Source organism: Haemorhous mexicanus, chromosome 4 (genome assembly GCF_027477595.1).
Source record: "Haemorhous mexicanus isolate bHaeMex1 chromosome 4, bHaeMex1.pri, whole genome shotgun sequence".
Taxonomy (NCBI): domain Eukaryota; kingdom Metazoa; phylum Chordata; class Aves; order Passeriformes; family Fringillidae; genus Haemorhous; species Haemorhous mexicanus.
The window spans coordinates 47,775,964-47,911,621 of NC_082344.1; the positions used below are offsets into that span (position 1 = coordinate 47,775,964).

At 37.4% G+C, this 135,658-nt stretch overlaps 3 protein-coding genes across 13 annotated transcripts; 1 reads left to right on the forward strand and 2 right to left on the reverse strand.

The window, feature by feature from the left end:
- Positions 1-2,585: 2,585 nt before the first annotated feature.
- Positions 2,586-36,623, reverse strand: ZDHHC2 (zinc finger DHHC-type palmitoyltransferase 2). 4 transcript variants are annotated; one of them, XM_059844735.1, is made up of 14 exons: positions 36,439-36,623; positions 27,298-27,435; positions 26,251-26,277; positions 23,158-23,252; positions 20,142-20,262; positions 19,149-19,218; positions 17,544-17,576; positions 14,210-14,330; positions 13,304-13,436; positions 11,209-11,335; positions 10,953-11,045; positions 9,795-9,904; positions 9,241-9,318; positions 2,586-6,409 (listed from the first exon to the last, which is right to left on the reverse strand). In XM_059844735.1, exons 1-13 carry the CDS (start codon positions 36,605-36,607, stop codon positions 9,278-9,280), a joined length of 1,278 nt encoding a protein of 425 aa, XP_059700718.1. In that variant the 5' UTR covers positions 36,608-36,623; the 3' UTR covers positions 2,586-6,409; positions 9,241-9,277. The 4 variants fall into 4 exon arrangements, with proteins under 4 accessions (XP_059700718.1, XP_059700719.1, XP_059700720.1 ...); XM_059844736.1 differs by lacking the exon at positions 27,298-27,435 and having other exon boundaries at positions 36,439-36,622; XM_059844737.1 differs by lacking the exons at positions 27,298-27,435; positions 36,439-36,623 and adding an exon at positions 32,856-33,241.
- A 6,984-nt stretch (positions 36,624-43,607) lies between these two features.
- Positions 43,608-96,051, reverse strand: MICU3 (mitochondrial calcium uptake family member 3). Of its 8 annotated transcripts, XM_059844743.1 has the most exons (15): positions 95,750-96,051; positions 83,286-83,439; positions 79,658-79,689; positions 78,779-78,857; positions 75,346-75,393; positions 73,947-74,029; positions 68,916-68,987; positions 67,558-67,596; positions 65,102-65,197; positions 59,868-59,968; positions 59,382-59,553; positions 55,173-55,281; positions 54,051-54,208; positions 51,103-51,177; positions 43,608-45,872 (listed from the first exon to the last, which is right to left on the reverse strand). In XM_059844743.1, exons 1-14 carry the CDS (start codon positions 96,041-96,043, stop codon positions 51,109-51,111), a joined length of 1,506 nt encoding a protein of 501 aa, XP_059700726.1. In that variant the 5' UTR covers positions 96,044-96,051; the 3' UTR covers positions 43,608-45,872; positions 51,103-51,108. The 8 variants fall into 8 exon arrangements, with proteins under 8 accessions (XP_059700726.1, XP_059700727.1, XP_059700730.1 ...); XM_059844744.1 differs by lacking the exon at positions 67,558-67,596; XM_059844747.1 differs by lacking the exon at positions 65,102-65,197.
- A 5,218-nt stretch (positions 96,052-101,269) lies between these two features.
- On the forward strand, positions 101,270-105,651 carry FGF20 (fibroblast growth factor 20). Its single transcript, XM_059845636.1, has 3 exons — positions 101,270-101,795; positions 103,998-104,101; positions 104,628-105,651. Exons 1-3 carry the CDS (start codon positions 101,270-101,272, stop codon positions 104,871-104,873), a joined length of 876 nt encoding a protein of 291 aa, XP_059701619.1. The 3' UTR covers positions 104,874-105,651.
- Positions 105,652-135,658: the final 30,007 nt, after the last annotated feature.

The following is a 135,658-nucleotide window of genomic DNA, read 5'->3' on the forward strand; positions in this document are numbered from 1 at the left end:
AAAAACAAACTGGAGTTCTCTTTTAAACTCCCAATTGGTTTTTCAACCTTGAATTAACTAATAACATGCACTGAAAGAAAACACTCCTATACTGAAGCATTTTTTATGTCTTTGCTGGAAGTTTAATAATCACGTGTCAATGGATTTAGGGTGGTGTGGGTTCATTGCAGTTTAGTAACCTGTAAAATAATTAAGTGAAATTTTAAATAAAACAGACTTCTCAAGATTTTTATTTTACACCACCACATCAATGATGTGTGATGGCAAAGAAAGCCAAAAGCTTCCAGTAGAATTGTGGGTATTTGTCTAACTACTTTAAAATGTTGAGTTTGAGCAAAATCTCACAAAGAATAAATCCTGATTTTTACATAGAGTAAAATCAGTTATCTCTGCATACTTTTCTATTCATACCATGAAGTTTTTTCTTGGTATATCTTATGTTTAGGGCACCTTGATTGGTTTATGGGGAATTGTTTTATTTCCCTCTTCCATGAGGCTGCTTATTTGGTGTCTATTTCCCTCTTGCACTACTTCACACAAGTAGTGAAATAAGGGTGATTCTCCTGCATTATTTTAGCAGTCTTGGGTTGGTAATAAATCTGCACATTCATGCCAGCCGTGAAGATCTGATTTCTGCAGGGGCTGGTGTTGTCCTTCTGCTGCCAGCAGAGATGAGCTACCAATTCTTGCCTCCGTTGGACACTTGTCTTGCCCAAGAGTGCTTTTTCCCATGCTCATAAGACACTTGGCTCAGTTAATTGTGTTGTATAATGTGAGGGAGAACTGGAGAAGAGGGAAGGGAAGCCTTTTCCCTTCTCTGTGTACCAGGTAGAAGTTGGCAGCAGATGAACTTTTTAAGCTGCGTTACAGAAAATGTGCTTTCTTTTTTGCAGGACAGCGAAGCAGAGCTGGGGTGGCATTGGCAACACCCTTTCTTTACTTCTTATCGTGTAACTGAGCTTGGCAAGCTGTTTCCTTCATTCTTGTCCCTCTGCATGCTCTGGGGAGTAGCTGTAGTATCTATGATAGTGTTTTATAGGAAGCTGCTGATTTTTACTATTGTATCTGTTTGAAACACTGGCCAGTTAAATCTCTTGATGTGATGGAGAAAATAACTGGAAGTTCCTGTTGTTCATGCTGTTACAGTGTGTGTGTGTTGTCTATTTTTGCCTTTACAACAGGAGCTCTTTCTTAAGTGAACTAAGAATTATTCTATTTGCAGATATAAAAAAAAAAAGGAAAGTGATTTCATAAAGTGATGACTGTCAGGAAGTGCTGAGTCTGTTCCAGTTATGCCAATCAGTTAAACTGTGAGCATGCAGAGGGGGAGAGAGGGGAGATGGCTCATGGCACATCTTCCAACTGCTGCACTCAAACTTTTGGGACCATCTGCTTGAGATAAAAGTGATCAAGGATGAAGGATGTGATCAGTGCCTCAAATACTGTATTTCAGAATGACTGAGTTACTGTATTTCAGTGATGAGTGACAACTTGGAAAAATGAAGCAATTACCTAGCAAGAATCAACTTTGGTAGGAAGAATAATAAAGAACCAAACTAGTGATTGCACATTTCACATTTAACAATTTCAGTCTGGACTTCTAGGGAAGGGAAGGAGAAGAGAGAAAGAAAGATAATACAAAATTTAAAGAAGGAACAAGTGAAAAATTACCGAGGGAACATGGCAGGGCTTTCCTTAGGTTATGTCAGATGTCACTTGCTCCAAGTTTCATACCAGAAGGCTCCTTTTTTTCCCATCCTACTACAAGGTCACTGCTAAGCAGGTGGTAGATGCAAGTGAAATAGCAACAGAGACATCCCACCACCCCCACTGCATGGCAGCACATTCTTTTGAATCTTGTTTTGGAAGAGAATGTTTGTGTATGGTTCAATACCACTATTTTTGGAAGGGTTTTAAAAACAGGATGAGCTTGGACCATGTACTGCATTCTTGTCTGAAGTGGTAGAGGTGAAAGCTGCTTTCATCTTTACGTAACTGTTCCTGCAGTTTTAGAGGTCCCTGAGCCAACAGTCCCACTCCTCTCTGCACAGGAGGTGGATCCAGCACTTTCCTAAGGAGGGCTGTTAGGAAAGGCAGCTCTGAAGAGTCTGGCCTGGCAGGGACTGGAGAACCCTCATGAAGCAAAGGTGCACTGTGGTGACAATCCTGGTTAGTAGCTATCTTTCTTGTTCCTTTTCACTTCTATAAAGTGTAGGGGGTTGAAGACACCCCCACCTCCCCCCTGCCCTTTTTTGGGGAACAAAATTCCAACTTATTGACCATCAACAGCACTCAAAAAGGAGGGCAGCTCTGTCTGCTCTGCCAGCATAAAGGCATAGAGTGTTTCACCCATGAGAGATGATAAGAGAACTGGCTCCTCAACCCCTTCCAGTGTCAGTGCATTGTGGGGTGAACCTTGGAGAAGGGAAATACACCTACAAAAGTCCACGACTCCTGGTGAAGGGGTGAGGGGGAACATTTACAGCAGCTATGTTGTCAGTGAAGCCCTAGTAGAGATGATGTTCTGCTGTTGAGGTACACCATTAGTAAAACTGGTAGTAGTGTGTCAATGACTACTACATACATGGCATGCTGAACATGAAGCATTTATTTATGTGAGCAACACATTAACACGTGGCAAAGTTATACACTAAATTTATGTAGAAACGTATTTCCCCCCACCCCTCCAAACACCAGTCAACCAAACCAGGGGAAGAACTCTCAGTTAATTAAAAAATTATTTGAAGAAAAGAAAACATATAGGAAGTGTTTTAGTAATTTTTTTTTGTGCATTCTTCAAAGGTAAGGAATCATCAAATAAAATAATAAATACAGAGAATATTAACATACCTTTCCTTACTTATTCAGATGTTTATTTTAAGGGAAATTAGGTTTCAGTCCAAATAATGATGAAAAATAGCTACAGCATTCCACACACTGAAATAAACTTGTTTCCTTTCTGGAGTGTCCCTCACAAGAGATACTCAAGAACCATCTGTATTTCATACTGTGCAATGTGCTCGAGGATGATCCTGCTTGAGCAGGGACCAGGTAACCCCAGTGGTGGTCCCTTCCAACCTTTGCCACTCTGTGGTTTTGTGTTTCATTCATTACCTGCCCAGCCATAGGCTACTAAAGAACTTACAGTCTGTAACCTAAACTGGACAGTGTTTTTCTCTTAAGTTAAAGAATTAAAGTGCATAACAGCAACTCTATCTTAACTGCTCACAAAGATTGTGTTCCATTTTTTTAACAAAAATAGTTCTCTGTGAAGACTTTGAGTACTCCATCGCCAGTACATCTACTGATATAGAGTATGTGTGGACTACTTCTGGTGCAGATGTTTTGGATTTGTTCTAACCTACAAATAAAATACATTTTTTACAAATGTAGGGAGCTATGGTTCACATGACTGTTTACATAGATACAAAATAAATTTAACTCTGCTGTCATTTGGGACTCAGGCCCGTCTGAGGAGTCTGCAGAACTCATCCAGTTTCCACTAAAGCTTGAAACACAGTCATACCTCTAGACAAATATCAGGGATATTATTTTCTTTTTAGCAAAAAAGTAGATTAGTAACTGTACAGTAGGTAAAAAGCACTCCTTAAAAAAAATACAGAAATTAGGCAAAAGGCTGTAGTAAAGTGCCTAGCAAGAATATAAAGGACAGGAGAATCAGTGTATGCAGACAAACAACACTGCATCCTTGCTACCCTGACTTCTTCACAAATTCTCCTGCATGCATTGTAACACTGACAATGGTCAGTATGTCAAAAAGAGAATTTTCACTTTGTTACAGGAAGTATTAGAGAGTTTAAAGCCAAGAGTAGAGTCATATCATCAGAAATTATACTTTGGACCATGATTAACTCGATTTTGTCCATACTCTACACAGTGAGAACTGCCAGGAACCCTCAAAGCCTGCTGACAGTGTTCTTCATGGAGACACAGCTCATGCTCATCCAGAGAGCAGATGTACCTGTAGCCCCTGGCTCAGATCAGTGCTCAATGTTTACATCTGAGCTACCATCCTTTCTTTCCCTTTCTCCTCCCTTCATCAGTGCCTGCTTCCCATGCCTCCATCAGTTTTCTGTGAGGGGGACAGCCTCTGGCTGCAACAAAACTGCAGATTATTTAGGGCTATTGTGCTTTCCAAGTGTGACTTCTGAGACATGGAGAAGCCAGGCATTTTTTGATCCCTTATCCCTGTCCTTTCTCTACATTGATCCCCAGCCTCACTGAGAGATCTCAGAGTCCTGGACACAGAGAAACCGACACAAGAGAGATCCATTTCCAGGATGTGTTTTGCTGGGGAAGAAATCTTTTGTCTTTACATAAAAATATGGTGCAAGACACACTGAAGCTGAATTTCAACTTTCTACTCAGTATTTTTAAATGCATGCTCCATGATAAACCACCCTGTGACTAACTGCATAAAAAACAAGACTCTACAGATAGAGAACCTGAAGTGTTAAAAAATATATTTTCCCTCTCCCCCTTATCCCTTGACAAGTTCGCCTTTAAACAAACACGAATATGAGGTAAGCTGACAGAACAACACCGAATAAAGAGCTGCAAAAAATCTTTTGGTAACTAGATGTCTGCAGGCATAATGTAAACTGTATGCTACCTTCATGCTAGTTTAAAAAAGGTGTTCTACATCAAGGGATCCATACTCTGGCACTTCTGGCAATAAACAGATGTTTTCAGGCTGGTAAAATGTTTAGATTAAAAAGAAAAAAAAGTAAAATAAATACATTTTCCCTCACTAGAGAAAAAAAGCGCCACATTATGCTACAACAGCTACCACTTAAGCTGCAAACCCAAGAAAGACAAATTTTGAAGTTACCTGCTGGTAGGAGAGTTAATGATAGTATCTTTTGCTTTCAGAATTATATCACTTAGTCCTGCTGCCAGTTTCCTAAACAAACGACTGGCATCTTTACACTGTGAACCAACCCACTAAGTAATTCAGGTTTGATAAGTACTTTCCTGTTTCAACCGAACTCAGCATAGTCCGAGGTTTTCACTTTTCTTTTTTTGACTTGTCTTTTTATCTAGCCCCCTAGAAAGCATAACTGAGTTCCTCCTAAAATTGTTTTCAGAATAGAAATTTGCATTTAAATGTAAACACTGATACCATAAATGTAGTGTATACAAAAGGCACAAGACAATTAGATTTGTGTTGCTGAAACTTCCTTGACTTTGAAAGCCAAAAATGCCTCTTTTATTCTGGTCAGTAAACTCTGATCCTAAGAAAGCTGCTGGCTCCTAACTTAATTAAATGGGATTTCCTATGTACAGCAGCTTGGCTTTTTGGTATTGCAATCAAAAGTCCATTGTCCTGTAAATGCAAATATCAAAAGTTATAGCAGTAAGTCACCTTGACTGCACATGGTATTCATGAAGTTATGCAGTAAGAAAGGCAGTGTCTTGAAGAAAAAGTGAAAAAAGAGATCTGAGACAAATACTGATTAATAGGAAATTAGGAGCCTGAAAGACAGTGGCCCTCAGTAACTAACACAGGTTGGTAGAAAGCCTTTTGGATTAAAGTTCAGGGCCAACATTTGCTTCCCAAAGGGGTAAGAGCTCCAAATGGGACAATAAAATCCCATTTCATAGGACTGTTCTGTGAAGCTTCCATCAAAATCCCAGCTGGCCAGTTTCATTTATGTATTACCCCCCTGGACACAGGCTTTTCATTGCATCACTGAGCAGTGGCCCACTGTACCAGTCAATTAACCAAAGGATTTTTTTCCCTCTCAACAACTTTTCCAACTATCTGTAGTACAGACCTTTGGGAAAACAGAGCTTTTACAATAATGTTTTCCAAAAAATGTTCCAAAACCAGTCAGACACTTCACTTAGGTCTTCTTCAAAAATTGCTTATCAAGGGCTCAAAAGAAAATACAGTCCACCAAGCCACTAAATTATTCCTAATCAACACTGGCTGTTCTCCCAGTTCATAAAGCCAGTAGTGCAAAAATTTGATTTTAAAGTCAACTACTTAACAACAATTTGAATTAAAAGGTGAATTTTCAAAACCAAGCCAAGAACATGAACTGATAGTAAGGAGGTCACATCACATTTTTCTTGTGCTGAATACCAAAGTAAAACCAGCCATTGAATTTTTACAATTGTAAACGCAGACTCTGCTTTTGTACCACTTTCTAGTACTCAATCATCCTTCACCATTCAAACCCAGTAATTTTAAGTTGAAACATCCTTTATATGGTTCAGAAGTAGTATGTTTAGTTTCGTGTTTCAAGCAGTGACATGGAGACAGCTAATCATCTGTCAGTTTGTTTTCTGAGTACATCCATAGAGGAGCAGACAGGAGTAGCTGGCCAGCAGGGCTGATACTTGGAAGAATGCATCTTCCTTCCAACAACAGCTTGTTCTTAAACTGAAACAGAATATTAATCACAAAATACATTATTAGAGTCAAAGAATACTTTAAAATTATGTTATTGTAACAAGTCTCATCAACTTGAAGGGGAAAGTGACTAACAGCAGAATAAAAATCCCACCCTGAAGAGGAACCCAGTAAGACTGTTCACAGGTATGTTATTAATCTACTTCAGGATGACAGTGGTAAGTACTGACTACACAGCAAGCAGGCCACCAGTTTATAAAAGGAGCTATTTTTATTTCCAGATACCAAAAAAAAAAATTCTCTATTACATTAGTGTAAACTATATCTGGCACTTTCGGTAATCAGTCCTCTGCTGAAATATGAAGGATTATAGGATACAGGATATTGAACAGATCCTTCAGTGGGACAGAAATTCTAATTCTAACACATTGGCAAGGGGTGCAGCATGTATTTTTCATATCTAAGATGAAATTACTTGGTTTTTGTGGTGACTTCAGCAGCTTTATTAAAATTATTCTATTCAATCCCTAGGAACAAATATAATTCCTTTACTGACAATAATGTAATGAAGTTACATGTGAAGTAGCTAAAAGAAGTTTTTATACACATGCTCTTATTCCAGCAACTGTATGTGACATATATGTAATCTATCTTTTTTGTTACTTCTCCAGAAAGTTTTAACTGCGACATAGAAATATCTCAGAGCCAAGGGTACAACCAATCTGGTGCTTATGCTCATGCCAGAGAATTACCACATCTTTCTACCCTTCTGAAAGTGCATGAATCCAAGTGAGGCAAAACCAACTTCCAGGAGCCTCTTTATGTGACTTTAGACTTACTCTTTGGAACATAACTTCCTCTGAAAGTAGTCTCTCTTTAAAAAGCCATGTTCCAAAATGGATGCATCCAAAAAGAAAAAAACAACACCAAACAAAACCCCCAAACCCTACAGAGTGAAGTAATCTGGCTGCAAACACAACTCTTTCTCAGACTGGACTAAAAGAAGAAAATAATTTAAAAAGAGCACAAGATGTTTATCAAGCTAAACTGATGGGAAAATCCACCCACTTTTAACATATTTAGAACAGTCACAGACTATATTTGATATTCAGAGTAATGGGAATTACAAAGTTCCAATAAAATATACACACTCTTCAAAGAAAGATATAAAGTTTAAAAGCTATTACTTAAGTAAATAAAGTGTTAAGACTTCAGAAAGTAGAACTCCAACCTGATAAAACTAGTTGCAACTAATGGTATTACTTCTGTAACAATCCAAGAATCTGTTTCTATGAAGTCTGTCTCCAATATTTTACTCTTGATTAGTGATGACATGTAAGACATTAAAGTAACTGAAGGTAAGCGATTTAATCTTTTCCAGAAGCTGTTGTTTTGTTGAAAGAACTGATGGATTAAACAGTGCAGAAATGCAGTGTTTTACATTTTGAACAAAGGGTTAGAAGTGAGGGGTTTTATATTCTATTAAAATATCATACACAGAGCAGTGAAAATTGCAGACACCATCTGAGTTTCCTTCACTCATCTCTTTAACTCTGTTCATCTGACACCCACATTTTCAACACTTCTAACACTTCACATCATCATCAAGTTTGCAGATGTATCTATATCTGGAAATGTGTCTTCATCACTGAACACAAAACCAGAATGTAAGGGCCAAGAGGTTTTTTAATTTCTCTCATGAACCAAACTGAACTTTTGGGAACTTTTTGGTACAAGCTATGGGTCCATCTGTTGGTATCTGCACACCTACTAGTTTTATAATCTGCCTTGACAGTGCAATACCATTCCTAATGGGTCTAGTAACAATCACAGCAGCTCCCTGATGACTTTCCATGCCTTCCATTTCTTCCATTTCTTCCATGAGCAACCTCACAGCCATGACAGCATGTCCAAGAGTCATACCACACATAAATAAATGACATTCACTTGGGAGGCTTTTTCAGGATGACTGAAAAGGTGCTTCCAACAGCAGGGAAGAAATGACCTTGCTGGAACAACTCCTCCATACCAATTATTTGGTATGCAAAAATACTTAGGGTTGGAGTCAAACTTTTTATACAGTTTTAAATATAAAATAATTTAATTCCGTAAATTTTGGCAGATTTAGCTATATTCAAGTATTAGAGTGAATGTGATGATTGTGTTCATTCTCCACAGCCCAGGGTAAATGTCAGCTCTTGTTATGTACCTAGCAGAATTTACTACCTGCTTCTCAAACCTGCTTTCTGAGAAGTCTGTATTGCAAGATATTAATGCAAGAAATCAAGAAAATATCAGCTGTTTTTGACAACAGGTGATTAAATGCTCAGGAAGTCATATGGACACCTTTTTTCTTCAGTAGGCAGCATGGTTTTACTATTAAATAGGATGCAGCTCAGTACCTGACTCAGAGCAAGACACTAATAGCTCATAGATTAGACCAAATCCTTTTTGCTTCATCATTTGATAGACTTTTACCTGTTTTAGCAGACAAAGCTATGATCTTTGCATTCAGTGTTAAGAACCAGCCTAATTCTCAAACTTAGCCTTACAAATATTGGCTGAACAGCTTGAATACTCACAATTTTCAGTATCTTTCTAAATAAAGGGAATAATAATAATAATTATAACGGACTATTACCTAAAAACCAATGAGTATAAAGCTCAAACTAATTTCTAAACACGACTCATCAAGAAACAGGAGGTTTAGTTTAAAACTATGAATTCATGTGCTACTATACATGGTAAAAAATTAATTGAAGAAAAGAAAACAGAAGTGTTTTAGTAATTTTCTTTTGTGCATTCTTCAAATGGTAAGGAATCATCAAATAAAATAATAAATGCAGAGAATATTAACATACCTTTCCTTACATATTCAGATGTTTCTTTTAAGGGAAATTAGGTTTCATTTTCCATGGTTAATGCAGGATTGCTCATGCCTTAAAAAACAAAAAATAGTATTCCCACAGGAAAAGGTCTCATTTCATGATTTCATTATTGCAGAAAATTTATTTAATTTCATTATTTCAGCAAATAATACAACCATGAATTAACAATCATTTTAATGTCATTACTCTATTACCAAGTCAAATCCTGCCCCATATCTATTACATAACTTTTCACTAGCTGCAAATAGGTGTCACCTCTTTTATAAGAAATTGGTTGTCAAATCAGGCCTATCTTAAAAAATAATTAGCACCTACTGGTATCAGCGTTCTGCTATCCCTTGGTCAGGTTTAACTGGGAAAGGCACAGCAGCTTGACACATGGAGCTTCCTACAAGCATGTATTTTTAAAAAGCTTCACGAATTTTGGTTCATGAATACAAACTATATGACCGTGGTCATTGTTACAATACATCCTCCAAAATTAGTTTATACAACACAAATAATTGCGGCATAAGTCAGCTCCTTACCAACTTTGCCCTTGTCAGCCTTTGCAGCAGTTTCTGGCCAAGATGGTGCATCTGTAAGTAGGTGGCTCTGGGAATCACACAGCGGCTTTGCAGGAAACAGATGGTTCTCACTGTAGCACCAATAAAAAGAACATTAGTGAACTGCAGTAAGTTTTCATCATCTTACCACACATTTGTCATATGCAGTATTTTCCTTACCTCACCTTGCTTCTTGTCTGATGAATCGTTACTTTTTTATCATTATATACATTACACTGTGGTTGTCACAAGTGCAAGCACAATCTAAAAAGCACAGGGATTTTTAATTTGACAGCTATTTTATACTAATACATGTACTTCAGCCCCAAATGCACTCTTACCTATATTCTTCTTCACTACAACAAACGTGATAAATACTGGAGAGAACATCTCCAAAATCTCTTTCCTAACGTAAGCTACAGAATGCTGGGGTAAGATAAAATGTCAGTAAACAGCAAGCTGAAATGTCATATATTTCTTTTATGAATAAAAGATTGTCAGTATGATTCCATTATCATTTCTTAACCTCATATTCACTATACTTATCAAACGTTTCAAAAAGAATGCAATATGAATTTATTCAAAGGAGAATGTGCATACTTTCCACACTTTAAAGAAGTCATGTCCATTAAGGATAAGAATTAATAAAACATGTTCTATTATCAGCAGAAACAACACTTAATATTCAGCTTCCTGTGCTTTGGCCCAAGTGCTATTAGGGATGATTCCCTTATATGGAGCAGCTTTCACCAGACAAGAAAAAGCAGGCATCCCCCAAAAGCCATGCAAGGCAATGGATTTCTATCACAGGCAGTGTGACTAACCATCTCACATGTATGCATAAAGAATATTGCTGATACTGATTGTTAGGCAGGTGTGAAAAATTCAGGTCCTGGGATGTCACTGAGCAGAGACAAAGCACATCAGGGGAAAAACTCACCCCACCTCATTTCCATAAATTTAAATATAAATCTGAGGATTACGTGATTTACAGCTTAACTGTTAAAATATGACTTGGATTTATTAAAAGAATAGTCTTCATTTGTTTACTACTTTTAAGTATATTACGCATCATTATGTTTACATGTGCACAGGAAGAAAAAGATCAACTATATGAACTGGGTAACAAAAGCAGATTACCTTTTGGATGTTGCATTAAGTCCACCAGGTGTGGAAGCTTGCTCAGGATCCTGATTAACAAGGCAAGTTGGAAAGGAGCAACCATCCCCTAAACTGGAAAATTCAGAATTGGTGTCATAGGTACAAAATCCCTCAACTTTGAAGAAGTTTTTTGATTTATTACTATATATTATTCCAAAAAACTAACCATCCCCCAAACGCTCTGCATCCTGATCATTCAACAGTTTAAATAAATTAAGCATTAGGAACAGCATACCTTGAAAACACAGGCAGCAACCAGTATTTCTTCTCATCACCAAACACCTGCCTTAGGTTTTTGCTGAAGCCCAGACTAAAGCCATTCTTATCTGTTCTGTGACGAAATATGGGAGCTCTGAATACCTCTTAAAAGAAAAAGATTAATGAGACCTCTTTGCAGGTTACTCTCCCACCAGTACTTAGGCAATTGCACTGCCATTCACCCAAGAGGAAAGGCTGTACTGCCCAAATGACTGAGAAAGAGAGTGAGAGCACTCTTGGAAGCCAAAGTCAGTGAGTGCTACACAGGCACGGTGTGTGTGGAGCAAGTCCAGTGGCTGAGGAAGGGTGGAAGTCTCTTTCACCCTCCTCCCTCATCAAGGCAAGGAAGAGTGAGGAACTCAGTTTTTAAGAAGGCATGATATGTTTAGATGAAGATTTCAGTCTCTGACTATACAAGGACAGCATTCAAGAAAGAAAAACATAAACAAAGGGTTTCTAACAGGAAAAGTAATGGAATAGAATAAAAAGTTAACCTACTTTAGTAGTAAGACCAGCTTTACACACACACTGGGGTATGAAAACACTGTGTGTTTTTACCACTGCATTAAGAAATGTCTTTGCTCATAGACCCAGATTATTCCCCCTGGCCATCCAACCTAAATTTCTGGAGAAGAGAGCTAAATATAGCTTCAAGTGTTGCAAAGTGCCTGAAGCAGAAAATTCATTCACTTTTCACCAAGTGACTGATAGCCATTTAATTCCCTTAATTGGCTATACATAGCAGGCAAGCTCTGTCCTGATGTCCGACAGTACAGCTCCCACAAACCATGTCAGAACCATGCTGAGGCTGCTCTTCTGCAGTCAAACCTTAGCCAAGAACTGCTGGAAATGACCTTCCACATGCAGTGTGCATTAATTACAATGGGTTTTAAACAAGGGGGAAGGGAATATGGGGGCACCCTTTTAGATGCCCATATTAGGCTAGGAAAAGAACTCCCAGGATGATTTAAGCACAGTCACACTTAAAGCTATCATGGCTTCATTACCAAATTACTGCATTTTTAAGGGTTCACATATTATTGAGCTATTATTAATATAATATTATAATACACAACACACTATTATTATTATTATTATTATGCTATTTCCCAAAGTAAAATGGGAAAAGACACCCAGATCTTTTCTGAGTAACTTAAGTAAGCAGGACACATGTTATATTACCAATATGGGATTTCATTTGTTTTGTAAACACAAAATGTTGAATTAGAAGTGTAATGCGTTATGATTATTGCTGAAAAAATTTTTTGCACTAAAATTAAAAGATCAGTTTATAAACAGAACACTAATTTATTTTTGTTCAAATAATCATCTTTAATAAAACTTTTCTCTACTTATACCTAGGTAGAAATTAATACCAGTAAAAAATTGAAAGTCAATGATTTGTCAGATTACTGAAGAAACTCAAAAAATCCTAGAGGAACTCTTGAAGTAAACAAGCTTTCTTCCATTGATACAGATACCTATTTTCAAAGTTTTCTATTCATCACCAAAATCATCATTAATCATCATTAACAAATCCAAAACCAGAAAGAAACAGGTCAATTCACTGGCCTACTTTAAATCAGCTTACGTCAACAGGAGAGCATTTAGAGATTTAAAATTTTAATGACTATATTGCAAATTGGCATTATTACAGTCCAGCATGCAGAAGAGAACAGGCACTGAAGTCTTCTGGACTTTATTTACTAAGTTTTGTGATCAGACACATGTGCATTCAAGCATTATGTGTGTGAGCACACAGTAGTCCATCAAACATTTATTAGGAATTTATCTTGATTTCATTTAAATTTTTTTAGTTTATTCAGTTTCTGTTAACAAACTGTGGGTTGAAAGCAGTGAGAGGAAGAATGTTGATTAATAACTTGGCTCTTTGAGGAAAGAGAAAGAGTCAAAATTTCCAGGGAACAGAAGAACTTGGGAGTCTTCTAACCAAGTCTTCTAACCAAGGAACCGGTGTAGAATTTCACACTTCCTCCATTACCTCCATGCATATAAGATACATTTATTATTTATTTTTTGCTGTCAAACACAGAAACATTAAATCTACTTACCTAATGTAGATTTATTCTTGCTGACAAGCCAACAGTGATACCCAAAGAGAGAAGACAAACTGACAGAAAACATAGCTGCAGCAAAGAATAAAAACATGATGTGGAACTTGGCTTGAGTATCAGGAAGGCCATTCTGAAAATTAAAAAAAAAAAAAGTTATTAGAATTGGGAAAATAGCTGTTGCATTTGATTATTAATAATCCCATATTCAGCCAAATCAAATTCAGCACATAGACAAACACACCACACTACAAGAATATCAAGAAATGGATTATATACCTTCCATGCACAGACAGCCATGCAATTAGGTTGGTGACAAAATCTAAATTAAAGTAACAGGCCCTTTCTTGGGAAATGAGAAATACTGAGAGCAAGAATCGGAAATTTAGGTCTGAACTTTGAAGTGTCTTTTAAAGAAGAATGATTTGAAAAAAATGGAGGCCATGATTGCATATATTGGCTATACTTCTGTACATGACATTAGGAGATACTAGCTTATAATGCAATGCCCTGGAATCACAGAATGCCTTGGCTTGGAAGGGACCTTAACAATCATTTAGTTCCCAACACCCTGCCATGGACACCACCCAGAGGGCACCTTCAGCAAGACCAGGTTCCTCAAAGCCCCATCCAGCCTGGTCTGGAACACTTCCAGGAATGAGGAATCGATAACTCCTCTGGGCAACCTGTTCCAGAGCCTCACCACCCTCACAGCAAAGAATTCTTTGTAATACCTAATCAATATCTGCCCTCTTTCAGCTTAAAGCCATTTCTCCTTGTCCCATTACTACATGTCCTTGTGAATATATCTCTTTAGCTTTCCTGCAGGTCCCTTTAGAATCTTAGATTTCTTGCACAGCAGTAACTCCACACACTTAAAGACAGTATGTAGATCAGAGTACTTACTGTCCAAAACTTGATAAAGTACTGCAAATCTGTTGCAGCAATGAAAAGGCAATACAGTAGTGAGTAAGCCAAGAAGAGAAGAAAAAATTTATAATTGGAGAATCCTACACAGTTGTTCACCCTGATAAAAACAAACAAATAGACATGTAAGAATGAAATGTCATGAAAGTTTTCTTTGTTTTCATCCAGTTTAAATGAAACTTATTTACTCTAAAAACATTTATACCAGCATGTAAACCAAGTTTTACTTCCTATCTCTGCTGCCTCAAGCTACTGGAATGGATTTAGCTTCAATTTGCAAATTAGTGTAGTAACCCAAATCAAAACAGCACCACCACAAAAAAGCCCAAACAACTTTACCTGGTAACACTGCTTTCAACAGATTACTGAAATAATATTTTCACTTATGGTATGAAACTTTTTCTCAGCACATCTGATGTAAATGTGATTGCAGTTCTCTTTTTTTTTTTGTTTTCAGGTAAGTATCCATATTATACCATTAGGCATACTGCATGTCAGCAGGGACAGTAACAAGCCAGGAACAGAAATTTGACTGAATTTTGTGAGAATAAAAGTATGAAACTTTTTCTCAGCACATCTGATGTAAATGTGATTGCAGTTCTCTTTTTTTTTTTAGTTTTCAGGTAAGTATCCATATTATACCATTAGGCATACTGCATGTCAGCAGGGACAGTAACAAGCCAGGAACAGAAATTTGACTGAATTTTGTGAGAATAAAAGCAGTCTCATTTAATCCAGATCCTCCTTCATTAATCATACTATATACTTAAAACTTCTCATACTATAAAGCTTCTTAGTAAGATTCTCAAACGTAAGAGCATTCATAGGAGAGTCCTAAAAATACTTATATTTACATTAAATGAGAGAAGTTCTACTCTGGAGCAGAAAACATTCCATATCAGTGACAACATGATAGGTAATAAGACATTTGAAATACATCTAAATGTTAAAATAAATCTCATTTTATCATTTTCATATATGGGTTTTAAGATCACCTGCCTCCCATTTGCAAAGATTTTTATACATGATAATGAGCAAGTAGTATACACTCTGATGATGAGGGAGCATTTAGTACCATAGTAGCTTCCCATTAGAGACAACATAACAAGTATTATGAATTTTAGAGTGCTATTAAACACATAATGATATTGCACCCACCAAATGAAAAAATATTGGAGCACTCCCCAAGGGCAGTTTATTGGTAAACTGCTTCCTCTTTTATTTGGTTGCATCGAGAAGCTAATCAAAATTATCTATGCACTAACTTTGACATAACTCTTCATATGAGTTTAAAAAAACCTAACTGATACTGTCAATTCAATTGGCTGTCAAAAAGATCAGCCAATTAAAAGAAGACCGCATCCACAAAGATACTTGTGTATTGATAAATAATTTATACACTCATCCTTATTCTTATAGAAAACTGAACATAAAATTCTCCACAGTGAAAAGGGCTTTTTCATTATATATGTAAAAGTAAGCAACTCCACAATAAACTGCAAGCAATTCAGGTTGAAGTTTTCTATGATAATCCTACTTTCCTTTCAGGATACTTATTTTTGAACTGCTATTACTTAAGACACTGTTTGATGTGAGAAAAAAAAAATCAAGTGAAATGTTATTCTCCAAAGATTAAATTTCTTGTATCAAAGATAGATTGCTTTGTAACTGTTGTTTGGCACAATGGCATGTGGCACACGTGTCAAAATAAACTTGCATGAATTATTATGCTCCCTTCAAATTTGACAAGGCCCCAGACTGCAGAGGTCTTACTGGAAAAGAATCTCCTTCATCAGAACACTGAAGAGAAGGTAAACACCAAGGTTTTGCAATTGTACTGTTTGAGCACATAGCATCAAATCTCAAACCTCAAGAACAGTGGTTAGATTTGAAGTCCAGCATTTCTGAGAAAGAGCCAAACTGATAAATATACCAACAACCAGCTATTTGAAACAATGCATTTTTATTCTGAATTTGAAGTTTACATGAAGGACATTTTCATGTAAAAGCACAAAATAATCCTGAAGAGACCATAGAGCTTATAAGAAGTGTTTATAACACTGAATATTAGTAGTCATATAGATACTTTTCTCTGGTTTTTTGTCAGAAATAGCCTGGCAACTGTTTACTGGTTTTCTTACAGTTTTTGACAAGGCAGCTATTAAAAAGCTGAAAAAATGAAACTGTCTTTTTTTGTTCTAAGAAATTGGTTCCACATTCAATGGTTTTACCTGTTTGCTTTGTTGTGGCCTTGTTTGTTGTTGCTGTTGTTTGTGGTTTTTTTTAAGAAGCCCACTACTATTACTGAACATCCTCAATTTTCACATGCTGATTATCCCTACAGCACAAAAACTCTGCCCTACACTGCTAACTGTTTCTTTCAATTGTATCTACCGTGTAGATGCAAAATAAGATGAGATGCTTAAAATCAAATTATGGCAGATGCTGTAGTCAGGACCAAGAGAAACAGGGGGACTCCAGCACCCCTTCCAGCAGGACAGAGCCTCCTCTGTCCTAGAATTTGATATAAGAAAGTGTCAAAACAACTGCTTAGAACAATCTGCCATTCAGTTTGTCCAACACAGGGGATTCTTCTTTTCTGGTCATTTTATATGGTGAAGAACTGCCATGTACCACTCAATCCTCTAAACTTGGACCTTATAAAGCAATTATCTTTAATTATTTCTGTGAGATACACCTGCCAAACTGACATAAAACTAATTACACATCCTGTCTATCCACTGGTTCTGAGGGCTGCTAAGAAAAGATGGGAGAACAAAACCACTGTGTGGGCTGACACGGCAGCAAAATGAGGGAGGCAGAGGGGGGAAAGAATCAGAGAAAACAAAGAACTCATAAAACTGGAAGTGCTGACCTGGTGTTTCCAGCAAGCCCACTCCAGCTGTCCTGGGAGCTTTGTTAAAAGGAACTAGACACAACCTTGCCCTTTAGTTTTAAGCCTAGGGTAGCACTTCACCCTTCAATGCAACTAAAGCACAGTAATATTCAAATTCAATGAAGAAATATGCAATTCTTAAAAGAAGATCTCACTGATTAGAAGTCTACTTCATCCATACTTGTAAAAGCATAGAGGTGCCTAACTCAAAGGTCCAAGAAAAATGATATTTGAACTTCCTTCTGTATGTCATAACACAAAAGAAGACACATAGTAAACAACTCCAACAGTTCTGCAAGACCAGTAACCTCACATATGCATCTAACTCTAGGAATGCTGAAGCATCATCATCATGGCAGGCCCCACAAAAGCGTATTTTACCAAATCAGAACATAAGAAAACCAATAGTACACTCACCAAGGGCAGTGATGATCCATTTTCAAAATGCATCTTTAAAAAGCCCCAGCAGAATTCCAAGCATCATCAAAAGAAAAAAAAAAAAAGTCAAAAGCAAAGTTACATGCCAGATTTAAATTATTTACCTACAGATTAAGAATTATCTATATTTACTATGTGTTATGTAATCTATTTCATTAATACATCTATTTCAATTCACATAATACAGTTTACCCACAAGGGAACTGCAGAAATGGCAGATAAGCCAAACTGAAAATATTTGACATGTCAAGAATTTATGATTTAAGAAATTGCAACCTACACGATTTGGCCAACTTTAGCATTTGATCCTCAGTCTGAATAGGATTTTCAACTACTGTTTATTTTCTGGCAGAGCCTTAGCTAATTCAATTACTATGTAGTGATACATCTAAATATATTTCCAAGAACATGGTCTGTTTTTTTAGAAATAAATACATCTTTCTATGCAAATATAAAAGGTTTCTAAGAGATTACCTTATATGAAAAAACCCAAAGACTATTGCAATTAATCACTCTCCATTAATAAAATGTTCACAAGAAAATCAGATATGATTGAAATGAGTAAATTTTGATAAGGACAAAATAAAGGTATTTTTCAAAATATGTTAACTAATTGCATTCTGCAAATTTTACTCCCATTTTGTGGATAACAAGGCACCTTTTTTCTTCACTAGAAACACACATGACCATATTCCTATCTTACAGTGCAACTACCATTCCATACAACACAACCAAGATGCTCTTCCTGCCTCAACTCTGCCTCTCTTTCAGTGCCTTGCTGCCTTCCTGGACAAAGTAATGTCTTCTCCACCTCACCATCGTGTTGTAGCATGTGATCAGCTGAAGAGTATTTGGGACAGCCTTAAAGCTAAGAATAAACCCCCCTTTGAAGAAGTGTCTTCTCTCAAATTAAAAATACAAAGCACTGGGAGGCCAGAGTGAAGAAACACAGAGACATCCAAACTAACTGGAGAAGGGTTAGAGAGAACAGCCAAAAGAAAGATTAAATTAGAAAGCAGACTTCTGGGGAGTATGGATGCAAACTTCTTTTGTGTGAGACAAACAAGGACTTAATTTTATGGCTTTAGTTAGAAGTGGGAAAATGCTTGACTGTTTCTTTCTTTAAACAAAAGTAACCTAGAAGTTATCCAGTAAAAAATAGGATGTGAAGTGTATTACCTCAGGTAAGATACAAGTGACATCATGATGAGATTGAGATGGGTAAAGATGCTTATTCAGATTCTAACAAAAGAAGTACATTTTTTAATCAGCTATTTTTGGTTACATGCTTAAGGAAAATTCTTCATTAACATTTATAATTTTTAACCATTATGTAAAGAATGTATAAGACCACGCAATCCATGGTGGCATCAAGGGAGTAATGAAATTAATTAGACTAATCTACAGACTTCCTTAGAAATAAGTAAATGAAAACTAAATCTAAAAAAAGAAAATCTAAGGGGGGAAAAGTGTATCTGCCAAAATATTAAGCCTGAAAAATCTACTCATAAAAAATAAAAGCCTCTGTGCTAAGAGAGAAAAATTGATTAATTCAGAAAATCGCTTATTTAAGGATATTCTTACTTGTCGCATACTGAACAGTGATGGCAACGATCTGGTTTTACAAGATGGCATCTGTCACAGTATCTGATTGCTAAAGAAAAAAGTTCCAAGATTAGATTTCCATGTAAATTTACACATTTTGATTTCTGAATTCTGTGCAAAAGTAAATACTATCAGCCAGCCCTGCTGAACCCCCAGGAAAGCCTTTCAGCATGATCAGAAGCAGTTGCATTTGAAGCAAAAGCCTTCTTGCAATGCTGATGCTATCAGACTGAACTCAAAAAGCTCCATTTTTTGCCATCTCTGCTAATCATACTAATCTTTTTTTTTCCTCCCAAGCCTTATAGCTCTGCAAAACAACCAACCAACAAAACCCACAAAACCCTCACTAGACTGGAAAAATGTTACAGACTGTTCAACAATATAGCTATTTTTAGCTATTATTCTAACAGCTTTAATTTATTATGTGAGATTATCTCTTGGATTTGCTTAGCTAGCCAGCATTCAAAAACTGACAATATGAGTAAGGTTAGATTAACTCTTAGTTTGGAAGATCTTTTGTTCTTGCAACTGAATGACCAACAAGTAAAACAGTAACAGTTTCTTATTGTGATCTATCTAGGTATATATGAGATGCAGACACTGATTCTGGTTTTATTTTTTTTAACCTATGATAAAAGAAATTTACACAGTTAATGAATGCTACAGCCTCTTCCACAGGTTGTTAGTAGCACAGGCTATTTGTTAATATCAATTTGAAAACAAAAGCAAGGCATTGTCAGTCCACTTTAAAATCCTAAATTGTATGCTGCAATTTACTTCCCAACAATCTTTATACACCGAATAAATGTAGCTGCACAAAGCTAAATCAAAGTTCTTGAACCACTCTATTATTTTATGAAATATGAAAAACACTTCTTTCCTTCAATCCAAACCCTTGAAAACCCTTTTTAAATTAGTTTAGGTAGTACATCAAGACACCTGCCTTTGTTAGAGTCCTGAACACTTATTTACCTCCAGACATTGTCCGTGTATAGATAGGAAGATCCTTGGCTGCTCGTCTTAAGACTTCTTGCTGGGATTCACCTCTAGGCTCCCTCTCTAGGGACTCCTTGTCTGAATATGATAGATGAAACTGGAATAATTTTTAAAATTAAAGAAATATTAGAAAATTCCAAGTTAAACATGTAACTGTAGGTGTGTAAAGAGGAATAAATATTCATTATATAAAGATGGATTAGCAACACGTACAGGCTATTACAGCAAATAACCCAGTGTTCCCACAACAGCTAATTCATTTTATGGCAGCTGAAGACAAAATTAAAAACACTTCTGGTTTGGTATAGAGGCAATGCTGAATGCTTCCAGAAGTATTAAGCAACATTCTTCAAGAGAAAGATCAAGAGCTTATCATTCCTCTGAAAGGTCAGTCAATTTACTTCTGTAATGCCAAATTCACTGACTAGTGAATATAATCAGTGTTTAACTGAAGGAAAATACACTACTAGTAATAGCAGAAAAGATAGCTTTATTTCTCTCCTGGTGTCTGGAGTTTTCCCTTTTATTCTTTGTCACTGTTGTTCTCTTCATGCAGGTGCTAGGATGTGTTTTTTCTTTAGAGACTGGCTGAGAGAAGGAAGAGATGGGTCTTGTAGGGTGAAACAACCATATCTTGAATATCTTCCAGAATAAAATGGCAGCTTCTGTCACTGCCCAAAACAATAACAAACATGGCTCTAGAAAGTGCTGAAAAGGTAAAAATTACTGAAAGAGATGCTTAGTATACGTGAAATACTACAAATTTCATAAACACCAAAGTCCTCTGCAACACAGCAAGTAGCCAGCTTTGTCACTGTAGCTTCTAGAAACTGGCAGAAGTCTTTGGTATCTCTATCAGATAAAGAGGATACAAAATCACCTTTGAAAAGAAGTCTACATTTGGCAGGAAGAGCTGTCTCTACCCTGTGCCAGAAACAGAAGCCCTCTGCACAGCATTTATGTTTACAGGAATTACAACAATATTGATTTTTCTTTCCTAAAAGAAAGTGATGCATACAAAAAAAAAAAAAAAAAAAAGAAAGCAGACAGAAACATGCAGTTAGGAGCCTATTCTCACTTCCATAGAGAAGGCACCACTCCACCCTTCCTGACAAGGCCTACAGACTTCCAGGTGAAGCTGGATATTCACTGTTTAACTCGAGTTTCTCACATCACCATTTTTTTCCCCCTTACAAGAACACACTCTTACCAACATCTGAGTTGATTTATATTGGGATACATAAGATTTCTCACTACAGAAACTTAGTTTAGAATACTTTTTTTCAAATGCTTATTTGATGTAAACAGAGCTACTGCTCCATCTTTTTTTATTGCTCCTCAGAGTAGTCCTACATCTAAAACCTTCATGCCTGGGTACCCGTTTTCACTCCCATCTTCATGCAGTGCTTGTATAAAGCTGGTATGCACACGTAAAGAGAGGTACACACTACAGAAAAATCCATCAAAACCTACTTTACATGTAAAAGTTTGAAATAAGCTTAAAAGGAAGCTGTGTGGTTTGCACCAGTTGCAGTATTCAGGAAAACAAAATGCAAAAGCTTGTTTTTCAGTCTTCAAATGAGTATTTGCTAGCCCAGTTCACTTGAAAATACATCTTTTTCTATTTGCAGACTTATCCTATAAAACAGAAGCCAATCAGTATCTAAACATTACAAACTCCCCTAATTCAGTTTTTAAAATACTGCTGTAGTAGAACAGGAAAAAGACATGGAACAACAAAGGTATCACTTACTGCCAGCAACACTGTGTAAATTCAAAGAACATAGGAACACCACACATTTCTTTCTATTACTCAGCTAAAATGCTTTTCCTATCCCACTTGAAATTCTCCAGTAGCATTGTATGATGGATTTGGAATTGTACTATAATCAGCAGGATTTGTCAAAATGCTTTCATTGGCATCAGCCCAATTATTTGAAAACCCTTCTAATTATCAGTACAGTCATCATATACTTGCATACATTTTGCTATGTAATTTCCAAATGAAACAGGTTTTTAATTTATTTTGTTCCTACCCACCCAGGCTGTAGTAAAGACTGCAGTGTGAACCCCAGTGAAGATGGCAATTAGTTTGAATTATCTACTTGCTTTCCCAATTACATATTCTAGTAGTGAATGAAAACTATTTGGAAAGGAACCTACACACAACAGACAATAGAAATCACAAGCTATTTATTTTAGGTTGACCTGGTACATAGAGCAGCTAGAGTTGAGTCCATGCCAAAATAAGTGTTTGCTTTGTGGGTATTTCCAACTACAGGACAGCCACAGCATGGTTCCTGCTGACCTCAGAGGTTGTGTAACACAGCACCTACTGAGGACTCAGGGGTTTCTGTACAAAGACAGAATGGAAGAGGCCAAAAAGTTGTGCTAGTTACAAAAAGCTGCATGGGCAGAACTTCCACTGGGGCCATTGATGAAGAACCTTCCCAGATCTCTTTTATTTATGTGGCTGTTCTTTACCAGCTCCCCTCCTGCTTAGCCAGCTGTGGCTTCCCACCATCAGCTAACCTAATGTGCACTCCCACCACAATCCAAAAGCTCCTTCATACCAAAACAGATGGGGAAGAAGTTTTAGTTCAGAGGACAACAGACAGATGCCGACAAGAAATATAAGTCTTAAAACACATAAATAATTTTTTGCCCATGTAAAAGTCTGATAATCCCAAGGCAAAGATTCAGGCTGCTAGTTCAAATAACTCATATTTTTCAAGGATCAAAAATCAATGATTTTTTCTTCTACCATAAATATCTCATTTTAAAATATCTACTAAAAAATTAGAGAAATTGTTACTTTTTTTTTTGTCTTGGTCACTACACTGATTGCAATCTGACTCCTATTAAGAAGCTGTAACTGCCATTTGTGTTTTCCTGCAGAGTGTAAAACTACATGAGATCAGAGACCAAGTTGCTCAAACACTACAAAATCAGACATTTGGGTAGGCTATTTCAAAAACAAAGGTTATCTTACTTCTTTTGAAGGATTCATTGGTAGCGTAAAGATTGTTTTCCAATATGACCAGACGAACAGCATGAAAAATATGTGGTAAGCAACCAGGCACACAACTAAAATCAGAAGGGAACAGAATTAATACAAACAGGCCAGTGATATTGTAGTACTTACAAATAGTGCCTGTAGGCATCACAGATAGTTCTCTAACAGATGTAAATACAGAGGCTCTGGAAAAGCTTTGCCACAAAAAAACTGCACTGCAACTTTACATGAGACAAATGCAAACTGTGTGGGGAAGGTCATGATACAGTCTACACAGATTACAGAAGTTTGAGGAAAATGGTTAATAGCCTATTTAAGCACCATCATTAATTAGCAAGCAGTCTCCACAGCACATTTGTTAAACCCTAATTAACTGATGCATCTCTGCCTTTTGGTATTACAGATCTTGTAGGGAGACTGCTAGCCTGCAAACCCCTGCTCTGCCCCACCCCAGCTAAAGCCCCAACCCCCCAAAGGACGTAAGGGGACAATGACAAGTGTGAGGGGACTCTTGGGGTGAATATACACAAGATACCTGAGCAATAACCACATCCAGTTCATTTGTTTTCCTAGATTTTAGGAGGGAGGACAGTTGGGTGGTTTTTAAAACCTACAGGTCCTTTAAATTCAAGTGTTTATTCACTATGCAATATTCTTCACAGCCAGTCAGCATTTATTCTTTTTTTTTTTTAATAGATGAGAATCAACATTTACCATGCTGAGTTTTTTAACTAGAATACAGAAGGTAACAGTAGTAACTTTTCCAAAGAGTCTGCCATAGGTTGATAGGTATTTCCACTTAAAAGCTCTCACCCTAGTAAGCAATTCACTACAAAAAATAGCAAATCATAAATTCATATCCCCTGGTTAACTTACTCTAATGACAAGAAAAGAGTATTTTTCTACAAATTCATATCCTCAAAAAGTTTCATAATGGGAAACCCGTGTACTTTCACTCCAGGATCTGAAATACTGCCCTTGTATGGTCAGCTAGTGGAGTCTTTTTATATGTCATATTGTTCAGGGCTAGAGAATTCTTTATAACACATGCATGATGGTGCATATAAATGCAGGAACAATTGTCTGGTATGTTCTTACTTTTCGCAATTTTGCCTTAAAAGTAACACTGAATAAATATTTTTCGTGTTGAAGTTTGTTTATTGAAATAGCAGGAACATTGCAAATATTTACTCTTATTCACTAAGCTGTTAAAAATAATAAACAAAAGCTAATAGAATCTGAGGAGTGACTCTGTACAAAGCTTTTGGGATGATGGAGGCAAAGAGTCACAGGCCAGGTCTTTAAACTGAAAGAAAAATCTTATCAGCATAAATAAGTGATAGAACTGGACTCCACACAAAGCACAATACACTAAATGACCATCTTGTTATTGCATAAGCATCTGAACAGGAACAGTCCCCACTTTTATCAGAATATTTCTATCAGCTCTAAAAAAACCCAATTTACTTATACAAAATCAGTATTTTTTTGAAACAGCAGTATATTCATGGCATATAGTGAGAGCAAAGTAGGACAAGTTACCTGACTTTTGTACATGATGCACTTACTGATCTGCATTAAGCATTTTATTATTGCAAAAAAAACTCCCCAGTAACTAACTGACAAGAAATTTGTTCATATATTAAAAAAAAAAAAAAAGGCGCCTAATGCCTAAAGACATTATCCAAAGTTTTCCCTTTGAAGTCTGAACAAGCCTTGAGCTCATCTTGTTTGATCTTGAACCTCAGCTCCCCAGCCTGGCCCCTGGCTGGTCACTCCTCCCCGGTTACCTACCCACCAGTTTCCCTGCACTGTGATGGAGACCTTGGGCTACCCAGCTGCTCCACCGGGCCCGTGGCTGCTGAGAGTCCAACCTAAGAACTTCATTTCACCTGAGGCAGTTAAAGAAGAGCTGTCTCACTAGCAGAAACCTTTCTATTTTACATGTTTTCTGGAAAAAACCCCAAAACCAATCAACCAACCAACCAGCCAACCCAAAAACTCCAACTCAACCAAACAAAACAAATCCCAACCCAAACGTGGTATCCCTTGCTTGAAGGCAACCAATTTACAGCTAGCCAGCACAGCTAGAGTTGCCTGGAAATTGGGGGCAACCTGTAGTACAGCTGAGCCCCATTTGCCCAGTTTTCACTCCTGAAAAATTTTAGGGCAGAAGTATAACCAGGGTAAGTTTCTTCTGACTGGCCAAAGCCCACCAAGGCCTTGAGTGAAAATATGGAAATTTAAGGTTTCCCAACACATTTTGCTGATAACTTTAATGTGTTTTGTGAGCAATGCCCATCAACTCACTTTTTTTTCCCCTCCCACAGAGTACTGAGCAGCAAGAAACTGAAATTCAAAGCTTGCTGATAACACTTCTACACTCCTATGGAGGATGAGATCACTGAACTGAAAAAGTTTTTCAAGCAAATGTTTCTTAATTGACAAACATGTTTTCTAAGCGAGGGAGTTGCCAATGATTTAATAAAATCTGCTGGAATTACACAAACACAAAAAGCTCTTCCTCCAAAAGCTCTGCAGCCCTACACTTTACATTTCCATGCTTTGCTGTACTATTAAAATAGCATCTGGAAAAAACAATCTAAACATGCTACAGCCTCAGGGAAAGAACTGTAGTGACTGCTAACTAGGCAGTTTTATTATACTCTGAGAAGGCTACATATCTGAATGATTGTATTTCTTTAAAAACATTAAAAGGAAACGCAGAAAAAAAATCACCTCCCATTTAAGTATATTGCATCTACACAAATACACTGCTTTTACAAGAGCTTTCGGTATTATGAATAAATCTTTAAAAAACAGAATGTAAGGATTGTGTTAGTTGACATATCAGAAAGCCAGTGAGAAGAGTAAAATCATTCTGATTTTTCTCTTTTATTTGTAATGGCTACGGCAGTAGTCAGGAACAGCAAGATAATCAAAGGTACTGAGGAACCAAAAAGTACAAATCTATTCTTTTAAGTTACACTGTTTCTCAATTCTACTAGTCAGCTACTGTTCTGTTCTGATATATGAATTACACCTATAAACAGCTAATAAAAATCTTACCTTTCTCTCCGATATTTGTCATTGTCACTGAAAAAAAAGAAAAAAAAGGAGATAATAAAAATATATGTTTAAATAGCAAATGACATAACTCAGTATTTAAACTTATTTTTTCAGCCAAAGATGGAAGAGTAATCACCAAGCAATACATGTTTAAGGTCACACACTATGAAGCTTTTACGTAAGGTACGTTCAGCATGAGAACAGGTACACAGTATCAATTGCTTATAAGGTTTTTTGCCTCCTCTTTCCAGGCTCATTTCCTGGTAACTAGGACCTCCATCTAGCTGAAGCTGCCAAAGTTTAACCCAAGAAAAGCCATCTCCGAAGAGCAGTTATTTCTTCTAACTGTGGTTGCATAGGCTTCACTCTTTATGTTCTGTTCTTGCAGTGGAGGTGCCAGACTCCAGAACTGGTTTTGACAGCAATATTGGGTGACACCTTAGATCTTCAAAGCATAAAAACTGAAAGTAGACAAAAGTTGCATTTCCTTTAAGAAATTGCCCACAGATTACAAGCCAGTGAGAGAGTGAGAAAGGGCAAGTGTGTCAGGCGTAGAAGGGAGCACACAGATACCATATCAGCACACAGATACCACAGATACCATATCAGCAACTGCATTTTCCTCTCTTGGTCACATTATTTAAAAGTAACTATCCCACAACAGGTATCTCAGAGAGATCAGAAACTCCCAAGATCAAAAGCTCTTTTCACCCAAACCACTCCACCACACATTTATCCATCCCAGCTAAGCAGTCTACAAGCTGTCATACACTGGTGCCTACAAGAGGGCAGTAGATACATAAAGCTCTCATCCACTCTTGTTTTCCTAATAAAAATGATTGCACCAGGCTGATCTTCAAGCAGCAGGCACAAGGCAACTTGTCCAGAACAGCCAAAGAGCCATGCTATCTGACTGATGGATTAAACACAGGCTTGGTGATTGAGTTAAAGCCAGCATTTAAATACATCTTCCACATTGCAAGGGTGGACCACGGCCCCAGTGCTGCCCAACACCTTAACTAATGCTCTGGAAGAATGAACACTTACAAGTCGGCAGGATGACACCACCCTGGGGACAGCAGCTGGTATGTGCAGGACTTCCATTCAGAGGGACCACAACAGGCTGGGGGAAGGAACCCACGGGGCCCTTATGAAAGTCATGAGGGCAAAGACAAAGTCCTGCACCTGTAAAGAAGCAACGACACAGCCTGGGGACTGCTGGGCTGGAGCAGCTCTCTGGAAGAAGCCATGGGGTTGCTGGTGGGCAGCAGAAAGGGCCACCAGCCACATGGGTACCTCAGCAGGCATGGCTGGCCAGCCAAGGGAAGGGTTTGTCCCCCTCTGCGCAGCATTTCTCAGACCAACCCAGAACCCTGCCGGGATTTGGGCCCCCCAACACAACAAAGAGACAAGTCCAGGAGGAAGTGAAGAAGCTGGCAGGGACTCATCCTCTAAAGAGAGGCTGCACAGTCAGGGCTTGTCAGCCCTGGAGAAGACATGGTTTTGGGAGGGCCTCCCAGGACCTCCAGGGAGGCACTGGGGAACTGGGCTCTTCATACTGGCACAGAGTGGGATGACAAGAGCCAGTAGGTGTAAGTTGAAATGAAAGGATCAGATCTGATACAAGGAAAAACATTTCCACCATGAGAACCATTCACCAGCAGAGGAAGCTGTCCAGACAGGTTGCAGAGACTCCACCAATGAACTTTTTCAAGACTCAAACCAATAAAACCCTGAAGAACCTGGTGTGACCTCACACCTAGCCCTGATTTGATCAGGAGGATGGACTAGACAAGCTGAGGTCCTCTCAAACATGAATTATTCCACAATTCTGCAATTTTAAAATAGGTCTATTAAAATGGACATTTGACTATAGCTCCAGCAAAACAAGCATCTACCTTACCTGAGGGAAAGCAGCAAGCAACCATGTTTATGAAGCTCCTCAAAAAAATTCATAAAGACACCACAGAAGTTGCATAAGCCACTATAAACTATATTCTGCCCTCAGTTTTCTGAACTCTTTAGAATTTGATAAGCTGAATATCCACCTAGACAACTGCTAGAGAGAAGGTGAAGGAACACGGATATACATTTGACTCTGAGACACAGTAATAATGCAAAAGAATTGTAAAATTGTAAGAAAACAGTCACCCACCAGATGATTGTTTACAAAACAAAAGACATCTTCAGAGCTGATATGCAATTTAAAAGTGATGGAGTTCTCAGATTAAGACAAATTAGCCACTATTCAAATTCTGATTTTCTTTCTCCACTTGGAAAGGTCAGCAAAGCATGCAGAAATTTTGCCAGTCTTCTTGGAGTAACTACTCTCTGCTAATTAAAAAGCCACAGCCAAGCACACATTGCAGAATCACCAGTTTCAAAACAAAATCTATTAAACCAACCTTCACAATAATTTGTGGTATTTTTCTCTCCTTACAAGGGAATGCCACAGAACACTGCTGTGAAAGCAATTGTACTCTTTTTTCCACCCCCATCTTAGGATAAAATGTATTTACTAATGTGTCTGAGACGTCTAAATTTTCCACAACGCCTATAAGTAAAGGCCAGACAAATCCAAATTTAGTCATTTCTACCAGACAGCAAACCTAAAGCTTTTCAAAATTTCTGTCCACCTCCAGAAAGAAGAGCACTCCTCAGAGCCTACACCTGCACAGAGGACTGTCTTCTCAGCTTTTGCAGTATCTAGCTTGGAACACAAACGCTCCTGGCAGTCAGGACCATGAAGGTTAAAACACGAGTGCTGAGATGTCCAGTTAACCCCAGGAGGGTGAGAACATGTTTTTGGGTTTTTTTTTCAATACATGTATCTTGTCATTGTAATTTCTTCTACCACAGAGTATGAATGGGAAGTTATTTCATACACTCCTGAGCTGCAACCACCGTAAGAGACCAAACAAGGAACAAGGCTGAAAAGAGATGCCAGTACCTTCAATCTTACCATCATTTTTCTCCACACATACATCAACTGGTATTTACAAGGAGACTGGCTGCACTGCCCAGCAAGCATTCCCACAGACAGTGACAGAAAGGAACTATGCACAATATCTAATAACCTGCATGAAGTGAAGTACCAGTTCTTCTGCTCCTGCCTTTTAAAATCACCTCTGCCAAAGGCTCCCTGGAGGAGGTACAGGAGGGTGTAGGTTTTTTTGGTTGGTTGGGGTTTTTTTGGTTTGGTTGCTGGCTTTATTTTGGAGGGGGAGGGAGTGGGAGAACCTTTTGTTTTGCACCAATGTGGCAGAACTAACAAACAGGAAAAAAATAGCTCTTACAAATCAAACTCTCTCTTAAATTTCTCCTAAAGCTTTAAACTTTCTGAGTTTGTTGAATGACCATAATACAAAGACCTAGAGCAACTACAATATGTTTACCCTAAGATCACACTAAAACTGTACTATTTAGGAACATGGGAAATAATTTTCTAATACGAAAAAAATCCTCTAATTTTGGATTTGATCAAAGAAAGGTTTGCTAATTTCCATGCCTTCTGAATAGCACACGATATGTTCATTTAAACCAAATTTTACATTTTTTAGTAGAATCATTTGTATCAGTATTTCTGGCAGTTTTCTCATTTCTGTTTCAAGGGGTTACACTCACTGTGGTGAAAAGTAGGTCAGACTGTGCATCCTGTCATTAACAAATATCAGCTGAAATGCTGCAAATGCATTTGCTGATAGTTAAACAGCACAGAAATAATACGGGTAAAAAGCATTTATGCCTACAATGACTAAAATAATCACAAAGGACAGGGCAATCCCAACTGCTAAGCAATTTCTGGGAGAAAACAGGGTAAATCCCTTTGAGACCAAAATGGAATGACACTCTTGTATACTCAGAGATGGAAATAATTATAAAAACATGACCTGTCTTCAGGAAGTCATTAAAAAGTTACAGCTTTGTTTGCCTGAGATACTGCAGGGGCCAATTTCATTAAGAATCACCCTTGCACTGCTAGAGCATCAGGATGCCATTTACAGTTCAGTTCTAGCAGACTGTCACATCATTAGAGCCTCTCTGGTTCATTACGCAGCTCGCAGATGGTGCTCATCAGAATTAGGGACCAGCCTGGGACAGACACGGGATTTCAGCTAACAGAGATGCCAATTTCCTGAGCCAGAAACATTGCTCCCTGCTTGCCCCAAGCCACAAGCAGCCAGAAACAGGAACAGCACAGAAAATAGTCAATGCCACTAAGCAGCCTGAGCTTGCAGAGGACGATTGCAAAGATGACAGAATGCTGTGTTTCAAAAGATCTTAAAAAAGCCCAGGATGGCTTCCATCACTAAACTAATTTGCTAGGAAGAGAAATCACATCACTAGGCACCTTGCACACTCGGTCAGACAAGTGGATTTCCCACTTCTTCAATTTCCACTTATTTTCTTTAGAAATCTTAATTCTCACTCAGCCATGTAAAAACTAGGTAGACATCCATCTCCACATAGCTAGAGACATGGTAAGACACATTGCTAGCACAAACCCCAAAAGATTTTGAAAGATAAATTTCACATCAAAATGTGCATTGGTTTTGTAATGTAAAATTTTGCTTGACTTCTAACCCCAAAGTTTCTGAACTGTAAATGTAATGACTAGATTTAAAAATAAGGGGGAAAAAAATGAAATGAGATAAAGCAATTAATATTTTAAAGCTTTGATGAAAGTGGATCTACAAAATTTTGCTATCATATTTTATGTACATTTTTAAAATATTTAAATCTTTGGAATAGGAAAACAAGATTCATCTGATGCAGACTCTGCAGCCACATCTATAAATAGCTGGTTCTCTCAAACTTTTATGAAGTTTAACATCTTGGATCTGATTCCCAAAACTAAGTACACATTTTATCTTTATAGCATATTTGAAGCTGTAAAACACTGATCTATAGATGCAGTTTTACTCAGCTCTGTGCACACATAAAAGTGTTTTATAGTTTTGACAAGTGTTCTGTCATTGCCTGCAGTAGTCCTTTAGTAAAAGTATCAGTGCTTGCAATAAAAAGCTACCTCTCAGCTAGACAGAGCAGTGATTTGCATTGATTCAGAGAGACAAGGTGCCTCCAGTGCTTTGTTTCAGAACAAAAGTAATGGGAATATTTCCGGGATATTTAAGGTTGGCTTAGCTAGCCTTCAATAACCCATACATTTGCATTTGATGGTATTTGCAGATGCTTCAGAAACTTCATTTTAACGCTGTGCCCATCAAAATGCACCACTGTCCACCTGCCCAGCAGCAGCTGCTATTTGATACCTTTGCAGGTAAGGTCACTAAGCCACTGCTTTTGTATAGGGTATGACTAAGAACTCACTTAAATCTTTCTTCTTTACAAGCTTCCCATTTACCTTCCAAGTCACAAAGACAGACTGAAGAATGAAAAGTGTCCAGCTCTACCAAAGTTGTAGACACTTGTGCAGCCAGTATTGCCAGACACTTTTCAGCAAACAAAGCCTGCACCCTGACAAGAACAACCCTTAAAGTTATGTATCAAGCAGTGTTAAACCTTTACCTGAAAACCTAATCTTGTCCAGTAACTATATCTTCACCATAAACCTTATGTTCTCAACTTCAAGCCATGGTTTACACTTCAAGGCACAAAACCCACAGGTAAAACACTGGACACTACATGGAGAGATAACCAGCCGTGCTTAACATGGACATCAATTCTGTCCCAGAGCTGTAGAATGGCAGCTGCCTTTGACAGCCTGAGAAAGCAATCAAATGAAATTTGGGAAATGCACAGGAGCACTGCTGGCTATAATTCAGAAGCCAATTCTACTTCAGCCACCAGTTTTGAAACTTTTCTCAAAATAACCACAGATGTCGGGGGGGGGGGGGGGGGGGGGAAGAAGGTAGTATTTACAAAATATGGAATAAAAATGGAAACTTTCTTGGACCAAAGTACTTTTGTAGCTTAGCAGCTAATGTGCAGACAAGGTATTTAACCAGTATTTGACTACAGCCAACTGCAATGTTACAATGTATTTGTATTTCCATAGCCAAACCTAAGCTCTAAATGGTTACAAGACATAAACTGCAAGTACCATAAATCCTTTAATCTATCTGGAGAACATACTGAGCAAAGAGCTCAAATCCAGCTGACCAAATCCTGGGTCTAACTCTTGGGTTTTGTTTGTATTTTTTTTAGCTTCACCCCCCCACCCCCATCAGCTTCTATCTCCTTATTTTCTGCCACTTCTGATGCCCTGATGACACTGTGCCAAGCCCACAAGGCACGTATTAATTCTGCCTCTAAACTGTGATGAATTAAGCAGCTTTATATCCTGTTATAATTCTATTCCACTGATGGTTCACAGGGTCAAAAACCTCAATTCAGCACTAATCAATCTGATCCTCCAGCAAAAATCTTTCATGATCATTAACATCTTTAGCAGCTGGATGTCATTCCATGCTTTCTGTTCCATTCTGAAGGTAGCTGTGGACAGAAACCAGTCACTTATTCTACACCAAAAACAAAGATGTGACTTATGAGCATTCCTGACAGTACTGTGAATGTCATCTTGTACCCCCTCTTCAGCTATGCTCAAGTCATTTATTCTTTTCCAAATCAGGCAAATCACTCACCAGGTGGCAATATTTCCTCCCTTTCCCTTCACTGGAGTAGTCACAAAATGCTTATTGCTCGTTTGTTCCACAGTAAATCTACTTTCCTTCTTCAAAATTACAAATTCAAGCTGCATTTTCTGTCAGGATTCCCTGAGCAAGAGCATTATCCTGTGAATTAAAATTAGTGCCATGTAAAAATGGATCAAAACTGAACAAAAACATCCATTTTCTATGGGATGCAGGATATCTACAGGATAACCCTTTCATCAGCTAAGCTCTTATTTTTCCTAAAAACATCTGTCACAACACTGTCAATTTTTTAACATTTTCCTTGTTATACACACCTCCAAATCCTGAGCAGGTAGGAAAACAAAATGAAACAAAAGGATGTCAGTATCTGCATTTGTCATTTCTGACAAACAGCTGTCAGTAACTGCAAGTAACTACTGGTTCTGCCCTACCTAAAGCAGAATATGGAATCCATAACTCCAAGTCCCTCACTAACCTGAATTAGAGATGTATCTAAGAAGGGAAATATGAGAATATTTTTTTTTCTTTGCATGTGAAGTATGCAAAGATTTTAATAAACACCGAATGTTCATTTTCAGGTTTTCATAAACAGTGAATCCAATGTGTATTTTCTGAGTACAAACACATGGATACAGGTGCTGGGGTGAGGTATTTCATTTGCACTTCATGTTACTGTTGTTCCATGTATCCTAGGTTGAAATTTCAGTAGCTTGAGCTATCAAAGTTCACTGTACTCACTGTGTGCCACCTCTATTTCCCCATCCTTTTTGGAGAAAGAACAACAAATATGCATCCCTTAGGTTCTCATAAACACAATCAAATTATTTTTTAAGGGAAGGAACACTTAAAGACACACTAATTTTAAACACAAATTTATTCAGGGTGAAAAAAGTAGTACTATTACTAGACAGGGCTTGTGAGATGACAATACTGACAAAATGAAGAGAATTGCACTTGATTACAGGTAAGCCATTTTTAGTTGAGTCTTTTAAGACCAACTCATATACACATTTAATTCCAGTATTCATTCTACATCCAGCAAAAAGAACCGTTTGCTAGTGTTCAACACCTTTCTCCTTCTTGTTAAAGGTCAAAGCAGCACGAGCACTTACCCGAATCCACTCATAAAAGAGACAAAACTCTAGACATGGCAATACTAGTGTTAAAAATAGTGGATTCATTTTTCTGTTTCTAAAACCCCTTTTTGTTTCTGAAATACTACTCAATACTGTAACTACTCAGCTTTAGGTATATAAGGAATCAGCTTAGTAGATTTCTTAAAAAAAAAAAAAATTGCCCCTCCTATAATGCTCAGATGAAATAAAACAAACAAACAAAGAAATAAATTCTAACAAAAACCCCCACAAATCTATTTAAAATACTACATTTGAAACACTTTCTCATTATTAAAAAGGGACCACTTACATTACAACCGCGCAAAGTCCTTGCTAGGTCCTACTGCACAACAGTTAACACTGTTCCCTGCATGGTGTCAGCCTCAATGACAGAAAGCTGCAGAAAAACCCCAGCTATATACATCCTCTTTAGCATTCAGTGCTGCAGGAATAAAAGAAGCACAGAATAGACAGGCTGGCTTCAAAGCACTGAAATGCTTACAGTCTATTCCTGCCGTTCGTTGGCTCTCGTTCCCAGAGTTGTTAGTTATTCCTTCTGTTGTTTACACTAAATATTCATTAGTAAGACAAAACATGAGCTTATTTTATTTTAGTATGCCAAAAATGAGGGAAAACATCAAGATATAGATAAAAGATGGACTTACTGGAGATCGTGGATTACTATTACACTGAATTAAAAACCTGGTGAGCCAGCCCCCACTGGAATGTGCGGGGGTGGGTGGGAAACAAACAAACAAACAAACAAACAAACCACCCTTGTCCATTGAAAGGAATTCAGTAAAATATGCTTTAGTTGAGCCCCAGGATTTCGCTTCCTCCCCCTCCCACTGCAGGCCTTTTGATTTGAGGAGCTCTCAAGGAATCAGTGAACCACAGTTTGTAGTCTGAAGCAAGGTTCAAGCACGTCATCTCTTTAAGAGGTACCTACTTTCAGGTAAGCTAAAACCCAATCTTCCTCTGTTGTACAGTCACGCTAAATAAAAAATGCAGTACAGAACACTGAAGCAGTAGTGCCCAGAACAAGCCTACTGTACCTACCACAAGGCTGCATACATTAGAACATTAACTACAGAGTGGGCCTTCCCTGGAACATCCTTGCCCTCCTCGTGTCAGCTTACAGCTCTCCTTTCCAGGCTTGCTCAGTCAATTCCCAGAATCCTGGAAACAATTTGCTTCCTTGTGCTGGAGGTAGACACTTCATTGTTCCTCTCATGAGGGCACAGCAACTTTATTGAAGAGTGTTGTTTAAAATGAATAGATTTGAATGGTGTTAGTGAAGAAAAATATGCAAAAAGCCCAACCTCCAATATAGGAAATACAGCAAATCTTGATACAAAAACCAGAGGTGCTAGGCCTGGCCATCACTTTTTGCTTAATCCCTCAACTGCTCAGCCAAGCATCCATAGGACAAAAATCCTACCAGTCTTCAGTATGCAATTAAAAAAAGATAAAATCAAAAATTATGCACTAGATTGATGAGATTTTCAACATGAACAGCTGAAAACTAAGTACATCTAATTTATATTCCCGTGTGCCATTACGCTGACATGGTTACTAAAACATCAGTATGCTACACATTAGCCTCTAAAAATCAGATTCAATGTTTTTCTACAAGATACACCGTAACAGAACCAAAATCAGAAAAAAAAAACTTCCAAACCAAGGGAGGCTGGAGAGCTGGTCATTTAATAAATCCTTCTGGCTCGGCTGCTCTAATTCACACAAACGCTCTCACATCACACCCAGCCTCCAGTATGTACTTCACGATCCGCCTGACGCTAAGGGTCAGGTGCCAAGGTGCGCGGCCAGGATGACTTCCCGATGTACTGGCACGCTGCCGACGACAAAGAAGGGATCAAGAAGTTGTGACAGCTGGGCATTTTCTAGGCGACTGAAGGGTGGCAAAGGGACACTCGCGGATTTCCTGCTACCTATTCCTGCTTCCACGTCCACCCCCAAATGGCTCTGTACATGTGTGTGTGTACATGTGTGTGCGCGCCGAAGGGACGGCGAACTCTGCTCAGCCGCCGGCACAGCCAGTCCCGCTTCCCGCGTCCGGGACTGAGACCGGCCACACTCTGCGCACTTCACGAAGGCAAACTGCCGCCTGTGGAAAGCCCCGTGCGCCCGGCTCCCTCCTGGCGTGCGAGTGGAAACCAGGCGCGACGGGTCGCGGCGGATATCGGGCAGCGCGGATGACCCTCGCCCTCCCAGGGGGCCGGAGCGCGGGGGAACCCATCCAGCCCAGCCCAGCCCAGCCCCGGACACGGTCCGGGCGTGGCGGCGGCGGCAGCAGCAGCAGCCGAGGGCGGCCCAGGCGCCGCAAACAACAGAGGCGGCCGTCCGTGCCCGTGCCGCCCGGTTGCGCTTCCCCGGCTGGGGCGGCGGAGCCCACCCGCGTCCCGCCCGCCCCCCGCCGCCGCGGCGGCACTCACGCAGGCAGAGCTGGGTGACATAGGCGTAGTAGGACCAGCAGAGGATGCTGGAGATGAAGAGCACCGGCACCCAGTAGAGCAGCCGCTGGCAGCGCCGCCGCACGCCGCCCCAAGCGCCCGGCGCCCCGGCTGCCGGCGGCGGCGGTGCCGCCATCTTCCCGCACCGCATCCCGGCCGCTCGCTCCGGGGGCCCGGGCCCCGGCCGCGCTCCCCGCCGGAGCCCGCCCCGGCCCCACCCTCCCGGCACGGCCGCTCCTCCCACCGCCCGCCCGCCGCTCCCCCCGGGCTGGGCAGGGCAGGGCAGCGGGGGAAGAGCCGCCCGAGAGCCCATAGCGTCCCCGCGGGGTGCGGGTGTCTGTGCCGGGCCGGGGGGCACGGGCACGGCCGCCAGGTTCGGGGCGGGCGGCTCCGCGGCCCCGCCCGGCGCAGGGCGCGGCTCCGGCCTCGGCGGCCGCCACGTGCTGCGCGCTGGGACGGGAGGCGCCCTGTGCTCGACGCTGCTTCCCTCATCGTTCGCCCCTGAAAGCGGGATGGCGACGCTTAACAGCGCCCTGCAAGCTCTTTAAACCACCCGGTTACAAAAAGCGCTGCCTTGTTCTCAAATAGCGCTTCGGAGTGCAGCGAACAAGTGTTGCGGGCTGCCGCGCCTTGGCGGGCAGGAGGCGGTGGGCGGCCACGGTGGGCAGGCATGGCTGGCATGTGGCTTTTGGCAGCTGTTCGTGCAGGGGAAGGTGGCGGGAGGTTGTGCTGACTCACCCTTCCCCGAACGGCTTTATATTACACTCACGGCAATGAAATGCTTGCGAACTATAACAGCAAACCCAGCCTGCGTTACGTTGTGTGCACCCTAATCGTTGCTGTGTTATCACTGCGAAATCAGTAACGTCAAGCACTGCCTGTAGTGTTTCTGCAATCTGCTGGTATCTCTCAGAGCATCAGCGGTGCAGTAGGTGGGAAGTAGCTGGTTGATTAAAATGGGTTTGGACTTTGGAAAAAACCTTGTCTAATATCTCACGCAGGAGACCAGACATGAATGTAAGTCATCTCTATCTGGAAGGCATACAACTGCCATTGATTGAGAAAAAGGCTGCAAGAGAGGAAAAAATATTGGAGAAAATAAGACAGAACCAATAGTAGGTGTTGCTGGCAGGTTCCAGAGTAGGAAATGGAGTAGCTATAGTATGTTTGTTGAAGAGACACTAAAAAGAAGTTGACCATATGGCTGCAGTGTTTGCATGTGATGCAAAATCATGCACCCCTCTTACAGTAAGATCAAACTGAGTGATTTCAGTTAGCCACACTGAACTGAGTGAATGTTCAACAAAGGATAATATATTGTGAGGGATTATATATATATATATATCCCATGGCAGTAAGTCAACCTTGCCTATTCAGGAAAAAGACTTGTATATTATTCTGAAAGGCTCAGTAAAACTATCTTCTCAATGTATAGTTATTACAGTAGAGAAATGAACAAAATATGCTACCAAAAGATTGGAACATAATAATTTAAGGAAAGATTCTGCATAACGGCAAATTATGTATTATATATTTAAGGTGAAGATACAGTAAATGGTGCTGAAAAGATAGATTTTATATTCCTGCATGCTATAGTTCTCAAAACAAGAGTAAAGGGACTGAAACCAATGTGATGTAGACAACAAATCTTTTTATTTTACCTTAATTAATCTTCCAAGTCATTGCTGAAGCCAGCATTTTAATAGAACATTTAAAAGATTTTACTTTTGTATGTCTTAAGGAAAACATCTGTGATTATTCAACATAGATTTTAAAAGCAGAAGGAGTAAGATTACCCCTGCCTGAAGGCAAGCCCCATGCTCTGCTGGCAAAAGTTAAAAGAAACGAAGGCAATTAAATTCATTTGATGGCTTTTTGCACTTATTTGGAAATACGTGACAGTGACCTCTCTCAGGTACCAAGGATAATGCATCTGTTGTGTTCCGTGTTTCCAGGGAGACATGTCTGTACCTGGAGAAGTTTGCAGCTAGATGCTGTGTATGTAAGGATGAAGTAGGTTTTGTATTGTCTTAGGGGCTATGAAAAGATTTCTCCTGTAAACCATTTTAAAATGCTGTATGTGACACGAGGCTTATTAACAACACATGCCAGGGAAACGCAGTAAACACTAGAGAGAACTTTATAATATAGTCATTTATTCTTTGGAATCATAGTTATTATAAAATATTATGTGTATAGAGAGGTGGCAGTTTGCCAGGAATAAAAAGATGATGTATTACAAAGACCTTAAATTATATCATACAAATTCTGTTCAGAAGCTTTTCATTATTGTCTCATGGAAATGGGCTTGTGTAGTTCTGCATTCTACCTTTTCCATGGCCACTATCACCCTCTGCTCACTGCTCACTTTCACAGTAATCAGAATTCTCTTATTTCCTATGCTAGTAATTACATGAATAATTACTATAGTGTATGCTTTATCATAGCTCCAAAATCATGGTTATCTGGTTCAAAATTAGTGAAATAAAAAGGCAAACTTCACTTTAATTTAGATGGAACAAAAAAGCTTGCCCTGACTAACACTCTGAATTACCTTGGAGCATGCTTTGGTCAGAGAACTGTAAAGAATCCCTCTCTCTTGTCCTTGTGTCTTTTCCCCATGGACATGGGCTCTCTAGCTCCTCTTCATGTCCACAGTTACTTTCTATTCCTTCCATGACTCTCATCCCTCTCTAGCTGGGTCACAAGGTATCCTTTCTGCTGTGCTTTTCCCTTTCTTCCTCCCTCTGTGGTATGACCTGCAGAAATTTTAGGTAATAGCAGAAAAATTCAAGAACAAGCATATTCAAAGGAATATTGTGTTATGGCAGAAGTAAGTCCTGGGATAGTCCAAGCCATTGGGCATTAATGGAGAGGTTTCCCAAATCAGTGTACTTAGGCTTTGTCTCTAGTGAGAGAGGTTACTTGGGGCATAGTTTATTGCTGCTTGTATGAAATGTTCGAAAGAAAAAGAGAGAGGAAATTAAGGTAATTTTCTTGTCAGGAGCTGGGCTGAAGGAAGCTGGGGTTTGAGGAGGCAGCTTGAGTGTTTGGCAAATTGAAATAAAATGTTCTTGTCATAAGTGGTTCTACTCAGGCTTTCCCCTCAGGCAAGGTATATGCAAATTATTGCTGGTAGATTTTTTAAAATGTATCTCTCCTGCCATACATTTGGGTATTTCTAACAGTGCTGCTTCTGACTATTCTCTGTACCCAGTTGTGCAAAGGGAGGTTAAAGGAAGGGGTTGCCACCCATAGCTCTGTCTGGGGCTGGGCATTCTCCTCCCTGCAGGACCCCAGCTTGGGGACCTGGTGTCTCTGTCCCAGGCTGGTGAAGCTGGCCACTGCTTTCCTGCTCAACCAGCAGCATCTTCAACAGTACCTCTGCCCAGGGCTCACACAAGGACCAGCAGCCTTTCCCTTTCTCCCCTTTGGCTGACAAGGCTGAGGGTCACTAGTGAAAGCACACACGCCTCCCTCCTCTCCACCCTCACAAGCACATGCATTGTTGCAGATCCCCAAGGCATGACCTCCCTGCTTTTCTGATGGCCCTGCCCAGACCCTAGACCTTCTTACCTGCTTCATGGTCCCAAATCACCAGCTGTCCAGCTTGGTGCTCCCTGCATTCTGAAATAAGCATCCTCCCTGTCCACATACCCTTGCCAAGTACTCTGGCTGACCAGGGCTGTCCCTGATGCTGTCTCTGTGAGTGTTGTCTGGGTACATTGCACATCTCTATGTTTGGCTTCCTCCCTTTGTCATTCCACTTGATAAGGTCCTTGATCAGACGACGCTAATGAAGCAGGCACTCCCTCCTTCTGTTTGCTCTGACAGGTAGATTCCAGCTGGGTTCAGGTACAGAATGGGGAGTGAAAACTCTGCCTCTTTCTGAGGAAGGCATCTTAGCATGCAGTCCTAATTAAAAACTACTCCTTTGCTAGTCAAGAGAGGGCTCTGCTCCTCTCTGTAAGCAATCTGATATGATGGAATACTTCCTCCCCCACCAGGTCCCATGAATTCAGTGGAGGGGGAGGAAGAGTAGGACAGGAAAACACATATTTACTCCTACACAAGTGCAATACCCAGAGCAGCAGCTAGAAGCAGGAATACACACAGACAGACTGACAGGCACACAGCACTCACTGAGTGAACCAGCAGCTCTGCTGGGATGCTCCTGGCCTTCCTGACAGTGACTGTGCTGCTTGCATCTCTCCAGAATGTTAGGGTGTGGGACCACACTTACCACACACAGGAAAAGAAATCTCTGCAACATTTCTGGCAAAAGATATCACCAAGAAAATGTATCTTGTATCCCAGCTGGAGTTAGGGACCATCTGTGTATAGTTGGTAGCTCCTGGCTACATGAAAACAAGCAGTTAAGTAGCCTCCTCAGTCTCAGGCTAGCTGTCAAATGTATTTTAATTGAAGGGCTGGCCCAGATGTGTTCAACTTCTTGCTTGCCCTCTCAACCTGGCTTGGTACTTAATTATTTGCAACTGTTTTGATACCCAAACCTAACTGTTGTTGAATGGGTTTTTTTTCCCTTAATTTTTTGTGGCAATTTTCCTTGCTCTCCACAGGAGAGGCATGTTTAGCTCCTTTCCAATTCCTTCTTTAGATTTCTTGATTTCTACCTCTGTATTGATACAATACTGTATTTGTCAGAGTCTGCCTTCAGGGAAGTTTTTTCAAGTCCTATATTATCCACCCACTCTTCTGTCACTTTCAGTGGTAATTTTTTCATTGCACTGTTTTTTTTTTTTCTCTGATGCATTCATCTGGGAATTTTCATTCCCTTGCTGCTTTTCCTTTTGTCAGTTAAGGTGGGAAACATGGGAAAAAGCTAAACCAGTTCCATTCAGTGCTAGTTCTTGTGCAATGGAGATTTGTACAGTGCCCTAAGGCAGGTCTCTGCTTAGGCAAAAGTCAAAACCCCTGCAGTAGAAAACCCTTCAAGAAATATGTGAGAAACCTTATCCCATCCTGTGTGCACCATTCCAGTGCTTTCTGCCCTATGGAGTAGAAGTTATGTGATTTAATGGTTGACATCAAAAGCAGACATCTAAATTTAAAATTACCAAACTGATAACTTCCTTTTTCTTTTTTTTTCCCCCCTTCTTCCCGACAGGGTGGTTTAAAACTTACTTTTACAGCTTATGCCCTGAAATGCCTTGACAGATTTGAGCCACTCCATGCCTTGGTCATACATCTAGGTTTGGCTGTTGTCCAGGGATGAAATACCTGCCTATATTCATGCTTTTTGTTGCTGGGGATCCTCAGAGTCCGCACAAAATGCAGCAACAGCCACATTTTCTTTCTTTCCACTTCCCACGGAAATGTTTTACCTGTTAGACTGCAAGCCAGTTGTGGTAGTTTGTCCACTGTCTTCCTGAAATGATACAAAAAATGCTGCAAGGGTCACAGCACAGAGAAAGTAAATGCTTCAGCAGCCTCTTATGGAATCTGCCTGAAACAGCAGAGACTTCTGGATTCCAGTTTTTTCTCCTTGTGGTGGGTTTTGTCACACGGTTTCCAAGTACAAGGACATTTTTTTGTAAAGCCAGGTAACTAGCTTCAGACTCAGTATTTTATTGCAGAGATTAGAACACCTGAAAGTTTATTTTAAAGGGTCATAGTCTTTTGAATCTAGGTTATAGCTTCTGAATCAGGGTTAGAATGAAAAAACCCCAGAAGTAATAAATTGCTTTTTCTATGAATATTTGTATGTACAAGATTATGTATTTTAATAAAAAAATTTCAAGTGGGTACTAGTATTTTCATAGAATGCTACTAGCTAATTGTAATGTTCATCTGTGGGAGGAATTTGTAAGTCAAACTAGTGGTGAAAATTAACATTACCCATTCAAGATTAAAGCACACCCTTGTATTAAATTGTAGGTGTAAGAAAATAAATGCAATATATCCAAGGGCACTATCTGCTGACAGCTTCAGTGCGCCAAATGCTTTCATGGATTCTCAGATATAGGGAAGAATACTGTGCATTCAGACTTCATACATATTAAAAATATTCATATAAGTTTTGGCTTGTTTTTAAGGGGAATTCCGACTTGATATTGCTACAAATTAGTTCCAGATCCATATTTGAATAGTGATTTTTTCGTCTGATTCTTTTCCTTCTGCAAGAATGAGTCTCAAGTTCTTTTCCTAGACACTGTCTTGACTATATCCTCAGTGGGACAAGAGGGCAAGACACATCATTAGGTAATTACCATCATATCACACAATGGTGCATCAAATTGAAAAATTTCTTTATCATTTTTCCCCCTTTTACTTTAATGCATTTATATCCTGATATTTAGGTGGAAAAGAAGAGATCAAATAACTACAGAAACCAGGCAGTGTGACAAACAAAATGCTGAGTTATTTATTGCTCAATACTTTGGGGTTTTTCCCTTCAGCCTGATAATGTTCTATGTCATACAAAGTTTAGAATCTACAGTTGAAGGAGTCTGTATCCACTTACTGCTAAAATGTGCAAGGAGGGAAACTGCCACTGGGATCTTAAACACCAGCAGATTATCAGGGAGCAGCCTACACTGTAGGATATTCTGCCAGGAGCTAGGGGTTCACCACAGATCAGGCAAAAGCTGGGTAGTACCACAAGGCTACCCAAAGCCGAGGTTGCCAGTTCTCATTTTATCTGAGCTGGTCTGGGCATCTGTGGCCAGTTCCTAAGCATCCTCAGAATATTTACTTGCATTATTACAGTTTTATCAACTTACAGAGGAGAACAAAAGCTGCTTTTAAACAAAGCCTTAATTTACACAACTTTTCACACAATTTAGTTGCAGCATGCACATCTTCTGTGCTGCCAGGGATTTTACAGATTTTTAATAAGGTTTTATTGAGCCCAGTGACTGTTGCTTATCCGAGGGGTGCCTCTACAGCAGATGGCATATGCCATACTGCCATTACTTGCTTTCACCTGTCCTTGCATTTTCAGGTCTTCTATGCAGAATTCTGTGGCTGAAAAGCAAAGCTATCTAAAGAGATGACTAAAAGAAGAAAACAAGTCTATTTTTTTGTCATGGCAAGATGCTCTAATTCAAAGTGCTTACACATTCATGTTACCAAAAAAACCCCAGATCATTATGACATAAGAATTTGAATTATACACACTGCAAAGAAAATTAGTTTCAAGTGCATTTATTTTGAAATAAACAAGAATATTATACGTATATATTCATATTTATATTAAATAATTTTATTAAACATGAAGAAAAAATAGTCTTAAAAACTAATCTGACACTTTCACATTCTATTTAATATTAAGTAACTATAGATAAGAAATATATAGAAAAATGCAAAAATTGCTTCAAGCCAGCCATAAAAGCAAAGTGCACTATTGCCTAGGGCAGTGGAGCAGCAAAATGATGATGGTACAGCTGCTTCCTCCAAGGGGAGGTCACTGTGAGTGGCAGTCATGAATGAAAAGGAAGGATGGGAACCCCTTCCGTGACTCCCAATGTTTTTTTCTCTCTTCTTTGTCCTTCACCACTGAAGTAACAAACTGGGTTTTGCATATGCTGACAAGAAGCAGTGAGACCTTTTGCGTACCGAGACAATACATGGAATACAGCTGATTCCCTAAATGATCACACAGGGACTGCAGCTTACCTCTGTTCTGCTGTGTCAATTCAAGAACCTTTATCTCAATTTACTGGATTTATTTCTTGCTGTCAATAGTTTAAGGACACCAAGGTGGAAATTTTGAATTTATTTATCATAAAAAGTATTAACATCCTTTGATAGTTTTCTGAACTGGCCTGGGTTTTGAGGTTTTTTTTCAGATTAAAGCCACATTTAGCACATTTTTTTTTTCTACAATTCTCAGTGTGGAATTTCTTAAAAAAGGATTCCTTCTCATTTTGTTTTGGTTTTTCTACCAGAAATATATGTTACTATAAATTAAGCATTTCAAAACTTAGGTGCACTGTTACACAGACACCATACATCTATTCACATGGCATTTAAGATGGTAATTGAGCAACATGTGCACTGAATAAAATTGTATAAAGTTTTATTTCATTATTCGGAGTAGTAATATATCTAAAAGCATTATTTTAGTCCTGTTTTGATTGTCTGATTACCAAATATTTCTGCTTCTGATGACAATTTATTGACATTAGTTCAACTGTGTGCGTATTCAGCTGGAATTATTTAACGGCACAGTCTTTTCCTAAACAGATACAGATTTATTCAATATCCAGTAAATCTTTTCAAGAAGGGTGTAAAAAATATTTGTTCTTGTTTGTGTGGATTTAATTCCTACTACCTAACAATAATGTTAATAGGGAGTAAGGAAATATGCTGCTGCTGAATAGCAAACAAGTAGTATTCAAATATTACTTAGTGTTGTTCTGTACTGTACATGCATTCATGTTTTGTTTTGTTTTTTGTTTGACACAAACACAAGCTATTTATCTAGTTTTCAGATACAGCATTCCAGAGTAGCAAATTAGACAACTATAATTTCTATTCAGTGCCACTTCATGTAAAAGTGCACTACTCACAAGAAACACAAGAATTTGGACGCTACCAGAAACATACCAGTGTATGGCAATAAAATTTATAATAAATATTACAAAGTGTGTGCTACATGAATTTGAACATTTTGACTTGTCTTTGACACACTGCTTGTAAGACATCTTAAAATCTGTACTATTTTTTAAAGGATAAATTCATAAACAAAATTATAAGACTTGGAGAATCTGAACATTGTAGTTCATACAGTACTTTTCCTAGGTAAATACCTATCATTCACATTATAACTGTAACAGCTTTACTCCTTGTAAAATAACAGCCTCTAAGACTTTAATTTGTCCATTCAACTCATGTGTAATTGTTATGTGACTTAATGTAGTCTCATTTTCAGTTTAGCACAAACTTTTAATAGTGCTCATCTGAAAGTGAATTCACAGTCTAAGCTGATGCAGGCAGTTTCTCTTCACTGCCAAACATCTTCCTGCCCAGGTGTAAGACTTATTTTTCCTTCCTTTTAAATCACAAATTTATCTCAAAATAATAAAAAATAATATTCAAAAGATGTTCTTACAAAAGAAGGCTTCTTCCACTCACGTGGCATAGTTAGTTCATCAATTAAATAAAATACATACTGAAAAGCAGTTTTAAGAGTTGATGTTCACTACACTAAGTGGAAAAGAAGTTCTGTGTTTTCTACTGCAGCTGGAAGATTCACCATTCACCTGGGTTAGTTTGTTCTTCATTAAGAATTCACGGGAATAAATAATTTTAGCCAGTGCAGATAATCCTGCTTTCTTCCTTTATCTCAGCATATCTCGTCTCCGAAATTGCTTCCATAGATCTCTGAGATGCTCACTGGTTACAGTCATCACACAGGAGTAATAATCCTTCCAACCATACTTTGGAGTCTCCTGTGAAAAGTAAAAAACATACAATTGGAAAAAAGATACCATTCACTAAATTCATTAATTCTACCTTAAATTTTATTCATACTGATACATACTAGATAGATGTTTTAATATTAAAATAGTGAGAGATCAAATTTATGTATGTAAAATGAGAGTTATAAATCCGTACATAGGTTAAGTATTCAAAAGGCATCCTCACCTCACAGCACACAATTAGCATTCAACAAATAGCCTATTTATAGTAAAAGATGCAAGAAAATAGTTTTTCTTTATTCAGGTATGCCCAGCTCCCTCTCTAGTTTCATTCCTTGCTTCTTTGTATTGACACTGTACTAAAAAGTCCACCTATGACACCAAACAAAAAGCACAGAAAATTACTGATGTTCATTAAACTGAGGCACTAAAAGCCAAATACCATATGGGCAGATGACATGAAAGTTTCTAATATTAGATTAACTTACTCCTAAATTTAAGTTCTGCAACATAAATAGTTATCCATTAAATGGAGAGGAAAACTGGCCAAGGGCTGGTCTGGGAGATTCACTGTTCTGTGCTCTATACTCTCTGTATTTATCACTGGATCTCATTATTTCTTCCACCGTTCCTAACTCCACAAGTCTATTTTCACAGTAAGTGTAAAACACAGATGGAGAGATACTAAGAATTAGAGCAACCGGGGTAACCACTTTCCTCCTAGTTTATATGCTGAGCATAAGCCACATGGTGTGTGGGGTCAGTTGGGGTCAGTTGTCCTGGCTGTGTCCCCTCCCAACTCCTTGTGCACACCCAGCCTCCTTGCAGGTGGGGTGGGTGAGGAGCTGAGAAGTCCTTGACTCTGTGTAACCACTGCTCATAGCAACCAGGACATCAGGGTGTCATCAACAGTATTCTCATCCTGTATTTAAAACACAGCACTGTAGCAGATACTAGGAAGAAAATTAACTCATTCTAGGCTAAAACCTGGACACATGGTGAGACTGTCCAATAACTTGTTTTGGTTGAACTGAGTGAAGATGTTAAAGAAATTGCCGCACTGCAGTACATTAAAATCCACCGCTGGACACTGAAGCCTACATCTGTTTATTCTTATTCCTCATCTTGTTTAGTAAAAAAGCACAAAAGTTTATAAAGAATTTGTAGATATTCAGCACACAATTTAATCCACAGTAGTATATGATGACATTAAATGAAATATTAGAAACCATACTTACATGAATGCATCATTTAGCTGATATTTATAGTCAATCTCATGAAAAAAATACATAACTTGCAAATTGCAGTGCATTATTTAACAAAAGCATATTCATTTTATTAACCTGTACTTTAAGATATGCATTTATTTTTTATTTTATGAAACAAGTTAATGAAAGTCATTAAAAGAAATGCTGAAATACACTGACTGTTCATCTACTTATTTCTAATGTATGCACTGTTGTTCTATCTACTCTCAGTGTACCAAATGCTCAGAAGGAACAGCTTGTCCACATGTTTTGCAGTCCTTTCATGTTTCACTGGAACATTCTCTTCCCACTGTATCCAGGTACATTTTTAAGCTTCTTGTCAGGTTAGGATAAAAAGCCCAAGTTCTGCAATTTCCAATTACTTTTGTAAGATGAGCCAGGAAGGTGTGCCTAATCACACACTTCTCACCTCTGTGCTTTAGAGAAGAGGTAAGCAAAAGTCTCTTCAAACAGTAAGCAACAGCCTCTTTAATTTTTTAAAAGCTGTCTTTTACACTAGATGTATTCATTTCACTAGATGTATTGCTGTGTACTAGGAAAGTATAGAAATAAAAAGCTTTAAAGATTAGCTACAGGAAAAATTTAATTTCACTTGACAGGATGAAGTGTTTTCAGAAGAAAGCAATTTATAGTTGAAATGGCTAGAAATGAGGTTCTGAATCCATGCTTCAGTTTTTAATGTCTTTTTCAAAATAAATTTCCTTCCTCACTCAGTCTCAAGGTACTATTTTTAGCTTTTAACCATTACCTCCTAAAAGCTTGTAGTCAGAAATTTTGAAAACCCACAATATTCAGAACATCTAGAAATCAATTATTTCAATTAAAAAAAATCTTAAGATTCTCAGAAAATTACTAGTACATAGAAATGAACTTCTAGATTTACATTTGTGATGTAATAATTACTTTCATTACTTCAGTAGTCAATAAAGTCACAGTTATGGCCTAAGTATCTATTACAGTTACTGAGCATATGAATAGTTAAGCAAACAGTATTTTAGATGGACTTGAATCCCTTCCTAAGTTGGTCTCTAGCATCCCTTTTTGGAAATTAACTTTGAAAGGGCTTTGTCAGAACTTTCCTAGATAATCCTTCCACAAGACATTCAAAGCAGAGCTCTCCTCTGTGTGCTCTGTCAGGCAGTTCTCTACAAAGGAGTTTTTTCAGCTCTCCCTGCAGCGTATGCAAAGCAGTACCTGCAATGCCGAGTCAGGCTGTGTGCCCTGCAGGCTCCACACACAGCTTGTACAGATGCTCCCCAAGGAGAAATCTGCAGTATTTGTTAGAAGGGTACAACATTCTTTACACTGTGGAGTAATGGCATTAGTGCATTTTAGAGATATGTGATGTACAGCACAATGTGCTGTTTATTGCTTGTCAGAGTGCAGATTCACAGTGGGGTACAATCTATGGTAAGCCTGCCAAGTATCTTAATCTCCTTCACCAGAGTTCTACATTTACCATAGAAAAGCACAGTGTTTCAAAGTACAAGGAACTGTACATTTATATTTGGAAAAAAAGTAAAATTAATAGTAGTTGTACTGCACCTAACTGTGGGATGTAGCTGCAGCTGATTTTTGTATTTTATGTACATTTATGTGCTTCTTTGGACATCAGACTGAAATTTAATTACCTACTGAAATTGCTCAATTTCAAATCTCCAATGATTCCATTTTTATTATCTTTTAAATTTATAAACTAAATGGAAAATGATTTTTAGAATTCTGCAAAATCCACTTTCACTCCACAATGTATGGCAAAGACAGAACTACCTCTATTCTACTCCACAGTACTTTTGCCAAATCACTTCACATGCCTCGGCTAAAGGTTCCATTTCCATTAGTAGAAGTTTACAAAAAATCTGAAGAAATATTATGAGTTATACAATGTTTTGCACAAAAAGGAACTCTTAAGAGCCAACAGCTGGTTACATCACTGTAATGCCTGGGCTTGATCTCAGAGGTCTTTTCTGACCTTAACAATTCTGTGATTCTGACTCATGGTAAGAGACAAGAAGCAGTCGCTCAAGTGAAGAGCAGTAGCAAACTTATGTGGCAGCAGGGAAGAGAGAATTTTATATATACAAGGCTTACATTGTATTCTTCAGTGCACAGGCAACAGGTATTTGATACAGACCTACTACTCAAGCAAGCTTGGATACAATGAGAATTTTTGTTACATCCAGGAGCTCCAGGTGGGAAGAAGAGCAAGGTAAATAACTAGAAGCTTCTGCATTAACTCAGTGAAGTTGACTGTAGGCAACTCCATGCTCTGAAAACTAACCTGATTTCTTCTGCCTCCAAATGGGTAGTGTAGATGTACTATAATTCAATTTTTTTTTTTTTTGAGAATGACTTTATACAGAATGAACAACATCTCCCTTTATAAATCTCCACAGCACATTTTCCCCCAGTTTACATCATCTCAGCATATGAAGTAATTAATTTAGTGCCTGAATTTAGATCTGACAAGGTGTTGATGTATGTATACTTGATACTTTTACCAGTCTCTCTTTCTGTCACCAAAATAATTTTATTAGGTTTATTGATTAGATAGTGGATTCCTTTGTGTCACTGCATTTTCTTCCACTTTGTCACAAACCCTTCACTGAAATTATTAGGGAAGGATCATGACTGTGTAGCATTTTGCCAACTTCCTGTAAGAGCTGTTCCACATCTTGAAAAGTTTACAGTTTAAATAATACTTAACGTGAAACTACAATATGGGTTTTGACAAAAAGACAAAGTACTCCTAATAACTATTTTTAAAAATACATGGGAAAAGAAGAAAGGAATCCTTGAAAGTCAAAAGTTCCAAATATATAAAGTTACATAAGATTAACTAAAGCCATGGCTTCCTCTCATGTGACTAGTGACTTGGATTACTGAAATATTAAATTTAAAAAAGTTTAAACTACTTTATTAGTCATTTAAATTTCCCATTAGTAATGTGGAGAAACCAGATGCTCTGTTAACATCAAATTTCCTCTTCTGTCCCTCACATAGTAGTACAATGCTTAGGGTATTGCATTGAACAAAAAGCCTCAGCTTTATATTGTGCCTCAGAATTAAAGCCAGCAAGGGAATGACAGTCAAACCCTCCTGGCTCAGGAGGATGAGATGTGCTGGACTCCTCACAGGGTCACTCAGAGCAGACCACTGGCCATGGGGCCTTGCTTGTCATGGTGTACATCTCTTTGCTCCTCCCCTTTGTAAAAAAAACATCTGGGAGCCAACAGCCTTCAGAGCAACTCCTGCAAAGTCTTTACACGGAAACAGGAAAACTCCTTAAATTGCAAAGGAACAAACTCCTCCTTTATGGAAGAGGAGAAATGTCTACTAGTGCAGGGTCTACGTCCCCTGTGTGACAAACAGTTTCACAACATGGCTACAGCATATGCACACCCCAGTTTTGACACTGAAATCTGCAGTATACAATTGAACTGAACAAATGGACTTTCATGTAGTGGATATGTGAAAAGGGCCATGGTGTTTGTGTGTGGACACAATGCTGATTTTTCAAAATTGCTGGTACATCATTAATTGAGGCAAAAATACATGATAGCTTTCAAGAATGTAGCAGTATAAATCAAAGTAGAATCAAGTCACTAAAAGTCAGAAAAATCTGCCTCTTCAATCTTCCTTGGTAAACACTTATTAGCCATAGGTACCAGAGAAATTCCTTAAAAAGAGGTAATGGGACAGACAGAAAACAGCAACAGAAACTAAGAAAAAATACTTTTCCTAATTTCAAACACATACAAAACCACAACTGGCTCACAGAACAGTGACAGTGTGAGTCAGTCATTACCAACTCCAGGATAAAATTCTATTGCTTCAGTCAAAAACACAACATGATGCCTCGAGCTACTACAATGCTTTCAGCCATCTAACCTATTCCTGAGTTTTGGAACAGGAAACAAAGCAGTGACAGTTCAACATTCAGCCATTCCTGCAGGCATGCCAGCACACTCAGACTGGTGGCTAACACATACCGTCATTTATCTGCTATAGAGCTCCTTCCTCACGCAGGATTTGAAAGTAGTATACCTCTGTATAGGTTTGTAGCCCTGTGGAGCAGAAGATGGAGAAGTGTGCAGATGCAGACAACACGTGAAGGCAGCCAGGGGTAAGCATAAGACAACGGTATCATGAAAATACAAAAAAATGGCTTTAATTGACAAATAGCTAGGAGATACAGTACAGTATGTGTTATGCAAAATGTTTATCATTTAGTCATTGATTTCCAAGTCTTCTGGTTTAAAAATGGAATTTTTAAAGGAAAGGAAATCTTCCTATATATTTTTAAATTTGAAAAAGAAAGGGAAATAATTATTTTAACTAAACAGTGAGCAAAAAAAAAAAAAAAAGCTTTTCATGTTCGAACATTTTTAATAAGTTTACGGCAATACTCTGACTGACCACTTGATGGCAGCTTAACATATGAGTTTGCATCAAACTACTAAAAAAAAAGGTTTCAGGTTGAGCTACAAAATTGCAGAGAGAGAAGTTTCATTTGGCAAAGTCTTCAAGACATTTACTTTTCCAAAATGGTATCTAAAGTTTGTTTTAAAATGAACATTTATTGTGTCCCTATGAGAGGTAGTACCTGACCCTCCTGAAGTTTTTAAGCTTTTAAATAGGACAAACCTGCTACATATTGCCTGATATTTCAGAATGGCATTTTCATTGGACTTGGGTGACTCTTTGCTCTTAAATAGGTTCCCTTTAATCTGACTATATAAACATAAAATGCCCTTTCCTAAAATACACGGCCCCAGTACCAAATCCTGTAATGGCCTCAAGATTCTGGGCAAACATAATTAGTGAAATAACTTTCAAAAAGGTAGAATTGCAAGTACGAGACATTAATTGTAAAATTGTACTTCAAATCACAGGCCTAACTGAAACTGTTATTTTGGGATTTTTTTAGAGAGATAATCAGACATTACATTAATTGGCAGACGTTAATTGTAGAATGCTTAAAATTAAAATCAGGGATTTATACTTCGTAAAGAGGTTCAGATTTCTCATGGCCAAGATTTCTCTCTTGCTACAAAACACTGAATAAGCTGAAGCTGTTATGATTTTTTATCTGTATAATGAAACTGACCGAATTTTCATATGGATTCAAAACACATTTATTGATAAGGAAAATGTTAGTAATTTGTTAGTTTTGATTTAGCACAAGACAACATTTGAGCCCTCCACATTGTAGGATCAAGAGGGCAAAGTTTTACTTGTTTTGGACACATTAAATACTCTGCAACTTTTAACATACAAACAATAGGAAGCCATTAATGACACTTTCCACCAATTTGTTCTGGGAAAAAGGTTCTTAGGCATTTTCTACTTTTTACTCTAAACCAAGACTGCAATGGGTGGGGGGTGTTTATTAAGGCAAAATGTTTGCAGAATTTTTTTTTTTAATGAAGGTAAAATTTTTTTAGAATTTTTATTATTATCCACTCTTGGAAGAAATTGGTTTGTGTGACACTTATGAAAACTTACTGGAAATTGTAATTTTTCAGTTTACTACTGTAATGGTCTTGGAATATTACTGATTAGTGAAGGGAATGCATTTAACTGAATTACAGGACCAAATCACAATTGTTGCCCAATCCAGCAGATGTCTAATATTTAACTAAAATTAGAATTATAATTTATGAAAGACTGTGTTATTCTTCTGTAAATTGGCTATTCTTTGTAGTTCTTTTACAGTCCACTGGAATATTTTATAGCAGTTCAGGGAAAAGCAAGATACATACATAAGACTGAATAGTGCTTATGATGATATAGATTCTTAAAATTATATGTGATTTCTGTCATGCATTTTGTGAAATAGGAACATGTAATAAATACAAGAATTACTTAGTAAGCAGACTGCTGGTTAAATTAACATACACTGCACATTTACAATTAGTAAACAATTAAAACATATAGCTGAACAGCTTGAAACAACTGTGAAACAATCATCATTACCACACTATAATAAAAGGAATTGAGGACCAACAAGGAAATAAGTTTGTTACAAATACACAGGTTGTTATCCACATTTTATGTTTGATCACAATATTACAGAAATAACAAGTAAACTATTAGACTCAACACCACAGAAAGTTCTAAAATTACATTTAGGAAGCTAACTAAAATTAACTAAAATTACAGAAATAACATATTGAAATGTGACTTTAGGAATCATAATACAATTTAATGTTTATGTCTAAGCAATAAAGTAATAAGGTTGTTAGTTAGAACACCACTTTACATTTTTACATTTAGTTTAAAATGTTAACACCTGTCATAAGAAGAAAAAAAAATGACTGCAAGTAAGTTCCTGCCCTCTAGCTTATTATAATTGAATATTAGATTCAGGGTTTAATTATTAAAATCAGATCTGAACTAGAACACAGCATTGTTCAGCGCCACTTCACTAATTTTATTTGAAAATTAAAGCTACCTTCTAAAGCTACAGTCATTATGAGCACTTGGTATTTTATATAATGTTTTAGAAGAGCTGACCGTTAACTAAACTTCTTGAGCTTGAGAGAGACAAATTCTCTTTTCTCTGCATGCAATACAGACGTAATTGCTGCCATTGTTAAAATTCTCAATGCTAATCTATTAATCAAACAATACAGAAGAAATGACAGTATACAGGGGATTTCGCATCTCCTATTTGGTTTGCATATTATGAAGGCACATCATGTTCTCTAAATATTGCTTTCTAATAAAAAAACACCAAAGAAGAATTTAAGAAGGATTTTATCTTACAGATTGCTTCAGTATTTCTATAAATGTATAAATGTATGTCTTAAAATATCTGTCATAAATGTCTTTAAACATATGCACTGCTGGTTTGAAATCTACAGGTGCTACAGATGCTAGAGCAGTGGTAAGTAGCAAAGTCCACTGAGATAACTATAAAAATTAGAATCCTTACCCTAAACCCTCGATTGAGTCTGTCCTTCATAATGCCAATAAATTCTTTATAACTCAACTGGTCGTCTCTGTCGACATCAAAAATCTTGAACACTGTGTTCACCAAATGTGGTGAGAGCTTCACACCTGTGGCTACATACACAGCACGCTTGAATTCATCTGCATAAGGAGAACACCAGGAACAAAATTTAAAAGATGAATTTAAGGGTACTTTGTGAACAGCATATTATGAAATATAAGTAAACTTTTAACTTCAGTTTTCACATTTAAATACTCAAAAATATGAAAAAGTGAAAATGAGGATTGAATTTCACAGTTCTAAACCAAGTAGTTCTTAACTGATATAAAATGACACTGCTTAATTGGAGCCAATTATTTTACAAAAAAGATAACAGTCCATATACTGTACTATGTGCAATTACAAAATTATAAAATCATATTATAAATAAACCTATATTACATATATGGCGTTTACTTATTTGACACAAAACAGAACCTAAGAAATAGAACACAGAGAAAATAATACAATCCCTTGGTAAGGCCACATGAGGTAGGACCACACTGGTGTTATGGGGTCAGACCCGTGAAGACGCTACTTGAGGAGAGCACACAATTCTTATCACTTTGCATATTGCTCACCTTGTGTTCCCCAGGCATCACAACTGTTTTATTAAGGATTTTAGTAGGTACATACATGCCTGGTTCTTTAAGTACCCACTCACTGATTTGTTAAAAATCTCTCTGATCTCTCTTCGGACCTTCTGACACTGTTTTCTTCTACAGCCTTTGTAGAAGGCCAAATTTCAGATGCTCACTGTGTAAAGAAATGCTTATGTTTACTTTAATCTGACCTCTCACTGGTGTCATGAAGTGCCTCTTAACTCTTGTATTGTAGGATTTGATGGACAGCTATTCTGTATTCAGCTTGTCCACCACTTACATGACTTCACATGATATCTCGTATGATATGACCAAGCCTTTTCCTCTCAAAGCTGGAGTCCTAGCATTTTTAGCCTCTTACTGGAAACATTAAAACAAACTAAGAAATTAAAAAAAAAAAAAGCATTTTTGTCAATGTTCTATATGGGTATCAATGGATTTTTATAAAAATACAGATACTTACCTTGACCTATGGAACGACTTGCAAAATTATACATTTGCATTGCAATTGTGAAGTCTTCTAGATTATTCAAGAATTGAAAAAATGATCTAAATTCTTCAAATGTGATACCCTAAAAACCAGGAGAACAATATGCACTCTAAGAATTATCAGTAGTAATAACAACTGAATAAACAAACCTTAAAATTATATATATCAACCTCATTTAACAACAGATACCACACCCATTTAAAATACAGGAATTTTTAGTAAAAGCCAATAAAGTAGAGAACTGGAGTTTCTTGAGGAATGCAGTATGTCTTTCCTCTCTGTGACTGCAACAAGGCAGTGATTCACATCAGAGCAGTCAAAAATACTGTTCCATTGCTGAGGGCAATTTTTAAGAATTCCAGGATTATTACAATATGACAGTCAATACTGAGAATAAAAAAATCTAGGTTTGGATGAACATTGGAGTATGTTTACTACTGAAAACCACTATTATATATGTGTGAGTGAATGTGCTCATATAAATACACTGAATGGATTAATAAATATATGTAATGATCTACCTTAAGCCAGTACTTGAGGGTGAAATTTTCATATATCCAGATTTAGACACCCACGTCTCCTCATCTGAGGGTTTGCAAGTACTGCAGGATTCGTCCAGCTTTTAAAAAATAATTGCATTTTGACCAGACTTTAAACTATCTTCTAAAAGTTTCACTGAAAGTGTTCTTAGAAGTTTTATGTTCATTCCTTGTAATATTTGTTCTGCTCTTTTCTCATCTTATTTAGAGATCCAAACATCTGATAAACTATCTCTAAATTAATTCTGAAAGAGACCTGAAAATGAGACTTTGAATTAAGCCAGGACCATTGCCTATATCAAATTCCCCCTGGTCTCAGCTATTCTGAACATAGAATGGCATTCTGTGTCAAACCTTGATCTCTCTGGACTCCTTTAACTATAATTCCTGGCTATTTTTCCATTTGCTTTTATTCTTTTATCCTATTTAAGTACTTGTCTCGGAAAATATACTTGAGGGCAATAGTAGACCTGTGAGCCTTTATGTTCAAACTATTGATCTATATCTCTGCTCAAATATATACATAGTCTATAGTATGGTGGAACACAGGAAACATGCAAATGTAGGTTTGTGTCAGAAGGTGGCAGAGGTTGGATGCTCACCCATAGTAAACAGCAAGGACTGTGGAAAATGTGGAGAGCAGCATAATACTGTTATAACAGAAGAATTTAATAGGTCTCCACACACTTGAGATGTAAACCCCTGCTTAAGTGATCCTACCTAACTACTAGCTAAGATTTATAAACTCTTTGGAGAGCTTGGCCCAACTCCATCATGAGTTGCTCTTTTAAACAAGCAGATCCTTCACAATTAGAGGAAACCCTCATATACACAAGTAGAACTACCACCTTATTTAAATTTTTGCATTAAAAACTGAATTTAATATTATCAATACTGTGTTTTTGTTTCATTACATTTGACACTATTAGTTTATGTGTCCAAGCTCTAGTTCTTGCACTGTGCTTAGATTGAAAGCTCTATGGGACTGGAATAACTCTGCCATGCATTTGTGAAATTCTCAGATCAGTGAAACTTCATTTCTCAGCCAGGAGCCTCAGGTACTATGGCAAAACAGCAATCATAGAGAATATCTACCCAAGTCTTGAGTTGACATTTTTAGGTTCACAGGTCCTTAATGTGCACCAATTTGTCTGTAAAAATTCTGAAGGCAAAAAATAAGTGTAATAGGTCAGGCTACTGCAAAAATTTTGTTTGTGTGCATGACTTTTGCTTTTCCTAATAAACTGCTCCTTCTCATCCCTCAAGTTTTCTGGCTTTTACCCTTCCAATTCTCTCCCTGATCCTGCTGGTGGGGAAGTGAGCAAATGGCTGCATGCGGATTGGTCAATGGCCGAGATTAAACCATGACAAAAAAGGAAGTTAACTTTTTCATTTAGATGGACAGATTTTATTTTACTACAGCAAAGAAAACGCAGATTAATGTTCCAATGCTGCTAAAAATGCACAGACTTTCTTCAGGAGCTGATATCTGTAGTAATTCATGATGCCAGCTTACATGAATCACTACTTGGCATCTAGTTAGTAAAAGGAGGAAGACATCCTGTGAGCAGGCAGCATGCCAGCTGAACATTTTAACATGATTAAAATATGACAAAAGATCATCATGCTGCTTTAGGGGCATCTTTGTACAGCACCATGAAAGGTTAACATTGCCAACTGTGAGAGTACGGACATATTATTTTACACACTTGACTAAATTTTCTTCTGAATGGAACCCTCTGGTTAGTATTAGTATTGCAGCATATCTCAGTCATGAAATAAAGAGCAAATTTTATAATTTTCAAATTATAGTGTTATGACAAGAGCAAAAAAAACATGACAACATTTGAACAACATATGAACACCACCTCCATGGCAGTAAGAGTCAAAGTCCTATTCTTAAAAGACTGTGGCCAGCATAAGAGATGTAGTGACAGCATTTACCAAGCCAGTGATACAAAGTTATGAAAAACAGGGATGTCTTGTTTCCCTCAATGGAGGTATAGCATATGATATACCTCAAATACCCAAATATATGGCACCCATCCAGTGCCAGATCACAGCATAAAAGCAAATTTGTAACTGAGTGACAAAGCTTTCTACATGGAGGTTTTCCTTAACTGTTGGTCTCACCAGAGACCAAGAAAAGGAAACTACAGTGGAATCCTTGCTATGACATTGGAAGACTTAGATATGAACTTCAAAGATTACTACCTTGTGTTCAAAAGAAAGTGTCTGTATATTTACTTAACTTCACTTTTGACATTCAAAGTATTTCTCTATAACTACAACTGTCATTATTTTTCAGTTTCCCAAGTGATACTTACATTATTGTTATTATACAAGACCCAAAGTGAGTGGTTTTTTGTTTTTTTTCTCTTAGATTTCCATCTGGAACCATGCAGTTATAGCAGTTCTGTTGCACTGTCTTGGCTCTGAAAATTGAAAGCTGCACAGACCTTCTACAGCAGTTTGATCTGAGCACCTCAGTGCCTAGACCAGGAACTTGGAAAGGGTGACTGAGCAGGAACTCTGATCCCAATCTTACCACATCATCTGATACCTAGTCTGGTCAAAAGAGACTGCCCTGCTTTCCCAGCTATATTTAACACTCAGTGGCCCTAACTGCTGTACAAGCACAGGAAGAATCAGATAATCCAGATATCTGAAAAGAAAACTGTTGATTTTTGGAGTGTGCCTCTATCAGGTCAGTTGACTGATCTTACTTACTGTGAAGACTGAAATTAAAACGTCATTCCTCAAATAAAAACAGAATGTAAACAAACAGTTCAAATTGATTTATTACTTTTCTTTAAAAGCTCTGCTGTCAATGCTATTAAAAGATATAGCTATTGAAAGAGTTAGATTTCCAGGACAGATTATTCTGATCTTCTGTAAACACAAACAGAAGAAGTGTATCCAAAACATCTCTTGTTTGGAGGGCTACTTTTAACATTATCCTATAGATTATCACTGATGCATAGTTGCTACTACATTTCTCTCAAGATACACTTTTGACAATGTATTTGTTGTTAAACAAATTAAGGACTATCTACCTCCTGACCTTTACTGTTTATATTATCATTTCTGTCTGTTCAGTCATTAAAAAACTCATACACCCAACAATAATTACAAGCAATTCACTAATAAGACTATAAAACAATAAGATAAAATGTGATGTTTTTGCTGAGGAGATGCTACTCCAGTGGCAGTGGAAGGAAGGAAGGAGAGAAGGAATGAGAGAAAGAAGGAGAGAAGGAGAGGAGAGAAGGAGAGAAGGAGATGAGAGAAGGAGAGAAGGAGAGAAGGAGAGAAGGAGAGAAGGAGAGAAGGAGAGGGTTTTTTGATAATTCATTGCAAGAAAATTTTATTTTTACTGTCTTATGTTTTTTGCAATTTAACCTGTTCTATCTATCTGTTATGTTCTAGCTAAACTTCAATAATACTACTAGCTAAATCCTATGGAATATAATTCTATGCTATTTACTCTTCTACATTTTATTCAGCCAGTAACCTGAAAAACCAGGCATACAGTTTATGATCAAAATAAAATCCTGGTGCTAAGTAATTCAGTCCAACAAAGCTATGTTTTCATGTTAATGACACTAGGACTGCATGCTGTGGTCCACTGCTAAGCAATTACCTTTTCTTCAGGAATACTGCCACGCATGTTTTCCAGGTAACTTGATGTATTTTCCACATTTGTATACCTCAAGAGAATATGAGCAAAGTCTTCCTCACTGATGGTGTTCATCCCATTAGAGTAGGAAAGGAATTCTATCTCTAGAACCTCAGTTTGCAGGTTATCCATAAATCTATAGCACAAACAAAACATGAAGAAAGTGTCATACTTTATATTTCTACTGTTTGTGTCCTTAAACAAGGACAGGGCTGGGCTATAACCTTTCCACCCCAAACTAACTAAAATTTGCAGCAGCATTGGAGGAGGAGTTTTTATTATTGGGCCACTTATTGTTTTATTTTGCTCTTTGTGTATATAACACACACAAAAGGAACACAATCCATACAAACATACCTGCATAAGCTATGTGTATAGTAAAACAGTACACATTAATTAGAAAAATTATACAAATAGTTTTTGCAAGGAATTAATGAAGTTGAGACTCACCTATAAAAATCTTCGAAGTTCAGTTCTGCTTTTCCTTTCTTGCCAAAAAAGTGTACAAGCAGTGTAGTATCTGACAGTGAGCTTGTAATATCATCAGCACGCTTAAATATTAGAGTAAAAAAAAATTAAAGGCCATGATTGGATCAGATACAGAAGTATAATCTGAGAATGCCTATCATCATAATAGACTTATCTATTAAAACAGTTTGTATTTCACAGTCTTCATATAGTCTTAAAGAAGATTTTAGTATTGCAATCCATTACATTAATTTTGCCATGCAATTTTCACACAAAATAGCAGCAGCTGTTAATTGCATTTAGTAGAAAGCAGTTAAACGAACAGAACGATGTAATGAAAGCTGTAATGAAGGGGAAAAAGGTATGCAAAATAGAACCAGAAACTTGTGAGGAAAAAAAAAATCTCATCAGTTAAAGTAAACCATAAAATGTAACTCCCTTTGTACACAATCTCGCTTCCCTTCTACTATGAAACTACAAAGAAATTAAAGTACAGTAGTTCATATACTCTTATTCCATATTTCAAAAGTAAGTATGTAATTGTGCTCCACAATCACATCAGTTAGGTGTACTTTACATGATTCTTTTCTGTAAGTTGCAGATAGCTACGTCTTAAATGTTGTTGCCCAAACACATTTAAAGCACCAGAATTAGAAAAATTTTTGAAATAATGAAGCAATATTTGGATTACTTCTCTTAAGACTGTTCCTCATGTATTGGATTGTGGTCTCTGTGCAGGACTGGAATCTCTGAATATGTACTAATACTTTTTCCTTAATAAATAACTAAGGTTTTGAAAGCCAGAATTAGTAGAAGTGAAAGCCAACTAATTTTGACCATTTGTAATAGCAAAAGCTGTAAAGAGGAATCCAAACAGAAGTAACTGTCATCTGTGTGTAGTGATTGCACAATATTCCACTCTTTTTACTACTTCACTGCCCTATAACTATTGCATATATGCATTGATTTTACTTCTTTGAAAAAAAAGCTCTTGATACACTGAAGAGCTGAAGAATAATTCAGTAATATAAGGCTCTTGAATAAGCCACAGTAGCCCAACATGATACTGTCCTCCTGGCATTAACATGCTTCTGCCAACATTAGACATTTAAAAAGTAATGTATTTAGTCTCCTTACTGCACCCGCTTATGGATTACCCCCTGCCCAAGCTCTCATTTTTCTTACAAAGACAAGACTTTATGAAAAGCACAGAGTAGGAGAGCAGTCTCTGCTCTTCCTAGGCAAGCTACCACCCATTAGGACTAAGCCACCAACATTAGGACTCTAGTGTTACAGTACAAAACAAGGCACGGTACAGAAACCTAGCAAATATTTGGGAGATGTAACAGTAATAATTTATCACCATAACAATACATTATCTACCATAGGTACAGAAAACATGATCTACCATAGGTACAGAAAACTGTTTATACAGCTCTATAAAGATCTACATGTATAAAACTGCAAGCCACATTCAGGAGTCCTTTAAGTCTGACTCTATTTCTTCACTGAAGAGGCTATAAATTTGTAACACACAAAGAAACTCTAAGTGAAGAAACCAGGGAAAAGATTTTGAACAATATGCAACAGTTCAATATCATGATAAACCATGTACCATGAAGAAGCATTTCACATCTACATTCTCTAAAATGCACTATATTCTTTTCAAATTTACATACTGATTTGTAAAAAACGGAAGGTGCAATACTCATTAAGAGTATTTATGTCTCAACAACAAGGGAAAACACAAGGCAGTAACAACACAAATCCCTTTCAACATCCAGTCTAAAGAAATGAGAGAGACTTTTCTGTTCTTTAGTATAATCAGTTTAGGATTCTCAAGATTGCATTTCATGTACTCTAGCTTCCTCTTTATTCTCATATTCTTCTCCAGGGAGAAATAAGATGACATAGTGTATATAGAGGTAGAGATATTTCATGCCCTTCAATTAAGACAGCTCTGCTCTTCAAGTGAGCAAACTAATTCAGAAAAGTAATCACTATTTGTCTTTTAATATTGTTATCCTCCACTACAGGACACAATATACTGAAATGCAGATACCCTGATTTCTTATGTCTTTTAAGCAATTAAATCCCTGAGTACATTCAAACAATTTCCCTCAAGTACACTCAAAAGATATCAAATGGTAAATTACAGCCTTTCATCTTCCAAAAACATTTCAAAACCTTAGACTTAGGTTGCATTCACCCATATCTAAAGAACTATTTAAAAAAACCTACAATCTGTAAGTCTTTTCACAATTCCCACTTGGTTGGCCTCACTAAATGAAAAAACCCAAAACAAAAACCTCACTGCAGAAACTCAACCCAATATGCTTCTCTGAAGAACTGCAGCCAACTGAAAACTATTCCCGTGCTCCTTCTGCACTGATAGCATTAAATAAATTATCTTTTATATGGTAAAGAATAAAACCAGAAGCTTTAATAGTTTAAAGCTATTATTTATTTTTCATGATAAAATTAATTTTATTTATTTTAGATCACTGCAAATTAAATTGCCTCACCTGTTTCCATGTATACAAATACGAGCCTCAATTTTGATCAAATATATTTTGCAGTCATTTAAATGAGAATAAAATCTTTCTCATTTCTCTTTACCTTTACAATAACCGGAATACAAATGCAGGTAAAGAGACAAACTGAAGACAAGTGTTTCAATCACTTGATTGACTTGCTGCATAATGGCAATATGTTTTTCTTTCCATTTTCTAGCCTGAAGTACATAAAGTCTATTTATTTTGTATTCTGCAAAATTAGTTTCAAGTTCTTGATTAAGAACGGTTGACTAAAAGTAGGTAATGCTTATAAGCATTGATTCCACTTTTACCAACATATTCAAATCATTAATATATTATGATTTGATTAATAAGAGCTTTCCTACTGAAAACTCTTGATTTTTCCAACAGTGGTAACTAACTTAAGGGTTTCCAATTCCACTTAGTAATTTAAGAACAAACTCCAAAACTGAATTTAGTCATAACTGCAATATTCCAACAGGATGGTGGAATTGCTAAATTAACAAGTACAGAAACAGTATTATACACTGTCCTAGAGAAAACTAGTTGTGATAAATAACTTTACTCTCCAAAGAGACCTTTTGATTCCCATAGCAACAAACCTTATTTACTCTCCTTTGACTTACACATAGCCTTCTCAAAAGCCTATGAAACAACACAGACCCCAGTGTCACCTTTCTTCATGCCACTTTCTCACTACAAATAGCTATATTATTCAGATGCAGGAGTACCTGGGAGAGATAAGAATATGGATGAAAGCCAGCTGGCCCAAACTGAGCAAGATAAAGATAATTACAGTGAGAAGTGGGAAATTGTCAGTGGAGAAAATGCAGAACATGATTTTTCTTCACAAAATGATTTACAAGTGAGCAGAGAGGCTTTTTATACACTTTACAGAGAATTTATATCACTACTAAGTATAACTGCTATTAAGCTTCAATTACAGTATAGTTACAGATATTAGTCTGAGGCATCAGATATTAAAAAACCCCTCTCTCTTCAAATTAAATGTGTGTAGAGATTACCAAACTTAAGTCCATCTTTACTTGGGACTGAGTTCATGCCAGCTAACTGTACATTAAGATGACATTTCATTCAGAAAATTCAATGCCCCAAGCTTCTTGAATAATCAGTGAATTTAGAAGCCTTCTCTCTCCTCTATGTCTCCTTATCTGACTAGACAAGAGCACTGACATTCTGGATTTTAAAATTTGGTGCAATAAATTAGGATTAATAACTGGATTAACAATTCAGAAGCTCATGAGCGTAGAAGCAGGGGAAGATAGGCTGGGTCTACTGCTTCATTGAAGATTACTAAGTATATGTTATTACTATGGATATTGCTATAAATATTGTTGTAACTAAGTATATGTTATTATTATGGATATTGCTATAAATATTGCTGTAAAACTCAATTCTGTAGATCTACATTTTGTTATGTTGAAGGGCTAATGAACACAAGCTGAGAGAAATACAGAAAAGGTTTATTTGATACCTAGGAAATGTAGGTTCTACCTCAAAAGAAAAATCAAATACCTTATTTTGTTTGGTCCATAATTAAAATTCAAATAAATTTAAACAGAGTGCTATGACTGCATTTATAAATGCAATCACGAGTATGAAGATTACCACTAAAGAAGAAAAAACCCCATGAAAATTAATGAACAGCAGACTGATATAAAGGGACTATGAGTAAATTAAGCCTGGAAATTAGAAATAAGTCCATTGGAGTCCTCAGGTTATTCAGTAGCTTCTGCAGAGGAACAGCAGGGACAAAACACTAATTACTTTCAATGTGAAGCACACATTGCTTCTGATCCAAGGAAAAAGACTGTTTTACTCTGGAGGTCAGTTTCGGTTTCTTGTTCTTTTTTCATTATGACTGCTTAGGAAACATGGAACTCTGAGACCAGAGTCAGTGGGGAGTTGCTCTATGTTCTTAATGGCACTACCAGCAGAGCCATTACTCTCACTGTGTGGGCACAGAAAAGCATAAATTATCTAGTCTTCTGACCCTCTGAAATGATAAATACAAAGAAATATCTTATTCAATTATCTAGAAGCAGATAATGAAACAAGAATTATTAGAATTTAAAGCATTATGGAAATTAATTTGACAGCTCAGTGGTACTTCTAGACCTCCATAATGATTGTGTAATATTAAAAAAGATGGACCAATGTTTTGGATACCTTAAAACATTCCAGGTTTTCTCTAATAATTAAAACAATGTTTGAATTATAGTTTCTGTGAAGATTGATTCTGATGATATACATAAAAAGCACATTAAGAACATAAAGATTAAAAGCTTAAAGCTTTACTCTCAGTAAAGTTGTCATTTAACTGTACCATGCCTAAATGACAAAGGTTTCCTGAACTACTTCTCCAACTGTGAACTGCCATGACTATTAGTGCTAGAAAATGCTTCTTAAGGACTGAAGAAGACTTCATCTTCCAACTCTTTCAAAAGGTAACTTTGCTTTTTCTTGGAAATGACAACCTTCAATTATCGCATTGTTGAGAACCAAACACATTTGATCTGAGAACTCTGAGGATTAAAACAAAAAAGTAATTAAAAGGAAAAAAAGAAACAGGGTGCATAATGTAAGAAAGCAACCAGAACAGAATAAATAAAACAGCAGTCTGTTTATGGAGCAGAGACCAGAGAGGTTGTTTTATACCTCCGCAAGGTCTGAAAAGAGTGCTTGGCTTGTGCTACGTCTCAAAGTATCCCAATAGCTTCTGGGGACAAGGTCCTCTCCTTCTGTTTTAACAACCTGCAGTTTCAAGAAGCACAATTGTTTGAAAAACAAAAAGCAATGGAACAACCATTTATAAACTTTAAAATATTTTCTAACTGATCTTCAAAAGCAGGGCTTGATTCTCTTGCTTCTAAACATGACATTTTTACCAGTTACATGACATTTTGTAAATGAAAGGAATGCTGGTCTATTACAGCTATTTCCCTAATGCTCTTGGCTGCACCAGAAGTATCACCAGACTTCATCTTCCCAAACAAAATAAATTCAAGAAAGCAGAGGTGAAAATATTTACTAAAAGTGCATATCAAAATGGCCATTTAAACTCAGCATTTTGCCAGTGTTTTTTCTATCAATTCTGTTTTTCCAGAAGATATTAATTCTTATACTTATAAAATTATTTTTCATTGGTAAAATAGAAATATCACAAAATAACTAGTTATATAAAATAATTTAATCTAATATTTATGATTACATCATTGCACCAACAAAGAAAGGCAAAAAACAAGCCTAGTAAGTTCAACTTCAACTGTAACATACTTATCAGGAAAACATTATACACATCTGACGATCAAACTTACCTTGTCACCTTGTCATGAGAATGAACACCACATTCTTTTATGCATACAATTCTATAATTATCTATTTTAAGTATTCATTGAATTTTTGCTCTTACTAGAGTTACTTTAGTCAATTGAATTAGTACTTCTGGCTGCGCACATTTCATTTCCATTACATGCATCACATGACAGTCATCATGTTCTGGTTGGCATTTGGCCAGTGAAAGCACTCATGCAGTACATGCCAAAGCAGTCTCAGACACAAATGCAGTATGCACCAGAACATGACTTGAAAGAATTAACCTACACAAATGAAAATACTGAAATATTTAACTCATTTAAAACATCACCATATACTTTTTATGGCCTATGGACCTCAACACATTTTAAAAAAATTGAACTGATTTGTCAGATGAATTGAGGAGAAGGGCCTCATGCAGGAGGCAGCATGTCGGACTATCCCAGACATTTAAGTGCTGCATCTCCTTGGAACCTCGGTATCTTCAACTCCTGAGGACATCAAGGGAAACAAAAGACTGCTACGCCTTTTGTTTCAGCAGGAGAAACAGAACTCCAAAATTTCTGGTTTTGGACATGAGGGATTTACTGAATTGCTGTACACCTGGGTCTCCTTTCCATGGAGATCTCCATTCAGATAGTTGGAAGGCAAAAAACACCTGGGCATTATCTTGATAAAGCGTTAGGACAGAGCTGCAGTCCAGAAGGAGATGTTCTTACTGCAGCTGGAAATTACCTAAGTAGAATACCTAACTAGTTTGGTTTCAGTTTGAAACAGGACAAAGCACGGGAATATGGCAATCACTGTCCAGCAGGTTTTGCTACAGTAAAGCCTGATCTGAAATCTATTGAATTATGAGGCTTTGCATATTCTACTTCATTTTTCTCACATCACTGCAGTATGCACATCATGTTAACTGCACATTTTGATTCAATAGACTTCCTTCCTGCATATTGCTCCTATTGTAGGTGCCAAGTTCCCAAGAAATAAATCTGTGCATTTCTGTGAATAATTATATAATGAAACAAATTTTAAAACTGGAATTTCACTAGTCATCTAATTCTCCTGGATCTGATCCCCTCACTTGGAATATCACAATAATGCCACAACAGGATGAATTCCTCTATTTAAACATAAAATCCATCTGTTTTTTAAAAACTGTTTTACTCTGCCATGATCCAGAAACTAATCAGGTCATGATGAAGACATTGAAAACCTCAGAAGATCTCTTTCTGCTTCTCTTTTTCAGCTCTCAAAAATTATTGTCAAGGGGTTTACTGTCACCTAAGTAACACAGGGAATATTTTCTGTAAAATCCTTTCCTAGTTCAGCACTGGAAGTTCTAATGTATTTGTTCTGTAGGTGAAGCATAAAAATAGGAAAGCTCTCTTCAGGTTTCTTTTTGGGGGGTAACAAAGAGGTGAAGGATTCCATTGACTAATTATTCACACTATACACAAGGAAAGAAAGAAATGGATCAAATGACTCGTGCAGGATGACTTAATTTCACACATGAATTAAAAATATGTCAACAGTTTATTGAAATGTATTTTGTACTTTCCCTTAAAAAAAGTTTCCTCCATTTCATTTAAATAGAGAGCAACCTTTCCTCCTGATAGGCTTGCATGTTCAGCATGCACATAACAATCTTTTATGCAAGTCAAGATTCCTCACATTTTTACTGATTAGCAGAAGTCATTTACTTGATGAAAAAGATAAATACAATAGATTTTCTTATAGCACATTATTTCATCTCACTGGTGAAGACTGCATCAATTGAAAATAATTAGAGTACATACACTGTTAGTAGGAGTATGATATCCATAAAGTTGAAGACGCTGACATACAGCAAAAATGGGCCAAGCCAAGTATCACATGTCAGAATGAAGACAAAAGAAGAGGGAAAAAAAGACAACAGAATAGGTTAAGACAAGCAAACCTTTACTTTATATATATTACTATTTTTGTTTGTTTATTTGTTTTGAAAATGAAGAAAAAATTTGTTTATTTTCAGTCTTACTCTTCAAATTTTCAAAAGAGAAGTGCAGGTTTTTAGAAATTACCCTCAGGATTTATATGCCATTTTGCCATCTTTTCTCCAAAAGCTCTTCCTTTAGGTATAAGTTTCCTTTGTTCAAAATAAACAGTCTCTGAGAGATTCAGCAACAAACCTACAGTTTTGAAAAGCTGAGCAGGATAGGTCTCTCTGGGTGGGAAGAAAAAAAATCCTTTTTTTCTCAGGAAAGGTTTAAAAAGAAATAATTTTTGAAAATCATACTTCCTGTGGTTTCAGGGACAAAGAACTGAGACTGAGCATTGATGCTGGCAAAAGTATAATGGACACTGAGAAGCTCTGCTGATATGTCAAAATGTTTCTTATAATAAGGAACTTTTTCCATAAATATGCAAATTGCAAATTAACAGAGTTGTTTTTTTCCTGCTCTCTGCTTGGCAGAGATTTGCCCCTGATATTTACTTTTCCAACAGTAAAAGAAGCCCCTGTTATTGCTGCTATCCCTCAGACAAATCACCACAGACTCATTTATTTATGACTTACCTTTTATTTATTTGCATTAAATGCAAATTTGACATTATGTGAGTACCCAATATTCCACAAAAATCTATTCAGATTAATATATTTTGCATTGGTCAAAAGAATTATTTAGTAGGAATTTAAATTTTAATGTAAAACCTAAGTCCAGTTGTAACATAATCTATTTTAAAACTACTGTGTGGATAACAAGCAACCAGGATCAGAAGGTCTACATGAACAGCTTTAATTAGTTCTGAAAGCAAGTGTGTAACTTGGTCTTCCCCAGAGCTCTCACACTGTTAGAGACAGTAACACTGGCTCATTACCATTCACTTTTCCCTAGATTTCTAAACTTCAAATGGAATCAATTCTACTGTCATAACATCTACTACAGTATTTAAACACTATTTTTCCCTTCATATAAAGCACTTACTCTTTTTTTCCAGTAACTGCAGTTCAGGCTAAATACTGCTTTTTTCTACATGTGAAGTTATGCCTATTCTTCTAACAATATGAATTTAGTGTTTAAAAAGTGATCAGTGAAAAGTATACGCACATAATTTTGTACTATATCAAAAAAACCCCAAACAAACTACCAGATGCAACTTTCCTGATTTTACCTACCAGCATTGCACGTTTTTCTTCATCTCCTCTTTTTTCTCTCTTCTCATTTTTCTTCCTGAAGATCTCTTGGAGCTAAAAAACAAACCATTTTGTTCATATTTAGTGTTCAGCCTGTTTTCACATACATAACAATATCCTTCATCATAAGCAACATTACAAACAGTATTAAAATGCAGTTCTTTACTGAAATATCAGAGTTTCAATGATGCTTTATTGTTCATACTCATGCTCCTTCTGTGACTTAAACCATCACACAGAAAGGGAAAATAAATATTTTTTTCCACAAAGTAAGGGTAACAATTCTACTTGGGAGCACAATACCAAGACTGTCCTATTTAGCCAATCTGGCCAATATAAAAAGGGGAAGTTCCACCCTATTTCAGCACCTCCAGGCACATCCTTTCGTGTCAGGTTCTAATTAGTATCTCTGTGGTTATGTAGTCAGCTGGATCAATCTTTTTTTCACATTAGTTTCCAACCTGATCAGTTCTTACTCCTGCTGGCACAAGGGAGGGGTAGAAACACCTGGTGGGGGTGAAACATTCCCCTTCAGCAGCAACAAACTACTACTCAAGAGTAATTTATCAAGTACCCTTTCTTTTCAAGTCGGTTCAAAGAATACCTTCAGGTCTTGTAAAATACCCCTTTCACAACTATCTCAACACGAAGAGCTTTAAACATGACTTCTGAGAAAACCTCAAATACAAGATTTCAAACATACAGATTCTTAAGCATATTTATTTTTGTAAAGTCTTCAGAGTAAGCACTGGAATGTACTTTCCTTTCTCTGCAAGTATCTGTTTTATTTAGGTATTTTTATTTATAGTAATACCAATTAATGTTCCTAAACCACTAGAAAAAGGTCTCACAGTGTTTAGCAATATAATAAAACTACTAACTATGATACCATCTAGGTCTCTACTGGACCTTCAGCTTTTATAAAAAGTGCATGTGAAAATATTATACTGTCTCATGTAGCATTTGTTATACTCTAAGTGGGCTGGAAAAGGAATAAACCCTGATCTGAGAAACTTGCCCAACCTAGAATATGGTATTTTCAGAACCAAACACCTCGGCATACAGACACAATTGTGGCACTCCTTTCAAAGGAGCAATTTTACCTACCAGAAGTCTGATAAAACCTGATAATGTAATGGCATGTACACAGAGCTCCACAGGGATTGGAATGTGAAACATAATGTTTGTGTGATAAATTTTGCAAGGAATTTTTCCAAACTAAATTTCAGAATATCTTTATTTCAGAGAAAGCAGATGATTATACAAAGGAATAAGCAAGATTTACTGCAGGGGTATGACAACACTGAAATGAAAGAATTCAATGTTTAGTGATTAAGTAGCAAACACTACATTTCTAAACAAAACTAATTTATAAACAACATTTTGTGAGTTTCCAAAATTGACTACTGAGTTCTGGATTTTTCTATCAGGCAAATACAGACCAGAGCATTTTGTGTATCACAATACCTATTTTTGAATATGGGATACATTTACAGACCTTGGTAAAATTTTTCAAAATTTTTTTGCAAACCTACAGGCACAAATTACTGTAACTCAGGCCAACAAGGAAAGAGTCTTGCTAGGATAGAGTGCTACAAAGTTTGCAGCCCAGAACAATGCAAAGAAAAAAGTTAAATGAACAGAGAGAAACAGAAATAAAATCCCTTGTGAAAATTGAAGTGACAAGCCATCAAGCAGAAGAGAAGAGTGGCAGTAATTGAAAAACCAAAAAAGATCTGTAAAAAGCAAGGCATCCTTGGATGTATTTCCCCCGCCACAGAGGCAAAAGAAGAAGGATTCTGTTGCATGCATTATTAAAGCCCTTGCTAAACTTCTGGAAATGGATCTTTTGTTCAGAGAGAGTGCTATAGGATACCAGTGACTGAAAAAAGGGGAATGCAAAAAGGGTCTAGGAGTACTTTCATAGGAACATTGTTTGAAACAGGATAATGAGATTGACTGCTGAAGGCAGCAAAACCAAGATCTCCAATAACAAGGCAACACAATCCTTCTGTTCCCTGACCTCACCCCTATGACATAAGCAAAGAGGAAAGCACAAACACCATGAAATTAGTTACAAAAAACAATACAGCTGTTATCAGAAAAATAAGGTCTTTTTCAACTCTTCACTACATACACTGTTTCCTCAAGAATCACATAACACGTGATTAAAATAAGCTAAAATAAGCTCTTCAAAGTCTCTTTATTTGTAAAACTGAATAGCATTTATTGCCATTTTTGCAATAGCTGTCTGTAATTGATGGAAAAATAGTTTGCAAATGTTGGGGTAGTTCAAATGACACCTTTTGAACAGTCTCCTTTCAGGCACACAGGATATGATACATCATATTCAAGCAAGGTGAGTAAAGATGCCAAATGTATGTTCTGGGGCCAGTTCTATCATAGCTGCAGTATCACTGAATCAACTTCTACTTTCATACATACTTTAATTCCACAAAAATCTACCTACCTATCTATTTTAGTCTTTTTCACTTCAGATCTCACATTCTGACTTAAGGGTTCTGATTTAATTTTTGAAAGATCACCAGCACCTAACGAAGCAGAGTTGCACTCAAGTTTGATCTATATAAATTTGTTAAATACAATAATCCCCTACAATAGGTAGGGGACAGTATACCTAATGTTTAAAAATTCTACTTGCTTTCTTTTATCCACCAAGTCTGCTAACAGAAACAAGAAGAAACTTTAGTCAGGCATCATGATAGAGAACAAATACATAGCGGGATGTGAAGAGGACTACAAAGGCATAGTTAGAAAGAATGATGTAATATCCATAGTTAAATATTGCCCTTGTTTACCACTTTGCATGCTAATTTTATCTCATTTTTAGCATCAGTTTCTGAAAGACAAAGCCTCTTGCTTCAATTTCCTCCCATTTAGCCTCTTGATTCAATTTCCTCCCATTTAGCTCTTTTTTCTTTCAGAACAAACTTGTCAGTCTATTCCACCACATTCTGTTTAACTGAATCATGAAAGATGCTTGCTTTTTCTTCTTCCTCCTCTATTTTTTCCTTTTGTTAATTAATCCAATGGTTGCTGGTTTGTTCCCCCAAATGGAGAAGATGCCTATTAAGAATTAGCACTTACAAGGACGTGTACATTTAATAACAGAATACAAAAGAATTACCAGCATGCCACATTTGCAAGTGGTGTCACCTTCCAAAATAAATTTGGAATTTAAGGAGACACCTGTTCAGCTTAAGCCATGTCACCAGAACAAGCCCCCAGATCTCACTAACCTGAAAAGGAGAATTGAGGGAAGTTCAGCATGGTAAGGAGAGCTTCGTTCATATTTCTATTTTCTTAAGGTTAGCATAGTTTATTTGAATCAATTAAGAAACCAAACACAGGAAACTAGGGTGTCATTATTTTAAATAAATCGGGCTTGGACACTTAAATACATTGCATGTGTCTGTTTCATTCTTGGTATTTTGCTCCATCTTTTTCAATAAGGCGCTGGGCTTTTTCTCATGTGTACTCGCTGTATTTCTTCATAAGCTCAACTACACAAAAATGTATTGGAGATAAAATGTATGTCTTTTACACAACTATATTTTTCCAACATCTGATTCAATTCTTGTAAATGTTTTATTGCATTAATCATCTGTACTTGTTCAGTAGCAAATTATGGCCTTGTGTAGTCTTCAGAAATCTTGTCTACACCATAAAATTTTAATTTCTAAAGAAATGTCAAAACCTATGTTCACCATAACTGAGTGCTTCAGTGTAATCTCAGACAGCTGCTGCCAATGGACACTAACAATTTAGAGATCTCTGGTTTTAGCATAAAGCCACACAGTTTTTGTAAACTCAGAAGACCTAACTTTGAGTGGTCAATTTTCTGCACTTTCTTTTTTTTTAATGATCGGTCACTGGCATTTATTTACAATGGCATAAATTATTCCTCCCATTTCTTCTGAAATCAGAAAATTAAATGAACATAAATCTAAAATAGCCCTCTTGTTACTGCAAGATCATTCTCTTGAACTTGGTGTATCCTACTACCTGAAAACTTATGAAGTATTCAAATTTTAATTTGAATTATTATTGAATTGAATACTGAAGATTTATCATGATAAAAATAAATATCTAGTGGACGATTTAGGATTTTCAAAGATTTTCCCTCAAGAGCCAGATTATTCTTAATTTTCAAATCTCACCAACATGTGAATTTTTCTTTTGAAGTCTGGGCTTTTTAAAACTGTTTACATTTCTAACCTGAAAAAAATCAACTGTGCTTAAATAATTAATAAGATGGATTTACAGAACTGCTTTTTTCAAGCCGTAAAGCTCTAATTTGAAAAATAGTGTCATTCAAATTAGTAATGTAACAAAACCTTGGATGCAACCAAACTACTGCCAAGTTCTAGGTATCCTGCCATCTGTTCCAAAGCATGTGGAAATCATTCAGGTCAAAGTCAGTTTCCCCTGTAGGAATATTCTCTGTAAAAAGAACTCACTGAACCCCAGCTTAGCAAATTGCTTCAGCATATGGATTTATGGGCTAAACTAGATATATGCACAGTATGCTTTATTTCATGACAGATCTTGTCCAAAACAGATGATAGTGTCACATTAGGTCAGTCAGTATGTTTGGGTCACTTGTGATTATCAGCAGAATGAATAGCAAAGTGAGGTGATCTCCCAGCAAAAGATTCTTTTACAAGTCTTTTCATCATTAGAGCAATTAAATAACTCTGCTAACCATTAAAACACTTCTATTACTTCAATAGCCTATCTGTGACTACAGTAGCAATTAAAAGATCCAGAATATAAACTAGAATTAAGCTTCAAAAAAAATTATATACAAGAGTCCTGTGCACTCTAAGAAGGAGCTTCTTTCTATTTTCAGTTTACATTATAATAACTCTTTATACTAAATCAGGCAAATAAACAACTACATTCAGTGAAGAATAGTAGATAATATTCTCATGACTACTGATATCATCACATTAGGTTCAAGATTACATCAAAAACTGCAAATATACATACCACTAAGAATTCCTTTTTGTCCACCATTTCATTGCCATCAGTATCGAACATGTTGAAAGCAATTCGAAAACCTGCATGTGGCTCTGCCAAAAAATGCCAAATATTCAATTATTTATTTCCTTGGAAAGAAAGCAAGTATAACACTCTAAGAAATTATTGGGTGTCCCTTCATGAAAGCCAGAACCTCAGCTAATTTAAATCTGGATGTCTGTGTACATACTAAATGCAAATCATAACATCTGTAAAACAGTACAACCCATGTTATTCAAACAGAAGGCATGCTCACAAAAGTAGAAATAGAACATGAAATATTCAAGAATAATATAAAAGATTGTTAGTTCATGGATAGAGTCCATTTTATATTACAAACACAAATATGTACAAAATAAATTTTCTATGAAAAAACAGTGTTCTAAAAGACACTTTAAAAGATTTTGAAAAAAAGGTACAGGACACAACTTCTGGTCAAAGTAAATGTTATGCTGAAAAACACAAAACATTATCGTGTTCACATGCTTAGAGCCATTGAAAGTTTAGATCAGGTTAGAACTTATATATGAAATATAGTGACTTTGAAGGTAATTGCAAGTAAAACCTTTAGGCAACATTTTGGGGATACCCACTGATTTGCAATATGAATGAATTATGGCCAAAAGTTAATTCAGATAACAAAGAAATGATGGAAGAATCATTGATGCCATAGTGGAAGATACTAAGAGTTCAGGGTCAAGTTCCAGCTCTGATTCATAACAGGAATCCAGTTCATGTCCAAAATAACCCCACCAATGAATCCAATTGAAATTATTTCATTACATGTAAGTGAAAGACAAGTAAAATTCTTTGCTTTTTCCCAGAAAACACCTGTTAAAATATTAAAAAAATTCAGTATCAGGCTTAGTTTAGGTTATTTGACTTCAATTTTATGGGAGATAAAATAATAATTTTTCAATTTTGTTAGTGTTTCTGACATAAATACTTTATATTTTACCACTGACTCTTTGATTTTGCCCAATACACATTAATTGATGACACAAACCAGCAATAATGTGTATCTTTCTGTTCTCCCTGTATTTATTCAGTACCCCTTATGAACTTCAGCAAATTCAGCTACAAATTTTATAGGAATTTCCAACAAGAAAATAAATTTAAGCTCTTAACAGGGGCTTAGATGGAGTGTATGGCAGAGGTTCATCCACAGCCACTAAAAAGTATTCTGGATAATAATGCATTTAAATAAAGCATAACACAAGATTCCAGAAGGGCCAAAGAGGTTCAGAGGGACACAGAGATGTATGGTGTAGTTCTTCTATACGCAGGGATGGGAAGTGTAATTTAACACACAACAACACATTCAGAGCTTTGAAATTGTAAGGAATCTTTTCTCTCCAAAAATACTTACTTGTTAAAATACATAAGAGGAATAAATATTCTGTGTAAGATATCACACCTGAAGAAAAAAAAAAAAAAAGAAAAAAAGAGGCCATATTAGTTTCATCTTGTCTTCACATCCTAATCTCGAAAACACTAAATCTATATACGAGGAGAATTTTTGTACATGTGCATATTCCTACCTGTATGCATGTAGCTATTTTTGGTCAATAAGTTATTGGTCTGCAGTATTCATCTATGGCTTGGGGCTTTTTGTTTGGGTTTGTATTTTAGGGGAAGAGTACATTAAACATGGCAAGTAAATTGACATTCAGCGGAGCACAGCTTATTAAAAAGAATCTGGATAGACTCTTAAAAGCTAATATAAATGATTTATTCAATTTTCTTTCCAAAAACCTCACCAGTAATTCATGATAATACTCTTTAACAGTATGAAAACATTTACTTTGAGAAGATTCTCAACATGCTTCCTCCTGATCCCATCATTTGAATACAGTTCTTGACTTTATTAAGTGCTTTTTAAGTGCATGTACTATATTAACTGAAAATTTGATCTCATAGTTTTTTTTTCTTTTTGCAAGATTACAAAAGGGAACCACACTGTGGAATGGCACTTCCTTTTCTCTTCAGAAGTGATTATGGCAAAATTTAAATTAGAGCTGAAGTCAATACCCAAACAGTATGTCTTGTACCGTAAGTTGTACTTGTGCCTTTCTAGCTCTGGAGTAAGGGGTAAAGAGACAACCTTGTAGAATGTCCAGAACAGCAATGAAGAGAAGCATCTCATAGTTTAACAAGAACAGAAAACAACAGCTTGCAGCTCTCCCAAAAGCCCTTAGATCCAATGACCTCTGAGGCTGAACTAGAGAAACTTGTTCCTGATTTCTAGCAAACTGGTTTTGTTTGTCCTCCAAAATCAGAAGTGTTAAGTCAGTCCACAATCTTAGATTATTTCAAAAGAGTGAAAAAAGAAGTATTTAGATGCCTGAGAGTAAAGATGTCTATCAGCTAGGATTTTCAAAAGTTGCTGGCTGTCTCCTTGATTTCAGTCCAAGTCAGGTGCATAAGTTTTTCCAAAAACAGCCACATCTTTGGATGTATAAATATTGTTTAAAATCTGACTTAACTGAAAACGTGACAAACTAGGTAAGCAGTCATCTGAATTTTTTTGCACTGAAATACCTGTACAATTAAAACTAAAAACAATGTATCATTCATGTGGATTTTACTTCCATTATACTTCACATCCCATCTTTTGATCCAAGAGCAAATTTAAGTCTTCAGAACCAGTATTTTATTACTGCTAGTAGATCTAGTTAAGAAAACTACTATGATTTTTTTAATACCACCTACTCTTTTCCTCAATTTACACATTATTGAAGATTAGCAATGACTAAATATAGACATTTAAGTAACACATGCTCTATGCTTTATCTTCTTGATTTTATACAGCAGCTTGCAGAAATTAAGTTTTCAAAGGCCTGCTTGAATCTGTTTGGACAAGCACTTATCAAGAAATCAGATACCTCAAAGGTTCTCATTCACTGATGGAAAACATTCTTTAATAGCCAGTCAGTAAATGTAAATATATTTTTTTGGTTTTTTTGATGGCACCTTCTTTGCTGTAAAACAGGAAGAAAGTGCAATTGTCAAGCAGTCCATCACAGGTATGAAGAAAGCAATAGAAATAGCCCTCAAAGCCTTCTCTCCTTTTGTTTGCACTGGTATATTGTAGTTGCAGACAGATAGTTCTGGTTGATTGCTCTGAGTGTTATGGGAGAGAGGCTCTGAAATGATGATTGAAGGGAAAGAAAAACTTACACTAGGATCAGAAAGAAGAGAAGGAGGGCACTCAAAGGAAAAACATAAGAAAAACCTAAGGTCAGTGGGCATAAATCAGGGTGCCTCAGGTGAATTACAAAAATCCATGGCAAAATAAATGGACATAGGCTTTTGCTAATTGCTTTGTATGTGCATGTTAAAAAAAATTGTTAAGAAACAAAAAAGTAAAGACTACATTATAACTACGGAGACCTGAATTCTATTTCCATTTCTTTAACCAATTTACACTATCAGTCACAAGACCCATCATATTTTCTTATATTTTTTATTAAACTGGTCAAAAGAACTCACTTTTTCATAAAACATGCTGAAAAGATATCCAACTACTAAAGTCTAATACTAATTTTATCATCTTATTTTGACATTTTGAGTCCTATCAATTCCATCAACTTCTGTAGAACTCCACTAGCAGAAAACTGGAATAAGATACTGTTGAATCAAGACTACTCATGTTGCAGACATTTTATTACAGACTTAATAAGCAACATCTAGATAAATTTTAACTGATAATATACTCATCTAACAGATTCTGAGGTTGAATTTTTAAGCAATTAATATTTCAAAAGTCAGTCGTATACTGCAACTAATATATTTATGCAATTAATATTTCAAAAGTCAACTACATAGAAAGCAGCCTAGAGCAAAGAAGTACACTGAAATACAATGCAAAGATGTGCCAATTTCTGCCTCTCTGTGAGTGCTGGCTGTAGACTCAGAAAAAAAGAGTGCCTCCATGCACTAGAGAGCCTCCTTTGAGAGTATGTCCACACTACTTACTCCTTGAATAAATTTGAGCTGCATTTGAGTTATATTAACCAATTACATGCATACATTTGATTGGAATACTGTTGCTGGTGTGCTTATTTTAAACAGCCATAAAGTGTCCTTCTTTTATAACAAGTACTTGGGTCTGCTTTTGAAAAGACTTCAAATGCACCACTACACCTTTGCCACACTGAATGTAAGCAAAGAAATACATGGATTATTTATTACAAATAGCTTTTATATGTCTGTAAAGCCATAATTGTTTTATTTCCCTATGTTTTTTTGTTGGGAAGTGATAGAGATTATTAAGAAAGAAAAAAATACAACCAAGAAGACTGGGAGTGACTCTTGGCTCTTCACTTACCAATAGTGTGAGTTTTTTAAAAGCTATCAAAGCCCTCATCTGCAGAGTTTAAAGGAATATATAACATTTCTGAAACTGTCTCTTTGTGTTGTGTACAAAATGCCTTACCAGTGATATAAGATAGCACTACTGTCTTTAGAAATAATCACATTATTGAACCTATTGAAAAGAAGTAAAGAGATATTGTTTCTTTACTGGAATACTCTGTCTATAGTCCAGAGATCATTCATGGCAACAAATTGAACCTGAAATATTAAACTCTGAGTCCCCAATCACTTAAAGAGGGTAGTTGGAAGACAGCATCATTAAAACACTGTAGAGATTATATAGAACTTTTCCATGCTGTAAAATGTAGAAAGCAACAGCAAGCGATTTCTTTATTTTTGAAAATTGGACTCAGACTAAAGTACATCATCAAAAAAAAGTTAATAGAATGATAATTTGTTCAGGAATATAAATTCTCCTTCATCACCTTTCTCATTAAGATTACGGAAAAGTTTGGATGATCCTTTCCAAACCGGTGGTGTCTCCATAAGAATCTGATTCAGTTCCTAAAAAATAAGGTTTAAAAAATTTAAAAGCATATATTTCAGTATTTAACTAAGTAGTTAATAGAAAATTATTAAATTATAGGATATCAATATAAAAGACAAGGAACTGCATGCAAATCTACCAGTTAACTGAACTTCAGTTACCACAATGATTTTGGAAGTACTCATACACTCCATAAATTTTTGAACACATGATTATTGCAAGAATTACTCATCTGCATGAATACTAAATGTTTGCTGAGCTGGAGAGACACATGCAATGGTTTTGTGGCTGAAATAACTCACCACTGCTCATATTGACTGAAGCCAAGGATAAGTCCCCCTGGATTTCAGTAAGGTTTTCATACAAAATCTAAGCAACTGTTCTTTTAAAACACTCAACCTGAACTAAAGCAAACTTCACTCATGAATATGAATGTACTTTACTTAAAATACAGGGAAACAAAGAGGGGCCTTTTGCACTTATACAAATGAAAAAAAAAAAAAAGATGCACTTAAACACCGCAAAAGGGAGAGAGTGGCATAAATATTTCAGGTAGTTTTGGATACATCTATTACACCTAGACACTAAAAAATGCAGTCAGAAATAGACTGAGGGTGAAACTGACAGATGCTTGAGAAAGTCAGTAAATTCAACAAAACAAGCACCGCAGCTAAAGTATCTGAAATTCTGTATTCAGCTGAGTCTGAAGTGACAAAAATGAAGAAATTAATCTTTCCTGTGCCTCTACATTTACATCAAAAACAAAATCAACTACCAAAATGTATGGTTATAAGACCACATAGGAATTATTGCTCACCTGCTTTGAAAGGGATCGCCATTTTTTAGCATCTGCAAAAAAAGAAGTTGTTATGAATGCACAGGAATTTAATAATGCCAATGTGGTGTCATAAAAATTGGGCTACATCTATACTGTGTTTTCTATACAAAGAATTATTTGCCTTACTTCATGAGTGCAACTGTCTATGTTACTAAAAAAGCCTTTAACTTAATACATACCTAAAGTCCTAACTTTAAAGAACCAATTCAGATGTAGTTTTTAATCCAACTCTGCTTCAAAGACCTCCAACCTCCAAAATACATCCTTAAAACATTTAACAGGAAATAGAAGGCATTCATGCTAACCCCTGGTAACAATATTCCAAAATGATTATTTAGTAATAGTGGTATTAAATTGCAAATTGTAAGGAGACCTGGATTATGACCATTGCTTCATGGACCACTCATACTTTTCAAAGAAAATACAGAAAAAAGCTCTTGAAACTACACCAAGTGCTAAGACACCCTTCATCCCTTCCTACTGACTCAGATTCCTTTTCCAGCCTCTGTCAGGCTCAATTCTTTGGTAGCTGTAATCAAACAAGAGTGTGTCCATAACCATTCAAGAATTCAAAACTTGAGGCTCATCACCACCTTCTCAAGACAAATATTTGTACAGATTCAGTATTACGATAAGGCATTGTGAAAATTAGAATTCACAAAAGTCCAGAAAGTAGCATTTTATGTGGTCAAATCCATAACAAATTTTTGGTGGGAAAGGCTTCTTTTTGTAGAGTAAAAGACACTTTGTTATTAGAAATCCTTTTCTCATAATGAACTTCATGCTCCAATAAATAATTCAAACAATACACAAACTACCCACTATGGTCTTTCATTAATTCATGGTTAGAAATTGACTGAAATTTTAATTTTACATCTTGGTAAAGGTTTACACCAAGGCAGTTGACATATTCCACTCTAATCATGGTGAAGTTATATCATGCAACATCAAAACATGAGCTAACAGATTTTCATAAGCTTTTCAATTGAATTTTTAAAATAAAATCACCTAAAACAATCTCATTTGCCATATCAATTGGTGTATGTTTATGCCTACCATAAAAAATTTGGAGAATAAATATACCTAATTTTAAATCAGATAGTTTCCCATACATATTACATACATATTACATACATATTTTCTTCCTAGGCAAGTCAGTGAAGATTTATGTGTGCATATATATATATATATTTCTTACAGCTCAGTATTAAGCTAAATTTACTATAGTTAGCACAAAGGGGAAAAATATATTTCATCTTCTCTTAATCTGCTTTCTCAATATATAAATACATATTCAGATTATAAAAATGTATCAATAATGACTCTTAAAAATAATGTATGTTCCCAAATGAAAGCCTGCACCATAAAGGCAGAAACATGTTAATGACACCCTTTATTTTATATTTTTTTTGCAATAAATGCCTGGAGTAAAAAGTTACATTTTATAAAGGAAAACATACTCTTACCATGTTAGTTAGTGTTTAATCAAAAAAGGAAGTGAACACCCTCTTGACTTTTGTAGAGTTTACATGATTTCCAAAGTAAATCAATCACAATAGACACATTCACTCCATCACAAATATCATTCAGGCCTAATATTATTAGCTTTTCTATAAAGCAGACATAAAGAGCTTCTATTATTATACTTCAAAGGGCATTTTTGCTTTTTGACAAAACTCAAGACCTTTGTAGCCTTCATTCATAAAAACCCCAGGTATACATTCATTTTTTATTATGCAAAATATAGATGGTCTAGTATGTCAGCCGGAATGGACCCAACTATAAACAACTTGCAAGTTATTTATAAAATTACCCCCCCCAAAAAAAAAAAGTTTAGAATTAGGAAAAAACTTTCCTTAAATGTACTACTTTCAATATATAGGGCAAGACAGAAAATTGACTCGCCCAAGAAGACAAATGGTACTTTGGCAATGCTGCAGTACAAAGTTAAAATTACCACAGTCAGAGATGAGAGGGTGGATGTGGCAATCTGTGGGTCATCTATTTCAGCTATTACTTCCTATTTACCAGCCTTCTGTCTCAATTTCCCAGACAACATGACCTGCACTAGAATGAAGTGATCCACTTCTTCTTAATTGTAATCCCTTAAAATAGTTATGTCAGCCATGTAATCTCTGATACCACAAAACCTAAAAGACATCCAGGTTAGTTTTGCTTTTGGTCTCAGAGGTGAACTGGATGAACAGAAAGGATTTTGATAGAAACAAGGTTTGCTACACTGAATTCAGAAGGGTGCCTGGTCTGGGTTCAACTCCAGATCTCTTCTCCTTTTCCATGAGATAAACAGAATGTCCTTATGAGCTTAATGATTTTTGGTTTGGTTTTGTTTTTAAAATCTAAATACTTGCTTTATGAGAGAAAGAAGTAGAAAATTCATCAGCATGGAAAAATCATAATAGCAAATCATACATATAGTGTGGTCTAGCCAACCAAAATGTCATAAAACAGAATTAAACCAAAATGTTTTAATTATGTCCAGTACATACAGCACAAATATTTCATGACCATACACAGTGAAACCCAACTCCACACTAACAAAAAAAGGGAAGAATTGAAGTTCTGAGCAGAGGAAATAGATAAAAAGTGCTGATGTGTATTTGTATTAACTTGTGTGATAAGCAATCTGCTTCCTCTCTTTTAACTGCAAAGCAAAAAAAAAAAAATTGCTTTCTGGTAAGAGTTTCAAAGTTTTGCAAGTTTTCACCATCTAAGCTCTATCTTCTGTCTTCGTTGTTACAATGAGATTATATCTTTATTCAAAAGTTACAGAAGTTTTGATCACTGATGTGCCATGACTGAATTCTTTCCTCTTGTTTCATTACTGTTAACAGAACAAAAGGAAAAAATCCAACATCTGCACAGAATTTTAAGAAAACTCATGGTGGGTGATTATACATGTCACACCTGAGCAAAGATATTCCCATTCTCCAGAAGTTCTGTACTGCTACCAATGCACTGCAAGCCTGAGGGCCAGGAAATCAAACTAGAGCAGAAAGGGATCACCTTACTATTTAGTCACTCTTTGATAATTAAAGCAAAGATTTTACAATAAATGACCTAAAGTTGATAGTTAATTTTTCATTAATTAACACGTAGTACTAACACTGGCAATGTTTAAGTGTAGAAAGTTGATTCCCTGGGGGACTAAAACTCTGACTCAAAGCATGTTATTTAGAAAGCCATTATATAGTTATGTTATATCTTATCTTTAGTCTTTTAGAGAATGTGTATGGTTGCCTGCTTACAGAGAAACTACACAAAACAGGAAGCAAGAGTTGTGCAGCAATACAGGTCTGCTCAGAAAGAAACTGTGTCAATGCAAATGGCACAAATTACCTTGCCATCTTTCATGACTATTGAGCTGTTCGCAACCTTTAAAAGAATGTTTAACTAGCATAGAGATGTTTACAATCTAGTAATAATCAGGATACTGTTTGTATGCATTTGGACACAATTAAAATTCTGAAGATGCAGTACCCTTTTACTACATTCAGAAACAGAAGTAGAAATCAAAAGCAAGTGGGAAAATAACATGCATCACAGACATTTACCCTAGCAGTTTCAGCACTATAAATCTCCTGCTTACGTTTGGGTTCATCACTGGTAACAGCCTGGATGAAGTCGTGTGGAGTCATGTATAGCTGTCCTTCGAATTCCAGACTGGCAAACCGACGAAACCGCTGCTCCCGCGGAGTTGCATAAAGGTGTAAATCTTCCAGGTCTGATCTGTTGTCTGTAACCTTCAAAGACAGAAGGACACAGTTTCAATCTATGATAAAGGTTCTGATTTACAATTGCCACATTCACCATAAAGGAACTGTAACTGTAAAAGTGATAATTCATAAAGTCAAACATATCCAAGTATTTTTCTATGGTAAGAGCTGAAACTACAATTGGGATTTCACTGCTATCATTTTCAGTCTTCTACAACTTTAGCAATCTTTGTGTATTGACATTGCAGGTACTAACCAACCTCAGAAGAAAAAAGTTAAAGAGAATTTCAGCTCCTGAATCATAGAAGAAGGGGAACCTTAACTCAAGGAAATCACTGTAATTTCAGCAGGCAGACTTCAAACAACTCTGCCAAAACTATTTCAGTTTTCTGACAGTTCCAGAAGGGAACAAAGTAATACCTTTTCTATATTGATTCTTAATATAGAGGGCAGCTGCTGAGAGTAACAGGCCTCCATAATATACTCCAGTGTAAAGCTACCATATCTGTGTGAACTAAAGAAGAGCATAATTGTAACTCCAGAGCTACAAAAGTATAATATAGCATAAAGTTCAAATATCACAAGAGTCTATGTCAGGAGTTTCTGGTATATTTCCCGTCCAGCTGATTTAAATGTAAACTTGGTAGTACAAAACTGTAAATGTTCTAAATTCTCACATCTTTCTGCGGCACTGAAAAACCTTTAACAGAAAATATGCTACTGCTATCTGAAAACTCTTTTTAGACCATAATGAAGCAAGCTCCTCTGTGGAATCATTATCTTGAAGAAAATGTAAGTATCAACATTTTTTCAGAGATGAAGGAAATAAACCCAAACTGATTCCTAGAAGGAAAAGCAAAGACATTAGTAACTTCTCCCATTATGTTGAAATAGGAATGCAGCATCTTATCAATGAATCTCCCAACTTGCTCATTATTCCTGTCATTTAGTACAGTATTCCTAAAATTTTCCTAATATTCCTAAAATTGTGTGTAAGGAACACACAATTTAACCAATATTATGTTTTCTTTTAACAACTAAGAAAACAGAAAAATGCACTTTATTTTTCAGAGAGGCGTCTAAACCCAAACATAAGTTGCAAGATGTCTGCAGTGGCTGTCCACTAAGAGATAACTGTCCTCAAACAGAAACACAAATTGGTTTTCCAAAACCCTTCTAAGAATAGATTACAGGTTTCAGTAATTAGAAGCAAAGACCCATTTATACTGAGTAGTCAAAGATCTGGGCTCACTTTTCTTCAGCTTTTCAAACAATATCCTTATAAAACCAAAACATTGGTGAGACTACTGCAGTCAAAATTTAATGGCATCAGATGTAATTAGGAGATTAAATTAGATTTGTAGAAGAGAAACATTAAAAATTAATGCGTCTAGAAGAGATCAAACACTTTCTATTTGGGGAAAAAAAAAAAAAAAGATGTTTTATGGGGGAGTCTTACTACTTAATACCTTATCTAGGACATTTCAGCCAGCCTTCTATAAGGACAAGAGTCTGTTGACTGTGTATTTCTTTTTCTGGACTGTCTCTAGTTCTTTTGAAATCATCCATGTGTGCATGTGTGAAAATGTTTTGTTTCAACAGACAAACCTGTTATAGAAAGTAAGATTAAGAGAAAGGTCGATACAATAATTTAATTTTCAGTAGACTGCTCTACAAATATTCTGCACTCTTGCCCGAGAAGCAGCTCTAAACCCAGGCTTCATGTTTTTTATAATTTTCAAATGATTACCAAATTAAATATGGGTAGAAAAAACCAGTCTAATAGCCAGACCTACAAAGTCATTTTTAAATGACAGAAAGAAGCAGAATTCTTTTCTAACGTACCCACATGCAAGACAAAATATTTCTGTCCTATCTCACTGTTTGAATATTTTGGTCTTACTGATCCTTCAGCAGTCCAGTGGCATTCAAGCTATGCATTCATGTGGGAAATACACAAGTCAGTTGTTTTGATAGAACTTGTTGTGACACAAATGATTATCCCTGTATTTGAAGTTTAATAATCTATGTCTTTTTTTTTTTTAATGTATGTTATTTTATCACTATTAGAAACATGCTTGTGAATACAGTCAGGTTGTAAACAAGCAATAAAGCAATATTTCTGCAAAGTCAATTTTCAGAAAAGAAACAGCTTCCAGGCCATACTACATACATTGTATGTATAATAAACTGTAATCAGTCATAATCAATCATACACAATTACAGAAATCTCTAGAGAATGTAACTCTCAAATATAATTTTCGTTTTGATCACTGTCAGTATTTAGAGAGCATGTTAAGATTCTTTGCTCTCAAGAAATTCTCACTGTCTCAGGTACTACCGCTTAATATTTCGCTTGAGACGCTCAGGAAAATATTTGCCAAATTCTCAGACACATATTTCAATATTATCTTAAGGACTCTATGCTACTACAAGTATAAAATAACATGCTGCAAACATGGAACTTTAAAGACATGCTTAAAATTTATGCATGTCAGTACTCAGGCCTGCAAAGCCTTAATTTCTGCCTCGTTTTTCAATCTAGTTTCCCTCTGACTAAATAGCAATGCCAATATTTCATGCTGTGGCTCAAAATCATGGTAACCTGATATGAATACTGCCTGCCCCCACAAAGAGGAGTACCTCCCTAAAGGCCCAATACCTGCATGACCTTGCTCTGGTGCTTTATGTTCACTTTTCCAAGCACCAAACTGGATAAGGGAACCGCTCTGACTGAGAACTTTTCTATTGGTGGTGTTATTTTTAAGCCAGATAGATGCCTGGGTCTACCCCATGAAAACAGTTATTTGTTTCAAAACCTAGGCCACAGGAGCTTACAGATTATGGAAAAAGAAAATACCACCCATTCCAGCAGCAAGCTCCACCTCCTTCAAGTGAGGGAAAGTGCTGGGCTTAAGCATTATTTTATCCCAAGGAGTAAAAAACACCACTTTATTTTGAACTTGGTGGTTTTATCTGAAAGAATCAAAACTTATTTTGGCTATCTGACATGAATTCAAATAAACATAAACAAGGTTTAATACATATTGGATCACTGGTCCATACACTAAATGCCCAAATAAAAGCAAAGTTTTGCTACAGAAGACTCCAGGCACATAATCAGCAAACTGACAAATAAAATTTTCTTTGGAAATAATATTATTTTTTATCAAAATTTCTTTTCAGAGCTTTATTGCTTCTATTATGCTGAATAATTTATGTATCATACAGAACATTTTCTCTTGTAGAAAAGCTGTAATTACTGGGAAGTAACAAATATTCTAATTAAAAAACAGGACATTCTAAAGTATTACCTCAATCTGCACTTCTTCAGGCATTCATTTAAGAAACTGATCTCAACACATAATGAAGCATCTTCTGTTTTCCCGAACATTTGCAAATGATAATGCAGTGAGCCAAGTATGAAAATCTTAGTGACACCAACAATTGCTCTTGATTGATTTATTTCATTATTTCACATTTATGCCCATCTTGGGCAATCTTACTGTAGCAATGGACACAACGGGCACATCTCCAGTGAGGACAGGCTGAGAGAGTTGGAATTGTCCAGCCTGAAAGAAGCCAAGGAGACCTTAGAGCATCCTACCAGGACCTACAGAGGGTCTGCAAGAGAGCTGGAGAGGGACTTTTTACATGGGCAGGTAGAGACGGGACAAGGGAGAATGGCTTTATACTGAAAGAGGGTCGAATAAGATTAGATCCTAGGAAGATATTCTGTACTGAGAAGAAAAGAATGGTGGTCAGACCATGGCACAAGTTGCCCAGAGAAGCTGTGTATGTCCTGGAAGTTTTCTAGGCCAGGTTGGACAGGGCTCTGAGCAGCCTGGTCTAATGGAAACTGTCCCTCTCCATGGCAGGGGGCAGGATTGGGAACCAGATGATCTTCAAGGTCGTTTCCAAACCTTTCTATGATTCTTTGAACAAGACACAGAAAGTTGGTGTTAAATACCTCAGGGAAGGTACTGTTGGTGAAGGAGTGAACAAGATTCACTAAGTTTCTGATTTCTAAAGTTCCAAAAGTTTATCCAGACAAAATCTCTCTGTGATTAGCAAGTATTTTCAAAAATTTTCATGAAAGCACATCTCTCTGACAAACAAATGAAGGTAGATTTTTTTATGCTAGATGTTTACTAATCCTCTTGGCAATAAGTCCTACTAATTACTATGATCTTGTATCATGTTACAATTCTCTGTCTTTTAAAAAACAGACCTGCCCATTTCCATAACACAGAAAGTCACAAATCTTCTAATAGCAGTTTTACCTTAATTACAGGCATAGCTGCTTATCTCTGGTTTACCTGCACATGTACACTGACCTGGTAAAACCAAGAATCCAGCTGGTAGATAAACTTTCCACCCTTTCAACTTCACAACTCAAGTAAATAAAAAGAGGCAAGACTGAAACTTACAAGAATTCATGAATGATATATCATCTTTTCCCTATTCTCAAAAAATTTTAAGTGTTAACAGCTGTAAAGAAACAAATTATTGTTATCATCCTTCTGTCCTTCCTTCCTCAACCTCTGGTACCTTGTTGCTCCACATTTTACCCCATCCTCCTGTGCCATACTCTTGCAGAAGGACTGCAGAGAGAACATAGAACCTCTTCTGGATATTTAAATGAGCTGAAGAGAAGAAATTATCTTGGCCTATATTCCTGCTGATCCCTAACACAGAACTGCGTATACATACCCCTAATTCCCCCATGGAGGATATTTCAATGCCCTTTCTAAAATGGATTTAAAAGATTCAACAATTATATACAAACCACTCTTGAACAAAGGAAACAGAGGGAAACATTTTTTATTGAAACAAGGTAAGTAAAAATTAATTTGAAGTCCAAGTGGCAATTTGGAAGGATACTTCTCTGAAGGGAGAGTATCATTCTTCAGTTGGGCATGCTGTCATTGTCAATCTTACAAATATTACAGGCATTTGTCAATATTACAAATAGCCTAAAATATCTGGGAAAGGCCTCAAAAGTTTCAAATTTATTATAAAAATGAAAATATGATGATAATGCTTTCTCACGACAATGTTTTAATGATAAAATACTAAATTAATTAATATAATTACTAAAAACTATTTTCTGCAAGTATTGTACGTAAAGAGGGCCACCTAAAGCTCTACTTGTAATAATACCACCACGTGTGTCACAAAGCAGTAGTCCTTTAGATGAGGGTTTTTGACATTTTTAAGTCAATCAACTTTGAAAGCATTCCTTACAGAACCTCTTCAGAGGGACACTTTGCAGTATTTTCTCCCTCGATTCACAGCAAAAACTTGAAGAAAATCTAGACTTTTTATCAAGCAAATTCATTGTTCAAAACCCATTCCCATTTGTGTTCATCTTTCATGTGCTCTGTCTATCAATAGAGAAAAGTCAAAATGCCCTAAAAATCTAGTGTTCTCACCAAAGGTCTCCATGCACTCCCTGAAGTTCCTAGAAGCACAGCTAATCTATTTCTGGTCCCATGTGCCATGTTCATTTACTGGCTGTCTTAACCTCAGAAACATTTCCTTTCAGGATTTGGTATAACATGAATTAACTGGTATGGCCTTCCAGTGAAACCCATGCAATAACTTTACATTGTCAGAACACAATGCAAGGCCTAACAGAGGGCACACTGTGACATTGAAATACCTAAAACTTTGCAGTAGTTATGACAGTGAACTATCTGAAAATATCAAAAAATGGCAATAATATGGCCCAAATTCACTGGGAGTAAAGTGCAGAAGATAAAGCAGTATCTGATTACTGTTTTTTATTAAAAAAAACAAAAGAAATGTTCTTTGTCAATTGTGAGCCCTGTGTAACATTAGGTCAGTAATAAGTAAGTTTTATCCTGTAACAAAATATCTAGATTTCTCATAGAGGTAAGCTTAAATGCCAGATACAGGATTTTTGGAAATTAAAAATTTGATGCCTACAAGCTCTGCAGAAACAATCTACAGGAATCCATTGCTGAAACCCAGAGAAACCTCCTCCAATTACCAGATTCTGAGAATATCCACAAAAAATGAAAAATGTTTTACAGAACAAATAGTTAAAAATATATACTCTGCATGTGCATGTGAGCCAAAAAGCTCCAACAGTATCACATAAAATCTCACAACTTTATTCCAAGTCAAATCAGTGTTCTCTTGCTTTTTCCAACTGAGATAAAGGAGAGTCTATTTTAGCTAAAGAAGCCAACTTTTACTATTAAAGATACATTTTGCTTGCAGTCAAAAATATGTTTGCTACAGTAGTTTAATTTATTTCAAGTAAGTAGCTTTCTTTGAATTTTTTGTTTGCAAAGTAATCTGTCTTCCATCAATGAGAATCTGTGCAAATTATTAAAATAAAAAGGTTTTCAAAGCAACGCTGTTCCTAACTTCCTTCGTTTATATTTGACTTCAGGCTTATTTAATATGCTCCCATGTAGATAAAAGTAGCACAATTCTGTTTTCATGCTGGGTGGCCAAAAGGTTAACCGCCAGGTTCCCGGTGTGGGAAAATCCCAAAGTAGACAAAATTGTTTTGATGCTTACTGAAGTTGTATTTCTAGCAGACTACTTAGATGTAGTACAGCCAACAATTCTGTTAGTTGATCCTGCTTCACTCAGATAAAGACTTTATTAAAGTATTTACAAGCATAGGAAGCTGGAATGTGTTTAAAATGCTGTAAAAAGGGCCATGTTCAGATATAACTCTGGCACAGGAAATCCTTGGGGTAACAATGTAACTGATATATCAGTTCTTGCATTAGTTTCACAGGGGACCCACTTCACCTACAGCAGTGCTTCAAGAAGCCTTAGTATGTACATCCAGCTCCATATGTTCATATGTTTCACTGCATGCAACACCAAAACACACTAGTAGCTGGATCTGTCCATTCCAAGCATGCACCATCCTTTTTTAACATCATGAGGAAGACAGAAAGAAAGTAAAAGGTAAACCCTTCCTTGTCCTTCAGCATGGATCTCACCACAGCTGGCAAGCAGTATCCTTCTCAGGATTATGCTGATAAGGAACTTCAGATGGGATCAGCCAAAGAGCAAACCATCTTCATTTGGCAACTGCCCTACGGTATGAAATGCACAATACTTACGAAATAGCATTTGCTACAAGTGGCTTTTGGAAAAGTGATGCTTACATATCTTTTGGAACAGCATCCTCTTTGAGCAGGCAGGAGAGCCTCCTCCCTAGGGGAGCTTCCCATACTTTTTGGAGGTAAAGTCTTGTTCTTCATTTCACAGAGATGGAAATACATGAGGTAATGCACTTAGAAATGTGCTGCTACAAAAACACTCAACCCTTTGATTATTTTCACAAAGTGGGAGTTTGACAGTACTGCTGAGATACTAGGGGAAAACCCTTTGGAAACACCCAAGGTACATAGCTTTCCTCTCCTGGAAATTAACGTGCCTTCAAGAAATGTGAAGTGCGCAGTCTCTGTCTCTCCTTGCCCTTCTTTAGATTCCTAAATCATCTCTGAAGGAAGTGACTTACAGAACATATCCCCAAAAAATAAGTAGAGGCCTGGAGTTCACTGCCTTTACATAATGACAACATGATTACACAGAAGGCTCTTAGGAGGACAAAGATGCATCATTGGTATTTCCAAGACCATTTTAGTAAGTTTTGCGAATGACACTGAACTTCTGGAAGTAAGGAACTAGAAGACAAATATTAATTCCTCCTGTCATTCTGTCAAAACAACAGTTCTTTCAAACAGATTCTTGCTCGGCATAACCATCTCCTAAACTTTAAAGGAGCTGTCTGCTAGCAGAGCTCTCCCAGTCTTCACTAAAACCTTCAGACACAAAACGAGGAGCTCTGAGTGAAGAATTTTACTTTGGTTCTGAAATGTTCTGTGGTAACACCCCTGGAATTAAAACTGACAGTTTATTATAGCGTCCAAGATTTTACTCCAAGTAATATATAAAGCCCTCAAGTCCAGAGTTATTCTCAGATAGCATCTGGGAAAAGGTAATCCTGTAGGGAGCTTGGCTTCGTGCTGCTTCTGCAACAAATCTTACTTTCCACCAGAACACCTCAAGTGTTATGCTTGATCAAGCAAGCATACTTCTGCACTGACCCTATGATCTTTGTCCGATCAAATAGTCTGCCACACCACAGAGCCTATGCTGGTGACACATTTCAGAGCTTACTTGACTTTTGGCAAACAGCATTTTCTTACTTATCCTTACATAAACTCACAAATCTGTCGCTCATTAGGTTTCATACTTCCACAATTTTATAGAACACAGAGACAGATAGGCAGACCATTTTGACACTTTTGACATTGTTTCACTACAAGTCTCAAACACATTTTTTTTCCCGTTAGTCTCAAATGATGTACCTTATTTTTGAACTGGTTAAAAAGGTTCCACATGAACATCTGTGTAATCATCATTATTAGTCCTGGAATCTAAGACCCCTTTTAAAATTTCCTGGGTCATAAATCCTAGAAGACAGTAGTAGGACAAAGCAACCAACTATCAAGACATACATTATACCTTTATACGCTTAAATATTCTGTCACTACTGCCAAGCACTATTTCAACTCAGTGACAGAATCTAAAGAAATGTCAGCTGTAGGGATAGTAACTGGGACTAGCACAACTCTCAAAATACTTTCCCAGGCCATATGAACATTATGTGGAAGCAGCTGGCCTCGCAGAAAAGACAGTTGTTCTTTGAGAGTCAATATGTAAATTACACTAACCCCTGTTTTTTTAGTGTTTGCAAGTATCAGAAAACTATTCTGCTGTCCACTGGAGCTGCCTGAGTGAAACAAGAAGGCCACTTCACTTATCACACTTTTACAAAAATTCCTCTGAGGAAGTAAAAAAGATTTATGGGAGTTCAATAGCAGGCATTGTACTGATTTCGGCTGGGATAGTTAACTTCCTTTACAGCAGCTGGTAGGGTGCTATGTTCTGGATTTGTGACCAAAAGTGTGGATAACAGAGATGTTTCAGCTGTTGCTGAGCAATGCTGGCACAGTATCACAGCTCATCCTGCTTCTCACATTGTCCCACCACTGAGTCATCTGGAGGTGCACAAGAAGCTAGGAGGAGACACAGATGGGACAGCTGACCCCAACTTACCAAAGGGAGATTTCATACCATATATTAATTGTTCTTGCTAATAAAAGCTTTGGGGAAGACAGAGGAAATGGACACACACATTCAGTGCATTTGTCTTCCCAGGTCTCCATTACATGTAATGGAGACCTGTTTGCCTGGGGATGGCTGAACACCTGCCTGCCCACAGGAAGCAGTGAATCAATTCCTTGTTTTGCTTTATTTGCATGGCTTATTTTCCTTTGCTTGTGTGGCCTTTACTCTGCTCGTTAACCTGTCTCTATCTCAACCCACAAGTTTTCTCACTTTTACACTTCCAAGTCTCTTTCCCATTCCACTGCTAGAAGAGGGTGGAGTGGCTGTGTGGCACCGTGTGGTGTCTGCTGGCCAAGGTTAACCACAACCCTAGAGGTGAGACAGCTGTAACTACCCTGGGTATCTGAATACTTTACACTGTGATACTGACTTCAGTTTATAACTTGGTTAACTTCTAAAAATGAAATTATCCATCCTCAATTATTGTTTCAGAATGGATTTAAAAAAAAAAATTAACAGAAAATCAATGCAGGACATAGATTTTCTTCCCAGAACATTTAAAAAAAATTTAAGACTCTCTGTCAAGAGAGTTTATACAAATCCATTACATATTACAGCTGTCTTAAAGGAAAGAATTCCAGGTTTCGCAAGGGCTGGTCCCTTTACTGTCAGTACTGGAGTCTCTTCCAGTGGTTATACTGTCCCCCAGGGGTGATGCAAGAAACATTTGGTGTAATTGCTTTGACCAGCTGCTGTAGATCTCTATACCAAGACAATGACAGCAGAGACACCACTTCCTGCTTCCAGTCATCTAAGTAAATAGCATTTGGGAAAAGCATGCTGCTAGAGGAATGATTAAGGAAGAAACATGCTAATGAAAATATTAGGATGAAGTAGAAGAGTGTGGCTTGGATGGAGGGAGGAAAAAGAAAAGCTGATGCATGATTTGCTTCGGTGGAATGAAAGGCAGCCTGAGATTGGAAATGAAATGGGGAACTGGGGAAATTTTAGAAACTAGAAAACCCCAGAAAGCAGTGTCAGACTTTATGCATCAGGAATAAAGAAACAACCAAAAGCAGCTGAAGAGGATTCCGAGATACTTGAGCCTCATCATTCTTTCCTGTCAGTACCTGATAAAACTGCAAAAATATCCTAGCAAAACATGCATCACAGTTCCATCAAACTCATCTATACAGAAGCTGCAGGTTATCATTCTCCAGTGATTACTCTAAACACACTCAACAGTAGATCCAAGAGCTCCAACCTTAATCCTAGTAAGACTGACACCTTTATGACTTTTCATGACAGAATTTTCTACTTTCAAAGTTATCAGACTTTTTAAACTCTTACACACTATTAAAGCTGAAAGCTCAGCACTCAAAATCACGAAAAAAAATGTTACTGCCCCTCAGGCAACACTAATTCAGCCTTCTAACAAAGGATGTTACAATACAATACCATTGCAGAATACCATGAAGACCATTCAATGAAATTTGAACACAATATTCGCATCCATTTTTCCATCTCTGGAGATGTTTCAGAAATCTGTATTGAAAGAGTTGGTGCTCATCACAAGTCCAGAGGGCAATTATAAATGGATAACAGATGGAGCTCATGGTCAAACTACTCATGGTAGTTCTCCGTCTAGATTAACGTTGGTCTTTCCCCACAAGCCATTCTGTGGAGCAAGAGTCAATAATAAAAAAAAACCACAGGAACCCACAACCAAAAATTTAACAGCTATTTGATCCTCATTTTTAGGGGGCTTTAATTGAAAGGATATTTTTTCAGGAATCCTGAGTACATAGGCATGCAATTGGAAATCAATTAGACCAATCATTCAAAAATAAAAACCTGCAACATAAAACTAATATTCTCAGATGTCAGTCTGGATTTAGTCCACAGAATCTGAGTGGACATATTTCAAGTTAGTCTGTCAGATTTTCTGCTATGCAAATAGAAAACCAAATTAATTAAGAGCCCTTTGCCATACAGGAGCAAGGTGCTTCAAGACAGTTGCTGCCTATACCTATGTACACCTATTTTTTTAAAAAATAGGTGTACATAGGTATAACATTTTCTAATTATTTTTTAGTTTTACTTTAATTGAAATATAAACTTAGATCTTAATTTTCAACCTCAATGCTTTTACAGTGATGTGTATGAAAATTCATAACCATACATCCAAGTAAATTCACTGACTTTCAAAGGTACAGCAGCAATACTTCCTTTTAAAGAAAATTCCTTTTAAAGAAAATTAAGACTGGCTAAGTAAAACAATGTAAAGTTCCTTAAAATCAAAACACTATGAAAAACTGAAACAGATTGTCTTTGGTCCTCTGTGCAACAGTAACACACTCCAGACACAACACCATGAATAATCAAAAATATCAGATTCAATTTCCCTTCATAAAGGATGCCCCCAACAGAATCTGCCTTTGAGCTGACAATGCAGGGCAAAAGGGTGAACAACATTCATATCGAGGCAGATCCTGTTCTCAAAGACAGTATAAAATAAACTCAGCATAGAGAAAGCAGGCTATTTGCACCACTGACTTCCACTCTTAGGAGATGCCACTCTGACAAACTGCCTAATCACAGCTCTTGACATTTTAAATGAAAAAAACCCCAACCCTATGATTACCATATATTACATAGGCTGCGGTGCAGGAGTTCATCCTTATCACAGGAAACTTCATTTTCCAGGTGAACGCCAACTGTTTCTTGTTACCCCTGGTTACTCAACCGGTGTTTTCGCTGAATTAGTCGAACTGAACCGTTATTTGCCACAATGCCGTCACTTCTTGGAAGTTCAGTGTAAACCTTTCACTCTACAGGAAATTTTGTATTAGAAAGGTAACTGTCCTAAGTACAAATCGAAACTCAGGGTTTGCACTGCCAGAAGCTGTTCCATTTGCAAACCAGCGTTTTCTGTTAAAGACAGACTTCACTAGGACAGCCCCGGAGGCGAAAGGCAGGGCTCACGCTGCGAGGCGCAGCCAAGGCGCGCCACTGCCCGCGGCCGCGCTCCGGTGACAGCCCGTCTCTCCCGATGGCTGACAGCTCCTGCTGGGGCCCTGCCTCGCCTCCCGGCCCGGGGCTGGCTCCACGCAGGGTCACCTCTGCGCCACAGCCAGGGGAGCGCCCTCCCGGAGAGGGGCCCCGGCAGAGCCAGCTCCCCGCGAAGGGCGGCGCACACACCTACCGTCACCGTCTCCTTGGCAGCGGCCGCCACGGGGATGGGGAGCAGCGCCCGGGCCCCGCCCGGCTCGGCGGCTGCCGGCTCCCGGGAGGGCTCCCGCCGCCGCTCGGACAGCCGGTACCCCGCGAACCCGGCGAGAGCCGCCCCCGCCGCCGCCCAGCCCAGCTCCCGCCGCCACCGCCGCGGCCCGGCCGCCCCGGCCCCGCCGCCGCCGCCCCACAGCCGGCGGGCCGGCGGAGCGCCGGGCGCGAGCCCCAAGCGGCGGCGCCAGCGCAGCAGGGAGCGCAGGGCGGCCATAGCCCCGCTCCGCCCCAGCGCCCGGCGCACCGAGCCCCCGGTGCCGGCAGAAGCCTCGCGAGAAGCGGGGAAGGGGGTGGGGAACCGAGCGGGCCCTGCAGTCCCCGCCCCGCGCCGCCGCCGGGCTGCCCGCGGGCTCTGCTCCGCGCTCCCGGGACTGGCGGCGGCAGGCAGCGGGACGGGCTGTGCCAGAGGCGGGGCGCGGCCAAGTCAGCGGAGATACGAGGTGGCCAGACCCAACACGGCGATCCGGTACGGAGCTGGACCCGCGCGGTGTGAGCCGAAGTGCCGGGGCAGGGTGATGCGGGGGAAGTGCCGTGAGCGCGGCAGAGCCGTGCGTGCGCCTCGCTGCCTTCTGCGCGCTCAGTGCGGGTCGGCTGTGCTCAGCATCCTGCCCAGAGCCCCACCGCATTACTCCACATCCTTGCTCCCGGGGCGGTGTGCTGCACCATGCCGCGATGCGGCCTTGCCATGTCAACAGCCTCTCCTCTGATAAATACTCTTGGCGACAGGTAGCTTCCTTAGTATATCCGAGAACTCGTTGAAGACCATTTATGAAAGTTGAGCATAGTCTTTTGTCCCTGCTTGATATTGATGGGCAATAAATCTTGTCAGGCATTTCACGTTAGGGCATTCTTCCCTGGTACAACCTGCATCACAACCTACATTAACATGAAACTTTATGAACTGCACACAAGCATTTCAAGACACAGCACACCTTATGGCTTTTTTTTTTTTAATGCTACAGTTTCAGTCTTTTTCTTCTTTACATAAGTATATTTTCACCAAATTTCAGCCATGCATCCTTTCTTCCCCTCCCCCCCCAGTCTCGAATGACTTTATATTATTATGAACAAGACTTTGAAAAATACACAAATGATATCTTGATACCTTTTAAGACACTCATGCATTTTCAGTTACATTCAGCGGTTAAGATATGTGTCAAGGAGTAAGTGTGGCCATCTTTGTCAACTGACAGTCTGTCAGATCATGCAACTAACTGCAAGCATGGCCAAGGTTGAGTTATCTCAGAGCAATGGCTGGAAAGGCAGGTATCTGGGCTGAATGATGGATTTACTGCATTTCTTTCAAAATTTTAGAATACTCTAAGCCAATTCATTCATCTAGTAATTCCCTTGACTTCATTATTCCCAACTCTCAAAAACTATTTTTTGGGTTTTTTTAATAACCCACTGCTTTATTTTATAAATACTGTATATGTATGACTCCCAGGCAAAATCCTTGTCTGCAAGTCTGAGTTATATCTCTTTACTCAATGACTAAAGGCCAATATGGAGACCAGCATTTAGGAGTCAAGGCAATAATAATTTCTGATGCTTAGCATGACTCAAACACAAGTACTTTTCTTGCAAGTACATGACTAAGCATCCAGTCTGGAAAATTTTGTAGAATGTGGCTCTTGGATCTTATCAGTTCTAGCTGCCTCATTAGGAGACATCATTCACCAATACAATTACCTTTTTCAAATAGTCTACCTTTTTGGTTTGACTGGAAGAGAAACCACTTTTGGTCAGTGTGGTGTCTCAAAGTAAACCTGTCAAGAGCTCATCAGTCACCTAAACAGTAGTCATGAACCATGAGTTATCTCCCTGTTCAGACTGTTTCCCTGAAATTAATTAGCCATATTTTACTGACTTTTCAATAACACCTTTAGGCTAAAATTTCTTTCACTTCAAAAATTCAATTCACATCTGCAACTACTTACACCCAGGTAATTTTAGGCAGAACTCCCCTGGTGAAGTGTTTGCTTAGGAACAAGAGGAAAATTTATTTGTGCAGCAAGTCTAAAAACATACACTGTCTGAACATCTTGTATGCAGAGATTCAGAAAGCATGTCATTTAAATAAATTAAGGTTGTTTTAATCCAATTATTCACTTACAGGACTAATAAAAAAGCTGCCAAATGAGGCATTTGGAAACAGTCTATCTCACTGGATGTAGCCATGTAAATGTGTGCTCATTGCAATAGCTTCTCTGTTCCATTCTGCATATATAGGGTTATTCATGTGTGTCCACAAAAACGGATGGTAAAATCATGAATCTTAAAAAGCTCTATGAATTTTTGTCTTCAATTAAAGAAATAAAACAAAGCATGAAGGTGTAAGAACTTCCTTCCTACAGGAAAAAAAAATCTTGTTGCTTTTTCCTCATCTGCATTTTTTAAATAGTTAAATATAAATATACATGTATGTATAAATTTTTTAAATCTGCATGTATTGCATATTAAAGGCCATCAGATTATGGCCTAATTTGTACATGGAGCCTTGGAAAGGTTCTGTTCTTCCTAGTGAAATCTGCACAAAAATACACCTTTTTCACTCAGACTTGCAGTGCTTAGAAAGGCACTCTTTGTAACTTGTGCATATTCTGCTCACCTTCCTGAAAGCAGAACCATATTTTTGTGTCCAAATCTGGGAAGAATCTGAAACTGGCCATGATACATAGGTATCTCCAGCTGGACTTATCCCTTTGTGTGCTACTCCATGGTTTTTGTTCCACCAAATGTTTGCTTTCATATGGTATTAGTGAACCCTTCCTTTCCTATATTTTATTATATCATTAAAAATTTATGGCTGGCACAGAACTGTTGTGAGGGAGTTCTAAAATTAACAAAGGTGCAATAAATTGTAGGACCTAAAGTTTTGTAGCTAACAGGAGTTTTATAGAAATGCAGATCTATCTGTCTCTCCATATATGTACAGACTATCTATGAAAAATTTCAGTCATTACATTCTCCACTCCTTCGGTGGCCACTAGGTTTTACTATTCTTAGGCAATATACAGTAATTGTATTGTCTGTAGAAGTCCTAACTACTTGCTATGGAAATAAAAACTTGACCACATATATATTTGTTCAATGACACTGAGAGTGCCGTCTCTAGGAAGTATACGTAGAGTCGATTAGATTGCACTGTATACTTTAAGTTGAATTATGTACTCTTGTAAAAAAACTCTTCAAAATTATTTAACTTCCCATGGTATAGTTTCAGAAGGTGCAAAAAAAAATCTTTAGTGTTATCTTTTCCTGTCACATGGCTAGTGCAAACACACACACAAAAAATCTTATCTTTTTGTTTCTTTTCTGGTACTTTATAAAACAGCATAACCGGTTTAGTTCCCAGACATTAAAGACTCCACTCAGAAAAGATCAGTGTTATGTATTCCGCTCTACTTTAAATGTTTCCATTATATAACAGGAAAGATTTAGCCATAAGGGTCTTTCAGTGTGTGATTGCTGAAGACTTTTTTTGTTCAAAATAACCCCAACCCTTCTCTGCTGGAGACAGTGAACGTTATCTGAATCGAAGACCCCTCTACTGTTTGTAGGAGTCAAGGGTACTGCTTGGACCCAGGAACAGTATCTGTATGGGAGCATCTTTATGCTTAGAACAAGATACTTCCTCCATTTAACTGTACCATCCTCGTGCATGTCCTGCAACTCAGCAGCTGTGATGAGCGGTTTGATCTTGACCTGCCAGTCATGTCAATAAAAATACTTGATGTTTGTTTCAAACGTTTTTGGTGTGTTTGAGTAATCAGTGAACAGGCTATTTGAGAAATAGGTGCCATATAGATTATTCAACTTTGATCTATTTCTTTGATTTAGCACTACAATTAAGTAGATTTGCTTCAAAGAGAAAGCTCATTGGTTGATGTTTTACACTGATGTGATAATGTTTACACAGATGTGCTTTGAAATCTCGATTATGGTGGATTTTTGGGTCCCACCACATGACAGGCTCTTGTTATCTGAAAGGTAAAATAATATAACATCTATCTGTAACTGCCTTCAGAACAGGTCTGCCTGTGCTCTCCTCTGAGGTGATTTATCTGATCATTGTATTTAGCATTAATTTTTTCAGTTTTAAATCCCTTCACAGTAAATCACTTGCTTTAAAGCAGCCTTTTTATAATTCAGGTGCACACAGGGGCAGTACTTAGGACTGCAATGATGAAAAGGTGTCACATTACCTGCTTTAAAGCACCTGCCAATTAATTAGCCCTATACTCCATAGCAAATAAAGGTAAGCAGTCAAATCCATTTGATCTCTCAGATTTAGACTGTGACTGAAAAGACCATGAAGCAAGACGGAGAACTAATCTCTCATGATTCTCTGCAACTTTTTTGTTTAAATGAAACCCTAAACCACCAAGTGATTCTCTTGAACTTTTGAAGGAATTAACTATGAAAGATCTTTACATTTTATACTCTAATACCATGTTTTAACATTGGCAAAGAACTGCATATCTTAGATGCTGAGATAGGTCATGTCATTTAAGCCCTAAAATTCATCAGACTTTACAGAAAAGGCAGGAAAGATGGCAAAAGTCAAACTCTTAGATTTAACGCAGTGTTGTTTTACCATTGGTGAATATGTTTTCCACCAAAATATATTTTCCTGTGTGAACCATTCTACTCTGGGGATGAAAAAAGTGCATATGCTCCTCTGGAACAGGACAACAAAGTCCTAAACCGACTAAAAATATTGTAGAACTACAACGAGGATCTTTCAGTAGATAATATTGCTAATTTTTGATGCTCACAGACCTTGGCTATGGGCCCAATGAAAAACCCCACAGATGAGCCACAATCTTTCTTTCTTCTTCTCTGCAAAAGTTTTGAAAATATTTATCCCAAACTATCGGGCTGCCCATTTATGTTTTTAACACCTCCTGTCAATACCCAAATGCGATAGATCAGTTTAGTGTCACATTAATGATAAATGCGAGGGAGAATTTGCAGAGGGGAAAGCACCTCCCTGACTATGCCAATTTCTTTAGAAATTCCCCTCCTTGTAGTTGAAGCGATAAAAGGGAAGCGTAATGCATGTACATTTTATTAGCGTTTTAGAAACAGGGAGTAAAACTGTCAGATCTTCGGGTTTTTTCTTTCATGTGTGTCTGGGCAGGTCTAACCCTCAGGTAACGCCCTTTCTCCTTCTTCCCTCCTGCCTCTCCTTGCACCTGTCCACGTAATGCTCCGGCAGCTCCCGCCCGTCCCCCGCTGCCCGCTCCGCTCCCCTCCGCGCAGGGGCCGCGCCCGCGCCCCCGCCCCCGCCGCGCGTGTGCGCGCCCGGCAGCGCGCGGGGGGCGCGCCCGGAGCCCCCTCCCCGCCGTCACCGCAGATCAGAGGAAGGTGCGAGCGGAGGGGGAGCCGGTTTACAATTTCAAACGCGGCCTCCCCGCAGCGGCTTCATTAGCATATGTCAGGGGACCGCCGTATATATATACACACGCGTGAGGCTGATGAGCAGCACCCCGCCGCCTGGCTCGCACCGCCTCTGATCAGCACGGCTCGGCTCCGGTCCGCTCCGCTCGGCCCTGCCGGCTCCCCATGCTTGGGGCTCCGCCGCGCACCCCCACATGCCCGCCGGGAGAGGCCGGCAGCCGCTCTCCGCCGCCGCCGCGCCCTAGCCCGCTCGCCCCGCGCCCGCATGGCTCCGCTGGCCGAGGTGGGCGGCTTCCTGGGCGGCCTGGACGGCCTGGGGCAGCCGGTGGGTGCCCACTTCTTGCTGCCGCCCGCCGGGGAGCGCCCGGCGCTGCTCGGGGACCGCCGCGCCCCGGCCGAGCGGGGGGACCGCCGCGCCCCGGCCGCGGCAGCGGCGGCGGACCTGGCGCACTTGCAGGGCATCCTGCGGCGGCGGCAGCTGTACTGCCGCACCGGCTTCCACCTGCAGATCCTGCCCGACGGCAGCGTGCGGGGCACCCGCCAGGACCACAGCCTCTTCGGTAGGCGGCTGCCGCGCGGCCCCGAGTGTGTGGGTGGGTGTGTGTGTGAGCGCCTCTGTGTGTACCTGGGCGGGAGCAGTCGTGCTCGTGAGAGGGAGATGTGATGCTGGTGATGGCGAGGCAGGTGGATGAGTTCTCAGAGCAGAAAGGCTTCACCCTCCGGCGTTTGGCCATGGGGTCTGCGCCAGGGCAGGGTAGTGAGGGAGGGCTGTGCATCCCAGGTGAGGCAGGAGGCAGGCATTGCTCAGCCTGTGCTGAGGCTCTATAAGCACGGGCATACTCCGGTTTGTTTAGTGGTAATGGTCGGGAGTCAGACTGATCCTTTTTGTATTCACTATTGGTATCGGAGCTTCTTGGGCCTCTGTAAAACAGTATTGGTCACAGACTTCTCCATGCTGATCCTTAGGCTGCACTAGACTGCTTTGCTTCACAGAAGGACATAAACCTGAAGCAGAAGAGCCTAAAATGCCTCTTTGATTAAGCGCTAAAAATGCTTTCTAGCCAGCCTTCGCTGCCAATAAACCCAAAGGAGGTGAAGACAACCTGTGATATGAGAGTAAATCCTAAATAGTAGTTGTAGAGGCTAGACATCTGAACAAACCTGCTGTTGTCAACTACATGTGAGTTTTGGTGTGTATTGGTTTAGCAGTCGTAAAAAGGTGATTAAAGAGCTTCCTATCATCCTCCTCATAGTCAAAACAATCTGCTGGAATGGCTCTTAATTGCTTTTATAACACAGAGATGTTTTAAGAAGTAGAAGAGCAGTTGTGAAACAGACAGTTCTTCTCAGAAGGAAGATTTCCTACAGCGTGTAAACATGAAATAAATGTTTGCTTTAAAGGGAAAATCAAGTTAGCTATAGATCTCACATTTACTGGGCTTTTTAGAATTGTACTACCTTTATTCTACCACTACTCTTGGCAGGTTTGTCTGATGTGGTTTCTTTGTGGGTTGTATCACCTGCTTATTATGCTTTTGGGAAAGAGTGGCTTTGAAAATGATATCAGAAAGACAAAATGCCTCCAAACCTTTATGGGACTCTGTGCTTTATGAACTGGAAAACGAGGATGATTTATGTGTGATACAGTTTTTAATGCTTACTCTTTGTAAAGGATTTATTTTCTTTGCTGTTTGTTAATACAACTAAGAAACCTGCCGAAGCTCAATTAAAATTGAAAACATTTTAAATTATTGGTTAATCCAGATAGTCCATCAGTCTGAGACTGAAAATTGTTCTGAAATCATAAATAGTAAACAGTCAAAAAGTCATAATCAGCTGCACTATTTAAAACTACTTACCTTATTCAGGGGTTTTTTTAAACGTTTTGTGGTTTTGCTGCTGAACAGCAATATCTTAGATATGATTCTGGCACTTCTTTTTGAGGCTTTGTTTATGTTGTTAACAACTTCCAAAAAGCCAGTTCACACATTCCTTTTCTTTCATGTTTTGGATGTGCTGTAATCTGTGCATATCAATTGGTTAAATATGTTGGCTTAACTTTGCCAAATTCAGGCTTCAAATAGTACCTCATGTCTCAAATACTTTATTAATATATATTACATTTTTGGGCAAATGTACTATAAATAACGTTATAATCCAAACAGTAGCAAAAAAAGCAGCATATTTTATGTACTTTAAAAGCCTGCACTAAAGACAGCAAGTTGTGTCAAGAGGTGTGGGCCCATATGCTAGATAAGATGTCTGGCAAATACTTTTCTTTTTCTGTGGGTAGATTCTGTTATATAAAATTCCCATCTGTACTTTGATTTCCATTCAAATGACCTAATAATGGGTGTGTTTTTTTAAGATAACTCTGTAGAAGTAGTAAAGTATATTTTCAGGTAATTCAAACCGATCTTCCAATATTTGAGTAGCCAGTTTAGCAAATAGTGTACAATCATTAAAGACTCCAACAGCATGGTAGTAATGGCTTTAGTCTCAGTGCTGAATAAAATCCTTTCATATTCAATGTTTTGAAAAAGTTTCTTAAATGGTGAAGGATTCATGTTCCTAGATGAGGCTTCTCAGACTGCTTTCCTGTGAACATTGTGTACATTTTCACCTAGTATTTGAAATTTCAGAGACACTAGGCCACATTTACTATCTTATGTGCATTTTCTATTTGTTTTCAACTGAGTTTTTGGATGCTATGTGTTTTGTGGTTACAAAATTAATTAAAGCAGGTTTTTTTTTTTTTCCAGGTATCCTTGAATTCATCAGTGTGGCAGTGGGACTGGTCAGTATCAGAGGCGTGGACAGTGGCCTTTACCTTGGAATGAATGAGAAGGGAGAACTCTATGGCTCTGTAAGTACCACTTTCATATCAGCTCATACATCTTATATTCTTATATTGTATTCATACATAAAATTTTGTGCTTCTCCACTTCCTTTTTTTGTGGTCATTCCAGTTTAAAATATGAGAAGTGATGCACACCACAAAGAAATATGTAAATACTCCCTGCTCTGCTCCATTGCGTTTGAGTCCCTCTACCAAATCTCATTTATAGAACAGCAGCTAGCCCAAGACAGAACTCTATATAATTTAATTCATTTCAAGATGAATTTAAAGTAAATCATAAATAAGTAATTTTTTTCTTTCAGGAAATGTTAACTAATTAATGTTTTAAAATCTAAAATTGTAGGTGTACAGGTTCAAGTTTCTAAACTCACTGTCAGATCTACATACTGTTCTTGGGTTTGGTTTCTTGACATTTAAATGAACAGTAAGGCTACACAAAGCCTAAAGCATTTTGTTTATTTTTATAATATCTTTTTTCATGTCTTCAAATATCTAGTGGCAGCTTAACTTATTTTTCTTTTTCTTTCTGTAGGAGAAACTAACTTCTGAGTGCATCTTCAGGGAACAATTTGAGGAAAACTGGTACAACACTTACTCATCCAATGTCTACAAACATGGGGATTCAGGGCGGAGGTACTTTGTAGCACTTAATAAAGATGGTACTCCCAGAGATGGGGCAAGGTCCAAAAGACATCAGAAATTCACACATTTCTTGCCCCGGCCTGTGGATCCTGAAAGAGTTCCAGAACTATACAAAGATGTGTTAGGATACAGCTGAGGAAAGAGGCAGCTTTGGCAAATATGCAAACTGGAGCTGTTGCCCATGCTTTCATGGCAATGCCAGCATGAGGAACCTGCAGCGGTCTAGGATGCTGGATGTGAAGAACCCACTTGGAGAAAGGCAGGCCTCTGTTTTCTAACCACTGGATTTAGGAGACAAAGCCTCAAAGATGAATGTGGACCAGCCTCCTCAAGACTTGCTGAATTCTTTGGTAGCCAGCACCAGGGGGAAGAGGGACTTCTGAAAACATAACCAACTCCTGGCAATTCTGTCTGGATTACCTGTGGCCTGTAGATTAGCAAGGAACCATCTACATCATATGGATGAGACAGTGCTGGAAGAAATAGAAAGAAATGGACTATAAAATAGTGATAAATCCTGTGAACTGTGTGTGAAGTTTTACAGGCTCCACTTTAGTGATGGACGTTAGATGTCAATACATAGTAGTCAAAACTGGAACTTTTCTTCAGGATGGACCTATTTATACATCTCCAGATAGCAAATATTTATTTTATATATTTATTTATTGAAGAGTTTATTTTTTACTGGGATATGAAGAAAATACAAGTTCCTAACCCCAATGAGAAATCATTTACAGTGCCAATATTTACTCAGAGTAGTGTCATGATACAGAAGTGACATTATGTTGCAATGCATCCATTCATTGTTTATCAGTTACAGATAAGTTTATATTTTATGTGCATACCATTACCTTGTAACTGTCCTTATTGGAAAAGAATGTTTAATTTTTTTTTTTTTACTTATGAGAGTGCCTTACAGATTGTATTAAATTCAAATGCACATTTAAAAAGGGAATTAAAAGTTACTTCACTTTCTTTGGTTTACTGTTATTTTTTAACTGCGACTCTATATTATGTACAACATTTCATATCTGCAACAATTGTGAAGTGTGTATTGTAGTTACCTTAAAGAAAAATTAATATTAACTCTTGAAATCTTGGTTCAAATCACAGCATGCTTGATGGTTTTTGGCCAAAGGATTCCTAATATCTTTACTAACACACAAATAGCTATTCTCTGTAAAATTATCATGTAGCATTCTCATGATTTATTGTTTCTATCAATATGGTTAAGGGGAAACAAGCTCAGAGTGCAAAGTTTCTGATACTGCTGTATGAAAATCTTCTGATTGAGAGTTGTTTCCCTACTGAGTACAAAGAAGCTAAGAAGGCAACTTTCTTACCTTAATTCCTCATCTAGGCAATATTTTCAGCCTCAGATGTTCTGTGAAAGCTGTCAGAACAAAGATGAGCTGTGTCTCCCTGTTAGTTACAGTTATAAAACAGGCAGATCATACTAATTTAATTCAGAACTGTCAGTTATGAATCACAAACTCATCTGAATATTAACTGATGGGGAAGTCTGCTCTGCAAGAATACAAAGGGTAATGACAGATTTATGATTTAGACCTAACCTGCTGAAGCTTGCTGTCACATGATTGCCACCTGCATGGACAAGGCTGGCCCAGGAAAAGTGGGGAAGGCAGGGCACCAGAGGTGGTCTCGTGTTTCAGATGCCAATGCTCCCAGTGGGCTCCTGCTCAAGATAACTCATTTGCATTCAGTTTTAGGCAATTGTATATAGTTCAAGTACTGCATATGCATAATTTATATAAAATCAAGGTATCAATGGAAATCATTTTTCAGTATGTAGCATGCTTGCTAGAACCTTCACTGTGCCAGAGCTGCGTCTGCTCTATAGTGAGAAGTACATGAGCATAGGTTACTGATGCATTGTTGACAAAATCATTTTACTTTCATTTCTTCATAGAAATGAAATGCAGATACACAAAAGCATGTTTCAGCACTTTGTGCCTAGCAATGTGTAACTTACTGAGATAAAAGGTTTCATTTAAATTTCCTGAAAAGGGGAAGTGGAAGATCTACAGTACGCTGAAGACATTGTAGTAAAATAACACTGTAATGCACTCCAGTTTACCATAAAATAATGATTTTGTGGGTGACATTGAGTCCCATTAGTAATAGATCAATAGCTGAAGCCAAAAGTATAGGCTTTAAATAGAAAAATTCTTCCTCTGCGTTTTAAAAAGTAGCTTATTCCATATAAATTGCATCAAAAAGAAGTAGCTGCTGCTTAGGATAGAATTCCCATGCATTTCTGGCAAACATGCTCAGTGTTTAAACCATAGCAGGAAGAATTCTCTCTCTGGATTACTGGTTTGCTGGTCATCTTCAAAAGTACATTGAAGATGTCAAGGGCTGTAATCAACCTTGTTATTATCATTGTGCATCTTTTTTTCACAGATATGATACAGCCTGTAACAGTAACTGAGAATACCTCTAAATGGTAAAAAATTATCTGAAACTTCTGAATCCAAACACATATCTGATATCTAAGTGAAGAAGAAGAAGAGTGATATGTGCTTGTCCCATTTCCATTTTAGATATTTGAAAATAAACCTTGAACAAAATATAATGGAGCGGGTACAGTGGTGATGAATGACTGTACAAAACCTCCAGAGCACTGAAAAGCTGTCACAGCCTCTTTTTTAGTTCTGATGTATAGCCATTGAAGAAATGCATTGAGGTTCCCTATTTTCAGATGCAGTTAATGTTTTTCTAGTTTGAGAATGGTGGATACAAAAGTTACACCTCAAAAGGGCAATTTTTATATGTTATTAAACTAATAGCTTTAATTGTCAGAGGTTGGGGGGTTTTTTGTGTGTGATTTTCACTCCCACTTCAAAAAGCCCAACAGCACAGAGGGAGGGGTTTGTTCTGTTTCACCAGTAAAATAAATGATCTAGTTTAGCTCTCATTGTGTTTTAATACCTATATAAAGATGTGCGCTGCTCTGATAATATGAAGGGAGTAATCTTAAGGAGATGACAATGTTCAAGGTTCAGAGGAAACCTCTGAAGGCAGAGAAAATGCCACATCTTGAAATAAATTCCAGTGTAATTGACTGCCCTATTTTTGCTTTTCCTCATTTATTTTTTTCCCAGGGAAGAAGAATCATTCAAGACAATTAATTCAGTTTGTGCAGCAGTTGCAGCTCCACTTTCTGCTTCCCATGGATTCTCCTAAAAGTGTAAAATTTGGCCCTTTGATCTCAGAGCTGGCTTGAAATGGAGTGCTCCATGCCATTCTGTATTTCTTCATATATTTTGGTTTTTTGCTGTTCTGTTCTCCAAGTTGTGTCAGAAATAACACTGGCCATACAAAAGATTTTCTGAAAGCCAGGAGGAACCTTCTGAGTATAATTGAAGTGAAATTTCTACTTCTATTAATCTTTGTGCACTGTATCAGAATGCAGAAAATAGAATTCCTAACAGTCTTCTGTGGAAGTTTTACAGCCAGAATAGTTACCAGATACAGGAGAAGGGAAATTCCTCTGGAAATGGGTATTTTTTTAATAGACAAGCTGATATAATCAGAAAAAAGGGACAGCTATTCTATAAGGTACACAGCCCTTTCATTGGTCTGAGCCATTTGTGTTTGCATGGAGCAGTTTGATCCTGTCCCTATCTTCAAGTTGCTATCATAAGTTATTGATGTTATCTTTCATACTCAGGTGTGACAGCCAGCTTCACTATCTGAAAATAGAAATCTCTGGTATGGCCATGCACTCTGGTAGCACTTCAGGGTTGGGCAGAATTTACTTTCTGACATGTGAGAGTCATTTAACAAGTACACTTTCATCATAGCTTTCATTTCCATCTACCTTCATTTCTTGATGCTTTGTTTACTCTTTTTTTCATAGGCATCTAATCTAGCTTCAGTAACCTGGTGCAGTTTACCTAAACATAGGTCTTTGCCAGCAGCTATAAGAGCAGTGGGTGTAATTTAGTTATTTTCTGCTGCTTATGTAATCTTAATAGTGCCACTGTGCTCTGACTCTAGTTACACCATTGCAAATTATGTTTACCATGCTACTTTTTCTATGCAGCAAAGAACTAAACAGAAGTAAGGCAGTTTTATACACCATAAATTCATCTTTAATACTGCCTTAATGTACTGGACCAAGCCTGTGTCAGATACTGAGAATATGATGGTAGGATGCTTAAGTTTTTCTCCTATTGTTTCATACTGCATGGAGATGCTATTGGTAAGGAAGACTTTTGGAGATCTTTACTGCATTTTCTCCTTTCACTTTAAATGTGAGAAAAACTATTGACTTCACCACTGTTCGAATATCTGCAATTATGTGGTATTTTTTTAATAGTAGATCCATTTGAAGACTCAAACACTTTATGAAAATAACAACAGCTGCATGAGATAAGACACTACTACCTTGGGAGAGGGTACTTCACCAGAAGGAGAGTAAGACAGACATACATTCTAGGGGTTCTCCTCTATCAATTCTGCTCTAGGCTATTTCCTTTTATGAGGAAGAAAAGAGAAACAAACATTTCACAATGCTGAAAAATATGGTGGTGGAATTCTTCACTTTCTGGATGACTGCATAAATGTACACTTTATCAGACATTTCTCTAAAAACAATTTCCTTTGCAGTTGTGCATTCAGCAGCTGTGGTGGAATTGTTGCTTTTACTGTACCTAGTGTCAGTGCTTGTCTCAGTACATGGCAATAAATATATTGCTAGAGAGGGAAAGAGAACATTCTGAAGTTGTTATATGTCATTAAATGGTAATCTGGGAAGTTTGGTTTATGGCATTAGGTTTAACTCAGTTTTTGATACAAAGCCTTGCATAAATTTTGTCGATTCATCATGATTTCTTAACATTCAGAGATTCAAGGGCAGAAAACCAGAAAGTTGTAAAAGTTCTTCAGGTGGGGCATACTTAACCATGACATCTTTATCAATAAGTTGTGCACAAATAGGAAGAAAAAAAAAATCCGAACAGGGAAGAGGTCAAACAGTTACTTCTATTGCCAGTTAGAGAGAGATTAAGTTTCAAACAGAAATTGGTTGGCAGCTTGCCAAAATAGCTGTTTAATCTGCAACATGATCAGTCACTAGAATCATTCTGGAAATGCAGGAAAAAGAGAAAACACTGAATTAAAACACTGGTCACAGTAGCTCTCTGTATTTTGAATGTATCCAAAAATGCTGTTCTCTTATTATAGCAAGTCTCTCGTAAAGGCAGTTTATGGGGAAAGGAGTAAAAGTGTTAGAAAGGCAGTCTTTTGACAGTGAGCTTAGTAAAACTCTTCCTGTGGTAAGGTCCTAGTTTATATATTTTGTCTGATTACAGCAAAATTAATCATGTTTTATTTAACTTATCACAAACCATGTGTTACTTTCATGGGTATCTTCAAGTCAGGAATGGTATCTGATTTACAAATAGAATCCATTTACATTACATTAGTCACTTTTGACTCCCAAATGTAAACTTTTTAATATCTATATCTATAGTCTATATAGATTATAATATATCTCATATAATATATCTCTAGCATATATATGTGAATTTTTCAAATTAGTTTCAAGTGTTTCTGTTGTCCCTGACAATGACAGTCTCAGTGGCTGATAGAGTGGGTGAAATATTTGTTTCTTTATTGTTCCTGTGAGATCATCCATCCACCTCCAATTCCAGTGACTATAAAGTGCAATAGACATGAACATGGGTCTCAAGACAAGTAGGTTTGCCTTAGGGTGATTTCATCTGTAGGTGGCTGAGATATCAGAAGGTGGTGATAGGCAACTATGCTTACACTGAGGAGTTTTTAGCAGTTGACACCCGTTGTGCCGAAGCCTCTGGAATGAAACATTAAGTAATACTAGCTACAAGTCCTCAATGTTCTGCTCATGCTGGTTTTATGCTTTCTAGTTTGCTGAAGCAAGAAAATATAATTTCCTTTTCTAGTAGGGATATGGATGGATACTTGGTATAAATATGATGAAGGTGAAATGGCAGATAGAGAATATTCTCAAGACCTTTTTGCAAACTCTGAGATGATCTTCACAATTACTAAGTTTTCCTTACTTCTCTGATCAAGTGGGTTATCAAGTCTTGAACTTCAGAAAAACCCTCTTTTTCTTTTTAGCTGGACAAAGACTGTGTCTTCATCTCTTAGATTTAGTGCTACTTTGGGCATCTACTCTTTCTGAAAATTAACACAATCCAATGACAGCATGAAAACTCAAAGCTGCCTTTTCCTCTTTGTTCTGCCTTTTCCTTTAGCTATTCAAACTTGCAGCTACCTATCTAAGTCTTTATATTTTAATTTCACACCTATCAGGGGACAAGATGTCTAACTAAACAAATGCTGAAGTCTTGTAAGACATATAACTGTGTAATTTGTCAAGAATTTTAACCTGTTCCAGAATGGGCCTGATAAAATTATCTATACCTTTGGTAACTTTCAACACAAAGATGAGTGCATGATTGTAACCTCATGTGTTCCAGCTTTTATTTAGAGCAGATTTTGATTTTTAAAATGTCAGCTGGTAGCTTTTCCTGTTCAGGAAACTCCTTGTCGTGTACAGGGCTGTGCTGTCTTTCTGGCCCTCCAGTCATACTTTCACAACCTTAATTCTTACCTGCTGTGATTTAATGTAGTGATCTGGATATCTGTTTTTTTTCTTATTTATTCTAATTTTTCTTATTGATCTCTTAACAGTTAATCCAAAAGAATCCCTGCTCTTACTAGAATGGTATACCTCTTTGTACAAACAAGGACTAGATTTTTGCTGTGAGAAATTTGCTTTGTCTAAACTTTCCTCAGTGGTCTAGAATCCAGTACTTAACAGTGACCAAATGATCAACAAATGCTCTTAATTCTATGCTGTTATCTTTATGTATAAATTAGAAACTGTGAACACTGAGCTCTGTGGGGCACAGTACCTAGTCACTTGCAATTTTTCTTTTAGGTCATGGTGCCATGGGTACCTTTTCCAAAATTATAAAGCCTCCTGAGGTGAGTGTTGTGCTTGTGAATGCTGAACACTGTAAGGTGCAGTATGAAGCTGACTTATATACAATGAAATTCTCATCTGATAGGCAATTCTCATGGCTGTATGCAAGTACCATTGCACCATATTACATTTGATTTATTATGAAAAATTGTGCTCAAGATACTCACATTTGCATAGTGGTTGTGGTTTTGTGGCTTATAACCTCAGTTAACTTCTCCAGTTGACTGTAATGAGGAGGTAAATTCTTTTATCTAGGAATGTGTCTGCTAATCTTAACTATGTGAAGTGTTCTCCATTCTGTGATGGTGCTGGGGAAACAGCTACAGTAAGGAATATGTAGACATTAATGTAGTTTTTCTTCATGGCATATATACCTTGAAAAGTTCAAGTTATTTAGTTCTAGGTTATTAGCAGTGTTTGCCTTAATCTGTTCTATTTGCTCTCACCTTCTTTAGGTCACTCTTTAGGATGCATTTCCTATCCCTGAGCATCTCTGAGAGAGATCTCTTGAAGCTCAGCAAGGCTTTTTCAAAGACTTTCTCTAGTGAGCAAAAATAGAGTGCATCTCATATCCAGGTATTTTATATGTATTTTTAATATTTTTTCTTGTTACCTTGGGCTACTAGTGCATTCAGGATCAAACCCCAGACCTTTCTTGGCTTTGCAGGGCAGTAGCCCTTGCTACCTTTGCATATTTAGGCAGCCCCTTGACAGTGTTTCAAATGAAAAGCTGACAGATGATGAATGACACACAGCACTCTCATATGTTTTCATATTTAAAAAAAGGTACTATTGTTTCAAAACAGCAAAATGCTTTTATCTCGTGAAGAAACTTCAATACTCCATGAAAGTTTTGGTTGCTTAAAAAGTTGGTGAGTGTGCCCATATGTTTTTGTATGATTCTTTTATGAAGCTGGCCAGTGATGATGAAATTAGCATGTTTTGATCTATATACAAGTTGTTCATAAAGAACTTGAAAGGAGTAGTTAGGAAAATCCAAGTGCTGAAACATTTAAGATATACTTTCTGGTCTCACTTTTGTGTGATTGTCAGCCAGGGACTATCACCATTGAGGTAGCTTGCCAATTGCCTGCCACAGATGCAATATTTATTGCTGTAGTGGGGATTTCCTATCAGAGATCTGAAGACAGACTTTTATACATTGTTTCTCCTAGGTAACTTATTCAAATCAGCAGAAGAAATCTGATAGTAAGATAAAAATAACCAAGAAAAATGTATTTTTGGTTACTGGGCTCATTTGAACTTCATTTTTTTGTTCAGGTTTTCCTTCGCATGGCTGGAAAAAGGTGAAGGAAATTGGATGGTGTTCTGATTTTCTATACAAAATTCATAACTTTTTAATGACGTTAAAATGAAGGTATTTTGCTACTGACTCATGAGGTATAAGATTTATTTTTTTCATGCTATTAGAAAGTAGATATATACAGTTTTGCAGGAGATTAAACTCTTTTAAGTCTGTTGGAAATATATGGGTTTACTCATCTAATCAAATCATAGCTGGCTAACATTTCTGCTTCTCTTTTCCTAAGACAGAAATACCCAGTGTTTTAAAGCCCTTAGAATGACAGGGTGGGGTTAACATTCTATGAAGTATTCCCAGTCCCATGACCCTACTATTCAAGAAACTATGCTCTCCAAGCAGTTGAACCCCTCCAAAGGTTGATCAGTCAGTTATCAATTTTTATTCTGTATACACTGCCTCCTGTTTCCCTTTGTGGGCACATTCACCTCCATGAGCAAATCAGGTCTCCCTAATTTCGCATTTTTACATTGTTTTAGAAACTACAGCCTTAATTCCTTGTTCAAGCAGCATCTCCTGTTTCACTGGAGAGGCCTGGACTCTTCTGATGAAGGTTATGCTCCTGTTGCTTGTATTGTTTAGTGTTTACTGTCAGAGGCAGCTCTGGATTCTGAACAGCTTGTGCTCCTGCTTTTAGATCTTCCTACTCCAAGGGAAGGCATCACCTCCTCTCCCAAGGCATGCCAAACCCCTCACCCAGGGGGGCACCTTCACCTGCAGCTCTAATGCTGCTCCTGTGCAAGGAGGTGCAGCTGAGGCAGGTGCAGGAGCAGGGCAGGGACATGAAGAGTGCCTGAGCAGGGCAGGGACAAGAAGAGTGCCTGAGCACAAGCCCTGTGCTGAGGGGTGAGGGCAGCAAAGCCGTGCGTGCAGGGAGCGAGGCAAAGGCAAAGGCAGCTGGAGGTAAAACTGCTGTCCTCCTGTTTAGCCCTTGGTTATAGAGCTGGGAAGCAGGATCAGAAACTGTCTGGTTTTAGAGATCTGACACAGATCTCATTGGCAGTCTATCCTTAAAAGGCAGATGATTTCTTTTCCCTTTGAAGAACATTCAGTAGAATGTTCTGTTTCCATATTCCCTGAGCTACAGCACCTGAGGCCTCTTTGTGCTACAGGTTTCCATAGTGCTCTTTTTATTTGCCACCTAAATAGTGAAAAAGGTGATTGGCAAACATAATAATAGTGTTTTTCTCACACAACTATATGGGGAAAAAGTTTATTTGACAGGGAATGCTGATCAAACCATAACTTTATAGTAATGGGGTTCTTTTGTCACCAATGTCTGATTATACAAAAACCTAATGACTTTGGACTATATATTCTCTTCTGGTCTGGCACATTCACTCATAGATAAAGCAAACCATCAGAAGTATTAATGTCTATACTTTTTCATGACTACAATTTACACTTAAAATTTCCTAAATCCCTTTGATGGCTCTGTAGCATATTAAAGTTTTTGTAATAATAAAACCAAAAGTTTCAATAAATTATTATTTTATTTTGAAGCATGAATATATTACTAAACACAAATGTAAGAATACTCTGTTTCAAGTCTGAGTTATTATCTCATTGTGCCCACTGAGAAGAGAAATTTTGCCAGAAGGTATTTCACTAGGAAGGCCTGAAAGGACACACTGCAGAGCCATTAGTAAGACTTTCAGCTTCATCAGGAACTTTAGCCACCTCTGATGCATCATCTCAAACTCACAAAACATGATCTGCAATGTCTTTTTCTTTTCATCATCATCATCATCATCATCATCATCATCATCATCCTGGCTTTCAGCTTTTCAAAGTCCTCAGTTTAAAAGTTATATTTCTGCTAGCCAAATTAAAGATATCATGGTAGAAAAAGTAGAGTTCCTAGCCATGAAGATCAGAAATAACAGAAAAAGATCAGAAAAAAAAAAATTCACATGCTATAATTACTAAGATAACTATTTTTTTCCTTTACCTGCGTGCTTTCTTTCTATTTTGGTGCACTTACATCATCTCATCACATGATGTATAGTCTTAGTGCTCTCAAAGGGCCAATAATAGTTACAATTTGCTGCTTTCTAATTTCCTGGAATTGAGTATCTTGCCAATGAAGTGAAGCAGAAAATTAAATTAAGAGAATCTTGTATTTTAATGAAGTTTGAAAAGAAAACTAGTAGGCAAAAAATCATGCCATTTTAAATACAGAAAAGACCAAGAGGGCACAAAAGAGATATTTTGTGTCTCACAAAAGAGACACAAACTTGTGGCTAAATCTGTGATATACTGGTGCACAACACTAGTAATTAAAAGAAAAAAAGAGGGAAACATGCTAATTTCACACAGGTGGGAAAAACCAATCAGCTCAGATAGGGTGCAAAAATAACAAGTAGCCTGAGGTAGGGCTTTGTAGCACATCTGCTGTAATTCTGTACTACTCAGAACTCCACCTTTCACAGAAATGCTTTCCCAGCCTTCAGGGTAAATGCCAGTAAAGGACATGGCATTTTGATAACATGCCTTTCCAGAGGAATAGATGGAATTCTAAAGAACCAGAGATTCTTAAAATGCCTGTCTCATCAGCCATTATTTGAAAAATAGAAATCCCTTAAGGAATATTGTGAGACAAAAGCAGTCCACTTTAGCAGACTGCCTGAGTGTTCTGTACATGGAAGGACAGCACAAAAATAAGGAGGGTGCTGTCTCTTATCAGGCACCTGCAGTGTTAGCCCTGTAACCTTGAAAAGTACAATCCAAAGGAACAGAACATCAGTAACCATGCTGGCATCATGTATGCTGCAAAGAGAGAGAGAGAGAGAGAAATAAACCACATTTTTAAACTGGGAATTATTTTTTCCCAGTTAAAGTGCTGCTGCTATCAGATGATAAAGAAATACTGAAGAAAACTAGTGTAGTTCTTGACTATAATTTTCCTCCAGCAAGACCAAAAGCCTGTTGACAGAAAGTATAAAGGTATAGATCTGCATGGATGGAATGACTGAAATCCTGAACAGACTTTGTAGGTGGAAATTGAGTTTGTATGTTTTGCTGGTAGAATTTATTCCCAGACAAATCAAAACAAACAAACGCACTCAGATAAAACCCCAAACAAACAAACAAACAAACAAACCCAACAAAAACCAAAACCAACAACACCAAAAAAAAAAAAAAAAGAGGAAAAAAGGCAGCATTTGGGGCATTTGAGAGCCATCTGTATCCTGAAGAGAAGCCAACATATAGCATGAATAATTTTTTATTAGTAGTTTTCCTTATGAACAGTGGTATCAGCTTGAATGAGAGGGTTTGTCCAGCAATCTCAATACCCTGCACAGTGCCCAATGCCAAATGTAAAGGACAGAAAATGAGACCAGGACAGGCATATAATGATATTTTTCCAGTACAATTCTTTCACCCTCCAACTTCTTGCTTTACTTCACTATCAGTCATAGCAAATATTTTGTTGTTATCTTAGATTTCGTGTCCCTTAAAACAAAATCTAAGATAACAACAAAATTTTTGTTTCTATTTTAATATACCTCCTTCCTCCTTGAGAGATATATCAAGGGAGGAAAGGAGTATAAAGAAGTTAGGAAAGAAAAGAAAATCTCAGATATGCTTTCAGTTCTATAAAAATAAGATTTTCTCAAAAGTAAGATAGCAAGTCTTTGTTCTATGGATGCAGATATTAGTGTAGCAAAGGGTCAGCATAGATATCCATGATACGAGAAAAGTAGCTTACCATTCTTGGCATTGTAAAAGCTCTTCATAGGAATTTACTAAAGCAGTTTCAGACTTTTGTTTGGAGCTGACTTGATTCTTAGCTGTTCTAAGTATCAAGAAAACATAAAGATTGTTTAAAATCATAATTCCTCTGATTACACTGATTTCTGAAATACAGGTTTCTTGAATAGATCCTAGGAGTTAAAGATGATGTTAGACAATATTTAATTTATTAAAGGTGTAACTTTTTGGCAAGTAGAATATCCTGTTACAGTTAGCAGCACTTAGCATTTAATTTTAAGATACACTTCCAGATGTAAGACTTGAACATTCCAACATCTATATACACAGCTATAGTTTATCATGTAAAGTAAGATCAACTGCTTTTCTTAATGAATATTAAAAAAATACGTATAAAAGAAGAAAACACTTGTTTTTGAATGTAACACTGCCATCTAATGAAATAACTGTAAATTACATGAAAACGTTTCATGGTTTTGTCACCTGTTTTTGGAGATATAATGCAGGATATACCTTGATTATTAATAGCATTTTAATAATGAGAAAATAATGCCTTATCAGTTACTTACTTATTAATATAAAGTGTTTATTCATGTTAATAATTAATAATAATAATAATTATATTTTAAAATTAGAACAAACTAATTAGATTTCAAGCATCTGGAAAAAGCCCTTATCATACAGATGATATTAAAATAAAACTTTGAACTAAATAAAGACAATGAATAAGGTTTTCTCTGAAGATCAGAAATAAAAACCCCAAATTAAGTGGGGTTAATTAGCCCCAAACTTCCTTTCACATCTCATAATAGATTTATTTTCTGGGTTAATTGTAATTCTAAACACAGTATTTACAGTGCTAGAAGTTGTTTTTGCCAGCTAGTTCACACAAAGTCCTAAATGAATTTTGGGGATGAAGATGCAGGCAGCAGAGTCTCCTGGGCTCGGTTTGCAGATGTGCAGTGTAGTCCTTGAATGCACTTGAGCAGTCACTGAGGGAAAATCCTGCCCCACATCTATCTGCATAAAATTACTCAAGCACAGCAGCCCTGCTAGGTGGATGCTGAACCAGGACAAGGGGATTCCCCTGAGGGTTCACAGTGCTTCATTTTCTGGGGCTGTGGGAGGCCAGCTGGGATCCAGCCCTGTTTGGTCATTTTGGGGGTCTTGGAAAACTTCTAGGCAGCTCTGGGTGTAGGGCTGAGCGTTTCAGCATGGAAAGACTGCACATGAGTCTGCTCTGCACTGTGCTGTGGACTTGGGGCAAGGGGGCTTTCAGCCTCACTGTAATTTCTAATTAGGAACTCAGTTACAAATAATCCTTTTCTTGTTCCAACCCCAACTATGGCATTGCTAATTGGAAGCAACCTTGTTAGGGGCCATGTTTGTTTAAAAAAACCCTGGAGACATCAAAGCACTTCATTATAGACAAAGAAACAACATTTCTAAGTGTCTGTTGATTCACTATGATGTGTTTTACTGCAGAGTGCAACCACCAGTATTTCAGTTGATATTTTGCTAACATGGCCAGGTCATAATATGGTCATATAGCAAGATATTTTATTCTAACATAACTACGTCATAATAGTAAAGCCACTTGATATTTCAACAGTGTTTGTAAGGTCATCCTGCAGCTGAAATTTGACAAAGGGAGGAAGGCACAGACACTAGCAAGTAGTATAGTCTCACCAATCACCAAGTCTGTGATCTGGCTTTTCAGTGAATGAGAGCATCTTGTTGATTTTATGGAACATGAGGATCCTCACACAAGGAAGATCAAAAGGCTGCATTACGTTTCAGTACATAAGTTTATGGGACAGATGGAATCCACTCAGAGAGACCCATGACACTCAGGGCCAGATTATCAAAAGTTTCAGACACTAAAACCTATTAGTGTGTTCAAACCTTTATTCCAATAGTGTCAGCACTTTTAAGCTCTATTTAAAGCATCAGTCTGCAATTTAACTACTGCCAAAGTTCAAATGGAGGTTAAAAGGATGGGCTAAAGGAGGTGGCAAGTCAAAAGAAATTTTGGGTTGCCTTTTCCTTGTTTCCACACACATATTGTCAAACTTTTGGATGTAATTTTGTATAGCAACAGAGAAATGAATATCCTTGTGAAACAGACCAAAATATCTTTGGTGAGGTAATAAATATTAAAATGCTGCGTGTCCTTGCCTCTGTGATGTTGAAGCATGAAAAACACTTTTGCTATATCAATGTTATAAACATTTCAGGAGTTTCTATCAAATAAATACAAAATACACTCAGGAAGAAAGGAAGTGTGAACTCTCCATCTTAATAGCAGTCTGTCAGATTCCTTAAACTCCATATTTGCTCATGTTTTGCTTGATAATGGATTCTAGTGCTCTGACAAACTCATCTCTTTTGAGGGGGACTCTAGATAGGATTCCTGCTCTGTGTCTTGAAGTGCCAGAGTCCATGCTCTGGAGTTACCTTTCAGTGGATTTTAACTCTGGACACTTAGTTCCTCAGTGCCCAATATTGTTCCCTATGCCCAGTATTGTGCAGACTGTGATTTTATGGAGAAAATAAAATTTTTTTTGAATTTGGCTGTTTTGCAGTATCTAGCACAAGAATACACAAACCCAGATCACATAATAACAACTGCATGGGTGTTCAGCCTCAGATTTCTCACCACTTTTGAACACTCCTGAAGTCCTGTTTAGAGACTGTTTTCCTCTGCTCTTCATTCAGATGACTTCTTTTATGGAACAGTCAGCCTTTCTCAAATTGCTATTGAGAAATCCTCTGTATGAGGACTTTCTGTGAATTGTTTCCTGACCCATATGAAATGATGAAAATTCATCCTCAGGGTACTAATTTCTTAATTTATTCCCTTCTGGGGTTCTGACTTGAAAATTTTGTTACCCTAAATGACAGCCAGCTCTTCATTTAATTGAAGTGTCATTTGAATCAAGAAGAGTTGAGAGCTCTTGCGAAGTAGTTCTACAGATGATTTTTTTTCTAACATGAAGTCAAAGATGAAAAAAAATACAAATAAGCTTCACATTCAAACCCAGTAGAGTTCCTGATATTACATGGGGTCACCTATTTTTAGACATGAAGAATTTCTACCAGTGCTTCCAACAATATCACAGGTCCTGCTGCTGCTCCTTTGATGTGCTCATTCTTTAGTATAATTTGGGTGTGGGCAAAATGCATAGTTTGCACAGCTATAGCTGTACTTAGTTGAGTCCACCCTTTCCACCTCAACCCTTCTTACTTCTGTAAGAAGTAGAACTATCTCCCATATGCAGTATCCTGTGTTATTCCAGATAGGTTTTGAATTCATTTGGAACTTTCTAAGCAGTAATGGAGGACACTAGAAAATGCTTTTTTACAAGGAATAGTGAAGGAAGCAGAAAGTGACATCAAGTTAAAATGACATATTAACTGCACTTGCTGCACAAGTTTTTGGTTAGGCAAACTGCTTTTATTGGCAATGGCAATTACCCTGTGTGGATTATCTTAAAGGTGACTGAGGACCTAATAATATGAACCTCATCTTTAATGTTAATTACAACAGAAGAAAAACTGTCAAATGTTCTTATTTTTGAAGGACTGGGGAATATTGAAATGTAAGAATTTCTGCAATATGAGCCCTTGTTCATTGATTTGTGAGATTAAGCATAAGCCCTCTGCACACCAGCATGTGCTCTCAGTGCTCATGGAGTGCCAAAGCAGACCCAGTAGATACCTGGACTCAGCTTTGACTTGATGGTCTTTAATTATATCATTGCAGCCTCTGAAAGGCAGGGAGAATGATTAGACCACTCATGGCTTTTTGCAGCATATGCCTGCTCAGATATAACCATGTGATAATACAAACATGCTAGACCCAGAAAACACTTCCACACAGCCTGTATGATTTTTTTTCCCATAAGTCTGTAGCCATAAATAATCCTTTCCAGGGCTACTAAAAAACCTGTCAGGCTAGATAACCCTTCACTGCAAATAAAATAGTATTTGATACATTTTGACAAGAAGGTAGAATTTAGTTTCTGTTTCTAAACTGTGTTTTAAATCTCTTTGGTTGCATCATTCTTTTACAATCCTCTCCTTTTATAAGCAAGGCATTTGAGAATGAAGATGAAAGGGTTAAAAACTATCAAGCAGGTGTGTTGGTTAGCAAAGGCTTTAGCTTACTTCTTGGCCCTCACACAGTGCAGGTGTTAAACATCAGCATTTTCAACCTGTTTGATATCTAGGCTTTTGTGTTTGTCATCTGGGGACTTTTACATGAAATCTGTAGGAAAACCCCCCATTGCTTTGTTGTTTTGGCTGAATAGGATAAAACAGAATTTATTTTTCACTGCTCTTAAGTTTAAAAAGACTAGCACAGCTATGTCTGTCAAACTAAGAAGCGGAGGGTTTTTTTAACTTGATAGTTTATGTTATTGTATATCATCCCCTATACAACAGCAACCACTAAGAGGTAAAGACCAACAAGCTGACAATTAATGAAATCTGAAATTTCTGATAAGTAAGCAGAAAAATGTGTCTAAAAATTGCATTCATTTAATTCCTGCTTTGTATATCTTAGCTTATAAATCTCATAGAAATGAAAAATATTTTTTCTTTATGATAAAAATTCATTTCTAATTGAATTCTGTGTGTGATGTTAAAGAATAAATAATGAAAAACATAAGAAGCTCATGTACCTTTAAAATCCATTACATATGCAGAAGACTTTTTATATGTCTTCATATGCAGATTTAAGTGCCTTCAATATCAATAAAATCTGCACAGTAATTTCTTTTCTCGTCCAAACAACTCTTAAGACATACAAAACCTACCACTGCTCTAACTTCTGTAAAGTGATAACAAAGTATAATAAGGCCTTCTGAATAATTATGAAACTTAATCAATAGCTGGTTTAGTCCCTTCATCTTAAGAGTGTGAAACTAATTTTGAATAGTTGATTTCTCATGCAGTAGTTGTTCATGACTGACTTTGTTTTGTGTGGAGACCATTCAGAATAGAAACCCAGAGTAACTTTAAGACATGCTTACTTTCCCTTGGGGATTTCCCTGAAACTGCTTGAACTTGTCTGATAATTAAGATTGTTAGAAAGAAAGTACAACCCTTCCACTTGTTCCCAAACTGAGTTCTACAAAAACTTTCCAATTTGTACTATAGTCAATAGCTTAGTGTGGAAGTGTTTTTCAGGACAGCATCCTTGTGTTCCTGGATGATATAGCCATATGAAAAGTGGGGAACTGGTTGGCTTTTTCTCAGACACTAGGACTAAAGATATCAATCTGCCTCTGTGAAAATGATGGAGTCCTCTTTTTCTGAGAAATTTCCAGGTAGCTGATTGATTTTGACCTCAGATATCCATCAAAGCCTTTCAAAATTTTAAGGAGTAATTACACCTATCTATATATAATGTATATAAGTATAGATATATAAAATTGTATTACATAAACACACATATTTTAGCAGCAAGAAGAAAAAGAGTGATACTGTGCTGCCATTTATTCTTATTGTAAACACCCAGATACATTCCCCTTATTAAATCCCAAATAATGCTTGTAGCAACAAAGAACAAGATTTTGGGAACTAGTTTGTACAATTGGCTTTGCTTTTTTTTTTAGTCATCAAATGCTGTTTCAAACGTATGCAAAGATAATGCATTTTAACATTTAACAATAATAGCAAAGAAATTAATGTTGTCAGCGTCTTTCTACACTGTTAGTGCAAAACACAGGAAAATATTCTTATGTGAGGTCACATTCTGTAATTTCCTCTCTGTATCACTGAACCAAATTGGAAACTCTGTCATATATCTTACTGGCAATCTCTAAAGCAGTGCATTTGCCCCTTCAAAATCAATTATGTAGTCTTGATGAATCATCACACCAGAAGTTACTTTGTATGTGGAAGATTTTATCAGCCGTGTCATAAGCTCAAAGCACTTAGAGCGGTTAAACTTGACTTTCTGTCATTTTATTGGGATGTTTACTGCATTATCTCATCATGCCAATACTTGGCTTGGACATGGAGAGAGGAAATTTTATTTATGATTCAGTTCCCTTAAATCTTTTTAGCAGTTACGGTGTTTCCATAACACACTTCAGAGCTTCAGTGAAGATGCATTTTATCTTATCAGTGACACTGAAAGAATCAGTCTTTAAAACAGAGAAACTTTCTTGATACATCAGTGCTTGCCTAGAACCCATCCAGATGTCAGTGCTACTTCATTATTCATTTTGGTAATGATAACCAGCTGTCAGTTTAATGTCTGATACAGGAGTCCATTTGGGAATCATCCCTCTCCTCAGATAATCAGGCAAGTTGAGCAATTGTTCTATATTAGCAAACTCGTTTATTGCCCTGTGAAACCTAAACTGAAAGTTGCAAATGTTGTGTTTTGAATCACTTTCATGTCTGAACATGACTGACACAGAATGACTTCATTAACTTTCAGTAAAGTGCACTAGAAAAAAAATTTAAGACAGAGTTCAGGTGCTTAAAGGGGTGTACTCTTTATTGTTACAATAGACCCAGTTTTTGTGTTGACATACATAAATATTTCAATTTTATTAGACTAGTTAATCTGGTAAAAAAACTTCTAAAAATATGTAGATTATTTTTGATCTTGAACATTTAGGAACACTTTCTGAATTGCTGAAGTTGATAAACAGCTTAGAAGAAAGAGGCAGTGGATTCAAAGACTGGAAAAAATTCAGTATTTGAAAATAATAGGAAATTCAGGATTGAAAAATACCAGAAAGCAAAACTTGTGTAGTTTTAAAGTGGTCTGATAATTACTAATTCAATCTTTGCTTATCCAAATAGGAAGAAAAATATTAAGGAAAAACAATAATGATTTTTAAACATTATTTCTTCAAAAAGCAAATATCAAAGAATGAGAAACTTTTTACTGAGGAATGCTTTAAGAAATATTTAAATGTATGGTTATCATACCCTACTCCTCAGAATCTATCTTCTTCCTTCCCACTTCTCCCAGCAATATCCTAAAATCATTCATAAACTCTAAACCAACTTTATTCACAAGTCATATATATATATGTATATATATTCATATCCCAAGTGCTGAAGAAAAAATATTAAAGAGAAGCAGATTAATGCTTTTAGTTACTGTGCCTAAAAGAGGAGGTGGCTGCTGCAGTTTATTCTCAGGATGCCTGTAAAAGGTCTATGTTTTCAAAAAGCAGGGAATATAATACTGTTTGTACAAGTACATTAGTTGATGCATAAACCAGTTGTGAATAACTACAAATGAGACCCTCTCACCTTCAAACCTTCCCTCCTGTTCTTTGAAGATAGATACTGTGCATCCCCACATCTTCAATATGTTGTGTGATCTGGTGGATTGTAATCTAGCTTCAGGCTTTTGATATGCAGTCAGAGGTGGTTTATCTGGTTTTAATGAGTGCTGTATTGAACATAAGCTAATAAAGGGACACTTTACATGGCCAAATGTTTTTCCACATTAAAGATTGCCCAGAAGAAAATTAATGAAATTGAACCAAAAGCAGTTTCTGTTTAACAGATCTAATAGTGAGAACATGCTGTAATAAAAAGTTTGCCTTTTTGTGCGTGTATTAGATGGGAATCAGTTTTCTCACTTTGCAAAAGATGGTCAGCAATCTTTTTTTGGCAGCTGCCATGGTGCTATGAAAGTCACTGGGTTTGCATGGCCAAGATTTGGTTGTGGGGGTGCTACAGGGGTGGCTTCTGTGAGAGCTGGTGGCAGCTTCCTCCATGCCCAGCAGAGCCAATCCCTGGATGCTGGTCAAGGCTGGGCCAGTTAGAAACAGTGGCAATGCCTCTGTGATAACATATTTAAGAAGAATAAAAACCAGTATTGCACAGTGAATTGCAGCCAGAGAAGATGCTAGGTGAGAATAAGTGAGAGGAACAGCTCTGCAGACACTGAGGTCAGTGGAGAAGGAGGGGCAGGAGGTGCTCCTGGCGCCAGAGCTGAGATGCCCCAGCAGCCCATGGAGGTCCATGGGGATGCAGAGATCCACACTGGAGCGGGTGAATGCCTGAGAGGAGGCTGTGACCCCATGGGAGACCTGGAGATAGGACCCCACATTGGATCAGCCTGTCCATGAAGGACTGCACTCCATGGGAAGGTGACCCACGCTGCAGCAGTTTTGGGAGAGCTGTTGCCCATGGGATGGACTCATATTGCAGCAGTTCATGGATGGACCCCATGCCGAGCAGAGGAAGGACTCCTCTCCCTTAACACCAGGAGTAACAATGTGTGGGGAACAGACCATAACTCTCATTCCTTATCTCCCTGCACTGGTAGGGGAGGAGGTGGAGCTGGGAAGGAGGAAGGGGTAGAGGTAAGGTGCTTTGAAGCTGTTTCTAATTCTCATTATCCTCCTCTGATTTTGATAGTATTAAATTCAATTCATATCTCTAATTCTAGCCCTTTTTGGCCGTGGTGGTATTTGGTGAGTGATTTTTCCTGCTCATTATCTGAACTCATTATATTTTCTCTCCCCTGTCCAGTTGAGGAACCCACTACAGGTGAGGTATTATTTATGGCTACCAATCATACAAGAGGTGATCATTTATTAAAAGAAAGAAAGAAATTTAGAGGTAGAGGAAAGCTACATAGTAACTAAAGGTTTAAGGAAGAGAAAACAGTGAATAGATTTTGTTTTAAAATTCCCCCAAAGAAGTTATTTTGATCCAGCTTGCTAAAGGAAGAATGTACCTGGTTTTCCCAAAGCCAAGGATGAGAATGAATTTTCTGCCTTCCTGAGAAGGTACTGGTTTTGTGTTCATTGAAATCAAATCTGTAACCTATTAGATCATCTGCTTAAGTCAAGTTTTACTTGGTTCAGGTGTAGAAATAATATTCCATTTTCTCAAATTGGCCACAGCATAGGCTTTATTTATTTGACATTGCTGTGACGTAACAAATATCCAACTTGACTTATAGTTAGAAACACACAGGCACATGATACCTGGTCCTGAATAACATCTCTTAGGTGAAGTACACCCATTCACACTTTCTAAGGAATCAGTCTGAGATAAGGAACTTAAATGTTTCAAGCTTCTGTGTCACAGGATAGCAACATTTCTGGTTCAGTTGATGTTATCCCAAACCCGGGCTCACATTTGCGCTGCACTCCAACATTTATCAGCTGTTGAGTTGTCTGAGTCAATAGATGCTTCAGCAAAAAAATGGAGGATAACTGTCTTAGGCAGAAATTCTTCACTGTGAGAGTGGTGAGGCACTGGACCAGGTTGCCCAGAGTAGTTGTGAATCCCTGGAAGTGCTTAAGACAACCCTGGATGGAGCTCTGAACAGCTTTGTCCAGTGGACAGTGTCTCTGCCCATGGCAGTGTGTTGGAAATAGATGATCTTCAAGGTCCTTCAAACCCAGGCCATTCTATAATTTGGTGATTTTTTTTGAGATGAAGAGTTTATAAGTCCTAGTGCATCACTCATGTTATTGAGAAAGCTAGCTCTCATTAGGGAATAGATATTCTGTTTTTTCTTCTTTTCAACATGAATGAAGCTTAACTTTATAATCAGAGGGAATCCAATTTTGATGACTTTTGAAGAATATAGGGAAATAAGTTTGTGCAGAGCGAGATGTTGTCTTGACATCATTCAAATAAATGTGCTTGGATTTTCAGTATGTGATTTGTATTGTATTTGTCTTGGTCTAAGAGCTACTTCAATGCCAGTAATCAAGGGGCAAGATGGATTGGAGAAGTTTTCTACAGATTTGCCTGTGTGTATTCTGATATTCATTATAAAGATGACAGTGGCAAAGTACTTGAAAGCCAAGAAGATTCTCAGAAAGTTTATCTGGATTCCATTGGACTGAGGAGATCAAAGAGCAAATGGTAAGAAAACAGAGAGGGTAAAGAGGATTTGATAGAATTTCAGCTATCTAAAAATGCTAGTGAGCAGCAGGTTTCTCAGTGGCTTATGGTCTGATGTGTTTTGCAATTCCTTTATCAAACATCATGGATGAGGGAAGCACATGCAACATGTAATTTCAATATGATATTGAAGCAGTAGCAGGCAATTTCAGGTATACATGACTGTTCTGAACCAGTTTTTTTTTTTTTTTGTGGAATAATATTATTTTGTCTTTTAAAATGCATAACTAAACAGTTCTTGCTTACAGTGCTAATATTAATTTTAATACTTAAAAAAAATTCCCTTTGCTAGCCTTATAAAAAATTTGCAAATGTGTCTTTATTCTAACATGGCATTTGAAATAGTAGATATAAAATATTAAAAGTCAGGAAAGAAGGACAGACAGGAATGAACATTTCTCGCTCAACCTTATTATTTAATCCCCTTGTGCATATGTGTTATGATATAATCTTTAATTACATAGCTGCACACAGCTTTTCTCCCAGGAGACCTCTGTCTTACAGAGTGAGTAATAGATATCCAACATTTCTTTTTATCTTGTTCACTATGTGGTTTAGCCTCAGGGCTTATTTATGCTACATCATCCAAAATCTTGACTGCAGAATTAATAATTTCTTTTCCTGGGAATTTCTTTGGTTCTCTTATCACATCAGCTAATTGCTTCATGGCTGCTCCTAAACCTATCTTTTTTTTCCCTTTGAAAATGTATTATCAGTGTCCCATTTTTGCTGCTATGGAACTGAAGCACAAAGAGATTAAAGCCAAATTTACCATGTCCACTTTTCTGTGCCAAAAATGAGAAATGAAGAAAAATTCTTCTAAGAATTTCTGAGTTTTTGAGAGCAATATGTACATAATTAAAGTGTTCACTGACTTTGTTTGCAACCTATTACAAACACTAAATGACTCATTGGGATTTTTCATTGGGTATCTAACTGCATCACCTAAAACCTGAGTGGATTCAACTAAATTAGTACTCTTCATTTTCTTGAAATCTCTCCTCTTTTAACCCATACTTTCTGATGAAAGAAATTAGGTTTTCCTCATGTTCCTCCTCTGTTTGTGTCTTTCCTAGCATCCTGGCTTTTTGGCATCTTTCTGAACTCCTGATATTTGTGTATTCTAGAGCCTCATTTATGGCTCCCATATTTCCCTAACTCTGCAGCTCCTTCCTCACTTTTCTGCTGACTTGCAAGCTGCACCTTCACACTTGCCACTCTTCTGCTTTCAAGACAGGCAGTGTCCTCCTCTCTTGCATTCTGTGGGAGCCAGCTGAAAGGTACTTGAGGATGGGAGTAATGGACATTTTGCTTTCAGCTGCAGGGCCAGGTGTCACAGAATTTAGCTAATAGTTGGAGCAATCATAAAGAGGTTCTGTTGCAGCCTTGCATCTCTCGGCACCAGTGTGCTCAGGGCAGGAGGAATCGTGGAAAGCTTGACTGCCCAGGTGTAAACAGCAGCCTTTGAAAAGCTTATAACTCAACCACAATAAAGAGAATTTTTCAGAGACAGAAAATAGTGCATGTCACATCGTGGACACTGCCAAGACAAATTCTGGATTTCTGCTCTTGACAAAAAAAGCATGGAGATCTTCAATGGAATATGTTTTTAAGAGCCAAAATATCATGGTCAGAAAAGGCTGTGCTGTTGCAGCTGAAAGCTTCCCCAAACAGTTCATCCTAAGAAAGACAAATGAAAGTCTGACAAGAGATATAAAATAGCTTCAAATCCAAACCTAAGAGTGAACAATGACACTTTTATGAGACTAGTAGACTATAAAAATAACCTTTTCCCCATTAGATATGCTCAGTCTATAGCAGCCAGTACATTTTAATGACTTATGGAAATTCAGAGTCAAAGAATTCAAGAAATGTTTCAAGAATACAGTAAAAAAATGTTTCTAGGGGTATATTTCACTGACATAATGTCCTGGGTCCATAATGCTGCTATGCCAAACAAACAGTAGTCTCATTATTGTTACCATGAACTTTTTTTTCTCATCCCATTGTTCTGATCATTATACATTTTTCTCTTCTGTCAGGATTTCATGTTCAAGATGCAATTTAACATAAGAAAAGCACCTCCATCTCTTTGCTGTTGCTATTGATTCTGGTGTTCATGTCTTTTCCTTTCCTCCCCTCTCTGAGTCTTTCTAGAACCTGAAAAGATATCTAGGTTTTGGCCACTTTTGACCCCTCAATATACAGTAGTGTTATTACATGCTTACCATGGGATAGTTAGAAATTGCTAAATAATAGTTTGCAAGTGATGCTTTCTGTTCATGTATTTATTCACATTGATTTACAGGTGCTAATGCATTGTGTTTTGAAGTGATTGGTGCACATTTACAAGGCATAAGTCTTTCTGGTTGAAATGTGCAGAAGGAATTCACAGAAAAAAATAAATAAAAAATTAACATTTTTGTTGAAAATGTTGAAAAGTTGAAAACAAACTTCCATAAAGAAATAAACTACCTGAAAATGCAGCAAAAAAAATATTTATAAAGAAAATGAGAAGAGCATGATAGCAAACCCATTGTTTTGAGATAGCTGATTAGGTTTTTTTTTTTATATTACACATTAGTAATAAGACCAAACTGGATGCAAAAGATAAACAATGCTCATTAGAAGGCATGGTTTAAACCATTTTGATATTATAATTTGATTTTTTACATAGGTAGGGAAGCATGCCAAGATGAGGGTGCAAGTAACACTTCCAAACAAGCAGAGGCACAAAGGAATTTGAGATGATATCCCTAATGAAACCCAGAGCTGCAGCACTGTGAGAAAATTAAAGCTTGGGCCAAGAATCAAAGAGAAACTCGAAATGCTTCAGAAGGCTTTTTATAGTCTAGGATCAAGGAGGTTTCAGCTTTTAGTGTGGAAAGGGCTAATAATGATCTGCTAATCTATGTGCAGCATTTATATTGTTTTCCTTGTAATTTCTAACAGCCTATCAAAGCCTCCAAGTGAGGGTTTGCATGTTGGGAATCAGATGTGGCTGTAGGTCCAGTGCATGTAACACCACATTGGCTTGTGTGATGTGCAGGAGGATGTGGAATGCTTTTAGGACTGTCTAAAGGTTAAAGACTTTAAATGCTGCTGTTCACTTCAGTCACGTTCTGGGAACAGAGAGGAGACAGAGAGCAGAACAGAAGCACCTGGAGTGTATTTGCCCTAAAATAAGACTCCAGCAAGCAGCTAAATAGACACCAGATCTATAGAATTTGTATTCAACTTTGTCCTAAACTTTAAAATAAACTTCCAAAATAGCTAAGATGACAGAATTTAGAGAACTATGAAATATTTTTTAAAATTTGTGCTTATCAGAATAATAAATAGTTGTGGTTCTTACATCTTTTAAACTTTTTTTGGTGTATTTCAGGCCAATAGACACACTTTATATCCTTAAATATGCAAATTCCTCTAAAGCAGGCAAAGTTTTGACCCAAATGAAACTGATATTTTTCTGTTTATTTCTGTGCTGCAGCCCTCTGCCTCCATTTCTAAGTTTTAGTAGTAACCCTCAAAGCTTTTAATTTTCTGAAGAATCTCTGCTGACAGATTATAAACACTCAAACATCTGAAGGAAAATATAGAGGAAAAATCTATGAGAAGTGGGAAACAGACACTTTTTTGGGTATGTCACAAATCAGTGAGATACATAGGACCCAATACAGTAAGTTTTCATTGTAAGTTTTTCAGCTCATGTAGAGAAAGCATCCATATTTTTATAATGTAAATTCTGGAAGTAGAGGCCTAATGTATTTAACTTTATGTTGTTTCTAACTAGTGGTTCTCGTGGTTGATCACTTCAAATTATTCTTGGCAGTCATTGTGTAGTACATGCTGAAAATACTTCCTTTCTTTTTTTGTGTCATTTCAGTGAGATTTATATATCCACAGAAAAGGACAACTTAAAAAAAATCCTCAGATATGTTTGGTAGCCTTCATTGCTACATAAATGATTGCAAACTTAATATAGATATGCATTTGTGAGTAAATACCATTGAGTTTACTGGAAGACCCTAATATTTCAAACAATTTTGAATCTGGGTTGGAGGTGTAAAAGGTCAATGAATTTTCATGAAGGCAGGCAGAAGATAGAGAGGCTATAATAATTCACCTCCTACAGAAAAAGAAAATGTAATCTATAATGTTCCTAGTCATTGAGAAAGTCACATTGGAAGGGGACATGAGAGACAGAATTAAGGAGGGAGGCAGAAGATTGGGAAGAGAATGAAAAATAAGAGAGGCTCTGAACATCTTGTTTTCTTGGGAATTAACTTATTAGACACCAAAAAATTCCAATATTTTGACAGAGGACTGGATTCTCCACTATTTAAAAGGCATGAATATACTTTTTTGAGACCATGAAGTGGGATATCCTCTCTCCATGTGTCTTGTCTGCTTTCTCATAATGGTTGAGCTCACATTTATTTTAGTTCATTTTAAATGTCTATCAATCATAAAACACAAATTCACGGGAAACATTGAGACAGATATACGAATTTCTAATGCTTTTCACACTTGTCAAGTCATTCCATCTTAACCTGGCTTGTCAATTATTCACTTTCAGATTTTACAGCCATATTTAGAGACAGATTGTAGAACTCATCAAGTGAAATGTGGCCTGCTCAGGTCTATTGGAGATTACTGCTGACTTCAAAGCAGGAATTTGCCCATATTGTTCCCATTCACATTCTGGAATGTCATGTTTACTGGATGAAATACCATGTGTACTGGCTTTGATTTTCTATTCAAATCACAAATGGTAGGATATGTTTTGTTAGCAAAATAATTGTTATCTAAGTAAGGCCAATTAATCTGCTGTGGCTGATGAATTGTTGGAAGAGAGATTAAACACAAAACTTTTATATTAGAAAATAATTAAGCCACATGAACGATGGTATTTTTTTAATCAAAGCAATAATTTGTTTTACAAGTTAGTAGGCAAGTTACTTGCTACATTTTTTTTCTGTAGAATTCAGAGATAAGAAGACACCTGAATAATTTCTTGTTTCGTGATACATCACTTGGGATGGTGAAAGTCCTCTTCTTTAATGAAGTAATCAAATGCTACCTATGAATTTTATGGATATTGATGTGATTTGCAGTGGGATACAGGGGCTCTCTAGTGCCTCAATAACCTGGGACCAATTTCTTGTTGGCTTGATAGAGCAATGGGGCAGTGGTAGAAAACCACCTCCTACAAAACAGAACCTAAGCTTAGGTCTACTCTCATGTCCCAGCTGAAAGCAGGACCAGAAGCACAGATACCAAAGGAATAAGATTTCCAGGAAAACTCCCTGGAGACAGAAGGAAACCGTGCTGTCACTGCTGAATTGAGAACAATGAATATAAAATGATACTCCCTAAAGACAATTTGAAATTTCCTGTAGTCTCCCATTTCCTAGGTTCTGCGGAAATTTGAGGAAGAAAAGACAGGTTTAAGGATTTGATTGTCCTAAAATGTGTTTTCTATTAAATTCTTTCCAAAGTGGTTTATTACACATATTTTTTGGGGCACTAAAAATAAAATTGATGCCACATAGTGGGAACTATGGGGAATTTCATCACATAAATAATGAGTCAAGGTAAGGGCAAGAAAGACATGAGTCACAGTCACTTTAGTGATGGTCTACCCCATTTGAAGCAATAAAAAAGCACCCTAAATACCTTTGATACTAGAAAAGGAGGAAAAGTGAATCTCACACTTGATTTATACCTGAAAGTTATACCTGCTGTACTCATGTATGAAACACCTTCTGTATTGGGATAATTAATTATTTTGGAGAAATCAAAAGAAAAAGTGTTATCATGTCAGCTTCTATGAATAAAAACAGGAATATGTGCTCAGTTTGCTCCAGAAAAAACAAGCCATCCTTCTGGCATTAGGCTAGTTCTTTATTTCTGTGGTAAGGAAGAGGTCAACTAATTGTCCTTTTTGTCACTCAGCATGTTTTTGGTGTGAAAGGCATTATCTTAGAAATAAAGGAATTATTGTCAAAAGTACATGTTAGGTAACAGTCTGGCTCACAGAAATACTCAGTAGAAGCAGGAGTTTAATGGAATGAGCAGTCTTTGTCAGATTTTGAAAGTGTTTGCTACACAATTAGGAAATGCCATTGTGCTAAAGAGTAAATGAAGTATTTTGAAGGATGAGTGTGCAGGACCTTGAAGCAAAGAAGCACAAGCATCTTGGGCTTGGTGCTGAAACTCATCAGAGTCCAAGGGTACTCAAAAATGCAGCTCTTGTGGCACAGACACAGAACTGGTGCAAGAAAGTGGGAGATTTAGAGCTCCTGCCTCAGCTTCCCTCCTGTGCAGCACCTTTATTCCTGCCTCCTGGCACCTCCTCCAAGTACCCTAAAGAGAGCACACACAGCCAAGTGCCTGAGGTTTTGGTTTTATCAGTTATCATACCAGAATAATTCCCTGAAGATCAGAGATAATCTCTGGAATTGCTCTCACTGTGAATAGGTAGACACTCAAAGCTGCTAAATGATAAGTTATATAAACACTATATGCTGGTGATTAAATGTATAAATGCCTTAACCTTGATATAGAGGATATGCCACACAGCATGAAAGAAACTTTATAAAAGACTGTAAAATACATTATTTCATGTAGTTACTTAATGTTTAGGGGAAAAGAGAAAGCAACAGGAAAAATTGCACTCTGCTCTGAGTTGGATAAGCACTAATAGTTTTCCCACTGTTTTTCCTTATACCTGTGCAATAAATTCCAATTTGTATTTCACACCTTCTTCCCATCTCTCCACACAGCGACCTTATTGAAAGAGTTCATCTAAAAGAAATAAATTGTAATCTGAAATTAATAATTTTTGTTTGATTCTCTATGTGGCCTGTTTAAATGTCTCATTCTTTAAACATATTCATTAGTAAAGGAATGGAAATTGTAAAAAAGCTCCTTCTATAGTGGCAGTGTCATCATTCTGAAAAAGGAATTGTGTCAGATACATAAATGTACTTAGGAATAGAACTGCCTTTGGAAACAGTAAGGGTAAATGATGTAATAACTTTTTGGTACCTTTACCTCTAAAGGTATATTTATATGTTATATTTACCTTAATAACATAGTGGATCTTGGTTGATCCACAATGTAATTAAGGTAAATATAACATATTTACCTTATAAACAAACTGTCAATTTGTTTTGATTAAAAAGACACTGCAGGAAATGGGAATGTTCTTGACACAGCAAGGAATATTCTGCCTATATAAGAAGACATTTACATGATCTTTAATATATAGTGACAATCAATGCTGCAAACAGCAGTGCAAATGACAGGATTGAGGATTTCCTGAGCTGATCAGCTAGTAGGGATCTGTGGGCAAGTATGGCAAACATTGCAGTTGTTTTCCCTTCTAGCTTTGGCAATTGAAAAAATCAATTTTTGAGATCTTGAATGGTTACATTATTTTTGCAGGGTTTTTTTCTGAGGGAAGGATAATCAACCTTGTTTGTAGTGTCATAATGGAAACTTCTGAGAAAATAAGCATGTGAAAAAGCCTGGAAAGCCTCCGAAATGTTTCCTACCTAAAACTTTTCTGCTGAAACAGAAGAATCAGTAAGCCCCATAAATGAAATTACTTCTTGCCCTCTAGTGAAAGGGTGATTCCTAGAGGTCAAAACAGGGGTTACAGCTGGGTCAGCTGAGATAGCCATTACTGCAGCTATCTGCACAGTGTTCAGCTTTTAAGTAAACCAGAGAGGGTATAATGTGGAACTGCTGGTTCTTGGTTGGCTTTCCTAAGGTCATTAGGAAAAAGACAGCTTATTAAGCCTGAAACCATTAAGGAAAAATATTAAACCCTGTCTCTAAACAGAAGTTATATCAGGTTAAGTAAAAATGGTTTTGGTGTTCTAGTTAGAGTATGACAAATCTGTTCAGACACTATTACCATTCAGAGCCATTATTTAACTGCTTTCTTGACCTAGTCACTGTTATTATTTATTTCTATCATATTCCACTTGATATTTTCATTATCATAGTATATTCAAGCCAGTGCTGCTTTTCAGGTATGAAATTAATTCATTGAAAGCACAAATATTTGTGTTATGAGAATAAATGGCCACTAAAATCAAAGTAAGATTGGTTGACTAGAACTTCTATATATGTTGTAAAATCTGGTGTGAATGCTCCTAAAATAACATAACACTTTACTTATTTTGTATAAAAAGAGAAAATATATTAATCGAATTAATATTTTTTACACACCCTCCTTCAGTAATACTGAAGCATATTGTGCTATAAAGGGGATTGAAAACTGGAGAAAATAATGGATTTTTATTTGTTTTGTTTTCAGGCTCAATTCCGAGAAACAGGAAATGAAAGGATTTATTATATGTGACAGCTACAATTGGGAAGTGTCTTTCTAGAGAAAATCTGTTGTAAATTTTGAGAACTCAGTGCACTATTTTTTAGGTGAAAGGTATTCACACCTTAACTTCAGATGAGATGCACCACACTACCTCCAGAATTTCATGAATGAAATCACAATTTTGCTCCTAAACAGGAGCAGCAGAATACTCTGAACTGTGCCTGACCTGGACATTTGGGGAAACAGCTCCAGGAGAAATTAAAGCACGCCCCAACATGTAAATAATGTTCAGCCTGGAAGAAGAATGTGGATCTGTGTGCTTGTTCTGAAATTTAGCTTACCTCAGTGCTTGATACATTCCCAACCCAGACAGGTCTTTCCTTCAGTAATCATGTGTTTTGGCATTTTGTTTTGATGAGTTATCAGAACTCTATTTTATATAGCAACTCTCAGCTTCAGTTCCCTTGAGCTGATTGCTTGTTTATTATATATATCACAGAAACTGCTACCAAGAAAACACAAAATAACAACCACCAAGAATCAATAAAACTATCAGGACCTTGGAAACACCCCTGTGGTTCCCTGCTATTTTATGGTAAAGCTGCAGAACTGCCTATATCTAGTTAG

Coding starts and splice junctions, on each gene's coding strand:
- ZDHHC2 (XM_059844735.1), bottom strand. CDS start 36,607: ATGCGGTGCGGGAAGATGGCGGCACCGCCGCCGCCGGCAGCCGGGGCG. Junction 20,263..23,157: donor CAATGAATCCTTCAAAAGAA/GTAAGATAACCT, acceptor AAATTATTCCAG/TTTCATCTATCATATTCAGA. Junction 17,577..19,148: donor CACTGTTCAGTATGCGACAA/GTAAGAATATCC, acceptor GGCTTTTTAAAG/ATGCATTTTGAAAATGGATC.
- MICU3 (XM_059844741.1), bottom strand. CDS start 96,043: ATGGCCGCCCTGCGCTCCCTGCTGCGCTGGCGCCGCCGCTTGGGGCTC. Junction 78,858..79,657: donor GGCGATCCCTTTCAAAGCAG/GTGAGCAATAAT, acceptor CTTATTTTTTAG/GAACTGAATCAGATTCTTAT. Junction 68,988..73,946: donor ACAAAAAGGAATTCTTAGTG/GTATGTATATTT, acceptor TTTGTTTTTTAG/CTCCAAGAGATCTTCAGGAA.
- FGF20 (XM_059845636.1), top strand. CDS start 101,270: ATGTCAGGGGACCGCCGTATATATATACACACGCGTGAGGCTGATGAG. Junction 101,796..103,997: donor CCAGGACCACAGCCTCTTCG/GTAGGCGGCTGC, acceptor TTTTTTTTCCAG/GTATCCTTGAATTCATCAGT. Junction 104,102..104,627: donor AGGGAGAACTCTATGGCTCT/GTAAGTACCACT, acceptor TTCTTTCTGTAG/GAGAAACTAACTTCTGAGTG.